Source organism: Dermacentor variabilis, chromosome 4, assembly GCF_050947875.1.
Source record: "Dermacentor variabilis isolate Ectoservices chromosome 4, ASM5094787v1, whole genome shotgun sequence".
NCBI lineage: Eukaryota > Metazoa > Arthropoda > Arachnida > Ixodida > Ixodidae > Dermacentor > Dermacentor variabilis.
In genome coordinates, this window is record NC_134571.1 from 73,633,575 (window position 1) to 73,768,188 (window position 134,614).

The 134,614-nt window shown below is 45.7% G+C and overlaps 2 protein-coding genes across 2 annotated transcripts; both read right to left on the bottom strand.

Moving 5' to 3' along the window:
• Positions 1-6,803: 6,803 nt before the first annotated feature.
• Positions 6,804-76,031, bottom strand: LOC142578239 (uncharacterized). Its single transcript, XM_075687639.1, has 13 exons — positions 75,873-76,031; positions 74,294-74,383; positions 59,216-59,353; positions 56,463-56,714; positions 48,655-48,848; positions 42,528-42,638; positions 40,230-40,469; positions 23,639-23,693; positions 16,358-16,507; positions 15,383-15,634; positions 11,573-11,766; positions 8,902-9,012; positions 6,804-7,088 (listed from the first exon to the last, which is right to left on the bottom strand). Coding segments are annotated over exons 2-13 (1,890 nt in total). The 5' UTR covers positions 74,295-74,383; positions 75,873-76,031; the 3' UTR covers positions 6,804-6,896.
• Positions 76,032-85,314: 9,283 nt separating this feature from the next.
• LOC142579372 (alpha-tocopherol transfer protein-like) lies at positions 85,315-107,532 on the bottom strand. The gene is made up of 6 exons (XM_075689488.1): positions 107,462-107,532; positions 98,362-98,511; positions 96,931-97,182; positions 92,472-92,665; positions 90,184-90,294; positions 85,315-87,958 (listed from the first exon to the last, which is right to left on the bottom strand). The coding sequence occupies exons 2-6, from the start codon at positions 98,498-98,500 to the stop codon at positions 87,773-87,775; spliced, it is 882 nt and encodes a 293-aa protein (XP_075545603.1). The 5' UTR covers positions 98,501-98,511; positions 107,462-107,532; the 3' UTR covers positions 85,315-87,772.
• Positions 107,533-134,614: the final 27,082 nt, after the last annotated feature.

Genomic DNA, 134,614 nt, shown 5'->3' on the forward strand with positions numbered 1-134,614 from the left:
CCCATGCGATCATATATCTTTTGATATTCTCGGTAATCTTCAATAAGGCCTATCCGTCGGTATTTTCTTTCAGCTCTGGACCTTTCGTATGCAGAGTCTACACCAGCGTAACCTTCACGAATTTTGACAAACTTTGAACAAAGGTTTAATGCCTCTTCTATAAGCGATAACCGACTGTCTGTACCACTGACCGCATCAGCTTGACTTGTAATGTTGTATCGAAATGCCTGCCAATTTGTTATCTTTGCAGAGCGCCGATAAGTCGAAAATCGTAGTTTGGAAGGCTGTATTAGAATAGGAAAATGATCACTACCCCTTCTTTCAATGTCTGTTCTCCATGTTGCTCCACGTGCAATATCGTTTGAGCAGAACGTGAGGTCCAGGCAGCTGGAGTAATTAAAGCTCCCTAGGAGAGTCACTGAGCCGTCATTCAACAAACACAGACCACTCTTCTGAATTCCCTTTTCTAGGTCATTTTCACGACGGTCACAGTAGGCGCTTCCCCACATAACATGTTGTGCATTGAAATCCCCACAAGATATTACATCTTTCGTGTATTTCTGAAATAGACCCGTCAATGTGGAAAGTTAAATATTTCTACATGTTTATAGATGAACACTGACTGCAGTGATATTTACTCGGCCAAACCGAACTTCACATGCTAGGTATTCTAGGATGTCTGACGCTGCGGCACTTAATAACGCCGACGGCAGGTTACTTCGAACAGAGATCATCGCTCTGCTTAGTCTTGCAGATCGACTGGACGTAAAAACAACGTAGTTAGGCAGTCTAAAAGCATTGTCTGCACCGGCCTTTGTAATACATAACACTGAAAAGGAGAACTGAGCGACCAGTTTTGTAATATCCGCACACTTACAGCGAAGTCTATTCGAGTTCCACTGGAATATGGCGATATTTTGATAGCAATTATTCATGCCCCGCCTGCGCAGTGACTGATGTAGTGTTTTGTAATATCACTTGTTCCATCGACAATACGGCCTTGGCTGGGGTAATGGCGGCCCTTGCCATGCTTGCACATCCCCATTGCTGCCTTGCCCCTCCGCCACGGTGGCAGTTGAAGGACTGATTGGTGCCGTGGCACCGCTCACCGGTGTCAGTGACCGCTGCTGATGTCGCCCTCGAAGCCGCAAAAATTTTCCACGATAGCCACCCTTGTTGTGGTTGTTCTTGCCTCTTGTCCCTGATTAGCCATCGCAGCTACGCTTCTTCCTCTTAGTCTTCTTGCAGGGATGCAGAATAGTCAGAATCAAAATTGCTCTGCTCTCGCGGTTTCAACCAGTGGTTTCGTAATCAGTCGATCAGCAATGCGTGGCACAAGCTGTCCCTTATTTCCATTCCCAGTTGACGCTTGCATTTGATCGATGAGTCAACGCCGTGCACATCTCCGGAACAACTAGACACCGAATATACATTCAATAATAGGATGTAAGACGTTTTCTGCGGCGAACAACACTATAAGAAAGACAGACCCCTCCTCTTCTATGTCGGGTAGCCAGGCGAGCAGCATATAGAGGTTAGAAAAAAGGATACGCACAGCACCAGAGAACTTGTCATGCAACGGTGATTGTTTCTATCCATGCCTTTTTGCTGCGATTAACCGCTTTAATCGTTCAATATTCCTTGGGTGGATTTGTGATAGGTATATATTGTCTCTGTTGCGAGCATCAGCGTAGGGTACAAAAGGAGGGTACAAGAAGGAAAACCCGACAGCTGGTTTTCCTTCTTGTATCCTTGTTTATCGCGCTTTAGGTCAGGTGTGTATACTTACCAAGTGAATCAACTAACCGAAACCGCTTAGAAACAACTAGATTGTTTGTGATCACTTTCTTTAGTTTCTTTTTTTTTTGCTGGCATATTTTCTATGTGTTACTGGTGTTAACCACTGTACTCATCCACTCCTATACCTTTCATTTCAAAAATGCACCCAATTGTCATATGGCTTGTTCTAAGGGGACGCTGATGAATATCTAGACTTACCCAATAAACATCAACTAGGACGGTGTAACTCTCGCACTATTCTAGATGTTTGCCGAGGAAGTCAATGCACTTGCAACATCTATCCTGCGGCCTACTGGTGTCTCTGCAGATAAAATTCTTCCGTTGGTTGTTATAAGCACCAATTGCAGTATTAGTTGCCTCCAGAGAACTATCAAATCGTTGCCAGTTAAGTTGCTTCTTTTTTTTAGTTTTGAGAAACGATCATAGAGTGCGCCAGGTTGAGCGAACAGGGTTGATGAGGCGTCACTTGAAAGGAGGTCAGTTTTGCCTACGGTTCACCTACAGCGTGTGAGGAGTCATTGTGATGGAACAGGATGACATCTTCGGAGAGTCTCCCTAGAACGTTATTTTTCTTTGATGTTTAGCCTCAAATTCGTTGATTCATTTTTTGCTCCGTCCTCAATACTTCACCTATCCACGTTGCTGAAGGTTTCTCATATCCCAGTCGTGGTGGCTTATGGATCCTGCATTCATGAGTGCACCATGTTGGAGGTAGTTCACCAGCAGATTAACTCCCTTATTATCCCCCAAAACTGTTGCCATCTACTTCTGCGCCAACCTTTGCACACGGAAGTTGTTTGGCCTGAGCAAACCACTGTACCCTGCATTCCGTAGATTGTTCCTTGATCTCGGTATCATAAGGCAGATCCATGTTTCATCACCAGTTACCAGCTTATCCAGAAAATCTGACCCAGTTTTTGCAAAAGTTCCCAACAGAGGCACGCACGTCTCCACACGATTCTTCTTGTGCTCAGTTGTCAATACTTCTGCTATCCACTTTGCTGAAGGTTACTCATATCCCAGTCGTAGTGGATAATGGGAACAACTCCCTCCCGTAATATTTACAGATATGGAGCAATATTTCTGGCTTACATTCGGCGGTCCTCCACGAACATGTCATCCATGGCTTTCACATTTCCGGACCCAAAGACAGAAGCCAGCCTTCCACTAGATTTCTAACTTTCAACTCTGAATGGTCAGCTTTAAAATTGACAACTGAATGCTTAACGCTAAAATATGAAGGGCTACGGTCATCCAATAATTGTGGCATTTCACCATGGATCTGCTTCGTACCTTTCCTTTGGAGAAACAGAAATTTGACTGTGGTCCTGTGCTCTTCCACGCTAACCTTCCCGGAGATTTACTTTCGCTTTAGACCCCGAAATTAACAATAAGCTTACAGCCTAGGTAGCTCATTTGTGCACCACCGTGTATACAGCAATTGGCGAGTATACCTGCGAATTTACAGCTATATACGTAGCTCCACTTTACGGATAAGACTAAATGCCTTTCAGAACACCTGAATCTTGGCTTCCCTACTTGAACTTTCGTATGCTGCAATGTAAGGGACCGGAAGCGACCCCCGAGATCCTTTCTCTGCAACTTAGATGCACAGGACCCAAGCGTTGTTTCAACACTCGTAGGTGCCCCTATTGAACATATATCTATATATTTACCGAAGTTTAATTCTGTTTCATATGTGTTACTTTGTGCCCTGATTTTCATCATTGGAATGAAGAAGGCTTCATATTTCTATTGCGGAAGAAAAAGAGAAAAGAGCCTTCGTGGTTTAATTTTTTAAGCTATAATGGCCTACAAGTATATACGTGTCTAAGTAAGAACGACAGAAAGCCGAGCCTCAGTGCTCCCTTCAGTTGATAGTCGGCGTTCGTGTTGTCCACTTATCTTCTAGTGTGTCCTGTCTGCAAGCCTCACCTTTTTTGCATGATGTCTAAGTAACCCGAGTTGAGAGTACATTCTGAATTAAGATTTGAGTTGTTAAACTCAGGCTTACTGTGATCTTTCTTTCTTCCTTTCTTTCTTTCTTTCTTTCTTTCTTTCTTTCTTTCTTTCTTTCTTTCTTTCTTTCTTTCTTTCTTTCTTTCTATCTTTCTTTCTTTCCTTCCTTTAGTGCGCAACAAAGCTGCTCCCGATATGTGATCTGTTCCACAATAAGGACACACCGCACTGGAACCTACAGCTGCCATCTGTCGATCAGGGAAGCGAAAGCACGCGTTCTTTACGCCGCGTGTCATTCCATGCCATGGCCTCGTTTGTTCAGCGTTGAGGACGGTGTTAAGCGTGCACGGTAAGAAACGTCCCAGCGTTCTTGGTAGCTTCCTGCACAGCGCAGTATAATTTTGCTGAAGTATGGGCCTGCGACACATGTGCATGGCCCGCTCGGAAACTGGATCTCTGTAGCAGCTGTCGTTGTTTTAAAAAAATAAAACAAATAGAAGCTACCAGATGTCGGGTCGAGGAACTTTAATTACAGATGTCGCATATTCTTGGATACAATAGCCCGTATAAAGCTGAGCTGCTTTTTCGCTCATGCTCACTGAAGACAGTAACGTCATTCGTCAACGACTCTAGCAGCGTTTTCGATTACTGTTTCAAAGCTTTTATCGTTTGCAGCTCTAAAGTTTGGCCGCAGCAACGGGGCAGTCTGCAATGTACGTAATTTGTAAGTTTATAGCATCAAGTATAGTATTACGATGCCAGGGTTGCCAGCACATTTTTTTTCTTTTGTCTTACATGTTTCAGATTTTGTTATGATTCCTTAGCAGTTATTTTTCATTCTTCCTTTTTTAACGCACTGTGTGTGCTGCTCCTTGTTTGATTTGTAACGAATCCTCCTCGTACGTATGTGCTACGATAGAATCGACATCAATAAACCTGTATTCCAAATCGTCTCTGTTTCTAAAGGTGCTCTACTCGGTGGTAAAGTGCGGGGCCATAAGAAAAGAAAATTGTTCCGAAATAATCCATTTCATGATGATTGTCGACGTTAATGTGATTAGCATCGAAGCAATGTACTGATACGCCATATTGTTTCACCGAAACGCCACATGTATGAGGCACATGTTTGCAGCCGCATTCATCTCTCGGGCTTCCCACTTGGAGTTCTGTATATGCTCCCTAAAAGAACAGAGTTGCGCCTAGGTCCGCCATATTATAACCCGCCGACGCATACAGGTTAAGCAGGAAAGCCACTCTTCTTGAAAGCAGGAAACGGTGCAGCTCAGCAGCCGACTGTGCTTCCTCGTTCATTCTGCGTCTTTGGCGGCAAGAATACTTTCACATCAAAGAAAAAAATGAAAACTTGAAGAAAGAACCAATTTAGATAAAATTGATGCTACAAGTCGTCCGTTGCGAGTCGCTATGGGCAGCATCATTTTTCTTGAACTTAAGAAACCCCGAACAGACACTATGCTAGACAGAGTAAATTCTAAATATCGCTTGTTGCACGCCGTTTTCGACACAGTGCTTTGACAGATAAAATAGGCAACTTGAGCAAACAACGACTGCGCATACATAAAGGTCTACAAATTATCGGTGCTTCGTACTTTGTAAATAACGCAAGCTAAGTAGAATTTCGCGCTGATCGAGATAGGTATTGCGTAATAGATGCTAGAAACGGTTTCAAATTTTATACTTCGCAGTTCGACGGACTTCGACGGACTGTAATAGACTGTATTATGCCTCCATACTACATATGTAAGGTGAATTTTTAAATATGTATTCATACGCGGACATTTGTATCTTTTTCCGGTACAGTTGCTTAACCGGCTAACCAGCCGTTAGATAGCGCGAGAGGACCTATGCATGTCTTGAATGTTGTCGCCTGTTCTTAAAGGAAACATATTGCTAGTGAGATTTATACTTACTCTATATATGTGATCGGATTTCGTGCGTGACGCGAATAGGTCTGTGCGTTATGGAACGTACCGTTACGCTGGAATAAATAATGAGTCATAATGAACAGCAGATGCCTTCCACCCGCACTACCGATTTCGACGTGCGGCGTTGATTTTGCTTCGTATATCACTTGTTCTGGACACATGTTTGACAGGAGGGACAGCTTATCTTGTGCTTTGAAAATAGATGACATAGCGGGTGAGAGAAAAAGCTAGTTGTTAACAAGTTCGCCGAATACTCAGATTCATGAGTCACAGATATGGCGCTTCCTTATTCTTCACTTACACTAGTAAAAGTCGCAATGTAATTACACAAAACGACCGATTACAAAAGTTTGAAATGCATTGTATAGAACTTAGAAGCACCGCACAGAAATCTTGAAGCTGCGCCGTAGGGCAACAGAAAGAATGTCCATCCAAATTTCATCAACATGACACATCCAACAATGGCGTGGCAGAGGCTCGCGACGATGGTGGCGCGGCGGGCGGCAGTGCAGGCCCAGCTATGCAGTTGGCTTTGCCTCAAAAGATGCTTTTCAAGCATGTGACCAGATTTATCAAATAGAGGCGCGACAGGCGCTTTCCACCAGACGCGCAACACAGCTCACTCTACTCCCACTGAACACGATGCACCATCTTGCGGCGCCTGTGTGAATTTACATCCAGACAAGAATGCATCGACATGAATGTCGGGTATTCGATTCCACCCAGCGCCGGATATATTATAAAGTATTATTTTTTAATTGAAGGGTGGCACATACCTAAACGCACCTACTCAGCAAACCAAGTTCGCATCAAAGAGGTTCATTGAAGAGCAGCACATAACCAGTGTCGCAAGCCCACGGACCCAACTTGGCATATATTGCGGTTCCAAAACAAACGCACTTGCTGGTTGTCAGGGTCTAGTCCTATCCTCATTCCTGTCCCGTATTCTGGTTGCTTCTCGGTTAAATGTCGTATCGAAATGCTAAAGTTCAGAGTGAATACTTTACAGATGCAAGGTTGGTATCCCCTGCGAATTTGCTGACGTTGTGCAAAAAGCTTCAGCAGCCTACGCTACAAGTACTTTGCACGGCGCAGCAATGAACAAGAACACAACCAATGTTTCCAGCAAGAGTGCAATAAAATGAAAAGTTGATTGAATGTCATATTGTTTATCCCAGCTGTCTGTTGGTTAGTTCATTTGCCGTTCTTCGCCTTCTTGCGATAACCGTAGGCGTTAATCTTCTCGAAGAACTTCTCTTCGCTCTTAAGTTCCTCCTCTATCGTGTCAAAGTCGTAGCTTTCGTTGGTGCCGCCGTGCTCCTCCGGAATGACGTCATCCGGCACAAGACTGTGTAACTCCTCCCAGTCGTAGCCGAAGAAGCGAATCTAGAAGTCAAAATGCAAAAAGAAAGAGAAAATTTACCGACGATTACGTTACTCCCTAACGCGAACTATAAGCGCATCTCTACACGTGTTTTCATTTCGCGTGTCAATATTTTCTATTGTGATTATATAGTTTTATATTACGAAGAGCTCTGTGAGTAGCGCGCCTGGTTTCCATACAGACGTCGCGCGCTACTCTGGCGCCATATTGTAGCCATATTGTCGCCTCACAGCCCGTACTGGGCGGCACTACGCATTTCTTCTCCCGCTTTCGTCCCACCACCGACGAGAGCGGCCCTTCGTCGCGGGGAAGTCATGCTAACAGTGTCAGCAGCGGCAACACCCAAGAGAGCGTCAGATCGAGCCTTACTCGTAAGTGCTCACCATCGTCCATTGCGAGAGCAGTTATACACGTCACACACGCCAGTACCGTGGACTGACCTCAGCAGCTAACGCCCTGGACAAGCGTAGAATCCCGCCCCCCCCCGCCCCCACAGAAGCGCAGATCGCCAACCCATCGGCGGATGCCGTGGCCGCCGGCAACTGAGCGCATGCGCAGGCCGTTTCCCCTCCACTCCTCCTCCTCCACTTTTCGCCTCACGCTTTCCCTGTATCCTCCTACTTCACTTTCCCTCGCGCCCGCTGTTCTTTCATTCTTTACTCCGTGTTCGCTTTCATCTTTCGCCTATGCTCGTTCGCTTGGTTACCAGGTGTAATGCCGCCGACGTCGACACTCAGCGCAGGAACGGGTGCTTAAGAGCTGCTCAATAAGCCCCTCAATAAATTAACCATGTTCTCAGAGAACACCGAGTTCAACATCTTCAGTGCGACTGTTGGAAGACAGTGCGACTGTTATCTATTCTGCATTTGGTGCGCCCACCACCTAAAATATACTTTGAACATAGTCAGTGTCGCCAGTCTTTTGTCGTTTTGCACAAACTAGTTCCATTTCCTTTTCTTCTGTGACGCTTCCATCAGGAAATCTATTTCATGGGGGAAGTGAAGTCCAATTAGACGCACCTTATCATATTTTTACCGTGGAAACTGGGCTTTTCTGACATTCCCGGGCATTGTGCAGCTGGCGCAGCAGCGCGACAGGCAAATCAAGATAATATTGTGACCAAGTCCTTTTAACTCGACTTTAAATACGCTGCATTTTAAAGACACATGCCCTCGTAATAGCACAGCTTTGTTCGACGGAAATTCCACAACTTATATCTATTACAACGGCCTTCGTATTGAATTTCCTATACCGATAGAGCTCCGCAGACGTCTAGTAAACCTTTTTCGCTGTTTGCCAGTCGCCTACACAAGAGAATTTCACTATCACATTAGAATTTAGAACATCTGTTAGTGTGCGGCGAACGCCATGGGCCAAGAAGCTGACTAGGATGCATATTTCATAAGGTTTGATCGGAGAAGAATGAGCATAAGGTAACTGTACCAATGAGCAACAACTATTTAAAAAAACGCGAACTTGCTGCCTTAAGAAGTTTCTGAAGGCCAATCATACATCGATAAATACTAGAATAGAAAGTAAATGTTATGTTTTTGACTATTAGGAGTGACACCGTCCTTGGTATTTAATTTTCGTTCTGAAGCAGGGATAGCTCCAATTCTTTTCTTTTGCAACATGTTGTGTTTTATGTAACTGTAGTTTTTATGACCTCCTAAGATTTCTTTTTCTATATTTATTGTGGCATTGTGTTCTGGATATTCGTTTTCTTTAGGCCATGTTATGTGTTTAACCTGCCGCCGTTACGTTCTCAGAACAACGAGCAGAAATAAAGCTGTATATGTCTTGTGTGACGCTTACCCTGTTCACCAGCTTGGCCTTCATGAAGGGCTTGGCAATAGTGAATAAGAGGTCGAATAAAGCAGGGTTGTTGATGATGTAGACAGCTTTGGTCCTCACGGGTAGGCAGTCCTGAAATTGTGTACTCATATATGTATAAAAAAGTGACCACTTGTACGAAAGAAGAAGACAGCTTCGTTGCTCTTCATTGACCGTTTTGAACGTTCTTTTTACAAACAAGGTGCCCGCGTCTCCTCCTGAATACGTAGCAGACCTACTAAACCTTCCCTTCTATCATATGTATATAAACTTGGCATTTTATTATAATGGAAACAGAGTTCACAGAAAAATGGGATTTAACCGATGTAATTGTGCTTTTTCCTCTTCCTTACTTGAACACGGCAGACACTACAGAATGCTGAGTAGCCGCCGCGGTTTGTTCAATAATTACCAAATATTCGTTAAATACCTTTTTAATTACTGGCGGTGACGTAAGCAAATGCAGTAGCGCCATCTGTTATTGAAATATTCGTCGACTAAACTTCGCCCTTTATAAATCCGTTAGGGAAACAGCGCCCTGTTTCCTCATTCCTGATTCCTGATTTAAGGATAATGAGTAAGCTATAGCATCTTTTTAATTGCGTATAGTGGAACGTCGCAGTAAGGTTGTCAGAATGAGGCTAAAGACATTTCAACGGCAGTACAGGAGCTAAAACGTAATCTTATATAGACAGTTGCGACTACAGCCCAGACATTCAATTAATAATCTTTTAGCGCAAATAGAAAGGCATTCTTAACCACGCATGGGCAAGTTAGCGTACATTCAGCTTCAACACAAAGCTCCAATCGACAAGGGAAGCGGTAAAGTAGGAAAGCACCAACACTACTTGCAAATAGCAAATATCTAATGGAGGAAAAAACACTGTACTTATCAAGCCCGGTTATTTACTGCGCCCCTTGTCTGCTGGCGCCTTGTTCTTAAGCTGATTATAGAAAAACATACAACATTAGAATTAATGAGCCGTCTTTGGGATAATAATTCTGCCCCATTGTTTCTTTGAACTGCAAGAAACATAACCCTACTTCAGTACATATAATGAAGGAGGAGGAGAAGGAGGAGGAAATAAAGGGTGTAGGCTGGGATGTTAACCAGAAATGCGTCTGCTTGGCTACCCTACTCTGAGGGACGGGGAAGAGGGAATAGAAAGATAAGATAGAGAGAGGGATGGGAGAGGGAGGAAAGTCGCAGTGATCTCGCGCACGCAGGCGGAGGGCCTGCGCAAGTCAAAAACGTTCACATAGGCCAGTCGCCCTCAAGAAAGACAAAAGTGCCTTCATAGCTATGTGGGCTGACGAGCGAGGGAAACGGTCTTGAAGTAGCAGCTGCACAGACAACGGCCAGTGTTTCTCTTTCCGACTGATATCGACGGCAGTGGCCTACATACAGTGAAGGGATGTACTAAGGAGCCAAGATAAATACAGCCGATAGTTTTTTTATGGTGAAAACGTAACCTCCTCGTGCATGTACGAAAACAAAAACATAGGGTTCTGCACATTGATAGAAGAAGCGTTGTTAGTGTTACAAATTTGCCTAAACATCGTACAATTTCAGCTCCCTGATTTACCTGTCATCTGGATTTTTGAAAAGTTGTTTAGAATGTCGTAGTTAGCAGTCACAAGCAGTGACACGTTTATTAGTCTTTCCTGAAGTCACTGACTAAGCAGCAAGCACGAACTGCTATCCATGGGGCAGCGAATACTCAGCGGCCAGCTAGTTAGACCTAACACGCACTAGCTGCAAGTGTCTTTGCAGCCTGCAGAATGGCATACGTGTTCGGAAATTTTTTAATTGAACAGGTGGGACTGGTTCGGCCGAACCTTCTGATCAGCTGGCTATGACCGCAGTTGTGATTATTATTATTATTATTATTATTATTATTATTATTATTATTATTATTATTATTATTATTATTATTATTATTATTATTATTATTATTATTATTATTATTATTATTATTATTATTATTATTATTAGATACAACTGGGTGACAACTTTTGTTGTATTCACCAGAATATGTAGCCAGGATAAATAATATCAACGAGTACCATGCGGATCAAAATTTAAAAGAAAGTTGTGCCTTTAAAGCAATATACTGATAATGTCCAGCTAAACAGTCATTCTATCGGACTCAATTAGGGAATAAAGACGAAGAGATAATCAACTGTCACATTAAGTACGTGTCACATTAAATAACGAATAACATTACTACAGTGATCGACCCAGTAACACACGTAGAAAGCTAAACACAGGCCAACAAACAATCGTGTGGCTAGCTGGATGCATTCGCTAAATGCTTTTTCCGTGCCCCCCCCCCCTTCCCTTACAAGCGTAGACATTTATTAGAGTACAATTACGTACAGCCGCCCAATTTTTCCAAGTGCGCCAGCGCCTTGAGGTGGAAGACAGCTGATGAACGAGCGAGAAGATGCGCGTGCCGTGAAAGTGCGAGCGAGTCAGAGCATCGTCTCCTATTAATTTCCAGCAACACGTCGGCCCCGCAGCAAGGCACTCACGCAACTTGTCATTGATTATGTGACGTAATGAAAGAATTGGTAGGACGTAGGTGCTAAAAAAATGCCATCGCGAAACAAAGAGGGAGAAAAAAACAGCACCGCTTGCTATTCCACTGACCTGCACAAGGGTAATGAATGTTCTGATAACGGAAGGCGTGTAGTGAGCTACGTGAAATAGGCTGAGGCCCTTGATGTCTAGAACGGCTACGACGCCCCTTATCTGAAATTCTTCTTGAAGCAGCATGTGTTCGGTGTGCACTATGCAAATCCTGAAGAAGTCATCCAGTGAGCATATATCGGTGTTCCAGCCGCCTGGCGAAAGGGCAAAAAAAAAGAGAATGATAAGTAAAATGTGGCTTTAGAGAGAAATCAATCGCGACATTCAGCAGAGCGAAACTTCACTTTGCCTAAATTGGTTACAAATCAGGAGTTTATAATTTGGAAGGAGCCTTGGCGAAACTGCAGGCCAGGTAATGGGCTTTCTTTTTAGCAACCTTATATTGGCGGCCTAGGCAGACGACGTGTGCACTTGTTGGTCAAAGGTTTTGAGGTCAAACCGAGCTCATCGCCTCGGAGATCCTTTAAGGCGCCGCAGGCAGCCGCCGCTTAATCACAGTGCTCATGGCGAGGTCCGCCTCGTTCTGGATCATGCGTCATTTCCGGCGAGTGTTAATTGCGAGGAAAGAGAGAAAAAAAAAGGAAAGGCAGAGAAGTTAACCAAACGGACGTCGGGTTTCCTACCCTGCCCCGGGGAGAAGGGGATGCGGGATTAAAAGAAGAAATCAGAAGGCGAAGAGAGAGCTTTCTTCAGTTTCGGTATCGAAAATCGTGCATTCTTCTGAGCTCTTCGCGGGACAGCCGCTTGTATTTGAAACGTAAAATTTTGAACAAAGGCCGCTCTATATAACACAACACTGACAGCGCGTGCCTTTTACCTTATATCTTCTCAGACTATCAAATAATAAAAGTGCGACACAATATCCGAGCTTCAACCTTAAAGTGATGTGATTATACTGGTGGCGGCTTTTTTTCTTAGGACGCGCCATCTCCGGAATCGGCCCACGAATGAGGTTTGAAGCGTATACGATACGGAAATGTGGTGGTTCGTCGCCAAGAAATACTTCATATTTAATGCGTAAAGATAAATGAAATTGACCGATAGCAGGATTCGAACAGAGGACCCCTCGCACAATAGCTCCATTCGATAATCATTAGGCCACGGACGCATGCCTCAGTAAGCGGAATAGAACATCCTTAAGAATTTCCCGCGTGCAAGCCAGTGCGTCGACACCATCATCGCGCTTTATGAACACTCTATACGCGATTTTGCTCCGTCATCAATGATTAAGCGCAAAATTACTGTTTCCTTTAGGTTTAGTAAGCTTTCTGAAGAACATTACTCACATTGCCTGTATGATATCCTTTTGGGTCAGAGTTTGAACGCCAGGTGGCGAAAGATGTTTAGGCGCACTTCGTGTTCCAATCGCAGGTAATTGGGGCACATAAGAAGCTGTATTCTAATACCTCAGGTTAGACAACTTCATTTGCTGAAACAAACTGTAAAACAGTTTAGGGAGGCTATGCAGACCATACGGGCTCCGTCAGCTTGTGCCATCGTTTACCCTGCAACGGGGGTGTTCGCTATAGCAGCACTAGTTCTAGGTTGCAGCGCTAGGCTTAGACAAGTCGGCGATATATCGAAACGGGGAATCAAGCACTCCTCGTCGTCTTCTCATTCGCTAGCACCATGCCCACGGCCCAGTGCCTTCTGTACAACCCACGTGTAGTGGCCGAGGTACGGGGGCTAAAATAGTATATGCCGGTGCATGATAATAAAGTTTGCCGGCCGACCGACCGACCGACCGACCGACTGTGCATGCATCGTTTCTGCAGCGAAGCACCGCGTCCATCACATTGCGCAAACATGCGCCCGCGTGTTGCCACAGGGCCGTCCGAGAAGCTCTAGCTGAAGGCTAATCGCAATGAAGCAAGGCCGACCTACATACGCGCAAAGACAACTCCGCATGTTCACATGCCGAAACAGTGTGCTGCTGTGTATGCGGCACGCACTGCAGCTGAATGCCCAGACGTGATGCTGCGAGAACAGGAGGCCGAGGCTAGGCGACAACGTCGACAAAACCCTGCAGTTGAAAGTCGCGAAGCGGTACCCACACATCGTTCCCACCATGAGCATACCGCAGTACGGGAACGCGAGGTCAACACAGGGCGACAACGCGCAGTCAAGACCCTGCACTTATAACGGATGTTGCTCGCGGACATCGAGCTTTCTCTGTTCATGTCTCTACACATGCCACACCACGTGTGTTTACTTAGTCAGCTTACGTCTACTGAAATCCATACTGCCATTACAGCTACAAGTCTTACACCTCGTGTAGAATTTTCAGATGTTGCTACCGCATTAACTGCTTCACCCTTATAGAGCGAAACTGGTGTTTTTTCTGTTATTTTTTATTCGAATGAAGGTTCAAGCCCTCTACATTCTGGACCAATATTCTGCAAGCGTTACCACGCTTTAAATAGTCTGTTATAATACTAATTTTTACGGACCATAGTTTCGGTTTCTGCCCCAGGAGATGGATGCGTCATGGGGCCACGATACACTGGCTCAATTAGTTACTATGATTGCTGTGGCTGCGACAAGTGAGTACACCCAGAGAAATAGCACGTCACAATATTGATTAGAATTTTTATGCGAGCAACGTCATCACACCTAGCCTTAGAGTTGAGGTCAGCAAATTTCGCTCGGTGCCGTGACGTCGCATAGATATTGATGACGTTATTACGAAATGAGAATATCTTATAAATGTTTCCCGACCTTCGTACTTGATCAGCGTCAACCTTGTATACGTGCAAGAAGCGTGTAATGCTGTTTTCACAACTTGGAAAATATGCGTCAGTACTCCTTTAAAAGCAGGGCCAGAAAAACAAAACTTATCGACTCCGGTAGAAATAAATATTCATGGCCAAAAGCCTAAATTATGCACATGGGGAAAACGAAGCTCCTGTCAGTTTTGCCGGTGTCCGTGTATTGTGCTTTAAGCGCCGAACGTCTACAAGCCCGTCCAGTTGTCTACGCCTTCGGAATATATAAATGTGGCATCACCCACCTTATAATTAGAAAGAGAAGAAACGGAAACAAAATATGTATGTTATAAAGGAAGGCGCAGTTCTATACGGTGTCCTTCTTTTCGAGCTGAACCATATTTAAAAGAAACATGCGTGTGGCAAATAGCGCAATTCCAATATTGATCTGAATTACTCAATGAGGCGGCCATTACTTCTACGGGAAATAAAACTCATAAATGAATAATAAACATGATGACACTAATTAACGTTGTTACTTATTTACCTTAGGGCACATATTTCAGTATAGGAATTGTAGCTCGTGAGATCGCAAGGCATATCAACTTGGAATGAATTCTAAGGATGGAACTTGTTTCGGGATATATGCGCTGTCAAAGTTGGGGTAAAAATGCACTGTTGTTACGCTAAAGATATAGAAATGTATAGAGCTTAGTTAACAGAAGCTAGCGTGAAGAGAGTGCACTGGGGGCGATAATAGTCGCAACAGTGAGGAATTACCGCATGCTTTAAGCCAAGAACAACGAAGTTACAAGTTTTCCGTAAAATATACCACAAGTAAGAGGCACAGTTCATCTCGTTTACATCTTGTTTACGTGTTCTGTGTTTCTTTGTATAGCTTTTCTCTGGGAACTACAAAGTGTAACTTCAGTGACGGCTCCCAAAGACCTTCTTCTGCTGAGTATGTTACAGAATGTTTGAGTATCTGCTGAGTATCTGCTAAAATGCTGAGTATCTGCCCAGACAGGCAGACGGACGGACGGACGGGCAGACGGACACAGACAGACTTAAATCGAACATGACACTTGAGATTCGTTGACCTCACCAGTCCTGAACTTCAACACAGCTCTTCCCTTGGGATCCGTCTTGCGGGATAGCGTCACCAGCCGATGCTTACGGCAGGCGTCGTTGAAAGGCACATTGCACGGCGTTAGTCCTCCGAACATCTGTGGATTGTCCCTTCGAACTTTAAAATACTTTTTGACGTTCTTGAAGGCGTTCTGCGGGTCATACTTTCTCGCCCGTAGAAACTTGACGAGGAAGTCTTCGTCCGTAGGGCAGTCAAGTAAGGGTTCACCTGATTGTTGAAGAAGTGTGAGAAAACTAATGGTCAGAAGAGTCGCATGAAAAAAAACCTCTCTTTCCTGCAAATCGTGGTCATTTTTAATACTGCGAAGCACGTAGCCACGTCCTGCTAGCGGCGACAAATGCGCACAAACGGTAAGAAAGATGTCAGTGTTATTTCTGGAGCGAAATTACATTTCTGATGAAATGCAGAAACTTCGTTTCGAATCCACAAATCGTGAACCAATCAAGTTTATTAATAAGTTATTATTTCATTTTTGTTTAGAAAGACCTCAAAGGCCTACGAAGACGCATAGCATGAGGGGGGCATATGGTACAGTTTATCACAAGATACAATCGGTAAAAAGATATCGATGCATGCAAGGATATAAACATTGGCACAAAACGATGAAATTTATATATGTACAGAAAGATGTCAAAAACAAAGAAAAAAAAAGGAATGAACAGGCAAGCATTGCATAAAAACAGCAAGAGCAGCAAGAAGTATTACATAAAAGCAACAAGATACTTTGCGTTGAATACTGAATGCACGAATTGCTTTTGATTAAAACTCAGAGCTTTATCATGTTCTCGACGTGTTTTGGTGGTGCTTTACTGATACAATTCACCAACATGCATATTCTGACCGAGAAAAGCAATCGAGGAGCCTAAATGTAAAAAAAGGTTCTCTTACAAATGCATACGAAGATTCTCCTTCCAATACACTTGAACCCACCTAGGATTAGCTCCCGCAGTTGATACAAGGCCTGCTCCTTTACTGCAGGCGTTTCTCCTAGCTCTTGCTGTGCAATATCTCTCAAATCTCCAGGCAAAGTGAAGCCTTCCCGAAAGTTTCCGTTGCGGTCGTTCGGCATCGTAGAATTTCCTGTGCGTCAGAAAATACATACGCCGCGTTTATGCGTTACGTGCCGTCCATGTCGAGCACATTATGAACACATGTTTCACAAGCACACTTTTATCATTTGTGCGTACCTGAACTTGCGCAGGGCCAGAACTTGTAGATGTTGCTGCAGTAAAATGTTTTTTCGAATGTCCATTTCACTGAGAAAGGTTTTGAATCAGTGATATTCTGGAGCGTCCACGTAACTCTATATAGCCCCGCTATGACATTTAGGCCGTGGTAGCTTCAAAAACTAACGCTATATTTTTCTGTCTTTTTTTGTGTGTGTAGTGAAATGTGGGTCATATTAGCCGCAGCTGGCGGCGTTAGCATTCTCGCTGCACAGGTGCCTATCATCTTTTACTGGTGCAGTACACTTATAAAAGAACTAGCTCACCACCGCGTACACTTCTCATTTTCATTTGTTTTCATAGTTTTCCGTAAATCTCGGCGGGCGCTAGCAAATGAACATGTTCCCGGTTTTTTCGTTAACTAGCTAGAAACTACGGTAACCAAGTGTGCAATTAACTAAATTACTAACAGTCACAGACTGAAACACTTTAAGATGTTCTGAAAAGGTGGTGGCAGCAGTGTTGTTCGGCGACTCTGCAATGGGGTTACATGTACGGAATGCCACCCGGCGCCATGTAAAGAGGCGGACGAATAATCACTCGTCATTATGTTGATATATTTAAATACAAGGTTAAAACTCGAACGCGCGACGCCGAGATAAAATCATGCGTTGGCACCGGTACTATCGGCAAGTCTGAATGAATGAACCGGATTGCTGCATGAAGTGCTATGCATCTACGATCACATCCCGACCCCGGCGGCCGCATTTCCATGGAGGTGAAATCCAAAAACGCTGGAGTGTTGTGCATTGGGTGCACGTTAACGATACCCAAATGATCAAAATTAATCCGGAATTCCCCACCACTTAGGTGCCCCTTGGAATCATATCATGTTTTGGCACGTAAAATCCATTTTATATAAATATTTTAAAGGCCCTGATAGCGACAAATTAGAACTGTTTCAGGGTGGGCCTGGAAGCTGGCTGCAGTGTAAGCGTTCATGCATGGAAAGCTTTGTTCTAATTTCAAAAGTGCACAGTGTTTCTAAGGCCGCATTGTCGGCACCTGCTGTGTGTTATGGTGGCTTGGCGTTTCTTAAATGCTGGACAGTATTTGCTCAAGTTTGTTGGAATTAAATTCATTGGTATGGAGACACATACATTCCGTACTACCTGCAAAACACGTTCTGAAAAGGCGTTAGCGCTAGCACGGAATGGAACAATGGATTCTGCAGGCATATATTCGAATTGCGTGGCACGAAACGGGTAAAAGCGCAAGGTATCGCGTGCATAGAGTCACCCAGGAAAAGCACACACACCAATCACGAAATAGCTTTGCTAATCACAACCGTGATTCGTGATTCTCAGTGAAAAAAGCTGTTCAAAAACAACGATAGACACGCGTCGGACAAGCAGACCAACCTCACCTTACTGGCGGTCGCTGCTGGTAGACTCCGCGTCGTTCTCAGATGTAGCCCAACTGTCAAGCCAAAAGAATTTTTATATCTTCACAGTTCTGACGAGGCACCGTATGGTCCCGCTTTTTCGAGTCGTCTTAGCAACCACGTTCTTCTCGAACCATGATTATACTAAAACAGCTACCTACTTCTTCCTCCTACTGTTGGGGGGGTCTCGCGATTAGTCGGCCAATTCAGCGCCACCTAGCTTTGGTCAATCCAACCTGCTTCTTCCCCCGAGCATCAGCATAAATGCTGCAGCATTGCTACAGCATCGCCACCTTGATTCCGACACATTCGCCTTGTATGCGATTACCTTTACGGCGCCTCCTCGCTCGTTGCACAATCAAACCCGCCTTCGTATCTCTTGAATAGCAAATAGCAACAGCTGCTCAATTTCGTTAATCTTGTTCCTTCTTTTGTTTTTGGCAGAGCAGCCTCCTCACCATTACGCCGGCGGCCGGGCAGTAAATGTGTGTGAGAGAGAGAGAGAGGGAGAGAGCAGGCTAGAAAAGTCTGCTAACTAATTCAACACCCTAGAAAACATTAGAGTGACGTAAACTCCGGTTCGCGTGAATGGGCGTGTCATTGTTAACTGCATTTCGGAAACTCTCCAATTCTCCACCGTTCAGCAAGAAGGGTAAATTATTGCCCTCGGAACGTACGCGAAGTAATTCATTCTTGCACACAGGAGCAGGCCTACGGAGTGCATTAACTACAATATCCTTAATGCTCTGTTCAAGATGCAAGAAGTAGCCAGTGCCATTTCACAGCGCCAGCATCTCTTATTCTGTGAAACGAAAAGAGACAGCTGAGGTCAACGTTAGTTCGTCGTGTACATGTCGTCGCAAAATGTTCTTTTTTTATTATTCTTATTGACTTGTGTTGTGTTGCACTTATAGCTCATGAACTTGGATTGTGAGCTAGTAGTTTTTGTGTTTGGACTTGTAAAGAACTCGCCCGAACTCGTTTTTGAGGGCTTTTGTGCTGCTATGACTGTGTTATCATAAGGGTGTCCATCTTTCTTATGCACCTCGGAGCATGAGCATAGCCGGTACCCCTACGAGGCACAAAGATCTCCTTACTATGCTTTATTAAAAGAAGGGGCCTTGCCGAAGTTATAAATAAAGTCAAGAAAGTTACGAAGGCACAGTGTCATATCTCTGTATGCTGTTGGCGTTATTTGTAGCTCATAGCAGTGGGTTTAGAGCAACTTATAAAGCGGGATCCCTTATCAGTGAAAGATCCGTAGAGCTACTAAGTGGAGGTCAGATAGAGGGAATGAGCTGTCTGTATTTGCTTATGTTTTTTTTGCTGCTGAAGATAGTCGTTATCCACCCGCGAAAAAAATTGGCTAGCTCAAGCGCTTAAGCCATGAATGCGTTAGGCAAGCGGTAAAATTAACATTACAACCGTTCGTCATGGCCTTCCTCGCTGCTTTATTTATTTATTTTTCACCCACGAGAGGTGAGAAGTCACCATTTCCGTTTATTTCTGCCCAACTCGCCTATCGCAACAAGCTTGCGGTCTGAAATGCACTGAAAGACGAGAACCAAAAGGACACTTATGCGTCTCTGTAATTTTCCCAACCACTTTCGAAACCGACCTTCTTAAAATGTCCACCTTAATTTCGGCACAGCTGCATAGGATTGAAAGAAAGCTTTGTTAAGCTTAAAAACAGCAGAACAGGTGGTTATACTGTTGTCTTGAGAGCTGTTACGGTGGCTGTGTGCTATGTGTGTAGGTCTTGCCTCTGCCCATTGCTTACTTCTTGTAGCTCTAATTCCCTCTGTCTCATCCCCAAGTGCAGGTAGGAAATTAGATTTTGTGTACTGGTTTACTTTCCTGCCTTCGCCTGTCTTTCTTCAACGTCGTAAACTCTAAACACAATTTCACACCAAGAATAATTAGAACGCCTTGCTTATCTTTATTTCTTACCATTAAGAGTGCGTTTGTAAAGAAGAAAGAAAAATGAAATGTGTGGGAAATAAAACTTAATTTGTAATCTATTTGCTTAGATAACCACAAAACTGAAAACTCGCTCCAGCATACCACGAAAAGAAAACACTACTATTTTCTACGCGTTAAGCTAACCGTGGATATCAGTATATCAGCGTACCATGTGTTCAGCGTACCATGTGTGGACATTGGTCATTACGTATATTACGTATTACGGGACGCGTAGCATATTACGTCGTGTACGTCTTTCCCAAAAATGCAGATGCCGAGGTTCGTTCGGGTTCAAGAACGGCTACTAAATGCGGTTTCGTTTTACTCTGCTGTTTCGTGTTTTCCAGGTACAGCAAAAAAAAAATGGAGGAAAAAAGAAAGACGCCACGAAAACATTACTCTGGTACGAGTGCGCGCCAACTGCAAAATGAATTCATGCGTGCAGTTAACCTTTGATAGAACACGCATTGGGGACAAAGAACTGGGACTGGTAGAAGGTTTGCCGTCACACAATTCAAGAGACATTCAAAGGTAGGGGACACACGACGTCTGTTCAGAAACATTGGTCAAGTTTTTGAGAAATACTGCGAGCATGATAGTGTTAACCGGTGATTCTTAAGATAAAACGAAGTTAGTATTCAATACCGTTGTAACGTCAGCTGCTAAAAAAATATTTTTAACATGGAAATGAAAGACAGCTTAAGAAGAAACCGTACGTGGGAGAAAAGTTGCAGTAATTCTATACACGCATTGAATTTCATGTAACGGAATGTCGAAATGGCATGACGCAAAGATTCAGCTTATTTGGTTGATACCACAGAGCTCAGCGTATCCTTTTCTTAATACCTGAGTTTGATAAGTGAAAATTATGATTTAAACGCAGGAAATACAAAGGGACACGAGAGCACGCACTGTTTGCACAGAAGTCTGTCATCCGCATCTGTGTGCCAATATATCATTTTGCTGCGTAGAACATTACCGCTGAAGGTCTTCGTGCTGTCCCTCAATTTGAATCACCCATGCCAAAATAGACGTGTTGACGTAATTTCCACGAGACCTTTGTTTAGACCACTCGGTGAATCAGCCATTGCTGACGTAACATGAGAGGTTCAATAGTGCACAACAGATGACGCTATTCCGATTTTCTATTTTAGTCATTTTCTCCCTTAAAAAAAGCTATATTCTCCCTCCAAATAACAGAACTCGTTGTTCCAGAAGCGTAATCTTTCAATCGAATTTGACTTATTGTTTTCCTTCAGTTTTCTGTAACGTAAAGCCCATGGTAGCGTTATTAATGCTCTGTAGCTAAGGTTCAATTCAGGGTAGTTCAGAAAACGAATGACTAATTAATTAATCACTACTGCAAATAATTTTTATTCAACTAGCATAAGTTTATTGCTTTTGCACAGAAAAGAAGTGTCGTACATCACAAAGAATAAAAGGTGATCTAGTCCCCACTACTCATTCTGTACTACCACACAATAGCCATTACATTTCAGATGTTATAACAAACATTATATTTTTATTCTTACTGGAAATTATAAGTGTGTTTTGCTTATAAGAACGCCCTATAGCGCTCGCTTCTTGTCCAGTTCCTCATAGTGGCTGAATGCTATTATTTGAGGAAGAGACAGGCAGCCAAATCAAATAAGCGAATTTCAGTGACAGAGACATTTGCTCTGCAGTTCGAAATTTCTTAAAGAGTGTTGGCTCTTCAAACTGCCGAGCTATACACTCTACGGAAAGAGAACGGCCACCACATTACATTTCAATAGATTCCCGCCACTGTGGCTAAGACGGCAACGAACTGACCGATGTCGAAGTAAACGAGGCACTCGGAAGAATCAGATCCACTGCTCGTAACTCCTTTTTCAAGAGCGGACGCTAACTGCCTTCTCTCAAGTGTCATCAGAAAAACGACTGAACAGCATTGGGACAATTCGAAAACTCGCCGCAGACGACTCCAGAGATTGGACTCTAACATGAAATTCAGTCTACCACCAAAAATTAAGCGCAATTGTGCGAGTCTTCTGCGCAGACTTAGGCCGGGGGTGGCGTCTACGCGTGGGTACGTGCACCTGATTCGACGTGCCGAGTCTCCAGATTGTGGGCCGTGCCATGTGCGTGCGACTGTAGGTCATGTGCCGCGTCACTGCCCTCAGTACGTGGAACAGCAACAGAAGTTCACCAATGATCTTGCGTACCTCGATGGCCCGCCGTTGTCGGGGGACGTTATTTTAGACCCTTGAAGTCAAGTAAGGCTATCCAGGCCTTACTTGACCTTTTAAAAAGCAAGGGTCTTGACTGTAGGCTTTGAGTAGACCTAACTGCTTGTTATTTGTTTTACATCTTTCTTCTGTAGTCATCGACACCCATAGATCGCGCTCCTCTTTCTTTCGCTCTTCTCCTTCCCCTTCTCCCTATGCAGGGTAGCTGACTAGAGGAATGTACTACCTCGGGCCGACTTCACTGCTTCCGTATAACTAAATTTTTTCCCCTCCCACTCTTACCGAATCCAGTCAATTACCCTGCTAATTTGATTCCTAAATTCTTTAATTCTGCGTTTGGTGTTTATTGTGCTTTCTTTCTATTTCCTCCGACACGGTGAACTTTTTTATTTCTAATTTTCATTTCCCATTATCACTTCCCCTGTTCTTGTTCACTTCTCTCAGCCCCCTGTTTCATGACCAGTGCCCCACCATGGGCATGCGCCCGAATTCTCCAGAACAACAACAGCATGAACAATTACGATGCTTACTAGAACATGTTGCTGTGCCAGCTGCTTCATTCCTGCACAAGTTAATATAAGCGCACAGCTTGGACTCGGTAGCGAAACAGACGTTAATGCGTATCATGTGTCCATTTTGCATTCCCGCCAAAATTGTGCTATATTGTTTGACCAGCGCAAAAGATAACATGCTGGTTTACTGTGAGACGGTGCTGCTGTCGCAGTAAATGAGCTGGAGGAATCGCTTAAATCTGCTGACTTTTATTACACGACAAAAAGCACACCGCATCATTCTGTCTCTTTACGTCCCGTTACAGAAACTGTTTGCGCCTTATCTTCCGGCAATTTTACCAAGGTGCACACCTTCAGAAGCGATTGCCTATATTCTGAAAGCCATGAGAAAAATCGTGACGACGACGGTCAGCTGCCGCTTCAGCGCCTTTGTTATCGGTTCTCGCACGCTTGTATTGTCGTTCTAAGAGCGAATGCCGTTTTTCTTGTAATCACTGTCTATACTTCAATAGCGTTCTTGTATTGTTGCATGGTGGCCTTTTCACTTTACCAAAGCTCTTAGGCGCATCCTTGATTTTCTTTCTGTTTGAAATGCGCATTACTAGGCTGTGTACTACATTTATTCCTTTTTTGTTTGTTTTTGCTGTACAAAGCGTTTAATACGTAGTGGTCTAGTTTGTTTCACTTTGTTGCTATAAAAGTCCCCCCCCCCCAGCCTACTGTAATACCTAAATGGCGCTGTGGGTAAGAGAGTAAATGAATAAATAGTTTGGTGTTATCGTTACTGGCATGCCTTCTGTATCCCCGCATAGCGAAATTGTATTGTGCATTGTAGGTGCACGTTTACCATTCTGTTCTTTGTATAATTATTAAAAATTGAACTTTTGTGGCCCACCTGCCTAACCGCTCGGTTTTGGCGACCACACCCTTGGCCCCACGGCTTTCAAAGACACCCTGCGATGATTCGAGTGGCGAGAAGTCGGAAGTCTCCCGTGAAAACGCTGTCCTATTTATCACTTAAAGCGTTTCTCTAGCATCGTATATTTCGGGAAAGAACGCGGTGGCCCACAACACGTGAGCATGGCATATAGTACTGCGTGGTCGGTTCACTTACTTAGTGCATTTTCGTTATTTGGCGAGCTGGCAGAGAGATATAGAGAAGACAAGCTAGGGAGAGTAACCATGCTCGTGCCCGGTTGGCTACCCTACTCCTGGATGAGGAGAAAGGAGGAAAGAATGATGAGAAAGAAGAGACGGAGGTGAATATTCACGCACGAATATTTGTCATAAGTGCTCGTGTGAGGCAGTTGGTTGCCTTTGGTGCCTAGTGCATACTAGAGTACTCCGAGAAAGGTGTGTGCTGGCAGTGTGCGCAGTACAGTGAAGTCCTTAAGCTGACATGGTGAGTGCGCATGCGCTAGCGGCATGAATCCTCGGCTCATCAGAACCGGCCATGCATTGCTGAGAAGGGCGGTTGCTAAGCGCTCGAGATACGCATTGCCAAACGTACTCACGTTCAAAGCAAAGGCGAAGAGGAAAATTTGCAAGTATAAAAGGCGAGGGATAATTAGCTTGATGGCAGTACATTCACTTGTAACGAGGAACAAGAGAATAACGAGGAATTAAGAAGGAAAGTGACTGTTATACCTATAGAAAGAAAAGGCGACTATAACGCCTATTTGCTTTATCTCGGGGGAACGTCAGCGTTAACTCTGATGAACGCGACCTATAGATAAGCATCTTTATTACATGTAATAAAAGAGAATATCCGCACTTACACCTGAATCTACGTACGCTAAACGACCATATTTGTAATAAGGACGCCGTCGACCAACTGGCGTTGTCAGCGTTGGCGTTGCTCTTTCATGCTAACAGCTAATATTCCTTCTTTACGCTAAAGGAAGTAATATTCCAAGGTACATAATAAAACAACCCTCGCGATTGTCACGGCTCCAATTCGACCTTCATCCGTGCGACAGCTGACATTAAAGTCGGGCTGTACGCGCACGTCTTTCTTTTGCTTAGTACTGTTTGGAGGCAATGTACGTGTTGTGGGGTGCAGTGCCCGTAGACGCTGCGTTATCTCGCAGCACCACCTAACTTCTGTCAAGGTGAGCGCCAGCATCCGCTGTGACCCACTGATAATGGCGCTCCGCTGCTCAGCTCGAGGTCATGGGTTCGATCCCTGCCGCGGCGGTCGTATTTTGATGGGGACGAAGTGCAACGACTCTCGTGCAACTTAGATTTTGGTGCATGCTAAAGAATCCCAGATGGTCGAAAATAATGCGGAGCATTCCACTACGACGCGCTTCACAATCATCCTAAAATATATGCTGATTGCGCAAGGCTGAACGTGGACAAAGATATAACACGGACAGCGCCGACTTCCAAATAAATTCTAATCGCAGAAGGAACACTTTACGGAAACACTGCTGTCATCTAATCACGCCACATGGAAAGGCTATTACTTCTACGTTATATCGAAGGCGCGTCTTATGTTCACGTAGTCCAACTGTATAAATGTTCGCCTCCAGAATGTCTCTGTAGAGTACGTCAGTATAGCGCCACTCGCTACATTTGTAAAATGTGCTCACTCGTATACACGAAAGATTTTTCGCATTCTCGTACGTCGGGCTCCTGTTATACGGTATTACCTTACATAGCCACAAACTTCGCTGTCCAAACAGGTAGTACGCTTCCCTTGTCTCACGATTACTTTGTCGCCCGCGATAAAAGGCAGCGTCTGTGTCGCCTGCAGTGCGTTGAAATCGGCAATAAATGCAACTGTTCCCGTCGCACATAGTTTCATTAAGAGCGGACAGGCCGGAATGGCAAACAGGGTAAACTTCTTGGCTCTTGGGCTTCTGATAGGCCACCATTGAAGAAATGCACCCAAACAATGTGGACAGTCCTCTGCAGCACGAAAGCCTGAAGGAGGTAAGCCTGCTCAGTTGCTAGTGCCACTAGGGGAAGCTATATGCCCCCTAACGTTTCTTTTGAATTTAGCCACTGCCATTGTCACTCATCGTTTGGGAAAAAAATGCTACTAGTTTTTGTAATGCCGCAATGCATCCAGCTTATTCGTGCGCGTGCTGTTCACAGACTACAATTATGGGTTTGTTATTTACCAAACGTTAGATGCATCTGCGTCAACGTGCCGACTCACCCAACGGGGATTCTTTTGACGTACCACAATGACTGCGCCATGCTGGTGTTGTGTTGGCCCATAATACGTGCGTGTATGAAAAACGCAAACTGCTTTTCTATCGAAAACCTGCAGTACACCGCTTACTGAAGACATACTCGGCTGCAGGACCTTGGCCAGATCGCATATCTAGTTGCAGAGCAATTTGTGCTTTCCTTGCATTCCTGCACAGCCCAGGCTTGACTCATGTCTGAGAAAGTACATCTGAAGGACTTTTAATCACGCTTTCCGTGCACATCGTCACCTCTCGTAACTGTTTACTTCGCCCTCAATTTCTCTAGGCGCAAACTAATATGCTAGAAGAGTCAACCTCAGGCCGGCCTCTCTCCATTTTACAATAAACTTTATCCTCTTTCTCTCTTTAAAGGATGCAATTTCAAGAGGCGTGCTGGCAATTCAAGATTTTATTTACTTGCCCTGTAGCAGGCGCAGAGATGAATATGGCGCAAGCAGAAGAGATGAAATGCCCTGCACCTTCGTCCCAATTCCTGAACCGTAAGACTGGAGAACAATGTCTTCTATAATGTACGCAATGCCACAAGTCTGCGTCATCAGAGATTGCTAATGATCGAAGTAAATACAAGGCAAGGTAGCGTGACCTATAAGGTTTCACGGTCTCCTTGAATATTAGTTTCTGTTCCACTGTGGAGTTATTGAAGCACAGACCTAGTCAGCTTGTGCTTGTAACGAAGGCAAGACGTGCGCGCTGCAAAAGATATAAAATCATTAACAAAAAAGAAAGAAAAAGAGACACCCAGAGTTTATTTTCTCCCTTCGGAAAGGGAGAGAAGGGGTAACAAACGATAAGTCGCATGAACAGTGATTCAATTATAACTAGGAGATCGTAGTATTGAGTCACTAGTGATCAAGAATTACTTTAGTAACGCAGTGGTAGCTTTCATTCGGGCATGTCGTTATTGGTATCAAATATGTAGTCATTAAATAAGTATTTTTGGCTCCCATTGCGCATTAATGGGGCCGCATTAGAATGTCTTGAGGGGCAATTTGGTTCATTTTAATGACTGAAAAAAAATTGGAAAGAAGACACCACACAAGAAGAGACACACAGAAAGAGTGAGCGCAGACTATAAACTCACTTTCTGGGTGTCTCTTCTTGTTTGGTGCCCTGTTTCCCAATTTTGCACATATAGCAATCTGTCATTGATGACGTCGAGTCATTGGTGATCTCTAATGGTAAGTTCAGTTCGATGTGCTCATACTCTTAAATATCGTAGCTTAATAGATATCAAATGAAAAGTAATACGTGATTCAAATATGGTAACCTGCAGGAGATGGTAGGACTGAGGCACCGTTGATCACGAGTCTCTTTCTTTAGTAGCACAGTGGTAGTCGTCTTTCACTGATTGACACCTCCATGATGTAGTGTTGTTATAAAGTCCTTTTTCTGACTACACACCAGACAGTATCGAAATACTGGTAATCACTAGTGATTCTGTCCCCTTCAGTGTTCTCAACTATTTACAAATTTTAGCTATATGCATATCAAATGAAAGGTTTCTTGAATTGTGATTCAGTTATGGTAGCTAAGAACTGAACAGATTGATTCACTAGTAATTAAATATGTGAAAATTTGGGTTGGAAGGGTGGGGAATTAGCTTAAACATAAGAGCTCTGCACGAAGACAAGCAACAAGACATAGACAGGAATTTTGAACACTGCCCTGGCGGCCATCATTTCAACTACACCGCAATTCGCCAACCTAACTTAATGGGACCCGCCGTGGTTGCTCAGTGGCTGTGGTGTTGGGCTGCTGAGCACGAGGTCGCGGGATGGAGGCCTCAGGAGAGCACCTGAGGTTATATTAAAACAGGTGGCGCAGGATCTCCAGGGCACCAGAACGGTAGCGGAGGGATCAAAACTGGAAGCAGGGCGGCCCGTGGGTTGGGGCAGCGGAGGCCGAACGTGCTAATGAATGACGTGGACGAATGACGGATATGGCTGCCAGAGTAGAAATGTGATTTTGCCTGGCAGTGGCTCTTCACATGATACCCTTAAAGTTATGGGTTGGATATACCCGAGAATACCAAACTATAAATACGGTTATCACTTGTCCCTCTCAGTATTTGTCATATTGTTCAGCTAACTCCTTGTTTATTGAGACTTGTATCCTGCCCAACGATGGCGTGGAAAATGATACAATCATTGTAAAAAGTGATTTGTAATTCCTAGTGACTCAGACATTTAAGTTCCTAATTATCACAGTTTAATCACCCTTTAATTTTAATTTTATTTGACACCCCATAGAGTAAAGACTTCCAAGTACTCGAGAACACTGAAGTGAACATAATCACTAGTGATCATTAGTATTCGGCCTTCTGTGCTATATATTCAGAAAAAAAAGTTAATAAAGCTGATTTATAGAAGTGGCAATGAATAAATTAATACCACTGTCATACGAACTACCCGCCGTCGTTGCTCAGTGGCAATGGTGTTGGGCTGCTGAGCACGAGGTCGCGGGATCGAATCCCGGCCACGGCGGCCTCATTTCGATAGGGGCAAAATGGGAAAACACCCGTGTACTTAGATTTAGGTGCACATTAAAGAACCCCAAGTGGTCGAAATTACCGGAGTCCTCCACTACGGCGTGCCTCATAATCAGAAAGTGGTTTTGGCACGTGAAATCCCATAATTAAATTTTTTATTTGTCATACCAAACAAGGTGATTCATGATCACTAGTAAATTAATCCTGCCATCTCCTAGTAATATTTCAATTACCATTTTTATTACTTTTCATTTGATATACATTACATTCATCATCAGCCTGGTTACGCCCACTGCAGGGCAAAGGCCTCTCTCATATTTCTCCAATTACCCCGGTCATGTACTAATTGTGGCCATGTCGTCCCTGCAAACTTCTTAATCTCTTCCACCCACCTAGCTTTCTGTCGCCCCCTGCTACGTTTCCCTTCCCTTGGAATGCAGTCCGTAACCCTTAATGTCCATAGGTTATCTTCCCTCCGCATTACATGTCCTGCCCATGCCCATTTCTTTTTCTTGATTTCAACTAAGATGTCATTAACTCGCGTTTGTTCCCTCATTCAATCTGCTCTTTTCTTATCCCTTAACGTTACACCCATCATTCTTCTTTCCATAGCTCGTTGCGTCGTCCTCAATTTAAGTAGAACCCTTTTCGTAAGCCTCCAGGTTTCTGCCCCGTACGTGATTACTGGTAAGACACAGCTGGTTATACACTTTTTTCTTGAGGGATAATGGCAACCTGCTGTTCACGATCTGAGAATGCCTGCCAAACGCACCCCAGCCCATTATTATTCTTCTAATTATTTCCGTCTCATGATCCGGATCCGCCGTCACCACCTGCCCTAAGTAGATGTATTCCCTTACCACTTCCAGTGCCTCGCTACCTATCGTAAACTGCTGTTACGAGACTGTTAAACATTACTTTAGTTCTCTGCAGATTAATTTTCAGACCCACCCTTCTGCTTTGCCTCTCCAGGTCAGTGAGCATGCATTGCATTTGGTCCCCTGAGTTACTAAGCACGGCAATATCATCAGCGAATCGCAAGTTACTAAGGTATTCTCCATTAACTTTTGTCCCCTATTCTTCCCAATCCAGGTCTCTGAATACCTCCTGTAAACACGCTGTGAATAGCATTGGAGCGATCGTATCTCCCTGTCTGACGCCCTTCTTTATTGGGATTTTCTTGCTTTCTTTATGGAGGACTACGGTGGCTGTGGAGCCGCTATAGATATCTTCCAGTATTTTTAAATATGGCTCATCTACACCCTGATTCCGTAATGCCTCCATGACTGCTGAGGTTTCGACTGAATCAAACGCTTTCTCGTAGTCAATGAAAGCTATATATAAGGGTTGGTTATATTCTGCACATTTCTCTATCACTTGATTGACAGTGTGAATATGGTCTATTGTTGAGTAGCCTTTACGGAATCCTGCCTGGTCCTTTGGTTGACAGAAGTCTAAGGTGTTCCTGATTCTATTTGCGATTACCTTAGTAAATACTTTGTAGGCAACGGACAGTAAGCTGATCGGTCTATAATTTTTCAAATCTTTGGCGCCCCCTCTCTTATGGATTAGGATTATGTTAGCGTTCTTCCAAGATTCCCGTACGCTCGAGGTCATGAGGCATTGCGTAGACAGGGTGGCCAGTTCTTCTAAAACAATCTGCCCACCAACCTTCAACAAATCTGCTGTTACGTGATCCTCCCCAGCTGCCTTCCCCATTTGCACAGCTCCCAAGGCTTTCTTTACTTTTTCCGGCGTTACTTGTGGGATTACAAATTCCTCTAGACTATTCTCTCTTCCATTATAGTCGCGGGTGCCACCTGTACTGTATAAATCTCTATAGAGCTCCTCAGCTACATGAACTAACTATTGCATCTAACTCATTGATCGGCTTCTTATGTACCAGTTTCTTCCGTTCCCTCCTCAACTCTAGGCTAATTCGAGTTCTTGCCATCCTATGGCCACTGCAGCGTACCTTGCCGCGCACGTCCACATCTTGTATGATGCCAGGGTCAGAGCAGAGTATGAAGTCTATTTCATTTTTAGTCTCGCCATTCGGGCTCCTCCACGTCCACTTTCGGCTATCCCGCTTGCGGAAGAAGGTATTCATTACCCCATATTATTCTGTTCTGCAAACTTTTTTTTCTAGAGCCTATGCCATATTCCCCGACGGACTTGTCTACAGCCTGCTTCTTGCCTACCCTGGCATTGAAGTCGCCCATCAGTACAGTGTAGTTTACCCATCGCCGATTCCATGTCTTCATAGAAACTCTCGACTTCCTGGTCATCATGACTGGATGTAAGCGTAGACATGTACGCCCTCTAATTTGTACCTTTTATTAAGTTTCACAACAATACCTGCCACCCTCTCGTTAACGCTATAGAGTTCCTGTATGTTAGCAGCTATATCCTTATTAATCAGGAATCCGACTCCTAGTTCTCGTCTCTCCGCTAAGCCCCGATAGCACAGGACGTGCCCGCTTTTTAGCACTGTATATGCTTTATTTGGCCTTCTAACTTCACTGAGCCCTGTTATATCCTATTTACTGCCCTCTAATTGCTCCAATAGCACTGCTAGACTCGCCTCACTAGATAACGTTCTAGCGTTAAACGTTGCCAGGTTCAGATTCCAATGACGGCCTGTCCGGATCCAGGGATTCTTAGCACCTTCTGCTGCGTCACAAGTCTGACCGCCGCCGTGGTCAGTTGCTTCGCAGCTGCTGTGGACTTGGGCGGGGTTCGATGTATTCATATAGGAGGTTGTGGCCAACTACTGCACCATGGTGGCCAATCCTGCTCTGGTGAGGGAGTGTGTTACCGGTTCTGGTCACTGGGAGCAGGCCGCACTCCAGGCCTGTTTATGCAATTTTATCAGCACGCGGATTCATTTCTTTAGTCCGGTGGAAAATTGCGTGGCACGGGGATTCGAACCACGGTCCCCTTGCACGCGAAGCGGATGCTCTACCTCTAAGCCACCGCTGCACCCTCACATTACATTACATTACATTATGCTGCTTAAAAGAACGCGAACATCGAACAGAACGTATCACTAGTAATCAATAATGACTCGGCATCGTCGATTAACAATGATCACCAAAAATACTTGTGTTCTCCCGTTTTGATTGATACCAATGACGACGCGCGCAAATCAAGGCCACCACTGTAATACAGAACAAAGTGGTTTTTGATCACTAGTGGCTCGGGCCTATCATCTCCTAGTTATTATAATTAAATCATCCTTAGTATAACTTTTCATTTGATATCAATTACACTACAACTTTTAAGGTACGAGAACATCGAACTGTGCGTATCATAGCAATCCCTAATATATGGCGCGCGCTGCCAGGCTTTAGGCTTGGATGTCACTCAACCATGCCATATGGTCCGCAGCTGCTTGTAGAATCCGACAGCGTTATCTGTTTATACGTCAGGGCGCGAATGTGCATCATAGCTTTGCATTCAATTCCATGAGATTTAACATAATTGACGAGCCACTTCCCGTCAATGCAACCGCGGAGGAATTTATTGATCTTGCAGTGCTGCCTTACCGCATAGCAGCGAAATAATAGCGCCGCAGGAAAAAAATTCACACAGAGGAATAAAATCAAACTGGGCCTGCACATAGACGCCATCATAGACTATATGTTCTTAGAGTGCAATCAGCGGATGAATTCTTGCTGCACTGCAATCAGCATCTTAAAGATCACCCCGTGTATATTAAAAGCGTTTACAAAAGTGTCCCAGAAACAAAGCAAGCGGAATTAAACTAGACGCGACATGTAGCGTTAGAGCGTTGTCGGGATTAAGCGCCTAAAGGGCAATTTTCCAATAAAGGAGGCATTGCTGAGCAATCAATATTTTTTTTTAATGATTTCCATAGAGTTACGCCGACCGCATCGCCCCAGGGTCGGCTTTGCTGCAGTAGTTGATGTCCTGGGTTCCTGGCCTTGTCTGTAGCATCTTATTGTTTTGATTAGGTTTCAAGTGTGGATTTTCTCAGCATTGTTGTTTAATGCAATGCTGTGTGTATTATTTAGGGACATTGTTGGCGTCACCTTGTGCGCACAGAGTGAAGTATCCTTGGCAACAGTATCCCATTCCAAACATTTAAATATGTAGCGCCTCAGGGCTACAGTTTCCGTCGATGTTTCCATTTACACAACGCCCAGTCGACAAGAGTATTGACAGCGGAAATCAAATTCCCCAAGTGCCAAGACATTCGCTACCAAGAGGCAGTAGTGTAGTAGTAGTAGTAGTATTAGTAGTGAACCTTGGGGAGTCAATATACAAGAATTGTTACCACACTCTTCAATGCATTAGCATTAGGAGGTGTCAAATTAGAAAAATGTGGGAAATGTGGGAAGCCAGCCGTGTAGTAGAGGCACACACACACACACGCACGCGCACACACACACACACACACACACACACACACACACACACACACACACACACACACACACATATATATATATATATATGTATATATATATATATATATATATATATATATATATATATATATATATATATATATATATATAGTGCGACTGACGGTGTTGTGCTCCGAACCACTGCCAGTTGCGCTTCGCTCTTCGAAAAGGCAGGACTATGACGAGTGAGCTACTGGATAACACTTTGCGATGTGGTGCACGCGGGTTAAATCATATATCCGATACCTGAAAGAGGTACGACTTAATGCTAGCGAATTTCTCTCGCATTTACCGCAGTATCGCCACTGTAGGTTCTTATCTCCGGGTCCGCTGACTTATGATCGACGGATCACTTACGCTATTTCGTTCATGTGCCTTTTTACTCCTTTATATATATATATATATATATATATATATCTATATATATATATATATATATATATAAAATCCCCTGTGAGAAATGCGGAGGCGACAACTTGTCAATAGCCAGCTTCATATAATGAAGTTTTACATCTATCGCCGTCAGGCATTTTGCCTTTCTTACTCTCGATTCGTACTTTCGTCCTGAAAACTGCCTCTCTGTATTGTTACGGTGAGATGAAAGAGAGAACTACGAGGTCACCAAAGACGACGAAAAGTCCTCACGGCCTGGCTGGCTTCACTCTCTTCCGTCTCCGTGAGCACTCTATATATTTTTAAATACATCCTGTAAACAGCTTTATATTGTAACAATACTGTACCGTTACCTAAGCTTCCAATGACTACGATTATATCAATCTCTTCCCGGCTTTCTTTTTAATCAATACCCTAAACGTATCTTACTTGTATCGGCTGCTGACCAGTTATTCCTTCCATTGTCTTTGAATCCCAAGGCTTTTGGAAGGTGGACGTTCCCTACGGATCTCCCTGGGCGAATTCCTTGGAATTTTATTAGGATGTGCCGAGTGGTTTCCCGGCTTTTATTGCAACACACACATGATTTATCCTGTGTTGCACATCTGCTCCGGTACATTTTTATCCTGAAGCAACCAGCTCAAGCACCAAATAGCAAAACACTGTTTTTTGCGTTATCATACAGATTTTTTCTCCTGATTTCTTTCCTTTCATTTTTGGAAATCCCCATTGCCATTTACTGCTCCAATACTGGAGCTTCCTAGCTGCGGATCTCTCTCTTGTGGGGAAGTGTAACAGAAACCATACTTGAACCATACTTTTGTTTTTTAGAAGCTCAGAAGACTCAGATACGCTTTCGAAAAAGTTCACAATAGTCCACAACCCTGGCCCCGACCCTGAGAGCAAGGGTACACGTAGCACGCATACCAAGACACATGCACCCAGAATACAACAAAGAAAGAAGAGAAGTGGGAGCCACTGCGCTACAAAAAACAATATGCTAGATGAAGAAAGCAACAGGGCTTTCTTCGTTTACTATGTGGTACACGGAAGCCGCAAGATACAAAGCAGAGATATATGTTACCTGTAAAGCCAACAATCAGAACAAAGAGATAGCATCTGCATCTGTCCCAGCAGCTGTCCTCGCTGTCCTAAAGTCTATCCTCCGGCGGCACACTCATGTCCTCATGCCCCTACGTGTCTGTTTCCTTCTCGACAATCCTTCTCTGGCGGAGGAACTTTCTCTCCGGAGACATTGGGTCGAGGTTGCCCTTACAAAAACCATCACTTGTTCCTGAAGTAAACTATATGAACCTAGTGTCCTGTGCCCTAATAGCTTCGATCCTGCGTCAGCTACAGGGGGCACAGGAGTGTTGCTTCTGCTCGTGAAAGACTAAATTGCAGACATAGGTCCACTCTGCACCGAGTCTCCTTAACTCGGCGTGGCATTCACGAACGCATATTCCTTCCGCATTGTATTGGCCGACAGCCCTGCTTGCGACACCTGTGGCTGCGAGGAGACGGTCAAGCACTTCTTCTGTGACTGTCCCCATTACTATTGTGTCAAGAAAAGTGCCCGCGACCACGCTCTGGAAGATCAACCCTTCACAGAGGAAAAAGTTCTAGGACACTGGTCCAGACCGGTTTCGGCACTCAAGACCTTAAGGGCTCTGCTCAGGTTCTTAGGGGCTTGTGATTTGTGCGTCCGACTTCGAAAGTTGTACCGCGCAACATCGCGTTATTGTGCAAACTTTTCTCAATTCATTTTTTTATTATTTGTTTCTTCTGTCACGGTTTATTCCCTTTACCCCTTTCCTGAGCAGAGGGTAGCCAGCCGGTACTTACACGGCCTAACCTCTCTCGCTCCTGCGTCTGCAGGGAACGCCTGCGATCTAATTTGTTAATGTTACTAGAGTCACCAAAACATCATTTTCCTAATCGTCGCAAATTTCATGCAAAACGATCCAGCAGTTGCCTCATAGAAGCCTCTCTGCGTTTGCATGTATTTGAAGAGAGAAATCGGAATTCACCCCTAGCTTGGATTTTCCCTCAAACCCCAATAACCGACATCGAAGAAAAATTTATAATAAAGAGAGCACGTTGTGTCTGTCTAGAAATTGGGCTGATGGCTCTCCGCCACAACGAATGAAACGTTGCTTCATTTCCTAAATTGCACTCTGCTAGCGTTTAAGAGGAGACAGTAGGTCCAATGCGCTTACTTGAATCTAAGTTTAGCGAAGCGACACAGTGACGAGTGAGTTAGCATGCTAACGTGTTAGCATGCTAACATTCTGCTGCTAGCATAGCTGCTAGTGACGATATACGAAAACCGGTGTGGGCGATGCGGAAGCCTTCGATGAACAGAAATCTCCGCGCATGTCTCTGTCTGTCGGAGGCGTATCATGTATGGTTTGTCTGCTCAACCTGTGACCTACCCCACTCCGCATACCTCTCCGTGATTTTACTGCTCTTCCAGATGTCTTTGTGTACTTAATTTTCTCCGAAAGCCATGCTCTCCTTGCGCCCCTTTGTTGTTTTGGGGAAGGTGGTATGACACAACCGAAAAAAAAAAAAATTTAGAAGGACGGCTCCTTCTCTCCCCCCCCACTTCCCTTTTGGGATCCCCACTGGCGTCGGCATTATTCCACGTGCTTTCCACCACGCACACATTACAAGCAAGACGGCTTCAAGACTGCGTGATCAGTGCGTTTTGGCTTGACTACGCCTCGTTAGCCAACTCATTGAGAAGACCATCGTAGCTTGATGGAGTAAAGTTACGAACCGTAATTGGTCGTGCATTATAGGGTTGATAAGAAGCGCGCTTACGTCTACGCCGTTCTGACCCGTCACGCGAGGGCAAGAAAATGGTTCGCTTTACAGCCCTTTACAAGATTGCCCCACGGATGCTGCTGTTTCACTTACGGCAGTGTTTTGCATAGCCGTCCTCCTCTTAAGCTTTTTTGAACGCCCTCACAGACGGGAAAGTGAACCACCGATTTGACACCACCAGGCAGGCTTTTGGGCACAGTTGGGGGTCCACAATTGGGGGTCCTGCATACAACACGCGCTATGAAACTTCTCCTGCGTAGTGCCTATGGAGATGGAGTCATGTATTCAGGGAGCAAAAGCCCCCAAATTTTCTCTCTCCCACTTGCTCTTACTCCCGCATGCGCACAACCGACAGGCGCCTCCGGAAGTGCCACGCCCCGTTGCACTTAGCAATTTTAAAGCCGCTACCAGGCGTAAGGGCAACTGATCGCGGCTCAGTCTCCCGCTCCATAGGGAGGAAAGCGGGGAGGCAACGCGGGAGGGAAGCTTCGACTCCGCCAAAAAGTGCGTACTTTTGCACGGTCGCGCGCCGTATCTTAAGAGGGATGTTCAGACGCCTCATACCTTTGTGCGCGCTGTGTTCCCGTCGCTCTTGCGTAGAAGTGATAGACAGCACGAAGGTCGCTTCGTTCTCTGTGGCTGCACCGCTTGCTCACACTAGAGTTTCGGCAGCGAGGGTCCCCGCTCACCTAGTGTAATGGGTCCGTGTTTGCTGGTGAGCTCTGACACCCCGCTTGTTAATTCATTTATTAAGCGAATGTTTCCAAGTTTACGTGGCCGATAAAACTGCCAATCCTTACTTCGTATAGCTGTCAACTAATTTACTATCGCAATCGATGCTTCACTTTTCGGGCAAAACTTCAACTTCTTTTTGACCGTCCGGTGCACGCCGCCAAAATTTGCGACCAGCCACCGCAAGCTAAGCAAGTAGAAGGGGGCCAATCGTAGACGCCGGCACCACCCTTCTATAGATATATGATTCAGTTATCTACTTTCACTACGCTAGATCGGCCCCACCGAAAACATCTCCACTGCTGCTCGCTCCTCGGCTCCTGTCAGCCAATTAGATAAGAAAGGCTTGCTAAGGTAGGCGATGGTATTTGCCTTGAAGGCAAACAAAAGTGACCAATAATCGAGCAAGCAAAGCTGCTGCTCACCACCCGGTGCTTGCGTCGACTGTTGCGTAGGCTTGGGGTGCGATCTTGTACGCGTTCCAAAATAGAACGGAGGCTTCCGTTCTGCCGAGCCGCACACGATTGGTTAATTTGAACCGTGACGAATGTCATGACGTCAATTGTGACGTGATATCTGCTGTCAATCATTCCGTGTCGTCGGCTATCGGACGAATGCTATGGAACGGACCGCCTATTTCGCGACGTAAAAAACGGATCGCCTTCCTTTCTATTTTGGAACGCGTACAAGATCGCACCCTCGACGTCAGCAGATTGGTATAAAAACAGATTGGAATAGTTTTACGTTTTCGGGCCCCCCAACCAACGAACGCATAAATCAAGCGGGAATTGCGAATTTGGCCTTTATACAGCTCGTAAACGGGCTCAGCTTTCCGAAATCTGGCAGATTTTCTGAATTTCACCGCTGTCGTTATGATTCATCGCAGGTGAAAAAGACTAACGTCTTTCAAAAACCGTGTTGCGTCCATTGAATTTATACGTGCGTTGTTCACATACTATGATGAAGTGTGGCTTTTTCCAAACGTTATATTGACATGTGCATTTATTTATCCTTCTTCTTGCGATTTTATTTCACCCGCGAACGTAACGTTATCGCTCAGCGCAAGGCGCACCTGCGTGGTTTGGAACTTAATCGGATCTTTTCGTTGATTCTATCTTCTGTATGTTCTCGACGAACTTCGTGTAACCAAATTGTACGCGCGACGCTAATTCTGTAGTACTTTCTTCAAGGCATGCGGGCGGCAGTTATTACGGTGGAACGTTCGACGAGTCGTGTATAAAGGCTGACGTGCTTGATATGCAGATCTAACTTTCGGCGATCGCCGACTGTGCGCGCCGCTATCATTGTGCTTCGAAAGTAACTGTCATTTAGGGACACAAGTTCATCTAATAAAGAGCTAGTTTCGTCACTCATAGTTATGCTACTGTGTTCTTGACCGTCACTACGTCGCGATGATATGCACCTACTTCAACGTGCGGACTCTACCAGTGGTAATTGTGGTGGCGGGCCGGAAGTAGTCTGCCCATAGTACGTGCGTAAATGGAAGATCGTGAATGATTAATTAAAATTACATTACGGGGTGTTACGTTCCGCAACCAGGATCCGGTTATGAGGCCCACCTTAGTGGGGGACTCCGGAAATTTGGACCACCTGGGTTTCTTTAACGTCCGCCTAAATCGATAGCTACCCCCACGGGTGTTTTCGCATTTCGCCACCATCGAAATGCTGCCGCCGTGGCCAGGATTCAATTCCGCGATCTTCTGCTTATCAACTCAACAGCATAGACTCCAAGAACAGTTTACACCCTTTGGCGTGCCCCTTCTGCCACACAACAATAATCGTCATCTGCCTTGATGCGCTTGCTTTCTTTAACGCTGCGAGCCCGGAACTTTCCAGTAACGAACGGCACGCGCGTTATCGTTACTGGAAAGTTCCGGGCTCGCACCGTTAAAGAAAGGAAACGCATCAAGGCAGATGACGATTATTGTTGTGTGGCAGAAGGGGCACGCCAAAGGGTGTAAACTGTTCTTGGAGTGTAGCTACTAAGCAACTACGGCATGTGAGATCGTGGATGATTCACTATCCAAAATACATCGACAGCTTACTTAAGCTGTGCCACACGGGGACTTCGGTCTGACCGCAAGTTCACTCGGCAGAGCAATTTCTGCATTATTTGAATTCTGGCACACAGCGAGGATTGACTCACGACTATAAAAGTCCTCGTGAAATATTTTTTGACGATTTCCGACCACATCGTCTTCATTCATAACCCCTTTTCTCTATGCTTTATGCCGGCGCAGAGTAGCAGGCTTGAAGAGCCGGCCTCTCTGAAGTTTCTTAAGCTTCCCCACATTTTTCTTAACAGGATGCAAGGACAACGGGCCGCTCTGGCAATTGAAGATTTTTTTACTCGCCGAGTTGCAGTGCAGATATGAATGGTGCCAGCAGTTGGGAAGAAATCCTCGGCATCAGTTACATCATTACATCATCAGTTACATCATAATACAACACAAGTCAGGGCGACTAGACATCGCTTATCATCGAAGCAAATGCAGCTCAAGCAGGGTATCGGGACCTTATATAAGGCTTGATGGTATCCTCGAACACTAGTTTGTGTTCAGCACGTTGTTTGTGCAGCACATGCCTTGCCTGTTTGCAAGAAGTGCGCACTCCAGCAGGTGCAAAATCTCAACGAAAAAAGAAGACACCCCATATTGTCCCTTTTGCGATGGATGCTGCTGTGATGACAACGGGTGAGTACCACACTTGGTCACACTTCAACTTGGTCACCAGCGAGTGAAGTCCTGTCCCAACTGAAATCTGGCTTCGTGGGAAAGAGCTACCAAAAATGGGGTCAATAACTCTGGCTAACGTAAAGTCTACTTACGAATAAATGTTAGCTTAATTTCTGGGCCCCAACACAGGAAAACGGGAGAGGGAGAGTGCGAAAAAAAAACGTAAAGTATACTTAAGAATAAATGTTAGCTTAATTTCTGGGCCCCAACATAGGAAAATGGGAGAAGAAGAGAGCGAGAAAAAAAACGTAAAGTATAAGTAAGAATAAATGTTAGCTGAATTTTTGGGCCCCAACATAGGAAAATGGGAGCTGGAGAGTGCGAGAAAAAAAAACGTAAAGTATACTTAAGAATAAATGTTAGCTTAATTTCTGGGCCCCAACATAGGAAAATGGGAGACGTAGAGAGCGAGAAAAAAAAAAGAAGAGCCAGTGAGGTCGACAAGAAAAAAGGTATGGTAACACGCTGCCATTATATGGCGGGGGAAGCTTAGTAATGAAAGGTGAATCACATGGGAGCTGCGTTCGTGACAAGTGGGGAATGCAAAAATTGAACAAACACATCCGCATGAATTTAAATTTTCGCCACCCATAGGCCACATGAAGCTTAATTAGATCACAGAGTGATTAAAGATGCACGTAATCTTCACTTAGTTCCTCGACAGCGAGAATGCCGTTTGGCTCAGGCGCCATTTTTGTCGACAACGTCTCGCGGTAGCCGTAAGAACTCAGTGCCTCGAAGAAATTCTCCGCAGCCTTCAACTCCCTCTCCAATTGGTCGTAATCGAAGCTTTCGTTCGTCCCTTCGTGTTCCTCCGAAATGACGTCATCTGGCACAAGTTGGTGCAATTCTGTCAAGTTGTAGCCAAGAAATTGAATCTGTAAAAAGAAAAGGAAGAACATTATGCCTCTCCTTTAACCGAGAGTAGATGTAAGCATGAAATGGCTACCGGCAAAGCAGATTGGTTGGAGATGACACTAGCCACAATCTTAAAATGGGTATAGTACATGTTCGCACATCAACACCACACAACACCCCACCAACCACATGAACCTATTTCGAACTGAACCTCATTACAAGAGTCGTCTCCGCCAAACAGTTTTCCGCAGCGCGCCGGACGCTGCCGGCCTGATGACACAGCGTGGTGCCATATCTCGAGCCGCGGAACTCACGGACCGTTGGCGTTGAACAGACGACCCTTTCTCAGCGTCAAAAGATGACAATCGCGTGTATTGTTGCGCTGTATCTGCTTTTTGAAAGGCGCTATTTGAAATGACACATAAAACTTCAGCATACTAGAAGTTAAAGCTTGAGTGCTATTGTGAACAAACATTAGGAAGAACTCATAAGCAGTATCTTTTGTAACTTGTTTGGCCAGTAACTAGCGCTAACGTGTGTAATGAGGTCCTGTACCAAGGGTTGGGGACCAGTGACTTCATCTTAAGTTTTAACTGCTTGCTTGAATAATCTGGTTTGGCTCTCGCAACTTGCGCGTGTGTTCTCATTTGAGTGCCCCAATAACGGCTCTGGCTTTTGGCTCAAGGTCACTTGAAGGTCGCAAAAAACTGGAGCTAAAAGCATTTCATGCTTAAAACGTAAGTCAAATGGTACCTGTTTATTTCATTAAAGTGCTGGTGGGACCGACAGGAGAAAACCGAGACCAATTATTGGCATGTGGCAATTTTACGCTTATAATATATTGTATATCTTAACGTATAAATATATGTATGATAACAGAATGTGACTTAAGGTACATCATACATAATGAGGGTCATTATTTTGTAAGCACGTGTAAACAGATAACTCAGAGATAAACCTTTGCTTGTTTGTCGGTGTTTGCGTTGTGTCCTCATTGTTACATCTTTGTTTGCACGCTGCATTTTCAACGTGAGAACTTACCAAATCAATTGGCTAACGCTTCGTCATTTTAGATCTGTTACTTGAGTGAAATATACCCGATAATTATTTTCACATTTGTGAAAGACTCTTTCGTAGACGAACGGCACTTCATCATGGCTCATGGGTCGCCCTGGGTTATTCTTTGTAACGCTCAGTTGCTTTCAGTTGACAAGAATTCATCATCATCATCATCATCATCATCATCATCATCATCCTATTTTATGTGCACTGCAGGACGAAGGCCTATCCCTGCAATCCCCTGTCCTTCGCCAAGCGATTCCAACTAGCACCCGCAAATTTGCTCATTTCGTCGCACCACCTATTCTTCAGCCGTCCTCTACTGCACTCCCTTGGTATCCATTTTGTCACCCTTATGGTCCAATGGTTATCTAATCTGCGCATTACATGACCTTCCCAGCGCCATATTTTTCTGTTAATGTCTATTAGAATATCGTCTATACCCGTTTGCTCTCTGATCCAAACCGCTATTTATTAACGTTATGCCTAGCATTCTTCGTTCCATCGCTCTTTGCACGGTCCTTAACTTGTTCTCAAGCTTCTTTGTCAGTCTCCAAGTCTCTGCCCCACATCTCAGCACCGGTAAAATGCACTGATTGTACACCTTCCTTCTCAATGATAACGGTAAGCTCCCAGTCAGCAGCTCACGATGTCTGCCGTAAGCGATCCAACCCATTTTTATTCTTCTCTGAATTTTATTCTCACGGTCAGGGTTCCCTAGGATTAGTTGACTAAGGTAAACATATTCCTTCACAGACTCTAGAGGCTGACTTGCGACCCTGAACGAATTCTTCGTACGACTCTTATTCTCAGCATTAAATTACCGTTGAGCTGTGAACAAATGATATGTCGAGAAAAGTGCATGCTCTGCGACATTTCTTTATGTTGGGCTTCCTCCGTGCATTTTAATGTTCATGCCATGTTCTTTGATGCAGGGATTCGTACTTTTTGCTTCATTCCAAATCATCAGTGATGAAACAATGAAAAATTGATAGAAAGAACATGAAGACGAATCTTACCCGTTTCGCTAGTTTTGCTTTAAGGAAGGTCTTGGTAATTGCAAATAAAAAGTCAAATATTGGAGGATTGTTGATAACGTAGACTTTCTTCAGGCGCAAGGGAAAACAGTCCTGGAACATGTTTAGGCACGTTTCCGGTTATCTGCTTCACGCATGCACAAAGCAGAGCAATGTTCATAACAGTACCGCGTTCTACCCACTTTAGTGCACCGCCTCAGGGCTATAGTTTCCATGGTGGTTAGCATCAGCACCCCATCCGGCCGGCAAAATAATACTCATAGCAAGAATGAAAATCTACAATCGCCAGGAAAGTCTCTACTAATGCCAATGCAATTTTAACAATTGGGTGCGCTAAAAAAGAAGCGGAAGGGCTTTTGTAAACTTCGCTGAGTGCACGTTTATAGAACTTTTCGGTATACGTTAATGGCCCACGTCGCACGGAATAAAGAATTGTGAATAGTATCCTGAAACCCTGAAAAGTTCAAGAAAGTACCGCGTTACAATCTGGCATTTTTTCTTGAATCTCGGCAATGCTGGCGCTGGGGCTTCGTTGACCGTCAACGAGCCGTCACAGATTAACACTGCAATAAATTTAAGAAGCTAGGATGAGACGGTACCACATTTCGCTATGGCTCTGTACATGCAAGCAATACGCTTGCATGGACATATCCTAGTACACACAGTTGTTATTTAAGGGTGCTCGAGCACTGAAATTTCCCAACCGAACTGAAGACAAATTTCCAGAAAGACCACATCCGAATTTTAGATTATATAGCGTTCTCATTTTCAAAAGAAAGAAATTCGCAGTTTCGCCCGAAAGGCACAGCACCAATTGTTATAGCAAATTAGTGAACAGCTGCACAAAGTAAGGATAGCAGTTCTGTCGGCTGTATAAACCTGTAGACATTCACTTACTAATTAAATTAACAATGATAGAATGCGTAAGCGTGACTGAACGAGGACGTAGGAAGAAACAGACACACAGAGACAGCCCTGTCTCTGTGTGTCTGCTTCTGTCTACGTCCTTTCTGAGTAGCGCTTACATATGTTATCATGGATTCAAATCACCTAGCCTACCAACGTGTTTTAACTAAATTAACCAGCATAGTGTCACGCGCGCACAGGTAAACATTAACACGTCTTGCTCGATGAGCGCGGAAACTGGCTGTCAAAATTATGAAGGGAGGAATCGCGGCAGCAGCAAGCGAACTGACCTTCATGCATCTCTCGCTTCAACGCGAACCCAACGTCGAAAGCATGGCGCATACGCTGGTACCGGCACTACGAGCACTCTGCAAACATCGCAGATCGTTTCGAAGGTGAGGCTTGTGCGGGTGTGCACTTTGACCACGTCGCAGACCCCTTTCAAGAAACACGAGCGCCGGCAACGCTTCCCTACCGCGTCCGCCAAAGGCGTGTACTACGGCGTCCGCGATTCGGCGGCCAACGCCGTTGCACACGCAGCGATTATCTCCAGTGTATACGGAGCGGCGGTCGAGGAGGACATCGAGGCACCCTAGCAGCCGCCGGAGAAGAACGCCCCTCCTCCCTCGCCTGACCCCCCTACCTCGCCCAAAACCTCGCGCGCGACAGGAGAGGGCACTCATCCGGGCCGCGTTCCTCGCTCGCGCACGCGAGATTGAAGAATGTTTGCCGGCTCACCCTCACACGCTTTCACTCGCACACACAGCATACGGCGACAGTTTTATCGCCCTTGCTCTTTATACGGAACCTCACGGCGACGCCGACGACAGACATACGCGTGGTGTCTGTATAATTGCTATCGCAGTAAAAAAAGTAAAATTAAATTTCTCTAGAGTCCCTTCGGTAAGAAGATGCTTGCATGTATACTTTCCATATGTGCATCTAACGCCGTTCATAACTGGACGTTTGGTCAACTGAGCAGTTTGTAAACGAGAAAAATATTTTCTAGTATGTTGCGCACCCTGTCAGTAGGGTGACGTCCGCGCCTCAGCGACAGTTTTTTTTTTTTCGGATTAACAGAAAGAGATCTCGAAGGCTATGCTTTTGCATATAGCACACAGCGGCAGTAATAGCGGAGCCAGAAACACGCCATGACCGCCATATGTTTTAGACACTACTTATTGCAGTAATGTATCTATGCAAGGACGTGTCAGCAAATGTACACTGTTGGATTCGTTGGAGGAGAGAATTTTGACGTTAGAGAGCCTCATTTTTGTCCTAAATCCTTGCAAACTTGGCAGAGCTGGCTAAATTATATATCCTCATACAGGATACCTAAAAGTGCTGTTTTTATTAAAGAGTCCAAATTACTGGACAATAGTTCCCAGCCCCGTGCAATCGCTGATGAAGGGGTTGAAAGTGCTTTATACTGTAAAACTGATTAACGTTAACACGGTATTTTGCGAGGCTAGTTGGTGCATATCGACAGGTTTGGCCATCATATCATTACACAGCGAAGACAGAGCCTGTTTCTGTTTTCTTGTGAAAGCATTAAACGGCCCATTGAGCGAAAACACCGGCGTCTGTCCTTTGGACAAGCGAAAAAACGTACGCAGGTTGCAATAGTGATGCAAGGCGGGAGTGAACAGCGGAGCTTGTCATCACCTAGCTTTCACGTGGCTTTCCTAAGTTGTTTGTAGGTTTTGCGAAGTTACGCTAGGTTTTGATAAGCTGTTAGTAGGCTTGGCTAAGTAGTTTCTAGATTTGGGGAGGTTAAGGTAGGCTTGGCTTGGTTGTTTCTAGGTTTTGCGAGGTTATGCTAGGGTTTTATAAGTTATGTCGGCGGGTTTGACGCTGGAAGTTTTCGAGCCGGCCAGGATCGCTTTCTCGGTGACGTCGTGCGTTCAGGCATCGACTCTCTCGTTACCTGGACTGAAACTCGGGATCCTCGACTCGGCGTCACCTCTCCTCAGCCGCAGCTTCGGCGCGGTATTTCGGATCAGCTCGGCGGCGACGAATCGCTTCTTGTTTGGCAGTACGGCGCTCTTCCTGGTAAGCCACTTCTTCGAGCATCCGGACTTTCTTCGGTCTTCAGATGGCAGCAGCACGTACGCACTGTGATGGTTGGCGTGTAACACCCCGGGCAAAAAAGATGCTCAACCACCATGCCTCATCGAAACGGAGGGTGAATTACTAATTTGCTGTGGTTGTTTCGAGTGGTTACCGGTCTGGCAGGTACACCGCAGTATTTACAGGCCCCTTCGTGTGTGTGCATGCCTAAGCGAAGCGAAGAATGTATTCTTAATTTGGTATGGTTGTCTCGAGTGGACGCCGGTCTGGCGGACGCCCCGCAGTGTTCACAGGCGCCTTTGTGTGTCTGCGTGAAAACCCTTTCCGCGAACAGTTAAACCCCAGGGGAGAACGCTCTCCGCGAACCAGACAGGACCCTGGATCAGCCGCTCATCAACAACCCGACGCCTTTTCCGCGAACCAACGACGTGCCAAAGAGAATGGATCAGCTACCTACGATCCCCAAGACCCGCGGGTTGCCACCAGCGGAGAACATCGCCCTGGGAAAGTGGGTGCAGCCTCCAAGGACCGTGGGACTCAGTGCATGTCACGTGACGTTGACGTGAGCAAGATCCCGCCTACGATTTTAGTGGGCCTATTTAAAGGGCCCCGCAATGTACTTTATCACTTCAGTCTCTTCTTCTCATCTTTCACCAACCATTGAATAAACCATGCAAGTTTCGCACTAGAAATCGTCTAGTCTCTGCATGATCACCATGGTCTACCGGACGCCTGCAGCCCGCCGACAACGCCACGCTAACCAATAGTAACGCCGGTCGAGCTGCGAGAAACAGTTATCACAACAACTGTCAGCAACGGTGGCGTACGCTACGCTGGAGAACGCAACAGCACGGAGTAGAGGAAGTAAGAGATGTGTCGCCGCGCCGACTATTCCGATGTTTTACTCGCCTTTAACGTCACGACTCCGCCCTACACGCGTGGGGCTCCTGGGGTGCGAGGAGGCTCGGTGCCTTCGCAGGTGGCTGCTAGGCAACGCGAGGCGCCGCACAGCTGCGCTGAGTTTTCTGGTAACGCTCCACGGCGGAACTAAAAGCTTAAACACCTCCGCTGCTAAAAACTGCACTTAAATTCCCATTGGCTGCGATGCCACTTCACGAGCGCGCCTCGACGGAGTACAGTGGACGAAAGGGTACACCTGCTTTAGGTATAGCGCGCCAGGTGTTGCCTGAGGGGAGAAGGCATCGCCGCGACGCCACATCACCCTCACTTTCGCTCTTGGAAGCTTGTGCTATCCACGCGTTTCTTGTCCGCGCAAGCTCTCGCCTGCGTTCTAACTGTGCATCGGTAGAACCAAATAAAAAAAATTGGCAGTGGCTTAGCTCGGCTATGCCAGGATATACGTAGCGAAAGCTATAAGGCAGCGCATGGTTAGCCCTGGATAATCTTGATTGCAAGTTCAGGTTAGTCTGATTGTCCAGCTATATTGCGGCGTTTAGCAAGTCGTTCGGCACGCTGTTCGTCTGCTTCCTGGGCGATTCGTTTCCTCTTCATCTTGTTCCGATCTCGATTACAGGCCTCCTCCTGCTTATCAGAATTGTCGCCGTCCATACTGCCCCCTCAACTGTGGTTGCGGAGCACGCGAGCTCTCCTTTTCAATCATCCGACATATTATCAGGCATGCGACGCAGCTGGCGAAGCGAGCGGAAGCGAGCGCAACGACTAGGAACGCGGTGTGATGTCATACCAAACGGCTGCGGCGGAAAGGCGCGGCGCTGCTCAGCCGCGGAACACCTGTAGCTCGGTGCTACTAGTGGCGCATGCGCAGTAGTGACTAGGGAGCTAGAGAGAGAGAGATATCCGCGGCGAGGATCGCGTTGTGACGTCATATGCCTCCTCGGAGCACCGCCGCGGCGAAATCGCAAGTTCGCGGCCAGTAAAGCTTTCGCTTTAATATCCGCGTTATGACGTCATGTGCTTCCTCGGAGAACCGCCACGGCGAAATCGCAAGTTCGCGGCCAGCAAAGCTTTCGCTTTAAAAGGCTCCAAGCCAGCCAAGCATCTTAACACGCTCGTTTGCCCGCGAGGAGTTCATAACTGGAAGGTCCGCTCAGGGGCGTTCAATCGGACTTTAATGCTTTCGCATTCACAACTCGTAAGAAGTGCATAGGTTACCTCGGATTTTATAGCCTAAGCATTCTTTGGCGAGTACTCCAGCTTCGTCATGCAAGAAGTCATGCGAAAAGTGTAGTGCCTTGTATCTGCAGAAGCATAATTCGCGAAGTTGACATTTAATTGTTATAATGGTGTAAATGTAGATGATTTGTAGCTTTATAAGCGGTAAGGAACAACTTAAATAATTTTGATCAGAGGGAATACCCAGTGGTCATTGTGCTCCACACAAAATGCATGGGGAAGCTTATAGAGTGGTGGGGCAACATTAAATTTGGAGATGGGCCATCTGAAATTTGGGGTTGGCGAACTTGAAATTTGGGGGTACTCGTAAGCATACTTATACAACTCCAGTGGAGTTTCTGCATTTTTTATAGCGTTTAGCATTCTTTCGGAACTAACCGTGATTTCTAGTGACTGTCTAGCAGTTTTCGTGTGCGGTTAACGCAGCAACTGGAACCGCCCGGTGGTACCGGTGGTACCGATAGTAACGGTGAGTGTTCTCTGCTGTTTTCCCTCGTTACAGCTAGCATTCTGACACGCCGTCTGACACGCCGTGACACGTCAGATGCTGCGCCTTCCGTTGAAGATGCAGACGATGTCACTTGAGACAGCTGCGCCTGCGTGTCTGCAACCAGAGACGGTAGTAACGGATGCACGGCGCTGCGAACTGGTCCTTGAGGAAGTGACATTCGAAGTGCCGGTCGGGTCCCGTGTGCGGATAAGGAACGCTGGTAAGGGGAGCGCCACCCAACACAGAGCAACCTTGTGCCACAAATAACCACATGCGTTCAGTTAATGCTGAATGCATTCCTGGACAGCAACCCGGGTTAGTTCCTCATTTTTTTTACGTCGCCGTTATTAAGTTACTGCATCCTTTCACCAACATCCAGCTGATTCAACGGTGTTATGTTTCTCGTTGTCATCCCTGTGTAGCACTATGCTGGCCGAACCTGGGGATAAAAAGTTTTGCACTGTGGGCAACAAAAGGCTTTGCACTTACCTGTACAAGACTGACGAGCGTTCTTATAACAGAAGGCGTGTAGTAAGACAGGTGGTAGACGTTGAGGCCTTTTAAATCTACAATGACCACAATGCCTCTAACCTGAAAGTCTTGCCGAAGGAGGAAGCACTCGCCGAGTGCTATGCCCACCCTGAAGAAGTCATTCAGTGTGCAGATCTCGGTATTCCAGGAACCTGGAGGCCGCCAGAAAAATTTAGAAAAAGCATTCTTTATAAGGGACCAGTTTAATCATCCGACTTCTTTTCGATAGAGCAAGCCCTCAGAAAACTTCTAAAACGTAATGTACCAGCGCATAGCAAGTGGTTGTTTGTTCTAAGTATATCCTTAACTGGTCAATAACGAGAAGCTTCAAATCAACCTTTAGAACAAAGCGCCAAGAGGTAAAGGAAGTATAAAATACCCTTCTACCTTCCTTCCTGTTTAAGCTTTCGTTCTGTTGAATGGCCAATATATACCAAGCTGTCCATATTTTTGTTCTTTTACAACTTCTACTGGCTGAGCAATCTTTGAAAACCAGTATTCAGGGAAAGAAAAACTCAGTGCCTTTCCACTCTGTGAATGATGACCAGCGAATCTGTGCATATGGGCCCATTAAGGGCGAACTGCACCACCGCTGCGGGTCGGCCCGGCATTGCACTACCTTCGCGATCGGCCCACGCGATCGGCCCACGTGATTAACGCCTGCTTTACCTCCGCCGCGGTCGCCCCGGCATTGCACTGTCTTCATAATTTTGTTCTGCACACGGACACGATACTGGGAGAACTAGCCCTTAACAGCTTCGCTGTAAAATAATCTTACTACTAGGTCAGAAATTAGCGCTAATCTTTTCATATTAAATTTGCATTATGGGTACCGTCGGCGGCACCGATGATGTGAGAGAGGCATGGCAGCCGACCGAGCGCGTGCGAAAACGTTACTGGGGCTGTTCGATTTATCATACCGGAGTCTCCAGTACTGACCGCGATGCCTATTAACGGAAATAGCAAAATAAATAAATAAATAAGAATAATAAGCAATAACAACGAATAGCTATTAAAAATTAAGAAACGCTAATGCTGCAAGGTATAAAAATTGCCATAGTGGTCCCGGATATCACGGTGTTTTCGCGTATTCGGATCATTTCCTCACAAAAATATTGTTACGGAGTGATTGATACATGGATGAACGCGTAGTTTGGCAGAGCGATGAAGACGACGTTGAGGTAGTTTAGACGTGGGCCGGCTCAGACATCATTATACAGTCAGTATCAGGCTCCGCAATTACTAACTCTGTGGATTACGGACATCTCCTGCACCCTTGGAACAGAGATTTTTGCCGAACACGGAAAATTGAAGTGTCCACCACAAAGCTGCGCTGCCGTATACCTGCATTGAACTTCTACCTCCACAGGTCTGGTCTGGTCCCCTCACAATTATGCTCATTCTGTGGCGAAGCGGAGACAATCGACCATTTCTTGTTGTCTTGCAGACGTTTTTCTATTATAAGAAAACGACTACTCGAAATCCCGCTTCGCTCTAGTGGTCTAACTTTATCAGTGCCTGTGATCCTATCTTTTGGAGCCTCCATTGTTGGGTTCAGCAACAGAAATGTTGCTTGGCGATCCAAAATTACCTAATTGAAACCAAGCGATTTCCATGTTAGATTGATCGTTCTCCCTCCCAACCATAGCTTTCTTTTATTTCTTATCGTTTATTAACTATTATTGTTAATATTATTATTATCTTATACCCGGTTTTCATCTGATTATTTCCTTTTTCTCCAAACACAAAACGTTTACTTTTAAACTCACACGCCCAAATTGTTCACTCCCTTGTTATCATTATTATTTAAGCACCTAATTAAACCGCCCGATTCTTGGCCAATCCCCCACTGTGGGTATGTGCCACGGCCACACAGGACAACAACAACAACAACGACATCTTATCTTGCGCTAGCTTTTGTTGCAAATATTTTGTAAATATATACTTCGCCTACACCTCGCTCGTCACAATATATTCAGCAGAAATTATCCAAGATGATTGTCAAAGTAAACGAATAGCTTCCTGGATCCAGGCCCGTATTCATAAAAAAACCCTCGGCCTAAAACTTTAGATAAGCATGAATTTCAGTCGATGCTAATGATGCTAGCAAAAACGGCTGGCCAGTAGTAAAAGCACTTACAAATCAAAACCTAGCTCTGTGAACTCGGCCTCTGAGAAATGACCTGTAAATGTCGTTGACGCTACGTTCCTATCTTTTAGTCGGCACTCATGGTGTCTGCCCGTCTTTGCCGAGCGTCGCGTCATTGACGAAACGCTTATTTTCATTCCTCAACGGTCATGACCGCTTCGGTTGACGGCGAACATCGCGTCGCTTTTCCAACTTCTGTTCTTTTTCTGCCGCAGAGATGGCAGCAGCATGACGCGCCACCGCTTATTCTACCCACAAAATTTACCAACCTCTGGCGTAACGTCAGTCTTTCTCCGGCCAACCAAGAAGGTCCAGAGACGCGAATGCATTTTCCTCCCCACCGGTAACCTAATTTTTGTCTACTGACCACTTATGCGGCAGCCCTCTTCTCTTCCTTACTGCGCTATTCTTTCCTCCTTCTATGAGCACATAAAGTCCGGCCTCCTAACACAAAAGCAGGGGGACAGGAAGGAGTATTTTGCAAATGTCCACCTAATGGGTATGATAGTTTCGTCTGCTGCTAAAGTGCTGATTGGCTAGGAGGGTCTGTCGCCTGACGCGTACTCCACTCCAGCAATCAGAATTCCAGCAGCAGACGAAAGGGACAGGTGGACATGTCCTTTTCTGTTAGTCCGAGTACAAGCGCTCCTGCGCATGACTGTTGTTGATGATGATTTCAAATGAATCCCGCTTGGCCTCATTCGGTTTACTGAGGGAATTACACAGGGTGCCCGAAATATCTGCCCCCCCCTCCCCCCGGGAATGAAAAAAGTCAAAGAATGCCATTGGCTATAAATTTTTGAAGTGCCCTAGGCTGAGTATTTCGAACAGCATGCTGTCGTATTCTTGAACTGCGATCACATGCTGTCAAAGTGCATAGCGTCACAGAGCAGTGGTGTCGTGGAAGTGTCAAAGTGATGTCGTCCGCCGTTCGTCGGTTTATATTAAATTAAAAAGGAAGGGTGTTCTTTGGCTCTTTCAGTTGTTTTCGTGGTCGGAGGTTGGAACAAAGGCAAAGACGCTTGCGTTGCGGGGCGCGAACATGAACGAGAGGCCGTGAAAATCATCCAGCGGTAGAAAAAAAGAGAATGTTAAGCCCTCCTATTGTATAGCAGAGATACATTTGATTTCAGGCGCATGGCTGTCGCATAGTAGTTAAGCGACCAGCCTTAGTTCTGCTTGAGGTGACCTTTTACTATGTGGTTATGACCCCTTGACAGAGAAATATAATTGCCGCAAAAGTGAGTTGTGACACTTCCATGCACTGATTCTCTGCTAGAGATCGAAGATAAATATAAAGTTATGTCACACAGATTGTCACACATAATAACGTGTAATACGGCAGCCGCTGGACGCTGGACCTCAAATTACCGTGAATGGACTCACATGTTTGCGCAGCAACTTAGTGAGAAAAATAAACGGGGGGGGGGGGGAGGGGTCGACCGAGATACAAAAATCACCACGACTATGGGGAACCGGCGCTGGAGTTTTCACGACTCCTGCAGCGCCACACTGGCGGTCAGAACGTGCACAATGCAGCCGCTCCCGCGGACGCAAATTGCTACTGGTAGTGACGTCATAGAATAAAGAAGTCGAAGGAAAACAAAAGGATGCCGACGATACTGTTGCGTATAAAAGTTCCACAAATACGTCGGGATGAGGGAGGTTGTATCCTTCTGCGTCTTTCCATCTAAACCCTACGAACAAGAACGGAGGCGGCGTTGCACCCAAGCTGTCAGGCGAGCGGAGTAAGTTCCCGTCTTCTCGCTCTGTCAAGCGGTGTCGGGCTGGTTTATAAATGGAATTTTGCGTGTGTGCTCGGTTTATTCGATAGTGAAGACGGTCAGCCATGGCAGCTAGTACCAAACAGCAGAATTTGCAGTCGGCATTTCGTCGGAAATAAAATGAGCCATAGCATGCACCATCCGGCATATGTACCAACCATTTTTCCTTCGCAATACCACCGCCAAGCCCCTTCCAATGCCTCCGCAGCAAGCGAACGATACGAAAGGTAAATATTATCCTTTCATTGCCAAGAATTATGTGGGAGGGAAGCTGCATTGTAATACGAGTTGTGTGCGCATACTGCCGGCGCACGCGCGACTAAGCCGCCTATGTGTTTTTAAAAATGCCCATGCGGATGAGGACTCGGCGCTGAGATGCATCCGCTAAATTTATGTAATTAGTGCTAAATGTAGCCAGCGTTGTTACGGATCAAGCAGCGGAGCACTCAAACCTTTGCTTGCGCGAGTCAGCTGCTGATGCGATAAAGCTTTCTTCTCCATTGACTGCTGTGGCGAAGTGACATCAGAATTTTTTATGTCTAGCCAGAGAAATATGGAATGTCTTCAGGGCAACTAATACTTCCGAAACCATAGCGCAGCACGACCGGCGCCATATCAGCTAGATTTGCGAGGCAGGCTGCCACACAAGCGTGGCAACAGCACACGGCGCAACCGTTAAAGAAACACACGTGCTCCCTGCGACACACTGTGAAAAACATATAAAGCTTAAAAAACCTTCTTTTATCATTTCTTCTCTTGATGGCGTTAGCTTCTTTACGAAAACTTGAAGCGGCGCGAGAACGGAAACATACCAACTACAAAACGGCCGCGCACGTGTCGTCTGGCCGCGTTTCGTCGCCATGGCAGCGTGCAACGCACTGTTTTTGACGCGCCGCCTATCCAGCGCTGGTTCCCCATTGGGCGTTCAGCGCCTGCCCATTCACCACACACCGTGCAGCAGCATAAACTCACATGCAACCATCACCACTCATACGACAAATGAGACCCTCCTGACTCTTGTTTTTCATGAAACTACGTTTCCTAGGGTCAGGGAACAGCCTACGTTTAGTGGACTGTCCCATCGCCATATTCATACATGCTAATAGTGAGTTATTTCTTTCCTACCTCAGGCCTGAGATCGATTAACAATGCACAGCCTTCAACGTTACTTGCGTGAGTAGTATGTTGAAGAATTATCTTGCTCCGCAACGGCAAAATGTATTGAAATAGTCGAATCCCGGACAATTGGTCTGACGTCGCCGACTGCCGGCGGGCCACACAGTTATGCGATCCGTTGCACGTGTCCCTCTTCGCCGACAGATGGCGAAACCAGTCCAACCCTTATCAGGAACTAGTTTCTCTTGCTTCTCCGCTAAAGAAAATACTACGGCGGTTTCTCGCTTTCTCCTCGTTAGGCGTGCTTTATTTCGCGATTCATAAATAATAGTATACGTGAGCTTCGCGTGAAATCTCTACGCTAGCAAAGCATCGTTAAGCACAATTATATTTTTGATGTTGCTAAGATGGTTGCGCGAGTGATTGCATACAATAGGACTACTGGTAAATGCGGGTGGTCTATGCGGTTCTCCGAGTCGGATTGCGAGACCCTCGAAATCTGAATCAGAAAAACCACGCGTCATCTGAATGGCAGGTCACTTTCCGGAGCTGGGAGAAGGAAGTAAGCGAGGACAACTTTCGGTGATGCCCGTCTCAACGTCCCGTATCACGCAACATTAAAGCATCACGGCAAGAGAGAAAAAGAAAAATAGCAGGTGTTCGACCACTACAGTAGCCGTTGCTTGCAAGGCAGTCGTACGTCAGCACAACTTTGCATCGCTATATGATGGGATGCTGTCACTGCTTGTCTCTCGACTGAAAAGTAGGATTGAAGGTGCCGCTAGCAAACAAGAACGTTGCCGCTTTGCCAACATCGACATGAGGCGCACAAAGCAACACAGCCCAATTACGAAACCGTCTAACCCAAGCTACAGCGGAAAAAGTGTGCTGACGGAAACTGCATAGCGCTGGCGCGACCGGAAACCAGCCGGACCTAGCGATTTCTCCGACCTTGTCGCTGGGAGCATTTCTGGGGCCTCCAAGTAAGGTCTAGCAGTCGGAAAAAAGCAACCGAATGTAGTCGGAGCGCCCTGTTCAGACTCACCCAATAATATTACTTCTTTTGTGGCATTCCAAAACGACCAACCGAAGTCGCCCCTCCCTGGTGGAGCACAGATAAGTTTGAACGCTGGAGTTTATCGATGAACAATTTTATCACAGCATTTTCGAAATCATGGAGCGAATGACGACTGGCGTGATTGATATCTCGATAGTGAGACTTAACCATGCATACATAGGTCGTTTGTTCTATACTTTATGTTTAGTTTTATTTTAATTATTCACCTTGGGCACATACCGAGATTCTGACTCTTCAGCTTTATTGTCTTAAGAGGCGGACGCTATCGCAGCGACAAACTGCAGTGTTTAGGCAGCTAAATCAAAAGATTAACAGGTTGCATTTTTTTAAATATTTACTCTAGCGCACATGTTGTCGTTTCTGAGCCAAGCAGCAGTTAAACCATGCTAAGAAATATCCTAACACTCACGGTGATTCCGAGATATCGACCTACAAGATCTGCTAAAACATAAATTGCCGGTACAGTCTGTCCCGAAATTCTTGACGCACGCTTTTGGGCTACTGGTATACCTGAAACGACCGTGTATTTCGTAGCCCACTGGAAGGCCGGATAACTCGAAAGTGGTGCTGTTGTATACGATTTCTTACAAGCAAACTCGGATGCATCAATACTCGTGGAAATATCTTCTGACAATGGTGGTGTGTGTTCGCGATGTGCAGTGCCACGCAAGAGAGCTGCTGCCTTTGTCTAGATGCCCCAGCCGATACGACCATTTGTGGCAAACTGAACGATGAACGCGTCAGCTTGACTTTGCGTGCCTGCTGTCGTTCTTTTTTCTCTCCTCCTACACGTATTTTAGGCCCCTTTACCGTTTGTCTGTACAGGTTATCCGAGCGGGCTCAGCCTGGTTCGTGCCTTTTGTGCCTGTCCCAGTTATCACTATACTCTCTTTCTTGCGGACAGGGCGCCGGATGGTGGAGAAACCACTGCTTTTTAAATAACGCATTTATTCCAAGACTAACATACCAGCAGTTTCGCCACAAGGCTGCCAGCAGTACAAAGTTGCTTTCATATCCGCGCACGATAGAAGTCTTTTCTGAAAGCTTGGTTTACACTTCTTTTATGAGACTTATTTTATGATGTACACTTCTGGGGGTGTTTCTTTCAGACGCGAGAGAGACAGGGAGCACAGAAACACGGTCACAGCCGCAGTCATTCAGACTATCACTGCACAGCACCAGTTCTAACACAACAAACAGCAATTCCGGCTACAGCCGCCTGTGCAGGTAGGTTGTCCTGAAAAATCGTAGCAGTGCCTTCGTCGCCCTCGGTGGCAATTTCCTATGAGGCCGGCACTGCTGTGACAACGGTCCTTGGTCAAGGCATGCTAGCGCGACTGCGAGCTATCGTCTCTTCACAGTGTAACAAGGTCAGTCACACAGAATGTCGTTGGAGAGTCTTCTCGCCACCACAGTCACCACACGAGGCGTTGCCTCCCCATATGATGCGAACAGCTAATTTATTGTCTTTTTACCTCTCCCTCTCCTGTTGCCCAGTGTTGGGTGGCAAACCAAATTTTCCCTGCCTTGTTAACCTCCCTGTATTTGCCGTCTATTCTGCATCTGTATCTCTCAGACGCAGTGTAATGGATAAACTAATTCGCCAAAAGGCAGCGCATAGTGACATCACCGGGCTTACCGATCTTCACCAGCAAAACCATTCTTCCCAGTGGATCCGTGTGGCGCGACACAGTCAGCAGCTGATGCCTGCGGCAAACGACGTCGAAAGGGATGCAGCTCGGAGTTAGGTCTTCAAACAGTTCCGGTCTGTCCCTTCGAACCTGGAAGTATTTCTTGACGTTCTTGAAAGCGGACTTCGTGTCGTACTTGCGGGCTCGCAGAAACTTGACCAGAAAGTCGTCATCTGTGGGGCAGTTCAGCGACGGCTCACCTTGTTGGAATTGAAATGCGGGGTAAACAAGAGGTGAGAAAATACGCACCGCTAAAGAGCTTGTAGCGCTGCGACTACGTCTACATGGTTGTCCACTGAATCAGATGTTCAACCGTGCCATTTTAGAACGTTTGAATTAAATGCTAGTCCGCGCCACCCTTGTGACCCCGCTGATGAAGATGCATACAACACTTGATCCTTGAGTAACTGCGATACGATACTGCGCGTCGAAGACGAAAAGCTGGTTTAATGTTACCAGACTGTCGGCCAATCAATCCGAAAAAAAAATATTTGGTCGATGGACAACAATGGAGTTACAGAAAATGGCACTTGTGGCTTTCGATATCTGCGTGTAAGTATCATAACGATACTCGTGAACGGCGACAATAATCTTTTTTTTTCCCATAAATTGGTTGCGGGTAGGTCACGTCTGTATTTATGACACGCGTTTGTTTTGTTATGGGTTTAGCATGGCTGTCACTTGGGTGTGTTGGTAAACGTTCATGATGTAAAAAGCGCTACGAAAGCGGAGACTTAGCAAGAACACATGACTTGTTATGTGTTGCCTTTTATGTAGATTGTTGTAAATTTATTGGCCTCCTCATCTACTAATTCAACTGATGTACGTGTCTTCGAACTCTTTTGTATGTACCCAACTGTGCATGTATCTTAGTGTTATTTTACCTTTTTTTGTGACTTCGTTTACTCTTGCGCGGAAATTCGCATATGTTCGTGATACTTGACTGTCTCATTGTTTTCATGCCTTTAGTTTTGCTTGCCTTGCAGAGGAGTAGCCGGCGACATTAAAGGATCCATCCTTTTAACTTGACTTATCAGAAAGAAAGCGGGGTGGGGGGGGAGGGGGTGTGAGTGGTCACTACAGAGAAACCCTAAATCGGTCTAGATTCATAAAGTACTTTTCCATGGCTCTATCTTTTTGTCAATTTAGCAGTAATAGGTTCATTATTAGAACACAAAATAAAAGCCAAAGTGTAGTGTTTAAAATTCTGTGCGGAAGCCAGAGATAGCGCACGTCAGTGCGAAGCCACTTGATTTCAAATAACATTTTTGTACTGTACCTTGATGGTGCAGTAAAAGTCACTTGCCCAGTTTCGTATTGGACTGTGTAAGCACACAATGTGGCCCACCTCTATCTGTACACTCTTAATCAAAATTACACCCTTTGGGTCGTATCTTGACACACAACAATATCCGTCATCTGTCTTGTCCGCATTTCCTTTCTTTAACTCTGCGGACCCGGTACTTCCAAGTCACGAACGGCATGCGCGTTATAAGGATGACAGAGCATTCTCGCCAAGAAAGTAGCTAGCGCAATGTTTTCAAGAAACGAAACGCAACGAAATCAGAAGACGATTATTGTTGTGTGGAAAATATACACCCCAAAGGGTGTACATTTGTTTAAGAGTGTAAAGGAACAAAACTACGCTAGTAGGTGCTTTAGAAATCGGATGTCATGCCATGCTACACTCTTAAAACAGTTTCACTCTTTGCGGCGTATATTTGTCCCACAAGATGATCATCATTTGCCTCGCTTGCGCTTGCTTTCTTCAAAACGCTGCGCTCGCTACATTCCTGTCGAAAATGTTTTGTCATGCTGATAACGCGCTTGCCGTTCATGCTTGACCCGTGTTCCCAGCGTTAAAGAAAGGAAATATGGGCAAGACAGATGGCGACTATTGTTGTGGGACAAGATACGACCCAAATGGTGTAAACTTTTTTAAGAGTGCAGTGCAAGAATTTGAGCAAACACGTGAGCAAACATGGCAGCGCGCCCGCGGAATCGCCGCGAAAGGACCAATGTGCGTCATATCGCGGGAAAGTGCTCGATCGCTTTGTGTGGCACAAACATGAGTATATAAATTCGAAACCGACTTTTTTCTGAAGTAGACAGTCGCTACTTAGTACTCGAGCTGATCATTCAGTTTCCTACAAAAATCGCCGCAGTGTATACTGGCGCTGCGATAGCTTAACTATACTAGGCGACCGATGTCTGCTCGTCATACTTGCGGTTTGAGACGTTCTTCTGGCCCTACTGTTTACGGTTTGCTGAGTTCCCAACAGAGCACACTTTTTTTTCAAACGAACGAATGCATCAGGTTTCTGCAGTCATATATAACCATGGAGAACTGTGCCGCTTATAACAGAACGCAGTGCTTACATAAATAGATATGCAGCGTCACAAAGCCATTTGAAGCCAGAAAAACCAAGTTTACGCAAATCCATTTACTAGCTATCATTTGCATGCAGACTGAAGCACCATAATTGCAGGTCCCGTAGACGCTATAGCGCCGGAGTTCCTTCTAGTACTTTCTGTAGAAAATGCTATGCTGCTGGTGCGTTGCATTGAGTTTAGTGTTTCTAAACAACGCCGTTATACGTTTACAGTGCCAGCGAATTATGTGCGGGGAGACCGACCGTTACGGCCAACACATGGCAGTGCAGCACATTATCGCTTGCCTGATGATACTGTTTCTCCTTACCTGAAATAAGCTGACGCAACTCTTCCAGAGCCGTCTGTTTTACCTCAGGCGTTTCTCCTAATTCTCTGCGTGCAACATCATCCAGGGACTCTAGCGAGGCAATACTTTCTGATGTCCTCGAACTCATGTCTCTGGCCACTGCAGGAACAAACATACAGGAGATGCACCGGATGACGTCGCTGAAGAAAGAACGCGTACTGAAAGAGGCCGCACGCAGGTGACGAAACACGCGAGACAATTCGTGCGGCGCGGGAGAAACAGCGCCCGGACATAGAGAAAGAAATTAAATAAAGGCGGTACACTCGGCGAAAACTGGCAGCAGGAAATACGTCACGCCGTTATTAATGTCGACCGTTTGCTGCCGCGAGCATCAGAAAAATAAGAATGTGAAATGAACTTAACAGACATTCATTAATTTTATTATTCTTTCCCTCTAAAACTAAATAAAAGTTTTGCATAGAAACGAACTCTGCGACTTATTTGCGTCACCAGCAACAAGCTAACCCCACTCCAGACGAGCCAGGTGCGTGCGTCATGCGCCAGACAAAACACGCCACCGAAGCCAGCGAGGCTGGCTGTGCTTGCGAAGTTCGCCTCATCGGCGACCCGTCTCACTTTTTCTTTTCGATTTAGCCGGGTTTGCCTGGATCCCGGTGTATCCTTGCGTTCCTTCTGCGCTTCGACAAGGCACCACGGCACTACTGGACTACGGCAAGGTGAGAAATATTGTTTGACAGTCTGCGAGGCATTTCAAGCAATTAGGCAAGCAATTAGGCTTACTGCACGGAACCTAGACTTGCGACACAGTTAGCGAAAAACAGCTCAGCCGTCCTAGCGCAGTTGATTTGAGTTACTCACTCTTGCTGAGAGATGCTTGCGAAGCTTTCTGTGAGTGCCATATTATTGTAACTGATTTCGGTACTATTTGGCGGCGCTCGCCGATCCTGGTGCTGTGACGCAGGAAACGCAGCAGGGCCGTGTAACGCAGTTTCGCGTGTACGAAATCTTACCGGGACAAGTTCGTGACGCTTTCTCTGACCTCCAACATGATTGTAATTAATTTTGTTAATCTTTTTTTTTTTAATATACTGCAGGCCCTTCACGGCCCGTGCAGGAGTGGTACAGAGATGCAATGAAAAAAAAAATCATGATGACAAGTCAATACACTGAATGCAGTTAATAAAAGAGTCGACGCGATTGCAACACACAATATCGTTAGTTAACTTGTTCCACTGGGAAATGGCCGACGGAAAAAGGGAATGATTGTGAACACTGACACGACTTGGGGGAAGATAGATTGTTTTGGAGTGATTAAGTCTGGTTGAACGTTTTGGAGGATCTTGCAGGTAATGAGAACGTGCTATTTGGAAATGATCATGGTATAATTGATAGATAAATTTTAGTCGCGAAATTGCTCTTTTCTGCGAGAGGGGTTTTAGGTTTGCCCTTGCTAGCAGACCCGAGACACTGGACTGCCTTTTGTAGTCCGAATATACAAACCTAATTGCTAATTTTTGTATGCGTTCTATTTTATTTATAAGGCATTTTTGATGAGGGCTCCAGATTAGATCAGCGTATTCTAGGCATGGTCTTATTAGTGCTTTGTACGCATTTAGTTTGAGGTGTGGTGGTGCTTCGCGCAGTCTCCTTTTTAAAAAGGACAGTTTGCCTATGGCTTTTTGGCACATGGTCGAAATATGAGGCTCCAAGTTTAGGTTAGGCATGAGTTTAATGCCTATGTAATTTACCTGGTTGCTTTTGATGGTTGTTGACCTTCCGATCGAATATGAAAAGTTAAGCGGGAGTTTCTTACTTGTGAAAGACATGTAATGTGTTTTTGATGTGTTCAGTTTCATGCCTCAAGTGTTACACCAAGAATAAATTGTTTGAAGTGAATGATGAAGTTCTATCTGGTCTTCTTGGTTGTGTACGACTGTGTACACGACACAGTCATCAGCAAACAGGCGCATCTGAATTGAGTTTTTAACGCAAAACTGGATGTCGTTTATGTACATCAAGAATAAAAGTGGTGCCAGAACTGATCCTTGAGGTACTCCGGAGTAGACATCAAGTGGTTGGGAAAGATTATTATCGATTGAAACGCTCTATTTACGATTGGTTAGAAAACTGTTGATCCAGGATATTATTTTATTACTAATACCGAAAGCCGATAATTTTGTGATTAAATCCTGGTGCGGAACTACGTCAAACGCTTTAGAAAAGTCTAAAAAAACTGCATCTAATTGGCCATCATTATTAAGTACGTTAGCTATGTCATGAGTTAACTCTGCTAGTTGTGTTATGGTTGACAGGCTTGATCTGGAACCATGTTGTTGTTAATATAGGAGTTCGTTTGTTTCTAGGTGAGTTATTATGACCTTAAATATTACGTGTTCCAGTATTTTGCAGCATGAGCTTGTTAATGACACTGGGCGGTAGTTATTTAAATCGAATTTCGAGCCCGATTTATATATTGGAATTATTGCAGCCTTGCGCCAATCGTCTGGTAGCACTGATGTTTGAAGAGAAAGAGTGAATATTTTAAATAGATACTTTGATGTCCAACTTGCGTATCGACTTAAGAATGAGTTAGAAATTTGATCGGGGCCGGTAGAGTTTTTAAGATCGAGCTTATGCAATAGAGATAGTATGCCCTCTTCACTTACAGTTAATTCTTCCATTGGTATTTTGACATCGTAAGGTGTTAAAACTGCGTTTGTAGCATGTTTCGTAAAAACTGTTTGAAAGAAGTTATTCATCTCTTTAGCAATGTGTTCAGGGTCCTGAATAGCATGATCCGAGACTTTGATTTGCGTTATTTTTTCTCGTTCATCTGACAAATATCGCCAGAATTTGTGAGGGTCATGCGCCATAAACGAAGGTAATGTAGTGTCAAAGGAACGGGCTTTTGCTTCCGATATCTTTTGTTTGAATGTACCGATAAGAGCGTCTAACGCGCACGTGGCCCCCTTTTTCCGCCGTCGTTTTATTTTTATTTTTAGTTGGATGATTTCACGTGTTATCCACGGGTATTCTCGGTTAACGCGTTTCTTTTTATTAGGAATGAAGGTGTTTTCGGAATACTTAATATTTCTAAAACGCGTCCAGAGTTCTTGTACATTTGTTAGTTCACTGAATGAATGAAACTGGAATTCTAGGAAACCTAGTAGGGCAGGATCATTTGCGCGTGTGTAATCCTTAAAGTATATAGGTTGTGGTTTTTTGTGTTTTCGCGTGGTTGAAATCGGACAGGTTAGAATAAGCGCTTTGTGGTCTGAAATGCCATTCTCGATGGACACGGAAGATCCTTCTAATGTATCACTTATAAGAACTAAGTCAAGTAAAGATGATGATGTTGAAGTGATACGGGTCTTATCAGTTACCATTTGGCTCAGTGAAAACGTAAATGCCAAGTATAGTAGTGATTCTAAACTTCTAGACACGACGGCCGTCATGCGAGCGGTTGGGATGACTATGAGGCACACTCGCCTCGCCTCTCGTGACGCAGCGAAAAGCAACTCGGCCGTGATGACAATAGTTTGGCGTGTACTGAATCTTGGTGGCACAAGTTTGTTTCGATTTTTATGGCCCCGAAACAACATATAGCTTGTTTCGGTACCCGCGCTCGTCGAAAACGCGACGAACGATTGGTAAGAGTGATAACGAGGGTGTTACTTGTGCCGGCAGAACGCGCAAAAGATAACGCCAAGGAGCTCAAACACCAGGAACTTGCGACTCGTAAATTTTCTCTTCCGTACGACTGAAAACAGGCTTTGAACCCACACATGTGTCTTGAGTGCGAGTACAAGGAATTCTGCGAGTGACTAGCATCCATGGTCTGGTTGAGAGACTGTGTTGTGGCTATCTCTGCCTATACATGGCGTACTTTCCCGTCGGTTGAAGCCAAGTTCTTTTGGAAACGCGTCGTCGCCCGTGTATTTGTGCTCTTAAAGGGCAGGAAATGGGGCCTGCGAGTGGGGGATTGCTTGAAAATCGGATGTTTTAGTGATATGTATGGTATTGTTCGGGATCAGTCGTGTATTTTCTACGTCATGTATGTAAAAGCGAACTGCTTTTGTTTGTAATGCCGCCCATTCAGTACTTTCGCACGTTTCACCTCTATACGCATTATACCTGTAAGGTGTTAATACCGAAATGACACAGGCTTGTAATTTCCTTTTTTCTTTTTCAGCTGACGTCGTCCTGTGAAGCTTCGTACGCGAACTATTGCTGCTTGCCTGGTGCCACAACGTTGGATTAATGCACAAAAAGTCCGGAACAAGCATTCATATAGAGTAAAATAAACGTTTCCTTATTTCACAAGGTGTTTTTCGTCGTCTTTATGAAATCGCACGTCGCAAATATTCGATAGAGGCTTGTAAAGATCATTCGCAATCATTTTCACTCAACAACAAAACAATTCCGAGCAATAACCGCGCGTAGTTGAGCAGTAGAAGCAAAACAAAAATAAATAAACAAACATATGCCGCGCCGATCAGTGCAGCCGGCGTAACGCGTTCCAGGTAGTGCTCAAAACGGGCGCGCCCGAAACCGGAAGTGTATAGGTCAGGTGCTTATGCCTGTGGCTTGGAGCACTACAGTAAATTCGGCAGCTGGGCTTTATGGGAGTGTCCACTTTTGTTTAGTGTCTTTCTCTATCACCCGACACATATAAGGGGCAGTACAATAGAGCAACATAGTAAACGATAATAGTGGACACTCGAGCCGTCTCGCGGCCAAGCTCAAAATGCGCCGATTCCGGCAGGTGGCCCTGCATACGTGTTTCACTATTGGAAAGCGTGCACCCTTTGTGGCTTCCCTTGTCTCACAACGATAATCGTTTTCTGCCTTGTGTGACTTTCCTTTCTTGAAAACTCTGCGCTCGCTGCTTTCATGTCCAGAATTCAATGTCACGTTGATAATCCGCGCGTCGTTTGTGACCTGGAAGTACTGGGCGCACAGCGTTAAAGAAAGGATATGCGTGTGGATATGCGCGTATAAGCGGATAAAGGCGTGTAAAGTCGGAAAAAACTTATTTTTTTGTTCAGCCAAATATTGCATCGTCATTGCGTACATGTCATATAAAATGGGGTTATTTGCAGTTTTCGTGACGTCGCGTGATAGACTGGCCAAGCGGGCGCGGCTTCAAACTTTTTGCATAACCGTGGAGCGCTCATGACAGAAACGGAGCGGATACAGACTGTAATAGCTTTCATCATCACTATCATCATCATACTATTTTATGTCTACTGCAGGACGAAAGCCTATCCCTGCGATCTCCAATTACCCCTGTCCTGCACCAACTTATTTCAACTAGCGCCTGCGAATTTCTTAATTTCATCACCCCATTTACTCTTCTGCCGTCCTCGATTGCCCTTCACTTCTCTTGGCACCCATTCTGTAACCCTAATGGTCCACCGATTATCTAACCTGCGCATTACATGACCTGCCCAGCTTCATTTCTTTCTCTTAATGTCAATTAGAATATCGGCTATGCCTATTTGTTCTCTAATACACACCGCTCTCTTCCTGTCTCCTAGTGTTATGTCGAAATTTTTTTGTTCCATCGCTACTTGCGTTTTAGGCGTGTCACAATGCTGGCGCGTTGAGGAACACCAGCAGCGGAGTTCAGTCACGGCCCAATGAAATTACTAGCTAGATTAACCCCCGTATTCCATAACGCTCCTCCACTAAACACTCCACCTCGACTCAGGAAAGTGAATCGCAGCGCCGCCAATCGACTGAAATGACCATTGCGCTTCACATCACACCCCAGCAACTCTTGAGAAGCCTAGTGTATTCTTCGGTCATGGGTCAGAGCTGTGCGCAGCTCAGTCAAGTCCCGCATACTTTACAGCCTTAGTAGCGGCACACGGCAAATAGAGAAGTTTTGAGGAAGAGAAACAAAAGACTGAAGGATATGTATACAAAATGATACGATGGAAAGCGTGTATGGCATAGCTGATTAACTCAAGCTGACTATGGGACTATTTGTTACCGCCCCTTTTCAGAGGAAAAGCCAATACATCATCATCATCAGCAAGTGAACGAAGAGCTTCGAGTCTAGGATCCTTTGTTAATGCGGGTTTAAGCTTCTCGTTTACTATCTGTTCTACTCAGACCAGTGTGTACGGTCCACTACGTGATATACAAATAGCGCCTCAGCAGGAGCACTAATACGTGTGCATACAACACTCATGCCAGAAGTGAAAGCGAGGGGCTCCGTCAGAGCGGATTGAGCGGAGCGTGATGGCGCATCCACTTAGCTTCGACGTTTCTGCAGCCAAAGGCACTGCACAACTCTGTAGGCTTTCTAATATTCCATGCGTGTGCGGCGCGTGCACCATCAATACCAGCACAGCACGAAGGCACCCCGTGTATCCGTGTAACTGCTATCGTTATAAAAGGAATACGCGTATCACCGCTGAAATTCCTCACGCAATACAAAGCGCCATGAAACGATAATACTAGTGTATCTGTTATTCTTGTGCTCAAATTATCTGGCTATCAACAAGTGCCACTTCGAATGAAAGGTGGCTCCAGTGGGGAGAAGACAACGAAGTGTTTTTTTTGATACAGTGATCCTCTATCGGGGGTAGGAGCCACGCACGTGATAGGCAACAACAACAGTGATGTTATTTCTAGCTATGGTTTATTTCTTTGAAAATCTAAGTGCATCCGCTGGTGCTCGCTCACTGCTCGGTCGTAGTGGAAGTGGACCACCCCGCACGTCTGCCAGCGACGGCGGTGTCAGCGGCGGCCGCCTCCAGGAGGCGTATCGGTCAACAGAGTGACAGCGAGCACACCCATAGCCACGGCGGCCGCATTTCGATGAGGGCGAAATGCGAAAACACCCGTGTACTTAGATTTAGGTGCACGTTAAAGAACCCCAGGTGGTCGAAATTTCCGGAGTCCCCCACTACGGCGCGCCTCATAATCAGAAAGTGGTTTTGGCACGTAAAACCACATAATTTTGAGCACACCCATGCTTACTCTCTCCGCAGTGAGGACGCTTCCGATGACGACTTCCAGCTTGTGCAGAGCCGCAGAGCGAAGAGAAGGAATACCAGGACGTCTTCATCGTCAAGCACGCAAACTGTAAGACACACGCAGAAGCCGTTCGCCTATACTGTCCTTCACACCGTCGACATGACGCTACTTATCAGGAAACCTTTGACGATGTCACTGGAAGCCCTGGTGCCAAACGAGGTATCTGACATTCGAGTGAACACCCCAAAAAATCTACTGGCGGTTGATGCCCAGCATGCGGCTGCTATCACCACACTACGCGGCTTAACGAACCTCGATGGCATTCAGATGCGCTCTTTGATCCCTGTGGTATCTTACATAGTGATTAGCGTTATCTACGACGTAGGCGTCGCCATCTTTAGTAACGACTTGTCGATTCTTATCAAGCCAGAAAATGATGAGGTCATTGTTGATGTTACTCGGTTAGGCAGTTCACGCTGCGGGAAGACTGTATTCAAGGGTAAAGTTAAGGTGGGGCACTACAGACATGCAGTGCGACCCTTCATTCCGAAACCTCTCCAATGCCGTAAATGCATGAAACTTGGACACATGAGCAGCGTCTGCGAAAATCAGGCTGCATATGGCCCCGCTGCCCCGAGCCCCATGCTGCAGATAAATGTGGCGCGACGGTAATGAAGTGTTCGAACTGCGGCGAGCCACATGAAGCTTCATCGAAGAATTGCCCACACATTAAGAAGGAAATGGCCATCTTGATAGATGTGGCGAGAGATCATTCATCTCATCGTGAAGCCTCCGATAAAATCAGGAAGCGACGTTCCCGTCCCCGACGCTCCTCAAGGAAGGCTGTTGCCTCTGCGACGCGCATGCCACTTCCTACAACCTCCTCCTCTGCCGCCCAAGCCAGGCACTGTAGAAAGGACCACAAAGAACAAGGCGACTGAGAACGCCACATCTGCCGAATCTGGGCCGGCCCTGCCAAAACGACAGCATTCACCAACAGAGTCACAGCACACTTTTGCTGGAGAACCCCTGACGCCTACTGTCGGTCATTTGTGCGACGAAGACAGGCAGGCGGCTGTAATGCTGCAATCGCTAATTAATACGAACTGCATGATACTGAACAAGCTGGAAACACCAGCAGATCGAAGTGCTCTGCAAATACTGCATGCACCAAATCCAGTGCTTGCTAGCATCGTTTACGCACCATGGCTCAACCAATAGTCCCCTTCCGCACTGAAGTTAAATGTGCGGCGATCTTTCAGTGGAATGCCAGAGGTCGAAGAACCCGTACAGCAGACTCGCCAATTCATTTTTACAAATCGCTTCCCCATACTGGTCATTTGCGAACCAAATACATGAACTCCACTCAGACTGTCTGGTTACGACTCTTTCATCTCGTCCACATGCGATGGGAGCACGAAAGTAATCATCTACATCCGCACGGACTTTACATGTCGCTAACGCGGTTGAGCCTCATGACGACAACCAATATATCTGCCTGCGTCTCAAAAAGAAGGCTGTGTCATTTGCAGTAATTGCAGCCTACATATCCTCAGCGGTTCGGTTTCACGGCAAACGACTTAATAATATATTGCTAATGACCAGTGGCCCCTCGGTTATCACAGGTGACTTTAACGCTCATCATCAGCTATGGGGAAGCACGAACATTGACTCCAGTGGCAGGAGTCCCGCCTATTTTGCTGCGAACCACGATTTGTGATGTGTGAATGACGGCAGACCTACATTTCTGCGAGGCACGACCTATAGTAGCTGCTTGGACTTCACTTTGGGATCACTGCGCTTTGCCTCGAACGTCCAATCGTTTACGGACATAGAAACACATGGAAGCGACCATATTCCAACATACATAATGATTAGTGGAGTTGAGCAACGCTCATCTACGGTCTTGCGTACAGTTTATTGATCAAGGTTTAAGAAGCATATGGATGAGGCATGTCGGGAAGGTTTTTCAGAAACTGTCGAAAATTCAATCGCAGAAGCAATGAAAACATCCATCCGCTCGCTTACAAGGTCAGCAAGGCGAACAGACTTGGACATAGAACTGGAGAGGCTGAGTGCGGCACGCCGACAGGTGGAGAGAAGGTATCTGACCTGCTAGCACGTAGTCCGTTTTGGATCTGAGGGCTACACGACGCATACAAAAGAAAGTCCAGCGTCGTGTCGCTAAATTGGAAGACAAGCGACGGAAAACTTTCTGTCAGTCACTTGATTCCCGAAAATCACTCTCGCACATATGGAGAACGGTTAGGGGTCTTCAAACACATCCGCATCAAAGGAAGCCCTTTGCTGCTCTGGCCCTCTACCAAGCCCACTTGGAACTTGAAGTGGCTGAAGAGTTCTGTGCACGGGTGGCAGGGTCCGTGGCCATCATTATTGACGCACCACTGAATGACATCCCTGATGCACATGTACCAGAAATGAACGTGCTATTTTCACTCGAACAGGTAGGCGCTGCGTTGGCGACCCGCAGGAGTTCATCACCAGGACCGGATAGCATCACGTACGCTGCCTCACGCCACCTTGGACATGAAGCGCGTGGTGAGCTGCTCAATTACTGCAATGAGTCTTGGCACAACGGCGTCGTTCCTAAACCATGGAAATCAAGCTGCTTGATCCCCATTCTGAAGCCTGGAAAATCTCGAAGTGATCTGTCATCATATCGTCCGATTGCGCTTTCGAGCTGCTTCGGCAAAGTGGTGATAAGAATGATTCTTGCTCGCTTGGAATAGTACCTAGAGCGATACATCTATACGGACACCATGGCGGGCTTTGGTCGAGGTCGCACGTCCATCGACAACGCCATTGATGTCGTAACCTGGGTCCAAGAACAAAAAGAGCCTCAAGTGCCTATCAGTGGCACTTTTTCTATATATAAAAGGAGCATACGACAACATGGCTTATGAGGCCATACTGAACTCACTTGAGGCTGTGGGAGTCGATGGCCGGATGTATCAATAGATTCGAAACCGTTTGACTGAGAGGTACTTTTTCCTCTCAGACCCAAAACGGCCCAAATTCGGAACATTACATCTGCCCTAGTGTGCCGCAGGGTGGTCTGTTGAACCCTATATTGTTCAAGCTCGACCTGATAAGACTAGCGGAGTACTTACCGCGGACAGTCCATGTCTCAATATAGGCCGACGACATTTGCATCTGAGCCTTTGCGGTGACTCGCCCTAAGGTACGAGCCAGGCTTCAGCGGGCGACAACCATGACGGCGTCTTATCTCCGAGAACAAGGCCTCAGTGCCTCTACTGAAAAGGGCGCTTTGGTTTGCTTTACGCGCAAACAAATGTCATTGTATCCTGTTTCAATCACTGGTTAAGCTTTGTCCTATGTTAATACGCATCACTTTCTGGGTGTCATCCTTGACCGAAACCTCTAGTGGAGCCCTCACTGCGTCAATCTGAAAAAGTTAGTTGGCATTGCTCCTGTCTTCAAATTTCTCGGCGGGAAAAAAATTGGATACTCCAGTCCATTCTATGCTGTAGCTGTACAGGGTACTGTTTCTCGGACTCCTTCGTTAGTCTACAAATTTTGTCAAATACATGCAGGACGAATATTCGCGATTTGGAGAGCATACAAGGTCTAGCCTCATGCACGTGTTTAGGGCTGTCTCGGTGCACCTCAACAGCAGCAACAATTGCCATCACGAGAGACCATATGATCCAGGCACAAGTAGCTGTCGACTCTCTCTGAGCGCACATTCGCCATCTGTCAACGATCCACAACCATCACTTAGCCTCCCTACCAGCCGAGAGACCTTGACACCTCAAGCGACCTTTTCAAGAGGGGTTAGCGCTCATCTAGAGGGCATACCGTCATCTATACAGCGGCGGTGAAGCCTTCATCTCCCCTGTGGTGCCTGCGACAGCCTCAAGTGAATTTTGCTATTCCCGGAATTACAAAGAAGGCCAATCATCCATCGCTGGCTCTGAAGTAGCTGACGCTCCTATCACTGCACCAGACGTATCTGACCGCATACATATGTATACCGACGGTTCGACTTGAGCTACCAGCTCAACTACCGCATTCGTCGTTCCAACTAAGCAGGTTACACTTATTTGAAGTTGTAACACATGACAACATCTACACCGGCAGAATTGCAGCTCTCCATGCCACTATGACATACGTCACCTAAGAGCCGACAGAGAATAGGACCGTATTTTGTGACTCTAAGGCAGCTCTTCATAGCATCAAGTCTGCATTACATCACAGAACTGAAGAGCAGATGATATCAGGGAAGTACACCGGATTCCAGCTCACTGTGGCATCGTCGGCAACAACCTTGCTGGCAAGGCTGACCGGTCTGCCCACGAAGACACCCAGAGGCGTCCGATACCTTTGATGAGGTCGGACACTGCCAGAGAAATTCGCTTACTTGCATGCAAGAAGTAACAAGATTTCTGGAGTTCAAGTACCTTCAATTGCCGATTGCATAGACTGGACCCCACGCTACGGCTACAACTGCCATCTAGCCTTTCCTGCGGCGCAACAATCTTGCTGTGCCGTTTGTGGCGGGGAGTGGCGTTCACAAACGCTCACTGCTATCATATGGGAATAGCCGAGAGCCCAGTGCGAGACACCTGCGGGTGCGAGGAAACTATCGAGCACCTATTGTGTACCTGCCCTCGCTACGACGTAGCACGCAGACAACTTTACACCGACTGGACTCAAGACCGTTCTCCGAGTCAAAGATACTCGGACCGTGGCCACACCCCTCACTGGCACGAAAAACGATTCGTGCACTAGTACACTACCTGAAGTGCACCGGCTTAAGAGACCGTTTATAGTGTCCCTGTGGATCCTCCCACAAGCACTCAGTTCTTACTCTCTCCCTTTTCTCTCTTTCTATTCCCATTTTCCCACCCCCAGTGTAGGGTAGCAAACCGGGTGCTCGTCCGGTTGACCACCCTGCCTTTCTTGCCCTTGCCCTCTTGCTTGGTTGCATGAAAGGTGACGCAGGCATTGATAAAATATATGAGGTATTCCAGCTGACGTAATGAAGCTGTCCAATGAAAAAAATATTTAAAAAGCACGGTAAAAATACGATATCAAGACCTTCGGTCTTGATACCTTGGACTTTCGGTGTTCGGTCATCAGAGGTCGACCGAACACTCTAGGTCATGAGATCCTCGTTTCTTGTAAACCTTTTTTTTTTTACTGAACAGCTTGGCTAACGTCAGCTGGAACACATTCAAGAACCTATTCTTACCCGCTTTTAAAAGAGCCTGCGCCTGTATGCTGAAATATGTTGGTGATTGTGACGAGCGAGACATGCTACCCTGACTGTGACTGCAAAAATATTGACTAGAACACACCAAGGATAGCATGAATACTGGTGAGCTTCAAGTCTATTGGGGCCCTGGCCAGAGTTGAGTCTACTAAGGACGGATCTGAAATATGTGTCTCACTACTTTGCGTATTTTTCATGGTACCATCAACGAAGGGTAACGCATTGCACAGCACGTTTCGAACTTATAGATGTGTTTTTTTTCAACTACTACAATAATGGCTTGTGATTACCAGTTATTTCTTGCAAATAATTTGACGTCGAATAAAACATATTGTTTGCTTGAAACATTATAAAAACTTCATTGACAAATTGACGCATAGACCTAAGAAACCAAGAGGAACAGCGACGTTAATGCGGTATTTCTTTTGATAACAATCCAAAAAGCTGTTCTTTACATCAGAATTTCGCAATGTGCGCCAAATATTTGCCTCCTACTAAATTCACTTGACTGGATTTAGCGATGATGCATTCCGAGCTGTGAAGAGACTTCGAGTACTGGATGAAATTTCCGCGCGTTTGTGTCCACTACGTTTGTGTCTTCGCTGCCGCCGTTTAGATAGAACGCATCTGTACGGTGCTCTCCGTCAAACTATCGTTTAACGCGGTCGACCCTCACATGTCGACGTAGCAGCAGTGTTGGGTAGCCGCGTGTTGTGATGTGTGATACGGCGGCTCTTGGCTTGTTCAAGGCGACGGCATTCTTTGATGATGGCGTCGATAGTCGAGACGTGGCCGAAAATAAGCAGATTGAAAGCATCTTCGGCGATGCCTTTTAGCACATGCGACACTTTATCTGTTTCAGACATAGTATCGTCAGCTTTGCGGCATAGAGCCATGACGTCGAAGGTGTATGAAACGTACGGCTCTGTAGATGTCTGAACACGAGACGCAAGATGCCTTTCTCGCGGCAGCCTTGCGCCCAATGGGTCGCCGAACAGTTCCCTGAGCTTTTCTTTGAAACTGTCCCAAGTGGTTATCTCGTCGTCATGCGTTTCGTGCCACACGCGTGGGGTGCCACCGAGATAAAAAATGACATTGACGAGCATGATCGTTGGGTCCCACCTGTTATTAGCCCTGGCGTGCTCATAGAGCTTGATCCATTCGTCAACGTCCTCTCCCTCCAGGTCAGAGAACACACTAGAGTCGCGATGTTGGGCAACCGTGATGATTGGAGCATTCGGACAAGCCGAAGCCGTTGCAGAGGCGGTCTCGTCACCGGGAGGCATGGTGACAAGCTCGATGTACCGACCACTGCGGAGTTCCGTGGTGAGGACGGGGATCGCTGACCTCCACCAGAATGTTACGTGTGGAAATACACAGATGAAAGAGGCTATATACAGGCTATCTACACTGGAGCCAGATCGTCAGCCCGACACTCGCTCGTGCCAAGGGCACAGACCCACTTCTTCGTTGTTCTCGCGGCGGCTCGTCCCTTGAGCATCGCTCGATGATATCGTAATATGTTTCTTCTTATTCTCTGCACTTATTAATATTGTGACGTGGTAGTGACTGTGAAGAAAGCAGCCAAACTGAGAAAGACGAAACTAGCGTTTTATTGGGCGAACTTGTGCCCTCAAAAACAGGCTACACTCAAAGAACGGCGACAGCGGCGAACACAGTCGGCGATCGTCGAAAATCTGATCAACGGGTCAAGCGCGTCGGCTTTTATACATCAATCGTCGAATGTTCCAAACTAATCACAGGGACCTGCGCGCCTTCCACAAAGTTCTATATTATTGGCGTCGCGCACACATGCAATCAGCTTACACAAGGTTCGGTCGATATTTGGATGGAACCATCGATAACACTCCAGAAACTTCCCACACATGCAAGCGAGTCCTGCGCTGTGCGATAACATTTGTTCAGCGGTGAAACGTGTCGCCCGATGAAGACAAGTACACGTGTCAATATTGCTCTCTGTCCGTGGGCACCGAAACGCCTGATCTCGAGCATAATACGTGCGTAACCACCTGTACGCTGCAATATGCTGGCGATTGAAACGAGCGAGACATGCTACGGGGACTGTGACTGCGAAAATATTGACTAGAACACACCAAGCTAAATTGCCTAGAAATTCAACCACGCTTTCTGGTATCGCTACTATGACGATATCGAAAAGATATTTTTTAGAAATTCGATAACTTCCAAATTTTGTATGTTTGGGATAGTGCACTAACAAAAAGGAATTGCGTTATTTCTGCTTAATGTTCTTGCTGATGAAACTTTGCAAGCGCGAGGAACATTGTTCATTTGCGAAACTCGGTTGTAGTGCTTACTAGAAAAAGACGGCTGTTTGCCTCTCGGGGGCGTTTTGTCTTCCCAGAAGGTCACCAGATTGTTCGAACGGAAATAAGCCTTTGTCACACCTATTGCCTTTGCTTATGTGTGTTGACAGAAAATACCAGGAAAGCAGCGTTACAGGCAAAGCAATTGCTCGAATCGACTGCCAGGCTGTAATCCCGCCTGTTTCCAACATCACCACCACCACCTGATCACCACAGCTGAAGCAAAGTATTGCTATGTTTACTGATGAAAAGGGCAACGTACCGCGAATCGTCCTGATCCGGGCTCCCTGTATATCCTCTTCTATAGGCAAGTAGCTACGACTCTCCAAGAAGAGCCTAGATTTCCATGAGGCCAAATGCTCCCATTTCACCGCCGACCCTTTTACATGGCTGCACTGCGACTGTTAGACGTGCAGTCTAACCTAGAACTACCTCAAGGAGAGAAGGAAATAACTTGCTTACGTATAAAGGAGAAGAGGAGCTTACTCTCTCGCAGCAGCCTTGAAATCAGGCTCTGTGCCACCGCCTCTGTCCAAGAGCAGCTTCAATGTCTCGCGCCGGGCTGTGTTTGCCGTTCTGCGCAGAATCGGTAAGGAGCGTAGAAGAGAGTGGCCTAAATTAGGAGTATTGTGTGGTTAAATTTTGAATTTTTTATCTTGCTAGATGTGGGCATGAAAACCATTAATACAACTGTTCGAAAGAAACGGAATCGTTGAAAACGGGACTTTTCATTCTACAAGGTCACACGAGTATGGTGCGTATTCTTTTATGTCAGTGCTTGGCTTTGACGACATGATTATAATTTCTTGACACTGCGTGAGGACAAAGAAATCATGGAACGTAAAAAGCTTCACACATAAAAAAATTCAAAAAGGATATATTGCTTATGAGGGCTGACAATATGCATGAACACGTGCACTCGGTTATATTCTTGCATGTTTATCCTAAGTACTCCGTACAAATAATTTAATTCAACGTCACTGCTAACGGCAGGCCGATGCCATTAACTAGGATATTCACGTAAGGAACACGATAAATAGGTTTCACATCGACCTGCTTAAACCTAGGGGCACACTTTGAAACCGGTTAATCGTCAGCGCCAGCGTTAACCGATGCGAGATGAAAAGCAGTAGCTGTGCAACAAGGTTGCGCGCGCGCTTTCGCTGAAAGCATGTTGCTATGCCGGTGGTGCGTTTTCCCGCGTGCGACGGCGGCTTTACCACTGCGCGTGAACTTGAAAGTGTTTTGCATACGGCATTACGCTTCCACAACTTATCTCTGTGGTCAGCGAGGAAAAGTGAAGAGAACTAAGTGAAGTGAGAGCCTAACGATGGGCTTCGGCAGAAACTAGGTGGCATTCAGGAGAGTGGTGCTAGGGGTCTCATGGAGACAGCAAAGGAATTGATGCTACGCGTTTAGGGTTAGATGCGCTCGGCGTTGTAAATGAATACACAGGTACAGGCAACGGCCGACTGGGCCATCTTCTTCTTCTTCTGCTGGCACCCGTATTTGTCACTACAAAACAAACAAACGAACATACATAAACAAAGTCGTATTAAGTTGAGTTCATTTGGGTCAGTGCGGTCTGCGATTGATGGGAATGCTTCAATGCGCATGTGACCGAGAGAAAGTACAGGAAATGCAAGGAGGTGAACAATATGTAACCAGTTTGTTACCCTACACTGGGTTAAGGAGAAGGGGTAATATAAAGAGACTGTTCTGAAACTGCTCATAATCTCAGCATTCCTGGACATCATCATTATTTCTTTATCTCCCGGGTTCAATACCGCTTATGGTTCCGGGACTTTCACATGATTAATTAAAGGCCGTAATAGGAAGGCAGCATGCAAAAGCTTTCCTAATTCATAAATTGAACACAACAATTTGTGCAAGTAACGGATAAATTCACTTCAAGTAGTCTGCTTGGAGAGGCGGCCTTGCACTTTTTGCAGCAGGCCATTTAAAGCATACGAAGTATTCAAACTAAAACACACTCTCTTTCTGCATAGATAGTGAAGCGTTCCCGTACGCGATCGACTTTCAAGCTCTAATATCGGGAACTCACGCAATGTCCTGCCGCTCACATAAACCCGTAGCGCGCAGCCGCCGTCTGGAAACCAGTCTTCCCGGAGCACATCCTGCGGTGTACTATACGTGCTACGACGCCCGCCGCAGGCAGTCGCCGCTCCGAAGAGCAGTTCGCCCGAGGAAGACATCTACGCGCTCCGCCTACTAACTCTAACGCCCGCCGCTGCTTATCAGGGCTCGCTGAAGCTGACGTTGCGCTTAGTTGCTTAAATGCGAGAAGTACGTCGAGTCCTTGGCTTCGGTATCGTGTAGGCGCTCGATGAGTTCTTCTATCGGCGCATTCACCGTGTTTTCGCCGCTCTCGTTGCTACTTATTTGAGTTCATTATGCACGGCGTTTGCTCTGTGTTCACGTTGCGGCAGCAGCACAATGTGCCGTGCAACCGTCGCGTTTGTCTAGAGCCACTCGTGTACACTATCACGGAGAAGCTGTTTATCGCCAGAATCCCGGGATTTTTTCATGGCGTAACGTCAACAGAAAACTATCATCTTCGCTTCACTTTGCTGAGTGCTTTGCATTCATGCAATGAATGCAAAGCACTCAGCAAAGTGAAGCGAACGATGCACACATTCTTTGGAATGACGCATGCAACATACATAACAGCATAAGTTTCAATAAAGAACACGCTCAAAACAAGCGTCCGAAACACATATTTGACAAGGCGCGCCAGCGCCTACATACAATGCGAAGGTCTTAGCGCTCCCCGCATAAGTTTCCTGGTAAAGATTACTGTTGCTCAAACTGCCGTGGCGACGGCAGCTTGACAGTAGCATACGAAGCAGGGAGTGACGTAACTACGCTCTCGTGCGTAAAAGAACCCGCATATCAACTGATTAGTGTTGTGACAGTGGTATGGGAAGGCGACGTTATATATATATATATATATATATATATATATATATATATATATATATATATATATATATATTGTGAACTCATGAAGGACAGCGCGCATTGCATAAGAGGCGTGGCAAATTTCTCTTCTATCTGGTCCGTTCTTTGTAGGTGCACGAAGTAGCGGCGCGATTCAAGTCGCAGTCTGTCGACGAAATGTCTTAGGCTAATGATTAGGCGAAGTGCATGTGAATGAACTTGAAAAAAGGGGGTACCAGTGAAACACGAAGGACGCGGCCACCAGGAAAAGGCGTTAGACACGGATGGACGCTAGACTTTCAACTCTACTTCATTGAAATTTATATTGCCGCACATAACCTCCGACTCATGCGCATCTTCAACTCCTTCCAAGACATCTGCTTTGATAACACCTCGAAAATACATTACCGTGTGAAAACAGCCGACGTATGCGCAACTTCTACGCCTCCCACGACCTGTGCATGAATGTCATTTTTTATTAATCATATTTTACCTACTCGATAGGTAAGCACGTTCCTTGTTTGTTAAACACAAAGACGTATCACTGACATAAATTTCTTTCTCATTTCCAATGTGAAAAGCTTCTAAGATTTCGCGTTCGTATCTGGTCTTACACTTCCCTAAAATGGTCACACGACCGAACAATGGCGCACTTTTTTTTTTTTGCACTCATTGTAGCCGCGGTAATAAACCGCCAAGTTGCTTCCCTGGTCCCCGCTTAAAGGACAGGTTATGAGAGGGGCCTCTTTCTTTCACGATTCCAATGTGAAAAGCTTCCAATGTGCGCATCCTTTGTGTTTCGCTGGTACCCCTCTTTTCAAGTTCGTCATGCACCAAACTGGCCTAAGACCTTGCGTTAATGCATGTTCATGTCACGACGCGAGTAATTTCAGCCTACGTCGCAATGGGAAATCGTTCTAGTTGCGTTGTTCACAGCTTCGCTGTCCAATCACATTCACAGCGTAGATTGGATACCTTTACTTTTTACTTAATTGCCTCGACTGAATGTGCTCGAATGTATAATCTGAGATATCGTATCCGCCTTTTGTCTGCATAAGTACTCTGAAATGTGGGTACCCCACCGGAGGTATTCTATTGTTAATCTTCCTCTCTTTCCTTTCCTCTTATACATCTCCCTTCCTTCATCTTTCGCAAGTCGTAGCTGATCGCAATAAAAACTTCATATATGTTTTCAAATGGTTCCCAGAGCCCCGTTGTCGCCGATAACGCTCGGAATTAGCTGTTCACAATGCTTATTACAATTTTTCCGAGCAAGCAATATTATTATGCACGCAATATTGCCGTGCGACTGGCCGCTCGAGGCACTTCGCGCCGGTGTATTCTAGGGCTTCTTTCACGCCAGGAAAAACGTACACATTTTTTGTAGCATGTATCGAGGAACAGAAAGCTGTATCGGGAGTTTTTCATGTCGCTCTACAATTCTGTGTGTAGTATGTAAGTGTTGTATGTAGGTTTTACCAAAAGAACACACGGTCTCAAGGATCTACGGAACAAAGGTTGATAGTATCAGAGAATAGACATAGATGGCAATTTGCCGACCACCATGCTGCCTGGGAACTTACCTGATTGCTCACAAAAAGAAAAGTTTCTCAATTCTTCCAAGTGTCTCCAATTGCCAACTGTGTCAGCTGTACACCTCGCTGCGGCTACTAGTGCCATCCAGCTTTTCCCGCTGACAAGCAACGTTGTTCTTGTGCGTATGGCTCGGAGTGCACTTTGCGAAAGCTTCCGCATGTTGATAAAATTGCATAAACAGGCATGGAGTGCGGCCTGATCCCGGTGACCAGAACCGGCAACGCACTCCCTCACCAGCGCAGGATTGGCCATCCTGGTGCAGTACTTCTCCACAATTTCCTATATGAATACAGCAATCAAACCCCGGCCCTCAGTCGCCAGCAGCTGCGAAGCAACTGACAACGGCGGCGGTCAGACCTGTGACGCAGCAGAGGGGGCTAAGAATCCGTGGTTCCGGACAGGCCACCATCGGAATCTGAACCTGGCAACGTTTAACGCTAGAACGTTATCTAGTAAGTCGAGTCTAGCAGTGCTATTGGAGGAATTAGAGGGCAGTAAATGGCATATAATGGGGCTCAGTGAAGTTAGGACAAAAGAAGCATATAGAGAAGAAGCACAGCCTGAACTAAAGATGAAGGGGGACCCCCATCCAATGCTACCGAACAACGGCGGCGACTTCGGATTCACAGGTTGCTATCCTGCCAGATATTCCTACCATCGGGCTTCGGAGGCGGGGTTATTGCGGAGCGTTGCGAGCATGGGCGTGCTTTCGAAACGGATTCGACGATTGTGATTTGCTGCTAAACGGACTTCAGATTCCCTAGTCGACTCGCCTAGGGAAGACGACGGCATTAAAAGCGGAGACTTTTCGTGCGGAGAGACAGAGGGTTCTGGTGTGAACTGGGATGGTTAACTTGCTCCTGCATGGAGTGGGCTTCAGTGACTGGAGCCGTGTAACTAAGCCAATGAACCCCTTTTCCTTCATTCCTACATCCTGACGTAGCCGTCGATGGGTTTTATGGATTCCTTGCCCTAACGGCACCCTAAGCCTTAATAAGCTGTTGTCATACACGCACAAATTCGTCCCGATACAACTTCCAAATCTCTCACTTGTCAACTTCGATGGTTGCGCAACTTGTGGCGCTTCTTGTCGCACTGTCACTGATAGAGAAAAAGCACACAAATGATCGATTTTGTGCTACTCGTATACATGCTGCAGGGTTCGCTATTGTGTTCTGCACGAACTGTTGGTATTCGACATTGTATAAACGATACACCACCGAACACCAAGTCATTATTCAGTAGCTACCATGTCAGTGTTTGGTTAACGGCAATGAACCTGAGTGGGAAAATGCGCAATTAGCGCATGAAGAGGACTAGTATTTATCCATCCCACTTTCAAGCACGGACGCTGCAAGAAACCTTCGTTTATCTGCATGCGACTGCACACTATCTGATTGGAATAAGCCCCACTCCTCACATGTCCAATTGCACACCCTGGACAATGCCGTAACCCTCCGGTTGCCATCAAGACTGCCCGGAAGAGACGCGACCCTCTTATGTATAGACTATGTGTGTTCGTGCATGACGTTCACCAATACTGCGCCAACCTCAGAAGAATGACCGACGCCGCAGCGTGCGACCACTCCGGTGAAAAGGAAACTATGAGTTGCATTCTATGCCTGCGCTTGCAGTATTCTGAGCAGAGGCGCACATTAATCGCTGTGCTGAACAAGTTTGACGACCGGCCCCTGTCGGAAGAGATAATTCTACGGCACAGACGTAGCTCATGATCCCGTCAGAAGACCGTGGATGTGTTATGAGTACTGCTTTTCAAGCCCTCATTGGCTTTGGCAGTCCCGCTTTTGTATAGTGCTATTGTATTCCAATAAAAACTATCTTATTATGTTTGTAGCAACCACCCGGTGTATGTGAACACCCATTAATTTTTCGTTTTGTTTTTAGTTTCCTTCCCCTATTCCTTTACCGTCTCTCTCGCCTCTTCTTCGGTTCTCAAGGTGTAGCAAACCGGAAACTTGCTCTTTATTATGCCCCCCCCCCCGGCCTTTCTTCTTTCTCTGACCTCCGTTGCACACAATTAAGGGCACAAATTGTAGCCATGCTCTCGCATAGTATACCCCCTGTGTACCAGGCCCAGTTAAAAAATGACGAACGTCGAATCGTTAGCGGTCTATTTGCGATAAACTCTAACACGAAATTGTCGTTTTCGACGACAGCTTACTCGGGCAGGTGATGAGTGCACTATGTTTCGCAACTTCCCAACGCTTGTGTTTTTAAATGTAATCTGCTGCCGCCAACGCCGCCGACGCCAGTGCTGCTGCTCTTCCGATGCACTGATGCTGCTGTATTAGCTTTCGGAATCGCTCTGCTTAGCTGTGGCGCTTCCTGCTCTAAGTGTTGACTGTAGTTAGCCACTAGAGCGTGAACTGAGATAACGCAAGAGGTGAGAGGCGGAGCGATACAGGCCCCTGTTTCGCTGCCGCCAAGACGTCCCACAAACTGAAAACTGCCGGGTGAAAAATATTTTTACCGTTTTTCTTTTTTTCGCTGAGTTGGTTTGAGTTAAGCTCCGGAGCGAAAATCGTAACGGTTAGAACTGGCTCGGAGCTTTCTGAACTAGTTCGTGTTTTCACTGTGTCCTTCGAGAATTAAATTACGCAGTGAGTCCAAGCGCGAGGGAATCGGGTGCAGGTTAGGCGTTGCGGTATGGCAAATATTCAATAGCTTAATTTGGGGCTAGTTGGTAATCGCTAAGCACTTATTTTCTCCTTGTTTAGGGGCGTTTTATGCAGGGTGTCCGAGCTAACTTAAACCAGAGTTTAAATATATGTGAATGCCATGTACCTGGACAGAACCGAGGTAATGTTGTTTGCCATCGCTTGCAGGTACTCATATTACGATTTCTTTCAATGCGCTTAATTAGATAATTAGTCTTAATTAATTTGTCAACTTCTCAAATATTATAATTAGTTCACAAGGGTAATTGAGTAAATTGTAGAGCGGCATGAAATACTCCCGATACAGCTTTCTGTTGCTCAATGCGTGTTACATAGATGTTTTTTTTTTCCGAGCGTATAAGAAGCCCGCAAATGCACGCAAAACTGCCATGTGACTGGCCGCTCGAGGCACTTTGCGCCGGTGTACTCGCGGGCTTCTTTCACGCTCGGAAAAACACTTTTATGCAGCATGTATCGAGCACCAGAAAGCTGTATCGGGAGTTTTTCATGTCGCTCTACAACTTTTTTTTCAATTACACTTTCCAATTGATTTATTAATTAAGACTAATTATCTATTTTGGCGACATGAAAACAAAATTAATTTGAGTGTCTCCAAGCGATGTAAAACATTACCTTTGTTCTGTCCAGCTACGTGGCATCTGCATATCTTTAAGCTCTAGATGAAGTTAGCTGGGCCACCCGGTACAACGCATAAACGTTTCCCTCAGTGCACACTTGGTGCGCACTCCGTGCATACCAAGCGCATACTTTGTTTGCCCGGTGTCCTTTGAGAACAGAATGTGACTTCGTTATTCAGTTCATTATTAGGTGAAGGTTATAGGTGATGTACTATTAAAGTGCGAACAGTGTACAATAATTACAGCCTGCGTGGAAAATTACTTATCCAAGCGTCCGGAGCATTACAAGCGTGTTTTACAAACCGTGTAGAAAGTTTTACCGCTGTCCTGAAAGAACTGAATGGGGCGCCGAGTTTATATTTAGAAGCAACAGGAGGCGTGCAAAACTTATGTTCGGACAAAGTTTGAGAAGTTTTAGGTAGATTGCGGTGTTTCCTGTAAACTACTTATTGAAGTGCAAGGAAGCGTTATACAGCCATTATACACTATGTTTCCCAGTGTCCTAAGAGAAGTAGCCGCTAAGCGTCGAGTTACACATTTGTTGGACAGTGTACATCTAGAGGTAATGTGTGGCAAAAGCTTTAGAAGCTTCTTGTGTAATTGATGACTTCGTAAAGATGAGTGAATGCTCGTCTTTTTTTCATATTTTTCAGCGTTGTACTGAGCATGTATCCCACTGTGCTCGGTGAACTAATAATGGCACCAAGTTTATATTCGACGAAAATGGTGGACCGGTTATGCATGAAGTGCAGGTAAAGTTTCATGTGCGTGAGTCAGTTACGGCTTTTGCAGGACATTACTTATGCAGACTCTCCAGAACGTTACGTGCGTGTTTTGCGAACTGCATAGAATGGTTGCTTGCTTCCTTGGGAGAAATATAACTGCCCCGATTTAAGTATTATTAATAATTGGCAGCCCATCCTGGCTTATGTAGATTATTGTAAGTTAAATACGGGTGTCGCAATAAATTATGGAAGAGCTTGAAAGCGTTGCACAGCATTTATACCCTATGCTTTTCAGTGCATTATGTGCACTGAAAATGTGCCCGTCCTGTTCAGCGCCTGGTTATTAAAGTCAGTTTTTTTAAGGTTGGCCCCTTTTTTAAGGCGTATGCTTTATCCATTTGAATTTACAAAATATTTTCTCTGTGCGAAAAAAAGTGTGTTGATGTTCAGCGCTAGGGCTTGTATTAGTCCTGCCATTCATTGTTGACTTTCTCTCTTTAAGTGTTCTGGTAAAACATGTTTCCCAATCCAAGTTTTACCTGGATTGGGAAGAATTGGGGATAAGAGTTAATGAAGAATACCTTAGTAACTTGCGATTCGCTGATGATATTGCCTTGCTTAGTAACTCAGGGGACCAATAGCAATGCATGCTCACTGACCTGGACAGCCTAAGCAGAAGGGTGGGTCTAAAAATTAATCTGCAGAAAACTAAAGTAATCGTTAACAGTCTCGGCAGAGAACAGCAATTTACGATAGGTAGCGAGGCACTGGAAGTGCTAAGGGAATACACCTACTTAGGGTAGATAGTGACCGCGGATCCAGATCATGAGACTGAAATAATCAGAAAAATAAGAATGGGCTGGGGGGGCGCTTGACAGACATTCCCAGATCATGAACAGCAGGTTGCCATTATCCCTCACAAGAAAAGAGTTTAACCAGCTGTGTCTTACCAGTACTCACCTAAGGGGCAGAAACCTGGAGGCTTACGAAAAGAGTTCTGCTTAAATTGAGGACGACGCAACGAGCTATGGAAAGAAGAATGATGGGTGTAACGTTAAGCGATAAGAAAAGAGCAGATTGGTTGAAGGAACAAACGCGAGTTAATGACATCTTAGTTGAAATCAAGAAAAAGAAATCGGCATTTGCAGGACATGTAATGAGGAGGGAAGATAACCGATGGTCATTAAGGGTTACGGACTGGATTCCAAGATAAGAGACGCGTAGCAGGGGACGGCAGAAAGTTAGGTGGGCGGGTGATATTAAGAAGTTTGCAGGAACAACATGGCCACATTTAGTATGGGAGAGGCTTTTGCCCGGCAGTGGGCGTAGCCAAGATGATGATTATGATGATGATGATGATGAAAACAAGTTTAAACGTCTGCGACCTCAAGCTACCAACTATAGCGCGCATTTCTGTTTTAACCTGTGATTCTATTTTCAGTCCAGGAATCCTTCTTGAAGCACGTGACATGCAACTTGAACGTGCGTGCGAAAGACGTTTACATTAATGACCAAAACTTTACCAAATGGTGAAACTAATTAGTTTATGCATTCACAAATGTGAGCGTATTCGCTTATGTCATGCAAGAACCTCCCGTGGTTAGTGCACATAGTGGAAGAGAGAAGGAGAGAGCAGAAGCAAAGGCTAGGATGTTAACCAAGGTCTCGCCCAGTTGGCTACCTACACGTGGGGAAGGTGTAAAGGAAGGAGAGAAGAACAGCAATTGTGTGCGCATCCGCAGATGAATGTTCCCTCAAAAGCGCTCATCTAGTCCACTTGTCTTCAAAAAGAGCACTAGCACTTTGGTGGCTTTATGCATAACATGGAGGTATGCGGGCAAGGTCCCAGGATCTTAAGCTCCAGAGAGCGACTAAGACTGATACGCAGAACATGTTGTTGAGAGCTGTAAGGTTAGGCAACAGAACACAGAATGTGTTCTATGGTCTCATCCCGTCCTCAGTTATATTCACTGGACCCTGACACGCTACTTCACCTGACACCCGGATTCTCCATTCGGGAAACAACTTTAGTGCGCCAGTTGTGCTTGGGTGTCGCGTCTTATTCATTCTTCATCGGTATGACGAAAAGTGCCGTATGCAAGTGTGACCAAGAAAGTTAACGCCAAGCGGGGATTGTGTAAGACATATAAAAAAAATTAATTGTGCGTGCGCTTGCGCACACAAACACAAAGTAACGCTGATCAACCCCGTTCTCTGTTGATATAAAAGCCATGCCACTTCGTTGTGCGTGCTTTTAGACAGTCACCCGCTTGTTTAGCTTCATACTTTTCACTACCCTGCCCTGCCTGGAAATTAACGACATATTTTTTACAGGTTACCCCTAGCGAACGGCTGGCTGTCAGCAATTTATGCTCGAGTCAAGATTAAAGCATTGAGGGAGAGAAGAGAACACAAAAGCAAAGAGGTGAATGCGCTTTTATACACCGTGCAGAAGGAAAGGAAAAAAGCGGGTTACGAAGAAAGAGGAAACGGATGGGCCAGGAAAAATTACTTTTGGCGCACTGTGAACATAGAGCAGTTGGTCGTGGTCGCTGCCAATGAAGCGTGTCTGGAAACTTGGATGCTTAAGAGGACCTCACCTGGTTAATTCAACGCTAAAAAAAAATTGCCGAAAAGTTTGGGCTGTTGATTTTCCAAGAAAGCAGACCTCTCGGATGTCGAAAAGGCAACTATTCGATAGAAGTAGACTTGGAACGTTTCCGGTTTGAAGACACTCTATAAAATCATATGACCCGGGTTTAGGGTGATGGTCTAGCTGATCACGCTGTATACGGAGTCCTTGATTCTCCGCTCTGCCACACGAGCATGACACCACACTCGACGAAGGTGCATAACTCCGAATCTCCTCACAGTGGTTAAAGTACGCCAGAGAAAACGCAAACATGATCCTCCGTGAATATATTTATTTGCTGGCAAAACAAACAGGTACTTAAAGTTTATGAGGCGCTTCACACAACTACAGCACGAGTAAAGCTGCTGCCACATCCTCATGCATAAAAAAATATGAAGCCTGTGATGGAATGTGTAGGCATTTAACGGAATGCAAAGGCTGTCATGTAAAGATGTAAAATGTTGGCGATCCATGACTAGTCGTTGTCGCGCTAGCTCGTTCGCTAAATGTCGACCAACATTGAAATTAGCTAGGAGCTCGACGCTCATCAGGTTTATTGCTCTTGTTGTGTCTTATAATACACGTTACAGGTTAATAAAGGAGCCGAGTAAATAGAGGGTTGCCGCTCATAAACATAGATACCAAAGTGGGAAATGAATGAGAATAAATCGAAGAAGGGATGCGCTTTTTTCTAAACATGATTGGACACATTACCGTTAAATTGTCAAGACATCCTAATTCAGTAATGCCCACCAACGTGAGGTGTGCTAAAGATAACATCACGCTATGACTTCCTTCAACGCGTTCGCATCTATAGCTCCAAGTTCTTAGAAGAGGTGAGAAACAGACTTTCATATCCGTTTCCTGACTATAGTCTTTGCAGTGGCTTCAGTCGCGCCAGTCGGCAGACAGTAGGAAATGCTTCCAAAAAATGAGGCATAGATGGCACAGTGGTCATCTTGCGCCTGTCTTTACCGAGAAGCAGCAGTTGAGAAAAGTCTCGAGGATAAGCGGACGAAATACTCCCTCATTACCCTTGTTTGGTCAGCGAAACATGTTTAACTCTAATTTCTGACCAACATTCTTATAGGGGTGGCAATGGCTGCTTCCCAGTGTGGCTACAACATGATTCCCCTCTGTTAATCATGGCCGTCGAAAGAGCAGTTGACTTGAAATTTGCTGGCGCTGAGCCGTGCTCCCCCAAGGGCTGCAAAACATAGTGCCAACCTTTCCCTTCTTCATGAAGAACCACTCCTCTACAAATTTGCTCCCGATAGTTCGCAGCTAAGCAAGCGCACATCGCGAGGACATGCGTAAAGATGGCGCAAAAGAGTGTCATTTAGTAATTACAAGGCAGTACGCGTCGCGCTCTCTGTGTAGATGACCATGCACCAACTCGCCTTTGCTAACACCATACCTGCTGCAGCGTGCGGCTAAGCCACGAAGGAAGAATATTTAGGAGTTGAAATCCCCATCAGCGCGTGTGCGCGCAGGCGACCAGATAATGTCACAAAAACAGCATACGCCGACGGAGGCGCACGCAGTGGCGGCACCTTGCGGGGCGTCATGCAAGCCCCAGGGAAAAAAAAAAAGCAGATGCCCGGGCGGGCGGCTCGGGCGCGCTCTCTTCGCTTAAAGCAGACAAGTAGACGGCACGGACGCTCGCTTCAGCGGGCACGCCGTAACGTTGTGTTTGCGCGCCCTGACTAACGCTACTAACAGCGCTGCTACGCGCAATGCCCTTCTTCGGAATTTCCTAGCCTAAGATGGGACGCAGGTGTTTCGGTGAAAACTGCAAGAGCGGGTACAAGTCTTTCAGGGAAAATGTGAGCATCTTCAAGGCTCTGAATGATCCTGAACATGCATCGGTTGCGGCAATTCCTGGGGACGGCCGTCAGCTCAAATAGAGAGATTACGTTTGCGAGAAGCACTTCACGAGCTACATGTTGAAACGGGATAAATACTACAGGGAGCTCAGAGGTGAGGTAATCCTGAAGCAGACGAAAAAAAGACACCTGGACTGTCCAGAGGCTCCCTGCATCTTTCTTCCGTTTCCAGCATCTTTGGCATCCCCGAAGAAGCGGACTCCCCGAGAAGCGTCATCAAATATCAGTCATGCTACCGTTAATAGATCAATAATGAGTGCATGCAAGCCAGGAACATCAAGGGCAGCGAACGTGTGAACACAATGTGTGAACAGCGGTGAACACAGCGTGTGAGGCCATGACCCATGAGCTGGAGGAAAATCATCTTGGTCATATACTCGAAGAAATTGTAGGCATGCTTGCCTTCGACGAATGCCAGCAGCGCGTACACCCGTCCAAATAAAGGCATCGTGTGGGTTTCCAACAATAGCGCCGCGTACAACCGGAATCTACAGACCACCTTACTATAGCGGTCATCGAAAAGAATGCGTTTTATTTCTTACTGTGCTCAAATGGCTGAATCGTAGCACCAATCGCTGGCCAGGCTGCCACCGCTAAAGAAAAGAGCGTGACTGCCCTCAGAAACACAACCGAGAGACACAACCACCGACCGGTTGCCCTGACAACCTAAACGGCGGTTATTTCTTTCTCGGCCGCCATGTACCGCCAGCATGCTATAGATATAGTTGCTCCATGGACTTGTGACATTTTCCGGTTGCCACAAACAGTGTAGTTTCCGCTCCTAAACGTTTCTTCGTAGGCTAAGCTGTTCAAAGCGTACTATATATGGCACTCTGTTCAAACACGCTTTCAAGTTTTTGACTTCTTGCGATACCCGTAAGAGTTCACATTCTGGAAAAATTCCTCTTCTCGCCGCAGATCCTCCTCCATCACGTCGTAGTCGTAGCTCTCGTTCGTTCCTCCAAGCTCCTCTGGAATGACGTCATTAGGCACGAGGCTCTTCAGTTTGTCGAGGTCGTCGCCAATAAAGCAGGTCTGGAAACATGGATGTTTAACAGGACATCAGCTGGTTAGTTCAACGCTCAATAGATGTTTAAAAAAAACTGGTCATTTTCAAGACAACAGACCTCTCGGAAGTCGAAAAGGTAACTATTCGATTAAAGTAGACTTGCAAAGCTTCCCGTTTGAAGCCACTCTATAAAGAATCAGTACTTGTCTATCTTTCTTTATCTGCAGTGAATAACTAAGCGACGTTAGAATCAACAGTAGGTGCTAGCTACTCCTTTTCACATAAGCAGCATGTAAACGCAAAATAAAGTTCTGTCAAGGCACCCCATCGTCTCACTCCCCCAGCAACATTCCTCACTCCTGTTGTTTCTTTGCTTTTTGGTGCGAAAGTGTCAAATGGCCCCTAAAGGGAAAAAGCCGACAACGTCTGTAGCAGCGAAACTTCCCGTTGACTGCGACGCCACGTAACGAGTGCGCCTTGCGTGTTTGTGACGCTGGCTTGCGCTTGCTGGCTCGGGCCTCGAGGGAGCAGAGCGGGCTAAAGGAAACACCTGCTGCCGCGGCACTGCGTGAGCCGAGAGGGCATCGCCGCGACGCCACGTCGCCCTCGCTCTCGGAAGCTTGCGTTATCCGCACGTTCCTTGTCCGCGCAAGCTCCCGCCTACGTTCTAACTGCATCCTGATAAGGCCAAATCAAAACTCGCCAAGCATCCCAACGCGCTCGCTTATCTGCGAAGAGTTCATAATTCGAAGGACCGCTCTGCGGCGTTCAGTTGGACATTATTTCTTTCGCACTCACAACTCATAAGAGCTTGGCTGTCCTCGGATATCTTGTCTCCTGCTATACTTGCGGAAAAAGGATCCACTCTAGATCTCGCGCTTTCAGCATGCCTACCCACAACCTGCTCAGCCAGAAGCTATGCAAACCGAGGAGAATAATAATCTCGTAAGAGAATTAACTGAGTCTTCGAAACGTAAGATAACATAATGGCTCAGATTAGGAAAAAAATTATTTTTAATGCCCAGAACTTGGTTGTTAGAGCGCGCTCTGTCCTGTCGTCTTCTTCCTTCCTTGAACGTTCACCGAATAAAAAGGTTTTTTCCTCGTCGAAAGCGATGTTTCATGAACCAGCCCAAGCAGCCACATTTTTGCAGCATAACGAGATGGAGATTGTTCGATGTCCATGTCATTCACTAGTGTTGTATGTAGGATTTACCAAAAGAACACAGCGTCTCCACAATCTATGGAACAATGGTTGATTGTATCAGACAATAGACATAGACGACAATTTGCCGGCCACCATGGTGCCTGGGAACTTCATCTGCTTGCTCGCAAAAAGTCAAGTTTCTAAAGTTATCCAAGTGTCTCCAATTTCCGGCTGTGTAAGCTGTACACCTCTCTACGGCTACTATAGTGTCGTCTAGCTTTTCCCGCTGACAAACAACGTTGTTGTTGTGCGTATGGCTAGGAATGCGCTTTGCGAACGCTTACTCCTTGCATATTGGAATGGTCGATAGCTCGATATCAGACACCTGTGAGCGCAATGAAACAATTGAGCGCCTGTTCTGTATTTAATTTGTCTTCGCTATGACATCCAACACCTCTAAATCAGGACTACTTCAAAAGGGATAAACTCGAGACCATCTTTAGAGTCAGAAATACTCGGACAGTGGCCACATCCGTTGCTGGCGCTAAAGGTTAACCGTACCTGGATGCAGTTCATGAAGTGCACTGGCCTGAGTGAACGTGTAAAGTCCTGTGCTTCCTTCCTACGTGCTAGCCGTGCTCACTTTCGCCCTCTTTTCTCTTTCTGTTTCCCCTTTCCCTTAACCCCAGTATAGGGTAGCAAACCGAACGCTCGTCTGGTTGACCTTCCTGCCTTCCCGCACCTTATTTTTTCTCTGTCTTTCGATAATATTTGTTTCCTATAACTGTAGCATAGTGTTTGACATTGTATCTTAAATGTTGCACTTTTGTTACGATGTACATCACGCAATAGTGGTTGTTCGTTGTTTTTTTTTCTTTCCTACAATGTTCGATTTAGTTTACTGCTTCTCTCACTTATCCCTACATTATTATTATTAAAGGAAGGTTCCATCGCAGTCTTTGACTTAGGGACCCTGGTCTGTAGATTAATAGTAGTTCAAATCCCGTTGGCTGTAGTGGTTGTGCTGTCGTAGTGGAAGAGCACTTCTGATAGAAGTAAATGTATCGAACTAATAACAGAAATGGGTAAAACAATGCTGCTTACCCTTTGCAACAGCTTCGCCTTCATGAGACGCTTGGCGATAGCGAAGAAGAATTGAAATATCAGAGGACTGTTTATGATGTAAACTCCTTTGATTCGCAGGGGAAAGCAGTCCTAAAGAAAGTAAGAACACATTCCTGATCAACTGTCAATCCAAGTTAAACATACGCACACAATATGCGCCTTGCGCACCACGTCCTGCCCCCCCCCCCCCCCCCAGTCCCGATACATTTACTATGTAACCTAATTTTATCGAGGTTGGGAATTCTTTTTAAACAACATTCGCTGAACTTTTCGCAAGAGCATGTTGTCTCCTTGTCAACACCGTGTGCTCACGCATATGCACCTTGCGAACCTTCAGGCTATAGATGATGGTGCGGAGTGTTGGCAAACGTTTAGGAAACAATAACTAGACAACGGCGAACAGTATAAAATCAACGATATAGCGAGAACGCCGTACCGCTAATCCGACCTTCGAGTACGGCTTTTAGGGCTCATGGATGCAGCGAACTACGGTAATAATAAAACTTTAGTGGGCTACACACTGGGACCTAAATTAATTTTTCAGCGACCTATCGGCTAATATACAGGCACCATAAACAAAGTGCTGAAACCGATTATTGAATATACATGCGTACACCATGCTAAAAAACGCAATGTTGCGCACGGCTCTTTCATTACTCTTTCAAGAATGAGCTCACCTTTTACCTCACTGACACTCCTCATCAACATGCGTAGTTCCTGTTAAGGTTGTACATAAGGAAATTTTGTGCAAGTCATTGTCACTGTACAACCCGTCGCGGTAGCTCATTGGTTTATGGAGTTGCGTTGCTGAGAAGGAGGACAAGGGTTCCATTCCCAGCCGGAATGCAAAAAAGGCTCGTGCCCAGTGCTTTAAGTGCACGTGAAAAAAAAAAACAGGTCGTCAAAATTATTCCGCAGTCCACCACTACGGCGTGCCTCATTCATTCATTCATTCATTCATTCATTCATTCATTCATTCATTCATTCATTCATTCACCAACAGCCGCCGTGCGAAAAAATCCGGGGGTAGAACCTGTGTCAATGTGCAAGGTCTGGACAGTATTCACAGCACTTCCATCGCGTGAGAGCATTTCGCCCTACCGGCGAGAGCCACTCATGACACCAGTAGGCGTGATAACAAGACGAATGTCCACGGCGGGGCCAATTGCCGATTAAAGTAATGTAAGTAAAATTTTGTGAATAATGTAACATTACGGAAGGTACACCTTTAGTCGGCCACATAAGATAACGGGTCAAAGTGGTCTGCCTAAAAAAAAAGAAAAAGCTGGATTCTTGATGAGCGTGGGCACATAGCCAGTAATTCAAAATTTCAATCCATAATACTGTTTACGACCTACCCTGTAATTAGTACAATTAGAAGCGCGAAATCTTAATAGATCAGAAATTCACATTTGCACAGAGCAGGAATATGCATTCACATTCTACGCCATTGTACCAAGTTAGGTGGAATAAAGATTGATTGATTGGCTGACTTATTTATTTATTTATTTATTTATTTATTTATTTATTTATTTATTTATTTGTCATAGAGCCAGCGAGCTACAAGTTGTTCCGGCCAGCTGTTCATTTTAGGCGTATGACATGCCTTTTTTAAACACATTCTTATAACACTTCAACATTGTCAACACCCTCATGGTACATCCAATGTTCAAGCACTGCACATATAGAAAGTTGATGAACATCACATCGGTTTATTCATGTACTTCTGAATTCGTTGTTTTGCTATATACTTCTTTAGTTGATTGTGTCACTTTTAACTTCTGTGCTAAAATTTAATAGGAAGTGTAAACGCTTTCTTCAAAACGCACATGTACAATCATTGCGCGTACGAAGCGATTCTTACGACGTGTTCTGCGTAATCTGAGCCTAAAGTGTACTGGATGAGCTTATACTTGGTATTTTTTTATTAATGTGACCATTGCGTGGAAACAGTTATTGCTATATATATATATATATATAATTGAGCCTTCTGTCCCACCAGTTATATGCATGGTCTCGAAATGAAACGTAAAGTATTGAAATAAATTAATTAATAAAGTGCATTAACAGAAAGTATCTTGTAATACGGAAGAAATACTGGAGATGGACGCGGGGACCGATTAACTCGACCAGTTAGTTCACTGCATTTCACCGTTTTCGAAGAATACGTGAGCTTGAGAATCGTTGCTGTGGAAGCGCGTTTGGGTAAAGATAACAGACTTCTTTTGGCGCACAGCAGCTAGGAAAGTAAAAGGTGTGCCACTCACCTGCACAAGAGTGAAGAACTTTCTCATGTTAGAAGGCGTGTAGTGAGCGAAATGGTAGGGGCCGAGGCCCTTCAGGTCTAGCACAACCACGACGCCCTTGGCTTGGGACGGTTCCTGAATGATAATGTGCAGGGCATGCACTACGCATACTCTGAAGTATTCGTTTAGCGAACAGATATCTGTGTTCCAGGCTCCTGACAAGAACAAGGAGAGAACTCGTTGTGATCATAGATATTATTGAATTTGAGCTTGTCCGTAAGCTACCTAGCGCGGGTTTCCTGGTTTATCCTAGCAGTATCAATGCTAGTAGCGACGTCATGTGACGCTTTAGTAAAACTACAATGCGCTTTAGAAACAAAACTGGATTGCTGAGAATTTTATTTTCGAAGGAAAAGCATACGAGGATTGAGTTGTAACGACTATACCAGGGGCCAGAACTTTACACCGGAGGTTTACTAGAATACGGCAAGTCACTGCGGTACTACCCTTCGCGTGCTGGCCGGCACTTACACTGGCTAACCTCCCTGTCTTTCTTTCTGTTTTGTATCTATCTCTCTTTCGTGTAACCCTTGGTTAAACTTGCGTCACAAGATCTCGCTACCAGCGTTTACGGACAAGCTCAAATTATTCTAGCATGGTCTAACTAATCAGATGCCTAGGAGGAAAATTAGGCAATTTCTGTAAATATTCACTAATTGGAGGGACTTCTATGCCGCTAAAAATGTTAAAAATTGCTGGAAAATCGCCTTGACAGAAAGAACTAAGCTTAACACAAATGAGAAATAATTAAAGACAACGCAGATGACTTAAGGAAAGTAAGGTAATACAGTGAAGATTGCATCAACACAAAATGTGACTCACAACAATGATAACGGAACCCGACTGGCTGAGTAAGGAACACAACCTCGCGGGAAGCTTGTAGAAAATTATAGGAAACTTCTACTGATGTAAGTTATGTTTTCAACTTGATACATCATGACTTTTCAGGAGCGTCGTCAGTGTATTCTTTTTACGCTGCTTTGCTTGAAACTTTTAAATCTTTTGATGCACATGTGCCAACGAAAGAGCAGAAGCCGATGCCGTCTGCCGGCGCCAGTAGCGCGCTGGCTGTCCGTTGCTGGGTGACGTAAGTAGAACGTCGCCTCCACGAGCGCGGCTTTGCGGTTGCTGCAGCCTCTCAGTTTCGGTTTCACGCGCTCTGATAGCCGAAATGCGCGGAGTGGCGCGAGCCGATGGGGTGCTGAACAAAGGGCACCACACTACGATTAAGTCTACCCACTTTGTTAAGAAAAATTATCTATCTATCTATCTATCTATCTATCTATCTATCTATCTATCTATCTATCTATCTATCTATCTATCTATCTATCTATCTATCTATCTATCTATCTATCTATCTATCTATCTATCTATCTATCTATCTATCTATCTATCTATCTATCTATCTATCTATCTATCTATCTATCTTCATCTCGTGGTGCCGCATTTCCGCGGGTAATCGCAAATTTCCAGATCCAAAAGTTCATATGGCTTGGGCAGAGACCTCGCTTCAGTTTCCCTATTACGAATAGCCCGCTGAAACTAATCGTTTAAAAATAATTCATGAATATTGTTTCTAATTAGCGACTAATTACCACGTATAATCCGTCACCCTGCATGTCGCCACCACTGACGACATGTCTCCGAATGCGCTGTCTTTTTATTTCAAAGGGTTATGTTTAATATTACTTAATGTCTTCGTAGATACACCTTGTATAACAGACTCAGGCTTTGATAGAGTACTATTGTTAACATGCGCAGCTAGACATCCCCGCTGAAGACATTTCTTAACGGGCACTGTGGCTCGAGCTTTAAGAGAAATATTTAGCTAGAGGCCAACTCCGATTTCCCTATTGAATACCTGTAAAACAGGAATTCCTTTGAGACGACCGCTATACGCCGATTTGAATTCAATTTGTTGCGCCCTAGAGAGAAAGTTGTTATAATTACTCTGGGAAGCACGACATAGCGGGGGGGAGGGGGGTATTTAGGGCCTCGAATGTCTTGAAGTTGCATGAAGTTGAAGTAGCATGAAGTTTACAGGTCTGTAGTTCTGCTCCAAAAACAGATATCCCACTTCTGCAGACTATAGCTATTGAGCGCCTGAAGAGGAGAAATCAGATACATGAACTTACAGCTTGCGTGAAATGAAATTGTTGCAATTATTACAGGATTTATGGTTTTCTTAGAAATAGACACTGGGGAGGCACGCGAAAATCACCTGTGCAAATAAATTATGTGGCAAGAGGACACAAAGTGAGACGATAATTATCGCGGTCAGCAGTCCAGTTAACAAGAAATGAATATTTAACTTCTTGCTGACTGCAGTAAGTGGGTATGTTTGTATTGAAAAGTTAGAGGCAAGCATGTATCTATACAGTATCAGTTGGAATGGTTCTTCCAGCGTGTCTATGTTTGGAGGTATTCGACTCCAAATTTTAAATGTCGTCCGCATGATTACGCATGCAAGTGAGGATCGGCTCAAAGCTCCCCCTGATGTGACGCGGTTGTTGCGTGCGGAGTTTAGTCTGACAACAGGGCGGAGGCACGGGCAAAGATGAAGAAATGAAGATATGACCAGCGCGCTCTTGATTTCAATAAAAGTTACAGTACTTGGAAAAGAGCAGTCACTTTATTTGCGAAGCCCAGGCAAGGAGCATGCCCGCTCGTCTAGTCACCATACGCACGCGCCCGGGCCTGGCCTCCGGCTTCTCCGCGCGCCATTATCTCGGCATGGCAGCTGCCGCCATCGTTGAATGCTGCGGGGTTGCGTTTTACGACGGCGGTTCCGGGTTCCCCGATTTTTTATTTCGCTAACCGAAAGGGGAAGGGGGACAGCTATAATCTTTGCCAATGCCTCTGCCCCGTTGTCAGACTAAACGTTGTACGTAACAGCCGCGTGACATCAGGGAGGAGCTTTGCGCCGATCCTAAATCTGTTGCATGTGTAATCATGCGAACGACAAATAAAATCTGGAGTCGGATATACCGGAGCACAGACGGGCTAGAATAATTCTTCCAACTGATGCTGTGTAGAAACACGACTGCCTCTAACTTTTCGGTACAAGCACACTCACTTGTTGCAGTCAACAAAAACTTAATTATTCCGTGTTAGTTAATTGGGCTGCCGACAGCGATAATTATCATCTCATTTTGTGTCCCCCTGGCTGCATAATTTATTTCCACAGGTTGTCTTCGCGTGCCTCCCAGTGCCTAATTTCAGAAAACCATAAAATTTAATTTTGAACACCCTGTATCGTTTGCATTGATGCGAAAGCATCAGCTCATCCTCTGAATGAAAAGTCCGGCTTCTGTAGCAGCGAAACAGTTACCAAATTCCCAATGACTGCGACACCAGGTCACGTGCACGCCATCTCACGAGTGCGGACGAAAGGCAACGCCGCACTGGCGCGTCAGGCGTTCTGTGAGGGCGTCTCCGCGACGCCCACGTCAACCTCGCTCTTTGAGAACTGTGTTATCCGCGCGTTCCTTGTTTGCGCGAGCTCGCGCCTGTGTTCTAACTTCGCCTCGGTAATCGCTGTGAGGAAATTATTGCGCAGGAAAACAGAATAAATTCGGAAGGGAAAACGTTGGTGGTTGTGAGTTTCGAGCCTACGACCGCACGCTCAGAGGTCGAGTGCCTTGTACCCGCTGGGCTAAAGCGGCGCCTTCTACATAACGGGCCAGTGTACTCCACTTTATGACATCATGCTACTTGGACCAAAATTTCCGCTGCCAAGCCTGGCGTGACGAAAGCGGCGACGTAAAAATCACCGCAGCTTATTCGGGAGCGTCCCCATTAGTTTTATTTTATTTATTCTTTTATTTATTCAATACTGCCGGCCGCCTTATAGTAGCCAAGGCAGGAGTGCGTACATGACGTTTACGCATTAGTGGTCCATCATGAAAACAACAGAATACAATCAGTTGCATGACTCACTTAACCCCTTCGCTGAAGGTACACGGGTCTCAGATTCGAACAAGTGGGTTGCATCTGCATATTTTAATACGAAACCCTTATATGCTCCGTGAAGCGCAAAATCCGGCGTCCGTTGTTATCATCCGATGCTACCAAAACACTCGTGGCCAAGTGATGACGTCACGTTCCCGGCGCTGGACTTGCTACGGCTCGCGCTGCGAAATCCCACGGGGAACAGCCACGAAGTCGGACCTGGCCCACTCCCAAAACTAAATTAAGGTGGATTAAAGAGTGGAATAAAGTGAATTAAGGTTGATACAAATTAGAGCTAGGCGGATTAAAGTGGAGTTTTCATTTAGGGTGATAATTTAGACAAGTCATAATGCTTTCGCATTCAAATCACGTAAGAATGCTTAAGTGATTGTCAATTCTTTTCCTTACCTAGAGGCAAAATATCTAGACCAACTAGCCAAGACCTGCATATTCATCGAGCTGAGCTTACCGAATCGGAATATCAAGGCGGCCCATCCGTCGGGATCTCTCTTGCGAGACAGCGTCACCAGACCATGCTTTCGACAGACGCTATCGAAAGGAATGCGGCTTGGCCTCAGGTCGTCGAGCATTCCTGGATTTTCTCGACGGACCTTGAAGAAGTTCTTGACAGAATTGAAAGTGCGGTCCGCGTTGAACTTCTTAGCTCGCAGGAACTTCAGGAGGACTTCATCGTCGGGGTTGTAGTGGAGATGTCGTTCACCTGAGCAATGCGAGTACACATAGTTGATGTGTCCGTGCTGTACGTCTAGGTCCTCAGAAAAGCGCATTTGGGGTTTGCGGGGACGAAGGGAAGGGGGGGGAGGGGGGGTAACACGAATTCATAATGTCTTTTCTTTTGTAAGCGCCACAAGATTCCGTGACGTTGGGTTAGCTGGTTTGTCAACATAACGGCGGCGTGGGAACGCCGGTAAAGACGAGTGCAGAGGGAAGAGATACTGGCAACGCAGCCCAACACAACGCTCGTTGTGTTGTTTTCCCTCCATTCTTTCTTTATTTCTTTCTCTTTTCCTTTATTGTATTTTTTTCCCTTTTCCCACGCTTTTGTAAAGGCTCTTCGCCACTGGGTGTTCGCTTTTGCCAATATGTCCGACCATCACTATCGGCTGGTATCTGATCCTACGAACAGTTCTGATGTAAAAACCTTTCTGTGAAGCCGGGATTGGAGTCCCCGCGAGAGGCTGGATCGCCACAACAACATGCCAATGCTGCCAGACGGTAGCCTGGCGTCGAATGTAAAAACTACGCGCGTACTTAAGACCGTCTGCAGATTGTCGGCGTCGGTACAGTGTGACAGAGACGCCGATATGAAGGAAGAAACGCTGTTGCCAACAGTCGGCAGACCGAAATCGGTGTCGTGTTGGCTTGGTGTGAATGAATTTTTACGAGCGTACTTGCATCGACCCTACAGTGAGTCGCATTTAGCCTAGGCTTTTTTATTTTAGGCAACTTAGTTTAGGCTGGTTTGAGAAATATATGTACCTTAAGCAACTAGAAAGAGATGAAACGGACCAAGTTTTGAAATGCAAGTGCCTTAATTGTAGTGCTAATTATGGCCGATGTTTCAATGGGCACTTACTCTTATACCCGAAAACCTTTACTAAGTTGGAACGCTGCCCTTATTTTTTTTTTCTTCTTTAGCGCGCACTTATATAGAAGCTAATGACATGAGCGTGTAAGTGATGCTATTTGACAAGTGCGAAAAGGCGAAGATAGAACGTCCTGTTGTGCCCACAATATACGGACTTAATAGCGGATAACTTTGACGGGTGAGGCTTTCGAAGCCCTCCCCCTCCCCCTTTCTTTTTTTTAGAGAACAATTCGAATACTCCTTGCATTTTCTGACATCTAAACCGATTCCCCCTGAGGTGCATGTGCTTACCTGAAATGAGGTCGTGTAATCGTTTCAGAGCTTTCTCTCTCACTTCAGGCGTTTCCACCACATCTTCTTGGGCGAGATCTTTCGAACACTTCCGCCGGGCTAGTGCTTCAACTGCTACGCCCGTCTTTTCGTGTGCCATCGCATCAGTGTCTGCGGGAAAAGAGCTTTAGAAGGTCACAAGCACATTATTAGAAAAAAAATTCCCTACATGCCAGTATGTCAACATCAAAACCCTTAAAAACTGCTGCGAACAGAGTATCGGAAAGAAGGGCAGAAAGAGCCTGCAAGGCGATGGAAAAACACTGTAAGCCTGCTTCGACGAAACCTGCCCGAGCAAAGAAGAACGCCGTGAGATTGCTAGAGAAGTGCAACCAAGAAATGTTGGTTAAGGCAGTGGGCAAGTGTAGTAATGAATGGCTTCAAGTCTTCTTCACGGCGAAGACCCATGAGGTGGAATGTGCACTGAGAGCTATTGTGACAGAAAGTGGATGATGGCAAAAAACAATGAGCAGCTTCCTTCAGCGTCATTTGAACACCTTGAAGCCAGCGGACCCGTTCGCCCTCCGAAGTTCAGCGAACTTCGTGGAAGTGTTAACGGACGGCCTACCTGGAGCAACCACAGCCTTTTCCTTATACATAGAGGACCTATATTACTGAATTCCTCACGATGAATTGTTTTTGGCGGTGCGTGAAGCGATTGAACCTAGTGGGAAGGTTCGTTTTCAAAACCTAGTAGGCATGCGTATTGGAGCGTTTTTGTTTTAATTGGTGTCCTGTTATTTAGAATCCACCCTGGTCTAGTTTAAGGGTTGCGTATTTTTACAAAAGAAAGGGATTTGTATTGGGCCTAGCGTTGCCCCAGTGCTATGGAGTATTTTCTTGGTAAAGATTGACAACCTCTTTGTCACATCCTTGAACAACGATCATGTGGTCTTTGTGTTTAGGTACGTTGATGATTTTTTTATCTTTTTAAGGATTTCACCAGGGGACATACTAGATAGTATAGCACAGGGTATTTTATCAGGTTTTAACGAATATTCTCGTGGTTTAAATTGCACCTACGAACTGCCGGATGACAAAGGAATTAGATTCCTCGACTTACAACTAGCCTTTCATGACAATGACCATGTCTGCTGGATGTTTTCACCCCGGACTGCAGAAGCGCTAATGCCGTATGATTCTAATCAGTCTAAACTGGTCAAGATGGGTGTAGCAGTTGGACACCTTCTGGACGCCTTCTGGACACATTGGAGAACAGCTGCTGTCACCGCATGGCGCATAGCCTGAAACAGCAGGTTGAGCGGTTGCTTGCAGCAGGTTTCCCTCCCTCAGTCATTAAGGCTGTTGCTGAAGCCGGTTTGCGGAAAGTAAAGGGTCTAGCAGGCCAGAAGTCTCGGACATCAGAGCGAAGAAAGCAACTAGAAGTAATACTATACATTCATAAAATTTCCCACAGCATTAAGAAGGTGGCGGGAAGGCAAGATGTAAGCGTTGTGTTTTCTGCACCTTGCGAATTGGCTAGCTTGTGCGGGAGGATTGGAAACGAGGGGACGAGGGGAGGCGCCTGTAAAGTTAAACACGTGACACCCTTCATCAAGCGTAACACTGGTATTGTTTACCGTATTCTGTTGGCTTGTGGTAAAGTCCATATAGGCCAGACAGGTAGGTTTGTTAATAAGCGCTTGCAAGAACATAACCCAGCCTTAAGCGGGGATGTGGGAAGCAATTGGGTGGTTCATTACCGCGGCTGCAATAAGGGCAAAAAAAGTGCGCCATTGTTCGGTTGTGTGACCATGTTAGAGAAGGGCAAGACTAGATACGAACGCGAAATCTCAGAAGCGTTTCATATTGGAAATGAGAAAGAAATTTGTATCAGTGATACGTCTTTATGTTTAACAAACAAGGAACGTGCTTTCCTATCGAGCAGGTAAAGTATGATTAATAGACATTGACATTCATGCACAGGTCTTGGGAGGAGTAGAAGTTGCGCATGCGTCGGCTGTTTTCACACGGTAATGTATCTTCGAGGTGTTATCTAGGCACTTGTCTTGGGAAAAGTTGAAGATACGCATGCGTCGGTGGTTATGTGTGGCAATGTAAATTTCAATAAAGTGCAGTTGAAAGTCCAGCGTCAGTCCTTGTCTAACGCCTTTTCCTTCTGTGAGCGTTCTTTGTGTTTCGCTGATACCCCCCTTTTTTTCAAGTTCTAGGAAAAGGGATATAACACGCACTTTTCTTTTTAGTTTCACCTACGCTCACACCTTTTTTGGCATGCAGACGCGCCTAGATAACAGTGACTTACCGTTAGCCAGAGCTCACAAGCTGCAAAACAATTGTAACATATAAAAAAATTATATGTTCTAGTAATTTGCAGCATGTGGGGGAGGGGGGGCTAGTGAGAGAAATATGGGCGATAATTTTGACGCAAGTGGTTATTACCGGATTTCTGAAGTGGACCACCTTCCCGTTTTTGAGGTCGTTAGGGAGGTTTGATGAATCGAGTGAGTGCTGAAAATGTTTTGTTAGTAAATTGAACTATAAGGGCAAGTACTTTTTAAGAATTTAGAACTGTTTGCATCAGACCCAGGAGATGAATCGTGTTTTAAAGACTCGAATAATTTAGCAACACCAGGAGCATCAATAGTTATTGGTGACATAATGAAAAATCCACTGTGTGGCATATCGCGAAGATCAACAGTCGTGCTCGAGGAAAAGTTTTCAATGAATGTTCTACTCAGTACGGTAGCACAAAGATTATTTGGTATTATGTTGCCGGAGGAATCTTGCAATGTAATTAAAGGGTCGTGTGCAGGGTTTATAACGCGCCAGAACTTTTTAACACTTGCTTTCAACATCGATGGTAAAGTAGAAGACAAAAAGTTGCTCTTTGTAAGCTTCAGGGTTTCCACGTATGTATCGGAAACAGCCTTGTATGGCGACCATTGCTCGATAGAAGTTGAAAGCTTCACAAGACGGTATAAACGTTTGTTTTTGTTAGATAGTCGCCTAATCTACGAATTGTACCTGGGTGCTTGAGGATTAGAGGTGATGACACGCTTAGGAATATATTTGTCTCATGGTGTAACTTCGTTTTGAACAGTAGCTAGTTCTCTTCGACAGAGCGAGTGTCGAAATTAACAAGAGAATGACCAATAAATACAGATAGCCCATTATTAATAGCAGCAAAGCGTTTGTAGTCTAGAATGTTCTTTTTATTTTGTTCACTTTAGGACGTGATGTATTAATGACGAAATTGAGCAGAAGGTGATCACCGGTACCGAGCAGATATGTTAGATCTGTAGCTAGCTCTGGATTAGTGGTAAGGATTAAATCTAGAGTATTTGCAGTACTTGTTACAGTGCTATTGGCTTGCGTTGCTGAGTTAGCGAAATCAATGTACATAGATCTAATAATTATTTAGGTTGTGACAAAGACGGCGATGAATAAGGCGGTTGAGCAGTCCACAAGATAGTTGGAACGTTAAAGTCTCCGAGTATAAAAAGCCGTGAAGAAGGATAGTGTGCGAGCCAAGTTTATAGCATAATGGCGTTCATTAGTAAATGTGAACGAGGAGGACGGAGGGCAGTAGCAGACACCAATAATTATTTTCAGATGACCGATTACTACGGAAGCGGAAACTAGTTCCAACTCACTGCAGATTTGAATGCATGAATAAGGAATATCTTTTGAAATGGCAAGCATAACACAACCGCCGCGTCTTGCCGTCCTGTCACAACGATACATCGAGTAGCGATGAGCGTCGTGAAATATTTAAAAATCAGACACGTGCGTTGGGAGCCAAGTTTCTGTTAGTGCAACAATGTGAGGTGTGCATGTGTCAGTGGCAGAAGATACGTAAGCATGTTTATTAAGAACGCTTCTTGGGGGCGGGGATGTTGGTGAAAAGGACAGACACAGTAGATAACTTCCCGCTGCCCCTCGTGATTCCCTACAGTACAACTTCCGATGCAGAATCGGTATCTAATCTGCTGGCCTCGCCACGTATGTCAATCCCACTGACATTGTTAGCGGTCACTGTCCCCAGCGCACCATGTTCGCTACGTCTCTCGACCTAGTCGACAGTGCCAGTGATAGCTGTGCGAGTTGACATAGTAGCTTATTTAAAGGCGCCCTCAACGATTTTTTATAGTTGTCGAGAAACGCATTTCGTTTAAAATTAGATTACTTCGGAGACTACTTTGCCGCAAGAGGTTCTTCAATGCGTTCAGCAGAAGCGGAGATTTTGCGAATCAAACACACCGTTCGCGGTGTGTCCATGCCTTCCTATTTCAGTGCCTTCCACTCCGAAGTCTGAGGTGGAGTGGGGCGGGGCCCACAACGATCCGCCTATGAATGTCATCGTGGCGCAGTTGAAATTCGGTTTTGAATTTTCACGTAGACGCCACTATTTCAGATTTTGGATCCTACGACGGGCCAAACATAGGGTGCCTAGATGCGCGCGGAGCTGGCCAAACATGGTTGTTCTCAGCGAGCCGTAGTGGGCGCAACCAGCGGACTCGTGGCGGCACCCCGCGGCACCCCGCGGTATTTGCGCTACGTAGCAGACCGCAGCTGCATGCAACTGTAGCGTTTGCTTTGAGCACGACAGGGCTAGAGTGCGCGTTCGCGCTCATATGCTCCTGTCTGACTGTGCTACGTGTTGCGGAGCGGCTTTTTCCGGCACCAGCTTGACCGACGGATAGTATCCTATCCGTCGGTCACATTCAACTTGAGTATCTTGGAGCGCTGTCAGTGGCCCATTACAAAGCCAAGCCTGCGGAGACATCTAACCAAGAGCGGCCAGGAGTGAGCGCCCGCTGTCAAGCGTGCGTGTGGTCTGACCTTAAGTTTCGCGTGTTTCGAGGCTAGTTGAGTTTTCAGACCTAGTCGAAATCAGCGAGACCCGGCAGCTACGATATCGACAAACAGGGTGGCCAAATTTTAATGCATACGCGGGCGGCCGCGGCCGAGCGTAAGCAGACGATAGTAGGCTTCTTCCGGAAGTACGTTATAATTAGAGAAATTTGAAAACATATTTTCGCTTACTTCAGCCTGTTCATTAAACTGCGTCAATATACACACACAGTAACAGGAGCAAGGGCACTGGTCCAAACACCCTTGTTGATTGATGTCAGCTATTGGCCAACAGCAGCCGCGTACGCGAATCTTCTATATTACGAAATAAAGCGTCCAGAAAATAGTGAGGAGCGGGCTTCTGTACAAAAGGGCGTTTGAGCGGCAGATGATTTCGCGCTTCGCTTGCGACCTCCACGCGCCGCGCGCGACTGAAAAATTTGGCGGAGATGTTCGAAGCAGCGTATGCTATCCGCGGGCTTTTTTCGCCAAGTCCGAGGTGTGGTTCAGGGCCCTTTATTCGTGTAGTCTGGTGAAGCATCACAATAATCACGGACAGGGGGAGCCGTACGTCTCAGTTTTTAGATGCGTAAGCTTTTCTATGCCTACACAACGAGGAAACCCGTCCGTCCGTGCCTCCATTCGTGCGTCACGCAAGAAGATCACTTTCGTGACATAGAGCCCGCATCAGCAAGCGACTTGACCTTCGTGCTGCCTCTCGCTTCAACGCGAACTAAGCGGTGAGAACACAGCGCACACGAAGCTATCAGCATTCGGTGCACTCTGTCCCCATCGCAGATCACATTCAAGATATGGTTTCCGCCGCCGAAGTACGGTTGGTGAAGGTTCATAATGGTTCGACGTGGGCGGATAAGGCGATAAAGAAAGATAGCGGTTTATAATGACTGGAACATCATCAGCGCAGCAGGCGCCACTAGGTGCAGTAGTTCGCTCGCGTCATCAATTCACGTTGTGTCGCCGCCCCCAGCACTTCGTATCGCCGGAGCGCTGTTGTTTTTCCGGTCAGATCAAGTTTCATCACATCTATAATGACACCAGGCCGCCTGGAGATAAGTGGCACAATGCTCACGCACACTTAGACAACTCCCAGTGGACTTCCTGCGTGAATTTGTTACTTCTTTTCTTGCGCTGATTCGCTGATTGCACATGTGTCGGTACGTTCCCGTTTTCTGTCCGTTTTTTTTTGTACCCAGCAATCACGAATCAAAGTTAAATAAGCGTCGCTACTTCAGCTCCTAAACTGTGGTGAGTGATGTCCTTTTGTGGAGGCAAGAAGTTACCAGAAAGCGAAGACGCGGTAACTTTATTTTTACGTTACAATATTGAACCTTAGACAACTTGAGCGTTGTGGTGTTGAATTGTATGCCATTTTTTGCACTATCGTTGTGAGATTAACACAAAGTGACGTGGAATAAATTGCTGCAGCTTTAAGAAGTTCTGTGGGTATAGGTTAACATGAAGCGCTGGCAGTATAAGAGATTCATCATCTTCATAATCATCATGATCATCATCAGGAGCCTGGTTACGCCCACTGTAGGGCAAAGGCATCTCCCATACTTCTACAACTACCCTGGTCATGTGCTAATTGTGTAATGCAAACATCTTAATCTCATCTTCCCACCTAACTTTCTGCCGCCCCCTGCTACGCTTCCCTTCCCTTGGCATCCAGACCGTAACCCTTAATGACCATCGGTTATCTTCCCTCCTCATTACATTTCCTGCCCATGCCCATTTCTTTTCTTTGATTTCAACTAAGATTGTCGTTAACTCGCGTTTGTTCCTTCACTCAATCTGCTCTTTTCTTAGCCCTTAACGTTGCACTCATCATTCTTCTTTCCATAGCTCGTTGCGTCGTCCTCAATTTATGTAGCACCCTTCCCGTAAGCCTCCAGGTTTCTGCCCCTTATGTGCGTACTGGTAAGACACAGCTGTTATACACTTTTCTCTTGAGGGATAATGGCAACCTGCTGTTCATGATCTGAGAATGCCTGCCAAACGCACCCTAGCCCATTCTTATTCTTCTGATTATTTCATTCTTACGATCCGGATTCGCGGTCACTGCCTGCCCTAAGTAGATGTATTCCCTTACCACTTCCAGTGCCTCGCTACCTATTGTAAATTGCTGTTCTCTTCCGAGACTGAAACATTAGTTTTCTGCAGATTCATTTTTAGGCCCACTCTTCTGCTTTGCCTCTCCAGGTCAGTGAGCATGCATTCCAATCGGTCCCCTGAGTTACTAAGCAAGGCAATATCATCAGCGAATCGCAAGTTACTAAGGTATTCTCCATTACCTTTTATCCCCTATTCTTCCCAATCCAGGTCTGTGAATACCTCCTGTAAACACGCTGTGAATAGCATTGGAGAGATCGTATCTCCCTGCCTGACGCCTTTCTTTATTGGGATTTTGTTGCTTTCTTTATGGAGGACTATGGTGGCTGTGGAGCCGCTATATATATCTTTCAGTATTTTTACATACGGCTCGTCTAGACCCTGATTCCGCAATGCCTTCATGACTGCTGAGGTTTCGACTGAATCAAACGCTTTCTCGTAATCAATGAAAGCTATATATAAGGGTTGGTTATATTCCGCGCATTTCTCTATCACCTGATTGATTGTGTGAATTTGGTCTATTGTTGAGTAGCCTTTACGAAATCTTGCCTGATCCTTTGGTTGACAGAAGTCTAAGGTGTTTTTGATTCTATTTGAGATTACCTTAGTAAATACTTTGTAGGCAACGAACAGTAAGCTGATCGGTCTATAATTTTTCAAGTCTTTCGCGTCCCCTTTCTGATGGATTAGGATTATGTTGGCGTTCTTCCAAGATTCCGGTACGCTCCAAGTCATGAGGCATTGCGTGTACAGGGTGGCCAGTTTTTCTAGAACAACCTGCCAAACATCCTTCTACAAATCTGCTGTTACCTGATCCTCCCCAGCGGCCTTTCCCCTTTGCATAGCTCCCAAGTAAGAGATTATCATGTCGTAATTTTTGCATAGGGGTGGATCCCATACCTCGTACTGCTTTAAGTTCTTAAAGCCAGAGACAGTAGTCCTATTCTTCTGAGGTGTGTGCATGTGCGTGTGCGTGTGTGTTTGTTTCTGTGTGTGTGTGTGTGTGTGTGTGTGTGTGTGTGTGTGTGTGTGTGTGTGTGTGTGTGTGTGTGTGTGTGTGTGTGTGTGTGTGTGTGTGTGTGTGTGTGTGTGTGTGTGTGTGTGTGTGTGTGTGTGTGTGTGTGTGTGTGTGTGTGTGTGTGTGTGTGTGTGTGTGATAATGTCATTTGAAACACCCCATTTGAAGTAGCAAGCAAGGCTGACATCTACGTTTTCTAACATCCGACATAATCAGTTACCATTAAACAACTCTAACTTTATTACTCTCGAATCAAATGGAAAGAAAATGTGATGACACCAACAAAACTAAAATGAGGCATTGAGTTTCGTTCCTATACGAAAGGCTTCCTTGATGCATAATAAAACCTACAACGCAATTGCAAAAAGGCGTCACACGAACACGAGAAATGTTGTTTCGGGCATAAAGTCAAACAAGACCTGTTGAAATGACCATGTAACAAATGCTGTGAGCAAAGAGGATGACGCGTACTTATGATAGTGTGGAATGCTCTATTTGCATCAGCATTTTAATACATTTGTCTCTAGTTTCAAGTAACACAGATTATAAGCAGGTTTGGCCGACTAGTGGCGTTTAACGTCTCAAAGCACGAAGGCCTTATAGGGGCTTTGGGAGACGTAGACGGCTCCGAAGTTATTTTAAAAATATAGAGTTCCTTATTATGCGCGTAATGCTTGGTGCACGAGGGTCTTTGCATTCTTCCCCCTACAGAACTGACGACAAACTTACAACCTCGTGCTGGGCAACAGAATGCCGTGTGTTGGAACGCCATAGTCAGGGAGCCATCGCAGCAGGAAAGTACCTATACAAGGAAGAGCGATAATATCGTCTCCAACTTCGCGTAGCCTTCTTCATGTATATAGCCTGCGGCAGAACTGATTTCGGATCCTCGTGTCTATCGTCTTTTCATACAGTAAACGCCAGTGAGGTTCACCTTGAAGCTCTTGCACCCGCAACTGTCCGTGACATCAGAGATCATGTCAGCGTGCCCTCGACGCCTGGATATTTTTTTACCGGTGTCGAAAGAAAGATCGGTAATATCCAACATTCGAAATTAAGACGGACTCAACCTTCAGGCTTTTGCGGACTGTTGCTTACCCCAGTACAAGGTAGCAAACCGGATGCGCGTTAGTTGACCTCGCTGCTTTCCCTCTCTCTCTCTCTCTCTCTCTCTCTCTCCCTCCTGCGCACAAGTAAAGCACATTTGGAAAATTATTTTTACGTAAAGCCACTGTCATAGCCCGGATACACCTTAAGAGGAAGCTTTAGCTCGGCTGCTCCTAAATACATGTAATAGGAGAATGCGTTTTTCTCGGCAAGTATTGCACCAAATTTGACGAGGTTTATTGAATTTAAAAGAAAAACTTAAAATCTAGTGACTGTTGGTGTTGAATTTGTGAGCTAGGTCGTTAACATTTTATAAAAAATTGTCAAAAATCAAACATTTTTGAAAAACGAAACTATCAAGTTCACAACTCTGTAACTGAACAACTAAAAACGATAATACAATTCTGTGAAATGCATCTAATAGTGCGTCTAAAGCGGAGAAAATTGATATGTTACACATGAATATAAAAAATTTAGTAATATGGAAATACAGCTTTTGCCGAACCCTTGTAAACAACGTAACAAATTCAAAAATCTTTTTAACAGAATTCAGGTTTTAAATCGAAATTCCGCTTCCTACATTCACTAGAATTTAACTTTCTCTTTCAAATGCAATCAATTTCATTAAGATCGGTCCAGCGGTTAACTCAGAAAAACGTTTTTACGTTTTACATGTATTTGAGTAGGCGGCGTTGGAGTTGGGCCCGAGCTGAAGCTTCCTCTTAAGCCCCTCCCCCCCCCCCCCCGTTTTTTTTTCTATTTACTGCGTGGAGAGCTAGTGATTTCGGGATGGGTCGGGCCCAACTCCGACGCGTCCTATTCAAATGCATGTAAAACGTAAAAACGCTCTTCTGAGATAGCCCCTGGATCAACTTTAATTAAATTTATTTTATTCGAGAGAGAAAGTTAAATTCTAGTGACTGTTGGAAGCGGAGTGTCGATTTAGGGCCTGAAATTTGTGATAGGAATTTTTAAAAATTTGAAAGTTCGAAAAAAATAGAAGCAAGAAGTTAATAGCTCTGCATTAAGAACAAGTATCGCGGTTCTGTAAACGGCATCCATTAGACCATGGAAAACGGACAAAGTCGATTTATCAATCTATATATTACGTGAATTTGTTACGTTGTGTGCAACCATTCTGCAAGAGCTGTGTTTCCTTATTACTACTTTTTTTTTACATTCATGTGTAACATGTCAATTTTGTTCTCTTTAGATGTACTATGAGATCCAGTTCACAGAACTGTGATATCATTTTTCTTTGCTGAGTTACAGAGTTGTAAACTTGATAGTTTCGTTTTCCTAAAATTTTCGAATTTTGCTCATGTTTAATAAAAATGGACGACCTAAATCAAAAATTCGAAACCAACAGTCACTAAATTATAAGATTTTCTTTTAAATGCAACAAACCTTGTCAAATTTGGTGCTATCGTTGCGGAGAAAAACGAATTCTCCTTTTACAGGCATTTAGACAGGAGCACCCGGGCTAAAGCTTCCTCTTAATGCTTATTCGTTTCAAAACACTTAATGTTTTCTCCTTACAAACAGTGTTTATCCAAGTTAAACAGCTGGAAATGTACCTTCGGCGTTCGTATAAAGTCTGCGCCAGCGACTGTGCACAATGTCGGACACTGATGTCATAGTATTTGGCGGAAAATTCAAAAAGAAAACTGAATGAAGGCACGGTCTTAAATTGTTCTCCGCTTAGGGCAGACACGTCTAAACGAAATGAGCACGCATAGGAGAAGCCGGGGAATAGAGAGAAGGCTGGGATGTTTATAGTATAGTCTAAACTGATATAGCAGCAAGTGTGATGCGCTATCGTCGCAGTCGCGTAAACAATGCTCGCGCGTTTAAGCCTTTAAGAAGACGATGACGCCTGGCGGCCAATCTGCGCCCGGGAAACGTGCCAGATCTCGAGCTCAGAAGCCGCGCCTGCGTCACGCAAGGTCACAACGGCCGCGCGTCCTCGCGTGGGGCGACATTTATTTCCATTTCTTCCGTTTCCTGCCGCCTTACCATTCAGAGTCAGGTCACCCATAGACCCGGTATAGCTTAGCTATGTAATGTGAAAGTTATTCCGCCTGCGTCCTTACTATCAGATACCCTTAACTCTCAAAGCGTTACATCGTTCCAGGTGTAATTTCGTCCCAAAATATGCATCGTTCTTGTTGTCAATTCGTTTCAATAGCCGTGTGTGCTGGACTTTTCCCTCTAAGCATTGTGCGAGTTCAAAACGTTCGTTAAGAGGAAAGCATCGGACGCACAACACAAAGCGAAATACAGAGGGAGCAAGCGCTGACAAGAATAGTGATGATTACCGTTGCAGAATAAAATTAAGTAGACAAAGATGTGCCATAGTTAAATTATTTGGAACTGTAAAAAAAATGGAACAAATTGTTCTACGTTTTCTAAAGACCCCGCCACGGCAGACGTCTTCTTTTTCTTTCTTTTTTCTCTCATTCTTTTTCTTTTTCGTCTTTTTTTTTCACTCTTTGGCGGCCATACACGCTGCACTGTAAATATCGCGTCCTGTTTTAGAGCCCAAGGTCGCCCGTTCGATGGTTGCCGAAATGCAACTATATTCATGTTTTACGGGCACACTGAAAGAGTCCACATGGTTAAAATTGATCGGCAGCCTCGTAAAACGGCCCCTCTGTAGTAGCCCCTTTGGGACGTAAATGATCGTATTTATTTTGAGAGTGTACGCCAAGGTTTAGCTCACTTTGATTAGGTCAGTGGGTGTCCGTATGTGGGATGTCATCGCGAAGGAAACGAACAAAAGTCCGCGGCGCAATTACTGGTGTCTCTTTCACTGCGCTCCCTATCGGAGGTGAGCTAGAGTTAAAATAATTCAGCCAAAGCGCTGTGTTTTTCGCTGTGGAAGCAATTGGGCAATGTGGCTGCTGGTTAATGTTTCAAATGTTAAGGTGAAGTCTATTTGTTAATATAACCCATGGTGATGCTGGTGTTGCACCGCCCACAAGCGTAAAAAAATGTAATTAAATACATCATTTCTGTAACAAAAAATAACTGTTCTTGCACAGAAAAGCCTAAAAACAAGAGGGAAAGAGAAAGTAAGAAGAAATGTATAGATACCAACCTGCTTATATAGTAAAAGTAAAACACTGCAGAACAGGACATGGATAAGATAGAACAAGACAACACTTGTCCATGTTCTTTTCTATATATACCTATACACCACGAGTTGGCTCGTGGTATGCCATATGCCCCGAGCCCAACAGCAAGCCTTGTTAAATCAAGCTGACGAGCGCCCTGTTTGCTACCCTACAAGGGAGTGAGAGAAAAGAATACAGAAGGATAAAAAGGGGGAGAGAGGGCACACGGCGGGCACATTATAGGGCGCACTGCAGGACTGTAAATGATAGCCGTGGCCAGCGCATAAAAATTGGCTGAAGGCTTAGCTTGGTTAAGCCTGGAAGATTGCGAAAGCAATACCCTTGGCTGCGCCTTGGTTCGGCTGATGGTGTGGACATGGTTGCCCTTTGTTAAACTTATGGCTATACATCATCCGACATAGCGCAAGGCAGCGCGCCGACCATTGCGAGGAGCCGAGCTGTAGCCCCATTTATCCTCCTAGCGTGACGTCACACCAGCGAGCGCCCTCTCTCGGTAGCGCCGCAGCAGCGGCGCGCAAGGCTTCGCCTCCACCATCGATGCCGCGAGCTGAAGCCCCGCCTCTCGGTCTGGCGAGACGTCACACGGTCACGTGACGCGCGGCTGTATACGGAGGCGCCACGACCACCGATGGGCCGAAAGTGAGAGCAGTATTGCTTTCTCAATAAAAAACTCCCGTAGCGTGTCAATCGCTCTATTTGGGTTAGCAACTGACGTGATCACGGTGTCAGACTCCTAATCTTTGACAACTGTCTGAACTCCAGCTATATGGAATTGTCCGAGCACCTATAATTGCCGGTTATACGTCCCGGCCATTTCTTTTTTTTTTTCGTTACGCCTGCGAGTGTCAAAAAACATCGACCGGTGCTTTGCCGCTTATGGTTGGAAGCGACGTTTACAAACATCTATTATTCCCGTACTGGAATGGCCGATCGAACAACGTGCGACTCGTGGATGCTACGAAATCATCGAACATATGTTGTATACCTGTGCTCGACATGACACCCAGTGCCTCTCTCCCCAAAAGCGAAAACAAAGCGATCTGCAGAAGGTTTGACACTCTAACCGTCCAGTCGGAGTGAACCATAAGGCACAATGAATTAAAACTTGCCGTACCGCGCACGCATGTGTGATGCTACAGTCAGCATGGGTATTAGAGTTCCAAGAAGCCCCCCGGCCACACCGGTACCTTGCCTACAAGCACATACTAACATGCCAACACAAGCAGTAAGCGAGGAGAATTTCCGTGAAATGCAACACGTAGACAACAGAAAATCAACACTGGTAGCTGTCAGAAGAGAGTTTGTCATAGAAAAGACAAAGAAAAAAAGTCAAGAACAAGTATAATAAAATCTGCGCTGTTGAAGTAACGTCAAAAAGCAGTGTTTTGTAAGCAATGGGAAACGTTAAAGTTCTTTCGCGAACACGGTAAAATAAGTAGAAACTAGGATCGACGTACCGCACACACCGTCGCTTTCCTCGTGTTTCTTTTTTTTTTTTTCCGGTCGATGATTCACACGATAATCAGAACGCCCCTCGGCAGCCGTCAAGTCTTCACAGATGTGATGTAGGCGTGGGTCACAGATGGGCTCGGTTCACCGACAGAGCTGCTAACGTTGTGTCTTCTCACCACAGCTTCAGCGAAGCACGTGCGTTCGCCTCCTCCTGCGTTGACCGAATGAACCACCTGCGGCAGCTTCGACCGAAGGCCATGTCCTTGCAAGTGCGGGCACAACGGGCCCTCTCGCCTTTCCGCCCGTGATATCCGTTTCTACCTCCCTTACAGCCCTTTCGCAACAGCTGCTTGTGGCCCGAGGCGGTTCCGTAAACGGGCTGTTTCCCTTTACATAATCGCAGACGGTAACTTGCTCAGCTGTTGCAATGGTTATTCACCTCAACTACTACTGCCAAGGAAACTCTCATAACCCAAGAAACCAATGACTCCGCAAACAAACAAACAAAAAAATCGGAAACGCTTACTCTTTCGTCTGCCTGTTCGCACGAGGAAGTCCCACCACTATGATTATTATTATTATTATTATTATTATTATTATTATTATTATTATTATTATTATTATTATTATTATTATTATTATTATTATTATTATTATTATTATTATTATTATTATTATTTATGGTGTTAGCAGGTGTCGCCTTGAAGTAGCGCCTGCTGCAACTTTTCACATGGAGATGGGATAAAGAAAGGATCAGCTTAGAAGCAATAAAACTGAAAGTCAACTCCAAACCACAATGACACAAAGTACAGTCACATAAGTGTGCTAGAAGTCAACCCATAGCCCGACCATATAACTGCACTAAAATCAAAGCACGCAACACACGGATTGGATTCGAGGGAAGGTACATGAATCCAGGCACTGATTGGGCCAAGGTCGGGTAGAATTAGTCACATGGAGTGAGCTTATCAGGAAGACACATTGCTCAATAGTTTCCCAGAATATTTCTCGCTTCTATAAATCTTCGGAGGGCCAGTAACGCTCGCCTTTGTATTGAATATGTTGGCCAAGGACCTAATATCTTCCTGAAGGGGACCTGCCGTCCAATGTCGTTAAGTCACGTGCTAAGCATTGTCTCTGTGCGTCGTGTCGCGGACCTTCTAACAGAAGATGCTGTACACCCTCAACCGCGTGGCCACAAGTGCATTCCCGACAAATAGCTGTCGAAATTTTTTTGTAGAAAGTTTTCGGTGTACGCCGTACCTCGTCGCAGGTGATGAACGAGCGTCTCAAAGGCTCTGGTTTATCCAGTGCGGACGTGATTTTAAATTGAAGCCAGAGGCCGAGGTGAAATAAATCTCACCACTTCGAGTGCTGATCGAACGATGTGGCTCTGCAACCAGGGGCCGAGATCTGTCTTAGTATGTACCGCCATTCACCTCGTGCTAGAGAGAGACCAGGTGTGACGTTGTTAACGTTTAACGTACGCTTGTCCATCTGCCTCGTCTGCTGCGACATTCCGGGGGATACTGCAGTGGCCAGGTATCCATTGGAACATTATTATGCGAGCCTCTTCACCCACTTTACCGTATATACGGTTTCTCGCTTCGCCAAGCACATCATCATAACGACGACGGCTTTTCTTTTTTTTTTTAATCTTTTATCAGCGGAAGCTTGATGTGGGCGAGTTGGTTTTGCATACTAGAAGAAATGAGCGCTAACGAAGACGCGGTCTAAAGGAGGAACATGTACCACGGACAAGGCGCTTGTCCGTCGTACGTGTTCCTCCTTTAGTCCGCGTCTTCCGTTAGCGCTCATTTCTTCAAGTTTTATCTTGTATATCTAATGCGGCGAGACCTTTAATAACCGTAGCGATAGTCCATTCGCCACTAGCGGCGCGATTGTCTTCCGTATCGCGATTGTCCATATAGACAGATGCAAGGAACAAACGACGCTTTTTAGACTCTTGCCTTGTTTTCCTCCGGCCATGCAAGTGGCAGTCTGCCAATCGTTGGGCACGCTTGCAACACTTGGATGTTGTGCATTCGAAAACGTTTGGTCGTATGTCTTCTTTTTTTCTGCTCCTTTGTTTCCTGTGCGTCACATTCTATGTGGATGCGTTATCTTTTTCTCTGCTTCGCAGCAGCGGGCAATGGCGCGGACTCGTACCATGTATTACGCGGGCTCTCTCACGTGCTGGCGCACTAGAGACCAGACGAATCGACCTATTGGCCAACCAGCTGATTACGTGAGGCGCATGCCAATGAACTGACATTGCACGCGTGGCTCCGTCCGTCCTTTTCTTTTGTTAGCGCCTCTGTTCAGTTTCTTTCCATTTCCATCTTTACTGTTTTTTTTTTTCAAAGCGAAGCTGTTTTTGCCTACTTTCGTGGGTTTGACGTGACTGCCGGGCTGCTGTTGGGTCGGTCGCCAGCCCGCAGATATATTTGTAGATATATTTACAAAGGTTGCATGTGCGGCGAATGACCGTACCAGTGAACTGAATGATTTGGTCCTTGTACTTTGATGAAGTATGCGCCTTTCTATTCTACGTAACAGAAAAAAAAATTCAGGCGTTATTCCACTATGTGAAGGTGAATGACCAGCGAAGCTGTAGCACATCACACATGTTTAGACATAGGGTACATGTATTTATTTTCATCATTTGATAATGGTAGTGACGATAGTTTTGTGATTACTGTGATATACACTGATTTTTTCGGTTACAACCTTAGACAGAATCTTGGCCAAAGTTAAATCTCTGCACGACCGTTGTTGATTAGCTGAGTGATTTGAATTGGCGGGGCACTTCAAAGCAAACTCCTTCTAGCACATACGCGGTAAACTATTGCTTGTCTGATTTTTAAATGCCGACATTGAAGCCTCCAACGATGACGTAGTGTCATCACGGCTAACCCATGCAGCGGATGTGTGGTTGCACGCACGTTTTGTCCTTTGCGTATATGGCAAGGCCTCCTGCTTGTGAGTCCATGTTTCCTTCACAGCTAATTGAAACAATGCATCTTGATTTATTTATTTATTATTATTATTATTATTATTATTATTATTATTATTATTATTATTATTATTATTATTATTATTATTATTATTATTATTATTATTATTATTATTATTATTATTATTATACGCAGAGCGCTTGAAGCCTCCGCCGCGGGTCGGCCCCTTATTTCACTATCTCTGGGATCGGCCTATGATCACCTCCTTTATTGTTGACGCACGGACACGAAAAATACGTGAAACCCTAGCCACATACAGCTTCGCTTTAAAGAAAGTAAGCATAACCGCAGTGCATTTTTACCGCAACTTTCACTAGAACACGTATCAAAATCCTTGCAATCTTTAGAGTTCTTATGCCTTGAAAACTCGATAATCGGCTGCAATTCATAAATTACAATATGTGCGGTAATCTAATTAATTAAGAAGGTTAATTAGTACTTTTTATTATTAAAATATATATTCCGACTTTTGGTGCGAGTAAATTCCGTCGCATTGAGTAATTCAGCTCACGGGCTATAGTTACGCTATATATCACGGGCAATTAAAAAAATTATGACCTAAAAAGAAGAAACAAAAAGACCGCCTTAGCCATATGCACCGAAGGGTAGGGAGAAATCGTGTTAACGGCGTTTGTGTGCGCGCCGTGATGTCCAAGAGTAATGCAACTATAAAGTCCACATATCCTGGTACTCTACCTGCAAAGTTAATTTACTGCCCTTCCGCCACGGCGAAATTTTATCTCTTTTTAGCATGCTCTAATCGTTCATTCCAAGAGCTCGAGCAATCTAAAATCTGCCGAGGGGGCATGTTTATAAAAGCTGCCGTAATTTCAATAAGGGGATTTTAAGTAATGAACTACTAGTATAGCTATGCAGCGAGCATTAATTCCTTTTCTGTCTTTAAAGGGAACTTCGACACACATCGAGCACGCTTACCATGGAAGACGTGGCGCTACTTTTGAATTAGGCAGATTGCCAGCGCTTTTATACTTTAATTATTTATTTCGCTTGAAGGAGGAGGAAAGAACTTTATTGGGTCCTGAGGAACCCCTTCCCACCCACTCTTGGTTTAGTGGTCGGCAGGGGTCGCGGGCCGCACCCACGTTGGGACGGGAAGCCCGTGAGCCTCCGCCCTTTCGTGAGCCCTCTGGACGGCCCGGAGCTGGGTCTGGTGGTCGTCGCTTCGCAGGGCGTCCATCCAGTCTTCTTCTTTGCTGAACACGGTGCCGCTTAACGCGGAGCATTGCCAAAGCATGTGCGATAGCGAGCAGTACGATTCGCCGCAATCCGGACATTGCGGCTCTACGTCCGATGAATAAAGGCTCATTCTGCCTCTCGAGGGGAACGACCTTGTTTGCAACATTCTGAATATAGATGACTGTGGTCTAGTAAGTTTAGCGTGGGGGAGCGGGAAGGTCCTCCTCGACAGCTGATAATGCGTGGTTATTTCGTTGAAGGTGAGCAGCGGGTCTCGGTGCTCCCCTCCCTCCCCGCCACTTCGCTCGCCACGATCGCCGCGGTGCGTGAGTCCTCGCGCGCGTCCGTGTGCCAGCTCGTTGGCGTTGGGAAAGTCGGGGTGCACGTCGGCCCCCATGTGGGCTGGGAACCATTTGAGGATGTGATGACCCGCGGCTCCCGCACTGCCGAGGATGGCCGCCGCTTTCCGCGATATCGAGCCCGAGGCGAATGCTCTGGCCGCCGATCGCGAATCTGTGTATACGTAAGGGCGTTCGGGGTCCCTCATTGCCATGGCTATTGCCACCTGCTCGGCCACCTCGGACGTTACCCCCTTGACCGATGCTGCGTTGATGATCGTGCCATCCCAGCGTATCGAGACGGCCGCGTACCGGTCGCTGCGCCCGTACTGGGCCGCGTCTACAAACGCCGCCAGTCCCGGACAGCTGGCGGTTGATTTCAGTAGTGCTCGGGCCCTCGCCCTTCGGCGCCCCTCGTTGAATTGCGGGTGGACGTTTCTCGGAAGCGGTTCTACCTTGAAAGTGCCCCTGACCGCCGCGCTGAGCGCGACGCTGCGTGCGGTGCACTCTGCCTCGGCATTTATCCCTGCTTCTTCTAGGATGCGTCTGCCGGCCCTGGTGGTCGACAGCCGCACGACCTGTGCCTTGGTCCGTGCTTCGATTATTTCTGCTAGCGAATTGTGGACCCCTAGCCGATCGAGCCGCTCCGTGCTTGTACTGATCGGAAGACCTAGCACCCTCTTGATGCTCTTGCGCAACAGTGTGTCTATCTTGGCCGCGTCTCTCTTGGTCCATTTTAGCGCCGAGGCTACGTAATTGACGTGACTCATGAGGAAGGCGTGGTAAAGTCTGATGAGATTGCTCTCGCTGAGCCCTCCCCTGCAGTTGGTCACCCTGAAGATCAGCCGGAGCATGTTCTCCGTTTTGGACGTGAGTGTCAAGACCGTTTGGGTGTTACCGCCTTTAGCCTCAATTAGCAGCCCCAGGATTCTTATAGTGTCCACTCTGGGGATCGGCTGGCCGTCACTCGTGTGTAATTTGATTGGTATTGATCTATCGGCGTCAAATTCCTCATGCCTTGTTTCGAGGGCCTGTAGAGCAACAGTTCCGATTTGCTGGGTGACAGACGAAGTCCCGTTTCCTTCAGGTACTCTTCCGTTGTGTCCAGCGCTTCTTGAAGAGCCCGCTCGACTTCTGCGTCGGACCCTCCCGGGCACCACACCGTAATATCGTCTGCGTACAGGGCGTGATTGACGTTGGGCACTCTCGTCAGCCGGTCCGAGAGCCCTTTCAATGCGAGATTGAATAATAGTGGGGAGAGCACCGCCCCTTGTGGGGTGCCCCTCGCGCCCAGCGTGTACCAATCGCACGTGGCCTGTCCTATTTTGAGCGTGGCTTTCCTGTCTCTGAGGAAGTAGCCTATGTAAGAGTGGAATTTCCGGCCGAGCCCCATCACCGAGATCGTTTCCATTAGAAATCTGTGTTTCACCGTGTCGAACGCTTTCGTTAGGTCCAGGGCCAGTATGCCCCTGGTGTCTCTGGTTATGCCGTCGATTATGTGCGTTTTGAGTTGTAACATTACGTCCTGTGTGGAGAGGCCCGGTCTGAAGCCCACCATGTTATGTGGGAAGAGGCCCTCTCTCTCTATGTACCGCGATACTCGGTTGTGTATGGCATGTTCCGCCGTCTTGCCTACGCACGAGGTCAGCGATATTGGCCGCATGTTTTCCGCCGCAAGTGGTTTACCGGGTTTCGGTATTAGTATGACCGAGGCCTCTTTCCAGACCTCTGGTACTTGTCCCGTTTCCCACGCTCTGTTGATTTCTTCGGTGAGCTTCTCGACCGAAATTTCGCTTGAAAGATATATTTTATCCTGAGAGAAACACAAGCTTCAATGATATGCTAGAGATGTTAGCCTGGCTGTTCGCTTGACATGCTACTCCAGGAGCTCGGGGATGACTATGATATATACAGTGATAAATACTTAACACCACATACATTCACGCACACATATGCGTTATAGAGATATTTACAACGTTTCGTCAAGCCTCCTGTCCCGCAAGAATGTCAGCAGCGCTTTCGGGACGCTTAATGCGTAGGTGGTGCTTTGGCATGGGCCGAGAATGTGCCGCAGTCCCAAGCTCGAGTCCCGTTGCAGTTGCAGTGCCACCTTCAAAGACTGTCTCTCTGACTCGTAGCGGCAGCTTAGTCGCACATAGCGTGTTGCAGGTCTTCCGGGGCGTTGCATTCAAGGCACCTTGGGGAGTTCGGCAGTTGCATCTTACACTTGAAGGAGTTCGTGTAAGCGACGCCGAGTCTGATGCGGTGTAGGCATGATTTGTCCCTTCTATTGATGCCTCGCGGCATGTACAAGTTGGATCTGTTTTGTATAGGGGTCCCTACCGGTGGCTTGCATCTGCTCAGAGGGATCGTTGGAGACACCAAGCATGTGCTGATACCAGTGTCGCCGCTTCTTTTCTCGAGAAAGGCACCTGGAGCATTTCTGTCGGGGTGTCGTGTCCAGCTTTGGCAGCATGGTCAACCTGGACGTTGCCTTGTATTCCGCAGTGGGCTGGCAACCACTGCAGCGCAACTCTGTGATGTAATTTGCACGCCTTAATACATGGGCGTCTGGTGCCCATATCAGCTTCCTGAATCAGCCTGAATCAATGCAGTAGCCTCTTCGAGTCGTTTTTAAGCAACCGATAAAAGCTGTGGAATGTCATCGTGCTCACGAATGGCTTAAGAGCAGCTCGAGGAGATCGAGATACAGGGAAAGAGGTTCGATGAATCCTGGAGGGATTTGCTTGGTGACATGCCTAACTTGCTACTCCAGATGTATCAGATGAAGAATGAAACGATGGGCACAATTTACAACAAATATACATCGGAGAACTAGTGATGTATGTCATATTCTTACGAGATGGGCAGCGACAGTCGATGTACCCCAGTATAAGCTAATCTGGGCGTACAACATTAGCTGGTTTCTCCGGCAGGGCGTTATTGAGCCTTCTGGTACCGCTGTCCCTCGTTTGCTTTCCTAAATGTTTGTGTCTGTGTTCGCGCTGCGTAAACTCGATTTTCAACAACTATGCACCGTAGAGGTCCTCACTCGAATTCCTTATACGGTACGCACCGCGCCCGTGGAGCGGCAGTCACTCGCGAGCCCTTCTGCAGCTGCCCTAACAGTCCGAGCTTTGACCCCTAACCCGCGTTTCGCAGGGACTTGTAACGACGGCGGATTCAGGCCAAAGGGGACAGGACGAGTGTTTAACTGAACGGATTTATTAGACACCTCAGTTACGCAAACAATGACAGGAAACAAAGAAACCGCGCAGCGACGGAGCGTTCCGCACAGGGGTAGTTACTAGCACAAATAAGGGGATCACACAAGAGGCTAATAAGTAACTCGGCTCACCTTGAATGAATCCGCGCTCTGCGCCCTGGGGCGGTCAGTTATTGACAAAAGCCGGAGGCACTGCAAAAGGATGGCGGGCGGCAATTTCCACGACTGAGTTGAAATGGAGGCAGTCGTCAACCGCCAGAGAAAAACGCAGCGGGGGTGAACGAAGCGGTGGAGAGGCAGTCTCCCCTGTTCGAAGAAAGGGAAAAGGAGGAAACGGGGTGCCATGGCTGCGGCGCCGGGAAAGCGATGAAAGTACCACGCTCTTTCACAGCTTTCTCTGTCAATGTGGTTCCGCTGCTCTTGGCATTCCCGGCACGCAAGACCAACAAGGGCCCGTCAACCCACCCTGGACGGTGGCTTGCAGCTTGTTGAACAGCAGTCATTCACCCTACTCTGAGGGGTGAAGTCAGCCATTCGGCCACGGCCCTTGCTACTTTGTTGCCGGGCTGGCAATTAGGTTAGCGAGTCGGGCCACATTTTGTGATTTAGTCGCCTCTGCGGCCACTCTGCACGGAAGCTTTTTTGTTGCTTTTCTTTCTCTCTTTCCGGTCTCCTTGCCAGCTGCTAGAGCATTTCCTTTTTTTTTATTTCTGCATTTATTATTACTATCTTTCCTTCCTTTCTTTTCTGCCGCAAATTACTTGGAATGCGTTACGGGCAGAAACGGCCAAGCTGTTGGTGTACCCACTCAGCGAAAGCTATCTTCTCTGGCTGGTTGTTGTTGCACAGCTGCCGATGGACGGTCTGTAGCATCGAAGATTTGGTTAATCCCTCTCGCTCCTTCCGAAGAGATAGTAGGTGGGTTATCCGCCCACCCCTATAGACTGCCGCATTCGAGTATCCTGCTATTGTACTCCAGTCAGACTGGCAAATTTAGTGAGACCTCGAGCGAGTCTACTTCGTCGTTAGTGTCACTCGCTAACGTGACACTAACGTGGGGCACTAAGTTCTTCAAACGTACTGCCAGCGAATGTGTTCAACGGATTCACTTCACTGCGTTGAAGTGTGCAGCTCTCACAGCAATGCTTTAACAATGAATAAATAAATAAATAAATTAATTAATTAATTAATAAATAGATGCACAAAGCAAAGTCGGCGCTAAATATGGGACTACTTTTTCGTGGTTTCAAATGTTGTAACCGTCTTTGTGATATCAGCGAAACAAAACGAAAGAAAGTCTTGGAACTTTCATTTTCTGCGGATTCTATCATTTTGACCCTGTGAATTTTGGTTAGGTTCCTTGCTTGTATTAGCTCAAGGGAGGAGGAGGAGTAAAAAGAAGGAAGGAAATGTAGGGAGGTCAACCAGACGCACGTCCGATTTGCTACCCTACACAGAGGAAGGTGTTTGGGGAAAGAAAAGGAAAGGGAGAGAAGAAAGTACTCTCGGTGTGAATACGGGCGGATTTCCGTAACTTCACACCTATAATCGGTCGCTGAGGTCAGACGCTTTCATGAAACATAGCATGTGCCCGCGTCGCTTTGTAATCGTGCGACGCGTGGGGCCATGGTCAGAGAAACTTAATTTGTGAATATGGTCTGTTATCTAATCGGTTTAACACCCTCCGAAAAACGTCGCGTTCGTTGTCGTAGAGATTACAAAAACACAACACGTACTCGATCGTCTCTTCACAGTTGCACGAGTCACAGATCGGTGTGTCGGACATTCCAATAAGGAATGAGTAGGCTTTCGTAAAAGCCATCCCTAACGAGAGGCGGCACATTGAGGCTGCATCAGGGCAGGATAAGTTCGGTAGAATCTGCAGCTTCAACGTAGGATCCATCCGATGGAGGCGGCTGTTGCGGAAAACCGGGGTGTTCCACAAAGTTTCACTCTTGGTTTGAGCAAGTAAACGAAGACCCTTCACAGCATCTGTCCTTGATAAGGGTACAGGAAGTGTCAGGGTTCCTTTATAGGCTGACCGGGTGGCATCATCAGCAAGGTCACTTCCAATGATGCCGCACTGTCCAGAAGCCATTGGAAGATGATGTCATGTCCGTTTATGAGGCCTTGATGGAGAACCTCTCTGGTCTCAAACACCAGTTGTTCATGGGTCTTGCGTCATAAGCCTGACTGCAGACTATGAAGGGCTGCCTGGCAGTCACCAGGAACGACCCACTTTTCAGGTTTGGCTTGTGCGATGTAATTAACAGGGGCACGTAGAGCGGCAACTTCTGTTGCCGTAGAGGTCGTTATATAGGACACTTTGTAAGTAATTGTAACTTCCCTTACAAAAATGCCCATTAACATTATTTAGAAGTTCTACCAACTTTCTATTAACTTTACTGACAGTCTATATACATTTACATTCTAGTAACGTTTGCTCACACACTGTCAAAATACTTCTTTCTTACTTTTGTATGAAGAATATTTTAAATACACCGTTAAAAGACTTCCTTCTTACTATTGTATAAAGAATATTTTAAGTGCCCCGTTAACATCTCTTCTTGTAGCTTTTGTCTAAATAACAACTTTAGTACTCCGTCAAAAGGCTCGTTACTTTTGTGTAAAGAATGTTTTACTCTACATAATCAAAAAAATTTTTTACCGAACGACATGTATCTTCAGTGGGTGAGGGAACAAACCCGGGTAAATGACATCTTAGATGAAATCAAGAAAAATAAAGGGGGGGGGGGCATGGGCAGGAGATGTAATGAGGAAGGAAGACAACCGATGGTCATTAAGGGTTACGGAATGGATTCCAAGGGAAGGGAAGCGTAGCAAGGGGCGGCAGAAAGTTAGGTGGGCGGATGAGATTAAGAAGTTTGCAGGGACAACATGGCCACAATTAGTACATGAGCGGGGTAGTTGGAGAAGTATGGGAGAGGCCTTTGCCCTGCAGTGGGCGTAAACAGGCTGATGATGATGATAATGATGATGGTGGTGGTGGCGATGATGATGATGATGATGATGATGATGATGATGATGTATTTTCAGTGCGTCCATAGCTCCTACTTCTTGTGGAAAAATATTCAGAATGGGAAGTAACTTGAGAGTTTTTGATAAATTTTTCTAACACACAATGCCTATAAATGACATACTCAGGAACCAAGCTCTTTGTTTTAAATCACAGTTCCAATCCAAGTCGATAGCGAATTGTTGACGGAGCGCTACTAAAATGCTTAAACAAATATGTTCGTAAACTGTTAGAACAAATGTTTTTGAAGGTTCTGCTGGACTACGTGAGCGTGCGGTGACGTCAGCACACTTCGACAAAATTTGCTTGCTCGACACCAGCTGACCGGTGTGATAGCGGAGTACTGTGTAGGCCGCGCACCAGTTACACAGCATTATCCCGATCTTAACGCTTGTTAATTAAAGGCCTATTTACGATTGAGCCGTGACACCGCCCGCTTGCCGCACGCGTGCGGTCGTGCGAAAAACTGCACATTTCGCACACTAGTTCACAAATTTTGGTATACAGTGGGTTAGCACATGCAGTGTAAACCGAAATGTGTGTACCAGTCTACGAAATGTGCAAATTTTCACCCGACCACATGCGTGCGGGCAGACGAGTGGTGTGGCGTGAGGCTCGAGCGTAAATTGACCCTTATCACGCACTGCTAATGCAAGGCCACCAATTAGCTTTGCAACCAGATAATCAGGTTCCAGTGCACTCCGTGATATAAATAGTACGCCCTAAGCTGAAACGTGTCAGCCCGGTAACGTCACGATATTTGTTAAAAAGAAGAAAAGGAGCCGAAACTCAGGGTAACACGGCGCTGGAACGTTGCCGCACAAATATCCAAAAGGCTGCAAAATGCAGCTGCTGTTGAGTGAGAGCGAGTGTTGACCTTAGTAAGCGCACAGGTCGAATAGAAAGTAAAGCTGAACTGTTTGAAAGTGACACTTTTATGTGAAAAAAGAATGAAATTATCCTTACTGTATAAATAAATGTAGCTTTCCTCGCGTCCCTATTCGCACACTTTCGTCCCTGCCTCCTACCTACGGCTTCTGCACATTAAAGTAAATTACCAGGACTTTGCATCAAAGTGAAGGCAAAGTAAGTATGTCAACTTATCTGCTTTACGGCGATGGTAGTTTGTTGTATGAGAAAACAGACCGAAAAGGGATAATTATGCACTCTTAGTATTCAGTGCTTTCGCTTCATAACACGGCGTCAAAATTCTAGGTGTTGCGGTGCCTTTATGACATCGTAATTATGGCATTCCGGATAACAAGAGCCAGGATATCAAGAGCCATGCTTTCGCCGTGCTTCGGGTGTCTGAAAACCGGTAACGTCATAGCCTCTAAGCTTTCGACATCTATGTAACTATAAAAACACTACGACAATAGATTTCAGCATTATTTTGCGCTGGGCGCCATGAAGCAAATTTTTGTCATTGAAAGCAGCAAATGCTAAAGGATGTTTTTGCGCAAAGTAGAATGACCACATATTTTCCCTATACGATTTAATTTTTCTATTTTTATTACATTTAGAGAAAGAAGTCGGTTTTTAGAACAATAATTGTCTCGAAAGATAAAGCTATACAACCCCTAAATTCACATCGAAATTGATCCGGCGGTCTTGTCAGTTCTTTTTCAACCTCATAAGGTGCATTCCTCCCTCTAAACGCAGTTCCCAGAAGGTGGTGCGCACACAAAGGAGTGATTTGGCGGACGTGCTCGCTGAGCCTAAGGACGTAGGCCTAGCGATGAAACCGAGGAAAGGGAAGGCCGCGGGGGACGCGGAGCAAGTGCAGTGCGACGAGTGCCTGCGCTGGTGCTCCCTCGACGAGACCAGTTTCCAGAGCTTAGCAGACGCGGAGGAATCTAGCTTTACGTGCAGGCTGTGCGAAGGGGTCAGGGAAGCAGTCCAAAAACTGGAAGGAAATTGGACAGCCAAGTTCGAAGAGCTGAAAGCAGACCTGAGGGAGGAGCGGGAGAAGCGGGTAGCTTTGCAGGAGAAAGTCACCGAGTTGGTCAAGGTGGAAGCGGTGCAGGCCGCGCAGTTGGTGAGGACTGTGGCCGAGCTTGGGGAGGCGAAAGAAAGGAGCGCCGAACTGCAAAGGCGGCTCGACGCTCTTGAGACTCGGGCAGCGGATAATGTCGGGTCAGGACACCAAAGCGAGGGCGAAGTGGGAGGCAGGGAGCCAAAGCAAGCGGTCGCCAGCTCGCCGCCGGTGAATCGGCGTAGCTATAGCGAAGCAGCGCAACACGCCCCGAGTGAGGCGACGCTGCAGCCACAGGAAGCCGGGAAGCAGGGAGAGGTAGGAGAGAGTGAAAGGGTGATTATCGCTGGCGACTCAAACATGGCTGGGTGCTCAAAAGCAATTGTGGAGAGGGTGAAAGGCGACAAAAGAGTGGTGGTAGGGACATTTCCAGGGCAGACACTGGGTTCTGTCATGGAGCGAGCAAAAGAAAAGCTCACGGAAAATGCCCACGTGCGCAACCTTGTCGTAGTAGCAGGTGGGCTAAATGACGTCCTGAACAGGAAAGCGCCAGGACTAGCCCAGCGCTTGGCGAAGGGGGTGGACGACTTGCGCGAGCTATCCCCTCAGGTGCAGATCGTGGTTTGCACGGTGCCGGAGGTGCCTGTGCGTGACAGTCACGTACAAAGAGCCGTAATGGCTGCCAATGAGGCAATATGGAAAATGAGCCGAGAGAAAGGCTTCGAGGTTGTCGAAGTAAACAGGGAAGTGAGAAGTTGTGGTGGTTTTAAACGAGATGGGATCCACTTCAATTACAGGCTAGCACGAGAAGTGGGCTGGCGACTTGGAGGTCGCGCTGTTGCTTTTTTAGGGGGCCCGCGGGCGCTCAGGAGGTCAGAGTAGGTAGTAATAAAGAAGGTCCCCTAGGGGAACATCAGAAGAGCATCGCCGTCGATAACAGGAAAAGGAGGAAAGCAAGAACAAGAGCTCGCCATGCAATAGGCTACATAAACATGCAGGGCGGCAAAAGAAAGGAAAAGTAGGCAGAGATTGAGGAGCAGTTACATAGAGAACAAATAGGGGTGTATGCGGTTACAGAAACGCACCTTAGAGACTCAGAAGAGCCGCCAGTTATTGAGAATTATGTATGGGAAGGGTGCAACAGAACTAAGTCGGAAAGAAAGGGAGGGGGTGTCGGAATGCTCATCCATCAGGGAGCCAAATGGAGAAGAGTAAATTCACAATGTCAAGAGCATCTTTGGTTATCAGGTACAATGAGTGGGAAAGAAACTTGGCTTGCAGTTGCGTATTTGTGGACCGGAATAAATTGCACAGAGAAGAATAAAGAGTTAGTGGAATGCATAAGCGCTGATATTAGGGGTTTCGGGGATGGTGCTGAGATAGTCCTATTAGGTGACATGAATGCCCACATACAGGATTTAGATGGCTATACCGACAATAACGGGAAGTCAATGCTAGACCTTTGCGAGCAACATAACCTCGTGATCGTGAATACAGGGCCTAAGTGTGAAGGACAGATCACGTGGGAAGTGGGAAACCGGCAATCGACCATTGATTACTGTCTGATGACAGAAGGAATTCATGATAAGTTGAGAGAAATGGTCATCGATGAGGAAGGGTTTAGCAGCATAGGGAGTGACCATAAACGCATCATTTTGAAAATGGGATATGTAGTTGGAAAAGAGAGCAACGAAAGCAAAATGGCCAGTCCAAATTTGAACGCTGAACAAATAGCAAATATAGTCACTAGAGTGGAGGAAGAAATTGGCAAGTCGCCAAGTAAGGGGTGGGAATATGGTGAGCTTCTAAGTGTAGTAACGACAGAAATACGGAAAGAGAAACAACATGTTCATTGGAAAGGAAAAAAGAAACCGAAAAGCTGGTGGAACAAGGAGATACGAGAAGCGATCGCCGAACGACAGAAAGCATCTCGAGAGCACAGGCAGGCAAAGAAGGCGCAGTTGCCACAGGATGAAGTAACCAGTAAATGGGAAATATACCGGGAGAAAAAGTCTATGGTTCAAATACTGGTGCAAGCAAAATTAAAAGGTGAAAGTGAACGTTGGTTGTCAGAAATACGTGAGAAAAAGAAGGCCGCACCTAGAATATTTTGGAATCACATAAAATTATTAGGCAGGAAGGCAACAACAATACAACAACATATCCTAGACGAAGATGAAAACAGACTGGAAGGAGAAGCAGCAATAAATTACATCCAAAAAGTAACAGCCGAATCTTTCCAAGGCAAGGACAAGGTTGAATTTGAAGAAAAAAAGAGCATGAAAGAGACCCAAGGGGGAAAGGAGCTAGTGCTTACAAATTTAAACTGGAAGAAAGCGGAAGAGAAAATTCCTAAGCGCACAGCCACAGGGCTAGACGAGGTTCCCGTTAGGCTGATAAATGAACTGGGACCAAAAAGTAAGGAAGCTCTCGTGAAAGCAGTTGAAAAAACTTTAAAAGATAGACGAATACCAGACAGTTGGCGACAAAGTAGAATGAATTTAATCTATAAAGGTAAGGGGGAGAAAGACAGAATTCACTCGTATAGACCGTTGACCATTACATCGGTAATATACAGGCTAGCAATGCAGGCAATCAAATTAAAGCTTCAAGCATGGGCAGAAAATAATGGCATTTTGGGAGAGCTTCGGAATGGCTTTAGAATAGGTAGGCGTTTGGATGATAACTTGTTTGTTCTTACTCAGTGTATTGAAATATCAAAAGCAGAAAGCAAACCGTTGTATGTGGCCTTTTTGGACATTACAGGAGCATACGACAACGTAGACCGCAGCATTTTGTGGGATATTCTGGAAGGGGAAGGCTTAGGTAACGATTTTATACAGCTTTTGAGAGAGATTTACCTAGAAAATACTGTTTGAGTTGAATGGGAGGGGATGAGGAGCGCGGAGAAAGTTCATATCAACAAGGGACTGAGGCAGGGGTGCCCTTTATCCCCGCTGCTGTTTATGATGTACATGGTGAGGATGGAGAGGGCGCTAGAAGGAAGTAATATCGGGCTTAATCTCTCATACAAACAGGCAGGTACAGTAATAGAGCAGCAACTCCCAGGTTTATTTTATGCGGACGACATTGTGTTGCTCGCAAACAAGCAAAGTGATTTGCAACGTCTGGCTAATATCTGTGGACAGGAAGGCAACAATTTAGGTGTGAAATTTAGTGTTAGAAAATCAGGTGTTATTGTATTCAATGAAAACAGTGAACAGACAGTGGAGATACAGGGCCAAGAAATACCTCGGGTAACAGAATATAAATACCTTGGTATATGGATAAACGAAGGCAACGGATATATGGAAACACAGGAAAAAACCATAACAGTCAAGGGGAAGAGAAATGCAGCCATAATGAAGCACAGAGCGCTATGGGGATACAATAGGTACCAGGTCCTCCGAGGTATGTGGAAAGGGGTAATGGTTCCAGGACTTACTTTTGGAAATGCGGTTGTTTGCTTTAAATCAGGGGTACAATCAGGACTCGACGGGAACCAAAGGTCAGTGGGTCGCCTCGCATTGGGCGCTCACGGGAAGACTACAAATGAAGCTGTGCAAGGGGATATGGGCTGGACTAGTTTTGAAGTGAGGGAAGTTCGCAGTAAAATTGAGTATGAAGAACGGCTGAGGAATATGGAAGAAAGTAAATGGGCTGGGAGAGTGTTCAGGTATCTGTACAGGCAAAACATTGATTCACAGTGGAGGAAAAGAACTAGGAAGCTTACCAGCAAGTATGCGGCCTGTGGGGTGGGCAACACAGCAACAAAGAAGGTCAAGCGGAAAGTCAGAGATGCTGAATTAATCTCATGGGTGGCGGCAATGGAAAAGAAACCTGCCATGAGTAACTACTTAAGGGGAAAAAACGAAATTAGGAAAGAAACCATTTATGATAACTCAAAGGGAAGCTCATTACTTTTCGAAGCGAGATCTGGATGCCTTAGAACACGCACCTATAAAGCGAGATATAAGAAGGAAGAAGAAGCATGTGCTTGCTGCGGTAAAGCTAGGGAAACGACGGAGCATATTTTATTAGAATGTGAAGACGTCTATCCAGCGGTCGATTTAGGCACCACTGGCCTCCTTGAAGCCCTTGGGTTCAGCGGGAGCAGTGGTAAAGCAAACAGGTCCGCAATAGACATCAGTCAGAGGCGATTGGAGGATTGGTGGAAGAAAAGTAGGGAAACGACAAAAGACGGAGACGTACAAAAGCACAGTTCGCAATAGGGTATCAGAAAATTTGGACGTGGTAGTTCATAGTGGTTTTTTTTTTCATTGGTGAATCTAGGTAGGATATTAGGCAGCATAGTAGCAAGAGCTTGGTGGCGCAAGCCACCGCCCCGTTCCAAAGGGGACGCTCATAACATCCATCCATCCAGGCACACCTGTCACCGAGAGCCGATGAACGTCTAGGTGTCAGTCAACCCTCGCAAGGTAGGAGGGCGGAGGGGTGGCATGGTTCGGCGTAAAGAAGAGCGAAGGGTCAAGGCGAAGCGTTTGAATGGAAAGAATGTCGCATGCCTCTCTCGCGCATGCGCACAAATTTGACAGTGGTCCGAGTCGTGGAAAAGAGGGAGACCATCGCAATCACCATCAGTTACATTGCGACGCCGGCGCGCTACGGTCGGAGCGATGTAGGTGTTTGGTCGCGCATTGTAGCAGCAATCTAGCTAATTTTGCTGCTGTTTATGCTCATACTGTGTTGTGGCTGATTCATCGATGCAAGCCAGCCAGCAACGTGCTTGTGAAGCCCACGGCGCTTTCTTCGTTCAGTGATGTGAACGTTCCTGCAACTCCTCTGCCAGCTGCGATGCAGTGTCGTGTGAAGTGAAAGGGATTTAATATGGGGCACTGTCTGTGTTTTAAACTGCACGCTGCACAAGTAGCGAACAGCTGTTCCTCAAGACAGCACTGCGCCGAAGTTTTGTCTGTCTCCAAAAGATAAAAAAGGTATGTTCTTTCCCATCATTTTTCATAAACATATTATTTTGACGTTATTTTGATTTCAGCTTCTTATGCCGCGTTTTGGCAGGTTATTATAGCGCGAACTGTACTGACGCGATACGGTGTAAGAACGATTTGCTTAGATAGTTGAACTACGCCGCGTCATGTGGTTCGCCTGAAGTTGCTACAAACACGAAGCGTACAAACAATACGTTTTCACAGCTGTCGCGATGACTTAATGTTTTGTAAATATTGCCTGATCATGAACTCAATGTTTGCTCTTTCCTGCTGTGGCTGTAGAGGATGAGTGGTAGTGAAATATTGAGCGTATAGTTTCACGGTTCACAATGACATAGGTTGCAGTAAATCGGTTTACAATGACATAGGTTGAACTGGTTAGACAAGCGCGAATGTGAAAGAAAATCATTCGCACTTGTCTAACCACTGCAACCTATGTCATTGTGAACCGGTATTTTTTGACACTGATATTTTGTTTTCGAGTAAAAATAAACGAACACATGAAATTACAGAAGCGTTCCATATAATAATCCGTGCTTAAAAATGCATCAGTCTGCCATTGGTTGCTATCACTGACAAAGAAGTTGTATTCTTGAATACTGCTTCAAGCTTTGTTATCTGTTTATATAAAAATGTAGGACTAGTTTTGCACTTTCTCAGTGCAGCTAGCTGGCGTTTTTACGTTCTGTGTCCTACCAAAATTAAACAGTTGTGAGTAAGCGCTCGCGTGTCCACCTTCTCTGCGTCCGTGTCTATTATGCGCGCTACAAATTTCACCATGAATAAACCATGTAATTGACTTTTTGAGTGAGTAAATTATTTATGCAGATAATTGGTAAAGAAAACATTTGGGGAAAATGAAATTATTCAGGCCACAACTTTGGGGACTATAACAATAGCTTTAGGCTGCTCCTTTCATTGCGGAAACTACCTTTCACAGTTTCCTAATTTTAATAACACGTAGTAAACACAACGCCGCAAAGGATATGCATTGCAAAATGTGCCCCATCCTTGCCATTTTCTCTGCAAGTAAACAGGGATGACGGCTACAATTTTATCATTCATGTGAACTTGCATGTGAACCTTGTTAAAAAGCTGTTCTATATATGTGATGTGCTAACCTGAACATGATGTTCACACTAACCATCTTGTTTCTGTGCAGGGTTCACTCTGCAAATAATCCCAAGGACATCATCTCTGAATGTAAAAAATACATTATCATCGATGCTTGCTAGAGATAATGCGACAGCTGCCATGCCATAATCAACGAAGTCATTATTTATTTATTATTTTTAAAATTTTTCTATTACATTTCTCATAATTTTGTGTAAATATTTTTCTGTCAATAAACTTGTTTTCGTGCAAACTTGCATGTGTTTTCCATGTACAAGCACCTTCTAGGTTGCATACTGCCTTTTACCGACATGTTCACACATACTGACCAATGTTACAAGGGGACTAGTAAAACGTCAGTAGCAAGTACATAAGCACGTGTAAGTAAAATATTGCCAGAATGTTACTACAGAGCCTAAAGACTTGTCTTGGTTGACGGTTGCTAGAATGTTTACAGGCCATCTATGAAAATGCTCCAATTTAAGTAAGGTGGCCAATTGTTGGCAGGCTGTTACTATAGGGTGTATAAAGACAAATGTTAATAAGTGATTGGTAGGAAGTTGGCACAACATTTACAAACATTCTTCAATTTGAAAGATTGTTAATATGGTGTATGAAGACCTGTTAATAGGGAATTGGCAGGAACTTGGCAGAACGTTTACAAACATTCTTCAATTGGAAGAATGTTTCTATGGGTGGTTGGTAGGAAGTTGGCAGAAGGTATATGAACATTATTCTTTTGAAGGAATGTTACTAGGGAGCGTAAAAACAAATGTTCATATGGAATCGATAGGAACTTTAAAGACATCATATGAACAGGTTTCTATTGGGAGTTGGTGGCCAACTGTTTCTAGGATGTTTCTAGATCGTTCCTAGGATGTATAAAGACAATTGGCAGGTTCTAGTAAAAATAGTCTAAAGACAATCTAAAAATGTTGCTAGAAATTTTTATAAGGGTTGTAAGGCAGGGATGATAACAGCGCCTGTGGAGCTGGTGGCTGAGACAGATCCATCGGTTTAGATGTGCGTTCTTTGTTCATATGCCTCGATCAGTAATGATAGTGTGAACTGACGGAGAGCCACTGTTGAATGACGGGTCTTCTTCGTTATTCTCGGTATCGTGAGGCGTACTTGTGGTTGTCGTACGAACCACAAGGGTAACAGTGGTCTCGCTGCTGGCTGACGGAAGCCCGACGGAAGGTAGCACAAAGACCTCAAGCCACATTTTCCAACCTTATTTCGACACATCAAGGCTACCTTCCGTTTTAGCTTAAACAAGTTGACCTGTTCATGGGATTACATAATTTCTGTTTTTGATGGCGGAGGTTCTTGTATATAAAATGTTTTTTTTTTCGTAGTAGGACTGTAACCGTTCATAAAACTCCGAATGCCGTGAGTCATAAATCAATCCTATGGCTTCGTAAGTCGTCAATGTCATCAATCCCGCATGGCCCTTACTCCTGCCGTCTAGCACCACGCCAACAAAATGCACTCGCTCGAAGTTTCACTAAATTAGCTCGTCTGGCAGACTCAGCCTCCGACGCAGCACAATGAGTCGTAACAAGGTAGTAATGTTACATCGTAACCGTCAGTCTGCTGTATGCTTCATTGTTTCGGGTAGGTCGAGTTGAGTAGTGACGTTACTTTTCCCGCCACAACGGTCGCGCGGGAGAATTCGTCCGCCACAACACTGTTCTTTTCCCTCCTGTAGCGCATGCTAAAAAACTTATCGCTCCTGGAGAAGTGTCAATCGCGACGGATGGCCGCTTGGGTCAACTAGAGAGAGTGTGTCTCATGTGTAGCGCTACCCTAATTGAAACTCATCAAATTCCCTTGGTTAATGTTCGCCGCACCGTTCGAGTGTGCGATAGCTGTTACAGCTGCCTCTACCTGCGTGTTCTCTTTATTAGTCACCTATGACAGCGTGTGCAGCGGCTGTAAATCCACTCCGACTGCTGCCGTGGTTCGTTCGCGCGGGGGCAGTCACTCACACAGACAGGCTCGACCTGTTGCACATCCGGCCCCACGTTGGGTGCCAGGTATTTCGATGAGACTGCATCGTCGTAGTCACCAACTAGGCTATAGCGTCGCTCCTTCTTTTGCTTGTCTAGTTCATCCAGCAATGTGATTAACGAGACATACCAAGCTACAACACGCATTTCTCACATATAGAAAGCTTTGTTAGTTTGTTTCTCATGTTTTTTTACAAGTCCAGGCGACCAAAACATTTCTCTAAGGACTTCAACTACAACACGGTCGTGAATCTCCGGTTAAATGATGTCACGGATGAGCCACTCGTTGTTGTGCATTGTCAAGCAAAGTGAGACGACAGCCGATGCAACAAACGGATGCGGCGACATACGTACAAACGTCGATACTTGTCAGAATTATTTTTACTGTCATTACAATGCTCAGAGCCGCCCGGCTACTGGAAGGCGGGGAAGGTGGTTCCTATGCCAAAACAAGGTATTTCAAGTAACCCTGAAAGCTGCACACCTATTACCGTGATTAGTATTTCATGTGAGCTGATGGAGCACATAATTTATTGCAGTCTTATCTGATTTATTGAGGACAATAACTTCTTTGCCACGTCTCAGCATGGCTTCAGGAAATACTTCTCGTGGGCAATACAACTTCTGCTCTTTACTGATGACTAGCTTTCTGCCATTGACCGTGATTCTTCTACTAACTGCATTTGTCTTGACTTCCGCAAAGCTTTCTAACCTGTCTCGCACCGCCTTCTTCTATTTAAGCCAAGGGAACTTAAAATAAACTCAAATGTGCTAAAATGGATCGAAGGTTGTTTTTTTTTTGTCCTCTCGAACTCAATTTGTCTCTGTTAATGACTGTAATTTACCCGTTTGTTCAGTCACGTCTGGAGTACCACAGGGCTCGATCCTGGGACCACTGCTATTTCTTATTTTTATTAATGATATGTCTAATGAAGTCTTTTCAACTATGAGGTCATGTGCTTTTGACGCTTGTTTTGTGCTTTTCTTTACTGAAATGAGTACTGAGCTGTGTGTTCTATGCCTGATTCCAAAGGAGGCATGCACTTTTTTGTTCATTTTTCTTTCTTTTTCTTTCCCGACCAGCTAGGGGCCAACAGCTTCGCTGTAAAAAAATGGCGCATATACAGTGACTTCACACTTAGCAGTATTGTACGCGTACGTTAAGACAGCGTCCCAATTTTTCTGGTCACGGCAACATACATTGATAGCATGTCGACATGGGTTGGATTCGTCCGCTCCGTGAAACCATTTGTTTGCGGGTGGTAAGGAGTGGAATGAGGATATGCAGAACCACAAAGCCGCAAAAATTCTTCAATGATGTGTGCGGTAAATTGCCGTCCACGGTCACTGATGACAACCCGTGGAGTGCCATGATGTAGTGTGGCGTGATGCAACAGAAAGGAAGAGACATCTGCTGCAGTGATAGATGGAAGCGTCGCCCTTTCCATGTACCAAGATAATCTACGCATACTATAATCGAGCGGTAGCCAGCTGACGTCTTTGGAAGCATGCGAGCGAGTCGATGCCGATTTTTTCAAAGGACAATGTCGGTGGCCTAACTGTTTGAAAATAGCGTGCTGGAGCCGCGTCGTTCGCTTGTGGAGCTGGCAAACAGTACAGCTGGCGACATACTATTTCGTTGTCTCCCAGAGCTTGGGGCCAGAAAAACCTCT

Coding starts and splice junctions, on each gene's coding strand:
- LOC142579372 (XM_075689488.1), bottom strand. CDS start 98,500: ATGGCACACGAAAAGACGGGCGTAGCAGTTGAAGCACTAGCCCGGCGG. Junction 97,183..98,361: donor ATTACACGACCTCATTTCAG/GTAAGCACATGC, acceptor CGCATTGCTCAG/GTGAACGACATCTCCACTAC. Junction 90,295..92,471: donor AGTTCTTCACTCTTGTGCAG/GTGAGTGGCACA, acceptor TACTTTCTTTAG/GACTGCTTTCCCCTGCGAAT.
- LOC142578239 (XM_075687639.1), bottom strand. Junction 23,694..40,229: donor AGGAACTAAGTGAAGATTAC/GTGCATCTTTAA, acceptor GAATCATCGCAG/GGTGTCTTTGAAAGCCGTGG. Junction 15,635..16,357: donor ACTGCGGGAGCTAATCCTAG/GTGGGTTCAAGT, acceptor TTCAACAATCAG/GTGAACCCTTACTTGACTGC.